General features: G+C 36.1%; 10 protein-coding genes and 3 long non-coding RNA genes across 29 annotated transcripts in view; 6 read left to right on the forward strand and 7 right to left on the reverse strand.

Annotated features, from left to right (window-relative positions):
* The window catches only part of znf990 (zinc finger protein 990), a 10341-nt gene extending 8633 nt beyond the window's left edge, over positions 1-1708 (reverse strand). Inside the window, exons 1-2 of the mRNA XM_087303214.1 lie at positions 1616-1708; positions 200-343 (exon numbers count right to left, since the gene is read on the reverse strand). Coding sequence (XP_087159340.1) covers positions 200-254 — 55 coding nt within the window. The 5' untranslated portion in view covers positions 255-343; positions 1616-1708. The remainder of the gene's footprint in view (positions 1-199; positions 344-1615) is intronic.
* Positions 1-1708, reverse strand: part of LOC147838438 (uncharacterized) — a 4334-nt gene extending 2626 nt beyond the window's left edge. The window contains exons 1-3 of one of the 3 annotated variants that reach the window (XM_087303931.1): positions 1616-1708; positions 1150-1527; positions 200-1097 (exon numbers count right to left, since the gene is read on the reverse strand). In XM_087303931.1, coding sequence (XP_087160057.1) covers positions 200-254 — 55 coding nt within the window. In that variant the 5' untranslated portion in view covers positions 255-1097; positions 1150-1527; positions 1616-1708. Of the gene's footprint in view, positions 1-199; positions 1528-1615 lie in introns of all 3 variants that reach the window. The other 2 variants (XM_087303929.1, XM_087303930.1) reach the window with 2 other exon arrangements.
* A 421-nt stretch (positions 1709-2129) lies between these two features.
* Positions 2130-16471, reverse strand: si:dkey-253d23.8. 7 transcript variants are annotated; one of them, XM_087303924.1, is made up of 7 exons: positions 16188-16414; positions 15573-15676; positions 14347-14420; positions 7804-7972; positions 6349-6499; positions 2637-4584; positions 2130-2429 (listed from the first exon to the last, which is right to left on the reverse strand). In XM_087303924.1, exons 5-7 carry the CDS (start codon positions 6401-6403, stop codon positions 2291-2293), a joined length of 2142 nt encoding a protein of 713 aa, XP_087160050.1. In that variant the 5' UTR covers positions 6404-6499; positions 7804-7972; positions 14347-14420; positions 15573-15676; positions 16188-16414; the 3' UTR covers positions 2130-2290. The 7 variants fall into 7 exon arrangements, 5 of the variants coding, with proteins under 5 accessions (XP_087160050.1, XP_087160052.1, XP_087160051.1 ...); XM_087303926.1 differs by lacking the exon at positions 7804-7972 and having other exon boundaries at positions 16394-16471; XM_087303925.1 differs by lacking the exon at positions 7804-7972.
* Positions 9933-13141, forward strand: LOC147838439 (uncharacterized). Its single transcript, XR_015521721.1, has 2 exons — positions 9933-11064; positions 11459-13141. It is a non-coding gene; the product is annotated as an uncharacterized LOC147838439 (long non-coding RNA).
* Positions 16472-18812: 2341 nt separating the features above from the next.
* On the forward strand, positions 18813-23498 carry blf (bloody fingers). Its single transcript, NM_001012485.1, is given in 2 exon segments — positions 18813-18903; positions 21679-23498. Coding segments are annotated over 2 exon segments (1437 nt in total). The 5' UTR covers positions 18813-18857; the 3' UTR covers positions 23070-23498.
* A 2219-nt stretch (positions 23499-25717) lies between these two features.
* si:dkey-253d23.9 lies at positions 25718-30123 on the reverse strand. 2 transcript variants are annotated; one of them, XM_087303968.1, is made up of 4 exons: positions 30062-30123; positions 29562-29663; positions 29222-29399; positions 25718-27341 (listed from the first exon to the last, which is right to left on the reverse strand). In XM_087303968.1, the coding sequence occupies exons 3-4, from the start codon at positions 29274-29276 to the stop codon at positions 26047-26049; spliced, it is 1350 nt and encodes a 449-aa protein (XP_087160094.1). In that variant the 5' UTR covers positions 29277-29399; positions 29562-29663; positions 30062-30123; the 3' UTR covers positions 25718-26046. The 2 variants fall into 2 exon arrangements, with proteins under 2 accessions (XP_087160094.1, XP_087160093.1); XM_087303967.1 differs by lacking the exon at positions 29562-29663.
* Positions 30124-31775: 1652 nt separating this feature from the next.
* Positions 31776-34819, reverse strand: LOC147838440 (uncharacterized). Its single transcript, XM_087303978.1, has 3 exons — positions 34758-34819; positions 33905-34086; positions 31776-33121 (listed from the first exon to the last, which is right to left on the reverse strand). Exons 2-3 carry the CDS (start codon positions 33957-33959, stop codon positions 31908-31910), a joined length of 1269 nt encoding a protein of 422 aa, XP_087160104.1. The 5' UTR covers positions 33960-34086; positions 34758-34819; the 3' UTR covers positions 31776-31907.
* A 5533-nt stretch (positions 34820-40352) lies between these two features.
* zgc:171686 lies at positions 40353-46078 on the forward strand. Its single transcript, NM_001111153.2, is given in 6 exon segments — positions 40353-40610; positions 40835-41164; positions 41433-41726; positions 41807-41920; positions 43017-43084; positions 45600-46078. Coding segments are annotated over 6 exon segments (948 nt in total). The 5' UTR covers positions 40353-40516; the 3' UTR covers positions 45648-46078.
* Positions 46079-47167: 1089 nt separating this feature from the next.
* On the reverse strand, positions 47168-78270 carry nlrc7 (NLR family CARD domain containing 7). Of its 2 annotated transcripts, NM_001444430.1 has the most exon segments (18): positions 47168-47614; positions 49023-49184; positions 51903-52076; positions 53308-53481; positions 55014-55187; positions 55564-55737; positions 57284-57457; positions 60941-61141; positions 66044-66217; positions 67383-67553; positions 67630-69451; positions 69538-69733; positions 70170-70254; positions 74390-74497; positions 75321-75428; positions 75967-76074; positions 76594-76744; positions 77985-78270. In NM_001444430.1, coding segments are annotated over 17 exon segments (4113 nt in total). In that variant the 5' UTR covers positions 76638-76744; positions 77985-78270; the 3' UTR covers positions 47168-47550.
* A 4268-nt stretch (positions 78271-82538) lies between these two features.
* LOC101886501 (titin) lies at positions 82539-91446 on the forward strand. Its single transcript, XR_015521707.1, has 11 exons — positions 82539-82587; positions 82700-82761; positions 82889-82964; positions 83980-84008; positions 84111-84411; positions 85372-85692; positions 85777-86061; positions 87367-87471; positions 87859-87900; positions 88358-88399; positions 88500-91446. It is a non-coding gene; the product is annotated as a titin (long non-coding RNA).
* Positions 91447-93387: 1941 nt separating this feature from the next.
* LOC147838441 (CD48 antigen) lies at positions 93388-113187 on the forward strand. Of its 6 annotated transcripts, XM_087303974.1 has the most exons (12): positions 93402-93833; positions 95438-95505; positions 96426-96465; positions 99280-99364; positions 105029-105105; positions 105390-105672; positions 106081-106177; positions 106280-106392; positions 108113-108388; positions 109630-109731; positions 109995-110036; positions 110938-113187. In XM_087303974.1, the coding sequence occupies exons 2-12, from the start codon at positions 95486-95488 to the stop codon at positions 111021-111023; spliced, it is 1221 nt and encodes a 406-aa protein (XP_087160100.1). In that variant the 5' UTR covers positions 93402-93833; positions 95438-95485; the 3' UTR covers positions 111024-113187. The 6 variants fall into 6 exon arrangements, with proteins under 6 accessions (XP_087160097.1, XP_087160099.1, XP_087160098.1 ...); XM_087303971.1 differs by having other exon boundaries at positions 93388-93833; positions 106081-106392; XM_087303972.1 differs by having other exon boundaries at positions 93392-93833; positions 95438-95499; positions 106081-106392.
* Positions 113188-116173: 2986 nt separating this feature from the next.
* LOC141380089 (uncharacterized) lies at positions 116174-117791 on the forward strand. The gene is made up of 2 exons (XR_015521725.1): positions 116174-116413; positions 116622-117791. It is a non-coding gene; the product is annotated as an uncharacterized LOC141380089 (long non-coding RNA).
* Positions 117792-119582: 1791 nt separating this feature from the next.
* Positions 119583-129202, reverse strand: LOC147838442 (uncharacterized). Of its 2 annotated transcripts, none has more exons than XM_087303970.1 (4): positions 129089-129202; positions 127032-127163; positions 122872-123997; positions 119583-121042 (listed from the first exon to the last, which is right to left on the reverse strand). In XM_087303970.1, exons 2-4 carry the CDS (start codon positions 127084-127086, stop codon positions 120898-120900), a joined length of 1326 nt encoding a protein of 441 aa, XP_087160096.1. In that variant the 5' UTR covers positions 127087-127163; positions 129089-129202; the 3' UTR covers positions 119583-120897. The 2 variants fall into 2 exon arrangements, with proteins under 2 accessions (XP_087160096.1, XP_087160095.1); XM_087303969.1 differs by having other exon boundaries at positions 127032-127185.
* Positions 129203-130091: the final 889 nt, after the last annotated feature.

Genomic DNA, 130091 nt, shown 5'->3' on the forward strand with positions numbered 1-130091 from the left:
ATGCGTTCATTTGAATTTGGTACATTGATGGATTACAGTCAAAAACAATGTGTTTGTAATAATAACTAGTCAATCAGTAGCTTTGCTAAATTATTTATAAGTATTATTTATAAGCTGAATAATGAGACTGAATTTTGTGAGAAATCTTTGTTGCAAATAAAAACTTTGTAAAAAGACAGAATCTAGAGTAATCACCAACCTATTTGTTCTTCAGTATCTTCCTGTTTTATTGTGCAGGTTCCTGAATCACTCATGTTCTCACTGTTCTCTCACAAACTTTGATTCACTTCTTGGTTGATGGGAATGTTTCAGCATTTATTGGTGAAGCTTCACAGTTGGAGAACTGCCAAAATAAAACAGAAATCTGTTACCAACTTTATAGTAATGTGAAGATTGGTTCCTGTTTATAAAGTCAGCTCTGTGCAGAAAAAGTTCCCAATGTCATGCGCTCCAGCACCAAGACTGTTGATACAGTAGTTGCACAGCAACACAAAAGCACAATATATTGCTCTTTTATAAAGTCACGGTGCTGTGCGCCTCTTGTTTTCAGAATTAAAAATCGTGTTCCACCTCCAACCACCAACCTTACGTTCATCATCACTAATGTCATTTTTCTTCATCTTTTGTTTCAATGGTATAATGAGTGGCTAATGAGTGGATGTGGGTGAGGGTGGATGGATGAGAAGAACACCGTCTGACAAATCATGAGGCAGGCTTTATAATAAGGAACATTGTTCATATTAGTAAATGTATTTACTATCTTGAACAATGAGTACGTTTACTTAGACACTAATAATCCAATTATACAATTCACTATACATTGCATTTTCATAGTTAATTTGTTAGTTATACCTGACACAATTTATGAATAATATACAGGGTTTTTCCAAGATCAAAATGAGGCTGAGGTGAGGCAATCAATATTTTTTTGCTACTTGTAACAATTTTTTAACATTTTCAATAATAATTTTTATCAAGTAAAATATAAATTTATTTATGCAAAATGTATTTACGTGTGCTCATCACTTGGGGTCTGTCTGTAGCTGTGACTGTTTGCCTGATTTCTGTCAAAAGGTGGAGTGGGACAATATTTGTTGCTGTGGTGTCCACCTCCTAATTATCTATGCAGGAAAAACTCTGATAGATAACGTTTTTTGAGCTTCTAAATAAGTTGTGGCTGAGTTCTGGTTTAGATTGTGATGTTAATCTAGCTGATATCTGTGCATTCCAGCTCTGTTGCGGGACAGTTACGACAAACGTTATGGGCCGAATCTCACCAGATCCAGATTTACTATCTGGGATTGGTTTTAAGAGAACACAAAAGAAAACATGACCAACTTTTTTATGTAAAAGATTTTCAAGCTGGGTAATAGCCAAACCCAAGCACTAATCATCTAAACAGCCTCTTAAGTTAAAACAGGTTAACGTTAATTAATTTGAATAATTTCTCACACGGTAGGTTTCTTCTAGGCTAATTGTCCATTTCAGTCAGCAGAAGCCTGAAAAGACGCTCAAATTGCACTTATACTAGGCAGAACAACAGAGAAAACAACATGTACATTACATTTCAAAGAGTGTTTTTAGAATCGCAAAATATACATGAAAAACAAATTACCTCAGATTTGAGGACTCAACGTTACTCTGCAATAACAAAGTCCCTTGCCTTTGGTCTTCGCTGGACAGACGGTTCCTTGCGACTTCCTCGTTTAGTTTAAGAGCGGCAGATCGCAAATACATAAGTATAATGGCGCCATCTATCGCTAGGTAGATAATTTGATTGAAATACTGCCTGCAGCTGGATATTATTGGTTGAAAACTGGTTAAAAACGCAGTGACGTGAACGTTCTAAAATGGAATATGGAAAACTTCTTCCAGATCCAATCTGCAAATCATTTAAATGAGAAAGAGAAGTTTATGAAACATTTTTGCTACACTACACCTTATAATAGTGAATTATTTAGAAAATCATGATTTAAAGTCTCTAAACAGGCTAAAACAAAAAATAAAAATAAGTAAATATATTTTCTTGGTGTGTAGGTGTGTGTGATGTATAGTAAAACTGGCAGATTCTGGTATAGATTTCCAGCTTGTCTCTAATTCTTGAAAGCTGAAAAAAATAAATGAGTAAATAAGATATTTATTTGCTTTATTAAGGGCTGAATTATCTGCAAGGTAACCACTAAACTTTTATCCAAATGTTTCTCATTGACATCCATGGGCTTCCCTTTAATTTCAAACTCTTGAGACACATTGAAAAAAAAATGTAAACAAATGCAACACTGCATATAAATCAGGAATCTTTTTCATTTGGTATTGTTAGCTCAATAAAACTCATTTTAAACTCATTTATGTTCTCACAGTCAAGCAAAAGCATTTCTGTGTTATTCTTGTCTGTCTGAACATTTTTCACAGCAGTTGGTGCATTGAACCTGCAAGAGATTGGTCAGTTCAGCTTCCTCAACAAGACACAAGCTCAAAAACAGAAATGATTTTCTTAATACTAAACATTGAGAATGGGTAAACATCTGAATCAATGACTAAAGCTGATGAATAATAATCATTTTATATCTCAATTATCAAAATAATCAGCTCTGCACAACATCATACTAATACGTACAGGATCAGAACTCACTCACTGTTTGTGGACCTTCACATGTATTTTCAGATATTGTAACCGCTTGAATCTTTTGTCACAGTATGAACATTCATAAGGCGTTTCTGTAGTGTGAACTGACTGGTGACCTTTTAGTGCACTAGCAGAATAGAAAGACTTCCCACACTCAGAGCAAGCATGATCTTTTACCCCGCTGTGCCTTTTCTGGTGTGATTTTAATCCACTCGTATAACGAAAACTCCTCCCACACAAATAACACACGTATGGCCTCTCATCTGTATGAACTTTTCGGTGTTCCCTCAGAAAACTTGGCCTGAAAAAGCTTTTATCACACTGTTTACATTTATAGATTCTCTCTCTACTATGAGTCAGCAGATGATCCTTTAAAACACTCAATCTTCTGAAACTTTTCCCACACTGATCACATTTGTGCAGATTCTCTCCGGTGTGGATCTTCTTGTGATTAGCAAGGCTTTCCCTTCTGGCAAAACTCGCCTCGCAGCGATCACATGTGAACGGCTTCTCTCCGGTATGGATCGTGCTGTGTGTGTCTAGACCTTCTTTATTTCTGAAACTCTTCCCGCACTGATCACACGTGTACGGATGTTCTCCTTTGTGAATCTTCTCATGTGTTTTCAGATATTGTGACAATTTAAATGCCTTTTCACAGTATGAACACTTATAGGGCGCTTCTGTAGTGTGAACTGACTGGTGCACCTTTAAAGCATTATTTGTAAAAAATGTCTTGCCACACTTGGAGCAAACACGATCCCTCAAACCTCGGTGTATTTTCTTATGCATATTTAAGGAGGCCATTTTATTAAAACTCTTCCCGCACTGATCACACGCGTGCGGCTTTTCCCCACTGTGGATCTTTTCATGCAGTTTTACATATTCTTGCCGTTTGAAACTTTTCTCACAGTGTGAACATTTATAAGGCGTTTCAGAAGTGTGAATAGTTTGGTGCACCTTTAATGCATTTTTTGTGAAAAAACTCCTGCCACATTTAGTGCAAACGTAATCCCTCACACCGCTGTGTCTTTTTTGATGTCTTTTAAATGCACTTGCATTGCGAAAACTCTTTCCACATTGATCACATGTGTACGCCTGGTCTCCGCTGTGAGCTTTCATGTGTGCGCTATAACTTCCAAAATTTGTGAAGGTCCTGTCACACGGAGCACAGGTGTACAGCCTATCCCCAGTGTGGATTTTCATGTGAACTTTAAGGCAATCCTTTCTAGAAAAACTCCTTTGACAAAGATCACACGTGTACAGCTTCTCTCCAGTGTGGATTCTCATGTGTAAATCTACATTTTTCTTCAGTCTGAAAGTCTTCTCGCACTGATCGCACTTGTGTGGCTTTTCTCTACGGTGGATCATCTCATGTATTCGTTGACACTGTAATGATTTGAACGCCTTGCCACAGTCAGGGCATTTGAAAGGTTTTTCTGTAGCGTGAGCTGTGTGGTGGATTTTTAATTGACTGAATGTGAAAAAGCTCTTGCCACACTTGGAGCAGACGTGATTCTTCACAGCGCTGTGTAATGTCCGGTGTTTTTTTAATGTACCTGTATAAAGAAAACTCTTCCCACATAAATCACACATGAAGGGCTTCTCTCCGCTGTGAAATTTCATGTGTGCGGCTAAATTTCTCTTATGTGTGAAAGTCCTGTCACACTGATCACAATTGTGCACCGTTTCATCAGCGTGGACCTTTATATTATCTGTAATTTCTGTTTTGGAAATCTTCTCATGTTGATTAGATGTGTGTGGCTTCACTTCTTTATGAATCTTAATGTGAAGATTAAGACTTTCCACACATGAGAAAGTGTTTGCACACATAGGGCATGTGAAACATGGATTGTCTTCCCTTATTGATGAAATACTGTCAAGGTTTTCTTCTGTTTTGATGTGATGTTTCTCTCCACTTTTAATCAGCTCTTCAATCTCTTTTTTCTCTTTTAACGAGTCTAAAATGAAAGTAAAAGAAAGAAATGTGAGAGAAATCTTAACCCCGACCTTTTGTAAAACTTCTGAAAAACAGATTTTTACAAGTAGTACATGATGTGGATTTATATAGCACATTTTATCGTGTAAAATGCTGTGGCAAACTTTAGCAAAGCAAAATTAACAGTACAATAGACAAAGTTGAGCATTTCCTGACGTAATATTAGCAAATATCAACATTTTAAAGCACTCATTTGAATAAGGGACATTAATCAATCATCATTTCTGTAGTAAAAGCTACTAAATAATAGACGTGGGATGATAACCAGTTTCAAGGTTTAACGCAGTTTGGAAAAGTCAGGGTTTGAAAATCGCCTAAATTTTCTGTTATACCGTTCCTAAGGTATACGTTTTATAATGTGTGTTTTTTTAAAACGTGTTGTAAGTAAATCCTTGTTTTTAAAACTAACAAAGAGACCTGGGGTCTGTTCTTCGTACGTGGATTACTCAGTTAGCTGGATTTGGTTATTGACAATTTGACACGATCCAGGTTAATATGATGGTTATTTGATGCTTCATAAAAGTTGCAGACGCCTTTACCAATTTCAAAATGCTTTTGTAAACATCCAATTATTTTTTATACGGATTAAAAAACCGGCTACAATAATACTAATATAATAAGGAAAATCCGCTCTAACTGTAAAACTAAATAAATTGCTCTTGACACATTAAAGGGCCATGCTAGCAGCCCACAACAAGGTGGAAAGTTATTGCGTATCATATTTAACAAACCGTTTACTACGGTGGCCGGGAAGTGCAAAACAACATTACAAAGTTTGAAACACTTTTACAAAGCTCGAGACAAATTAACATTTTGAAAAACATTTTTACCTATCATCAGACACAATTACATAGGAAAAACTATTTTACAAAGGACGAAACTAATTTACATTTTAGAAAACAAATTAACAAGACGCAAAACACTTTTACAAATCCCAAAACAAATTTACAATTACAGATTCCCTACGGAAAGGGAATGTACCACACTCCGGAAGTGACGTAGGATGTACCACACACTGCTAGTGAACCGGAATGTAACACACACACTGGAAAATATCAATAATATCCAGCTCGTGTGTGACTTTGTAGACAGGTTTTCACAAGTCTACAGCTATAAAAATCATGGTTTGACTAACTGCGATAAAACATATTAGAGCTATTCTGAGAAAATGTAATTTAGCTCACATGGATAATTGAATATTATTCAGATGATGTAATTACACTGCTCGATAGATCAGTCCTTCACAACACATGCAGCGATCTCAGATCAGTTCATCCAGACATTTTAATCTGATTCACGAACTTGTTTGAAGAACCAAATTAGTGAGAGATCAGTTATCAAGATGAACAGATCCAGGATCTGCCAAATCATCTCAGATCATTTCAGCAAGGTATGAAGAACAGACCCCTGAAGGCAATGATTTATTTTGTTATTCAGCCAGACACGTTTACTGTTCCAAAATATTATAAATATTTTCTAAAATAAAATGTATTTTGTTAAATGGGGGAAAAGTTTAGATACCCAGACATTTAAAAAGAACCAATTTTAGATCAGTAATCACAGGACCGTAATACTATGAAACCGTGATATTTTTATTCAAGGTTATCATAACGTCAAAAACTTATACCGGCCCATGGCTGCTAAATAAGTATGTTTGAATTGTGAACTGATATAAACATCTGAAAAAAAAAATCAGGTAAAAAATTAAATAAAATAAATCACCAACCTATTTGTTCTTCCGTATCTTCCTGTTTTATTGTGCAGGCTCCTGGATCACTCATGTTCTCTCACAAAATTTGCTTCACTTCTTGGTTGGTGGAAATATTTCAGCATTTACTGGTAAAGCTTTACTGCAGGAGGACTGCTGTATAAATGAACTGCCAAAATAAAACACATAAATCAATTAGATTACTTATGGCACTGTGAAATTGTCCGTGAATTGGTTCTTTTGGATAACATTTTTTATTACTATATTATAATATTTGCATAAGTCGAATCTACAGACATTTTGCTTTAACTATTATTTTGCTTGCAACTAAGTAATATATTTAACCAGATTCACTCCCTGTGGAGGATGTAGATGCTGTTCTAGATTGTGAAAAAAATAGACCTTTATTGATTTAATCACTGACAGTCCTGTGTCTTCTGAAAGAATAATATAGATTGTAAGGAAACAATTGTAACTGATCTTTTAATTGTTTTTAATATTACTGTGAATTTTTGAGACAAAAGTAAAAAAAAAAAAAATCAAACAAAGGAAAGTTACAATGCCAAACTTGTTACTGTTACAGATAGGGTACTAGGAGACTTTTATGTCAGGAGTATTTTTCACACTTCAGGTGTATTAGAATAATTCTTGCATACAACATTATAACAACTAAACTCTTACTCCAGTGTTTGCTGTGAACTACAGTAAACAGTAGTTGTAAAAAGCACTCTTACTCTAGCACTAAATCTCTGAGCATACTATAATACTTTGCATAAATATAATTTTAATATAATTATAATATATAATGCAAAATAACATCAACAATTGGGATTGTGTAATGTAAAAGTTATAATATATATAACCCAATCATAGATACCCTAAACGGCTTATTAAGTTTAACAGGTTATTGAATTAAACATTAGTTCCTCAATTAATTTTCATTAAGTTCTGCAAACCTCAATATATAATTCTGTAAGCAGACATGGTGGTGATGGATGCTTTTGTTTTGATTTTGTCCTCAACAATTTCCTTACAACTAAACAACACAGTTTACAGAAAAGCTGAAGTGACATTATGTTAAACTTGCCTCTGTGTGAACTCTTTGGTACAGTTATTGAAATAAAATATTATTTAAGCTTTTTTTCCTCTGTACTTTTCCCAATAAAAATATGGATGTTCCTGATATTTATTGCATCCTACAAAATGCCTCAATGTTTATGGAATTTGAGTTGTATATAACACAAACTTTCAAGTACAAACCGCATGGCCCAATGCAGATCAGCCATTATATATATATATATATATATATATATATATATATATATATATATATATATATATATATATATATATATATACACACACACACACACACACACACACACACACACACACATATGTGTGTATATTATATCCATCCATGCACTCTAAGGCAAGAAAAACAATCATATACATAAAGCAAGCGTGACTAACCCTGTTCCTGGAGATCGACCTTCCTGCAGATTTCAGTTGCAACCCATATCAAACACGCCTGCCTGTAATTATCAAGTGCTGTCCAGGTCCTAATTAATTGGTTTAGTTGTGTTTGATCTGGGTTGGAGCTGTAGGGATGGTATCCAGTTTGACCCAAAGAATGACCAGTCTGTCAGATGAAGAAGAGCCGGAGTCAGAGATTCAAATAAATTAAGTTTACTTGAAGATAGTTTGCAGTTTTATCAGCAGAAGCCAGCTTCAACACTCGCAATGAGTTCCTAGGCTGCTCTGCTTACAATCACCAATCAATAACAATTATACTCTCACACAACGTCATTAACTGCGTCATACATATAGGTGTTCTAACCTGATTGGTTTAAACACAGATAGAACAAAAAGAAAATTTCCACGTGGGGTTCGTGCAAATATTCTGAATAATATCTTAAGCATAAACGTCAGACATCCCTTAGACTGATTAGAGCTGACTCCAGACCTGTGAAAAGGATCAACAATCAAAACACACTTAAAGTACAGTCTGTTTCTTATCCAAGGCTGAGTGTACTTTCTGCCATCTTTATCGAAACTGGTTGAAAACCAGTATAATCTACATTCAGGCAGTCAAATCCGTAATGCACAAAGTCTATCTTGAATAAAAAAAAGAATCACTTTAAGAGAATTAACCATAAAAATAGCAAAATCACTTTAGACATTTTAGACAGTATTAACTCATAAAAATAACAATAGAAACAGTTTCTTCCAGTGCTCAGTCCTTATTTCCTCTCAAGGTCTCTTAGACCTCTGACCTAGTTTGGTGGCTACTGAAAGTAGTTATAAAGAGTTCTTATATTAAGTAATGTGTTAACTTATTCATTAGTTAAAATCAATTCAAAGGTAAATACTCATTCAAATAATCAAATAATTATATTTAACAAAACAAATTATGAGAAACAGGATAATGAAAAGGATAAACATTGGTCCATCATGAGACAGATTGGAAAGCAGAAATCAGAATCCTTCAAAGCTAAACTTTGCAGGAAGGTCGATCTCCAGGAACATGGTTGAGCACCACTGATATAAAATATTTAGTTTGTTTCATACCTTCATCCTTTATTAAGTTAGTTATGTATCTCTTTAAGTCGTTATTACAATAACTTAATTTTAAACATAACTTAATGATAAAACACTACAATAAAAACAAAATGTTAAATTTTTAATTAAATTTGTTATTTGAAGACTCATTAACGTCAGTTTAGCAACATTTACTAAAGTTTAACCATGTAATTTCAAGTAAAACCGTTGTCATACAAATAGTATTTATTGTGTGGAGGGTAGAAAACATCTATTACAGTTTTACTACCACAAAAAAAAGGGGTTTCATCTGCGTTAGACTGAAATAACATATTCACATGATTTTTACATATAAATCATAATTATCTTTAACATTTCAAATTTTCCTTACAAGAAATTAAACGTAACGTTACCTCAGTTCGTATAATCTCGATTCAAACGGTTTTAATAGCGCTTTCCGAAGCTACAAACGGTTTCAGACGGCAGAAAAATTTCACAAGCAGAACTTAATTACACAAAACAGAAAAGACCGATTATTGTGTTAAAAAAAGCTATAATTCCCTTACCTCAGCAGACCTCACTATCTGAATGAAACGGCGCGCTGGTTGTGACGTCATCGCCGCGAGCCGAAGTAAAGGGGTTGCATCCTAAATCTATTAGATTAAAAAGTATCTGACAAAAAAATGTGGGTTAAAACACTAAGCAAAAATGACTTGGCTACAGATTACATTCATGCTAAATAAAGTGTACTTTCTTTCAGCGACTGCTAATGAGTTGTAAAAAAAATTATTACAACTTCTCTAACAAAAACATTAAATCATTCATTTTCCTTAGGGTCTTTATTCATCTGGGGTCACCACAGCCAACTTATCTTTGGACTGTGGGAGAAACTGGAGCACCCTGAGGAAACCAACATGCAAACTCCACACAGGAATGCCAACTGACTCAGCCTGGACTCAAACCAGCATTCTTAGAGACAAGACCATTCAGAGTGGTAAAGAATTGCCATTTCTGCAGAACATTTTTAGCCATCCAGACTGGACAAATAATAAATACATATTATACTTGGAGTAGAAAAATGGCTTTATTTTTCAGGATTTACAAATAAAGAAGTACACTTTAATCAAACACATGAAACTGACTGCAAAATGGATACAAGCAATAGATGTTTAACCTTGTGGAGCCTCACGAGCTTCTTTTCCAAACGTTACAAAACATACATAACCTAAATATTTCATCATAACGTACACAGTCAAAATTTGTACAATTTACTGCATTGATCAAATTAAACATCAACAAAGAAATCAAACATTGTTGTATTCATGCCTCATTAACATGTTACACATATAAATCATATCAACATTATTTAGATAGCTCATATTACATCTAATGCTACAAAACCACTGATCTGTCATTAACCATACATAGTTCGCCTCACTTCCAGCCTGGATTGTGTGTACATTTAATGCATTGTTAAACATTTTGAACATATAAATCCTAACCAATAAACTTTACACACTTAAACCTTGCTGGGATACCTTGTATTACATTTAAGGCTACAAAACGGAAACAGATCCATTATTAACCATATGTGGTTTGCCTCACTTCCCGTCGGGACCGTGTAGTCTGAATTGTGTGTCCAGAAAAGTGTATGGGTCATCAGGTGGATAGTAGCTCACTTTTGCAGTTTGGTAATCCAAAAAGGTTCATCTACCAATCAGAAGTAAGATTGCTGACCTGATCTTTCTACAGTTGGTCAAGTCAGCACTTCATTCAGTCTCTTAAACAGTGTCTTGTTCAGGCACTTACAGACACTGCATGTGAGCTAGCTGCAATGTTGTAGTACACAGAATTAAAAATTATTAATAATAATTAGAGTTAACAATTTATTCCTGAAACTAAAACAACATCCGTTCTTGTCTAAAAACAGCTCAGGTTAACTTTTTGATTCACTTCAAATTTTGGCTTTAGTATACCATCATACCCAGCCCTAATTAAAAAAATATAATGAAGAAAAATTGTATACAAGTATGTTAAACCTTTTGATACATCATCTTATAACCTCGAAAATATCAAATGTACTCCATTGATCAACCTAAATATCAATCTAATCAAATATTTGCATGCAATTTAGCCACTCCCACTTACTTTCAAGTCACGGTATACACAGAATAAAAAAAAATAAATTACAGTGTGTGTAATGGAAATTCATTTTAGATAAACATGTGTAGTGGAAACTTACAGTAGAAACAGCGGAGCACCTGATGCACGTACAGAATGGGCCTTATTAGGATTTGACCTTGCAAGCAGTACAAACTAGATAGAACAGTGAACATACTTTGCTTCAGTGTCTCATTCTGTAGAAACTGTCGTCAGAATGGGCAGTATTAGGGTTTGACCTTGTAAGCAGTAAAAACCAGATAAAAGGGTGAACACACTTGACTTCAGTGTCTCACTCTGCAGAAACTGTTGTTGCTGTATGACTGTGACCTTCTTTGCAAAGAATAAAACTTTAAAAAGACATTCCGAGTAAGACTTTGTTTCTTGACCAAAGAGAGCGCCTCTTTAAAGAAAATTGCCACTACAGTGTGCTAATGATGATCACCATCATATGCAGCTCTAATTAGAATAATATAATGAAGTAAAATTATATACAGGCACATTCAATCGTCGAGCTGATGTGAACTTTAGACTTGAACCTGAAGATCTCCAAGTGACTACGTTTACATGGACATCAATAATGGAATTATTTGCCTTAATCTAAGTAAGACAATAATATGATTAAGGCATTTACATGAGTTGCTTTTTGAATGTTCCTTTCATGATCCCATTTACATGTTATAGCACGTAATTCGAATAACATAATTGCGTCACCACACTACACATATTTCCTCCGGAGTTTCTTGTAATTTCGGGTGTTTCATTTTTAATTTGTTGACTTTAACTGCAGTTTGGCACTTCCACTTTCATTTAGGAATGGTTCATGCTTGCCCCCTGCGACAAACGAGATATTAGATGAGAGTATGAACTGCAGGAATGGTGTTGTTTTTTTTATTTATTTGATACCGCATGCCGTATGGGAATAAAAACCCTCCGCATTTTGCGATGTAGGTGTCTGTGGTCCTTCACTGACACGGTTGGTGCAGAGAATAGTGTCAAACAGCCGTGTCTCTATAGACTATCCTGTCACAAAACACAGCAAAAATCCTACACAATGGTAATAGTTTGATTAAAGGGATTTCATGTCTGTACTGCACTTGAATAATGTGACTAAAATCACTGTTACCACTAAAGTTTATCATTATTTTTGTTTTATATTGCATTGCATGTGTCTTTTTCATTGTCCCGTGTTTTTTTTATCCTATAGGCTCCCATTCCAGCATGATTTGTGCTCTGATTGGCTGCTGGTCCCGAAAGCTTATTTAAAAAGGAGCTTCCGGCAGGGTTCGGGGAGCTTATTTGTGTTGCGAAGGTTGTTGGGAGTGGAGCACCTGGATTTCCCTTACCCCTTCGGCTGACGACCAACATTCAATCTTGTTACTATTGTTCATACGTTCAACTTCTTTTGAGAGTATTTTTAACTATGTTTATGTTTAGGAAGAAAATATTTTTAGGTAATTTAGTTAATTTACTTAATAGATTCTTCTGTTTGTTATTTGGCCTGTGGCAACCCTGAAGAGATGCTCATTTAAAATTAGTACTTTTTTCTATAGTAAATCTATTCAATTACGCTTAACTGAGTGTTCGAGTTTGGTTGTTGACCGAAGGGGATCTTTTGCATTAGGTTTTTGTTTTGTTTGGGAAATCCACCACCCCAACACATTTTTTTTGTTTGTTTTTTTGTTTGTTTATTATGCCCATGTTGTTTCCCCTAAATTTGGGGTGTGATAATCTGCATCTGATTTCTGTTTAGTTTGATTATGACCTTAATTGACCTTATTCTAAAATGCGGAAGTGCGCCTGTTTTTGCGATTGTTTTAGAACTTCTGATACAGTTGCATATGGGAAAAATTACTAGGAATAATAAACGGCAGAAAACAGCCAAACTACTTGCTCTACAAACAAATGTTTGCATTACTATACAGACCAACTAAAATAATATAATAAGAAAATATCAGTTTGCACATCAAGCAGCATAACGAGCAGTTTTTAACGTCTAAAAATGAATGGAAGTGAATGAGACCGGAAGTCTCGAGCCAAAGAGATTCCAATGGCTGCGCTGCTCATCTGCAAAGAATAAGGTGAATAGGATTAATCTAAAAAAAATATATAATATTTAAAAAAAAATAAATAAATAAAAAAAAAAAAAAAATCGCTGTTTACATGGTAGACTCTTAATCAAAGATTTCTTAATCATATTAAAATCGAGTTATGGGTGTCCATGTAAATGTACTCAATGAGGTCTCTTATCCTATTGCCAATTAGGACAAATTAACGGTGACGAAGCAGATTTTATTGAGTCATGTTTGGTAATGCCGAGTTGCATCCAATCAATGATTTCTTGACGATTGACCTTTTAAAGAGTGACTTCTTGCTCTGACTTCATACATTTTTTCTTCTCATGTCTTTTCAGCTGAACAGATTGACTGAATCCCCTGTCACAGCGTGAACACTTATACGGCTTCTCTCCAGTGTGGACCCTCTCGTGCTTTAACAGATCTGACATCTGATTACATCCCTTGTCGCAGTATGAACACTTGAAAGGTTTTTCTCCAGTGTGGATCCGCTCATGTTTTTTCAAAGTAGACGATCGACTGAAGTTCTTGTCGCAGTGCGAACACTTGTACGGCTTCTCTCCGGTGTGGAGCCTCTGATGCAGTTTCACTTCGCTATCTGTAACAAAAGTCTTCCCGCAAACAAAGCACACTTGATTCTTCACGCCGCTGTGTCTTATCTGGTGCACATTGAAATTATAGCGATGGCGAAAACTCATTCCGCACAGGGAACACGTGTAAGGCTTCACTTTTAAATGAATTTTCTTGTGCTCATTCAGATTACTTATTGTACTAAACGCACTACCGCACTCATCACACACAAACGGTTTTTCAGTAGAATGACTAAGCAGATGCGATTTGAGCTTTTTAAGAGAAGCAAAATTCTTTCCGCACTGATCACAAGTGTGCGGTTTCTCTTCAGAGTGGATTGCTTTGTGAGATTCGAGGGTGGTTTTCAGTGTGAATTTCTTCCCGCACTGATCGCACGTGTGCAGATTCTCTCCGGTGTGGATGTTTTTGTGCACATTAAGGACACTTTTTCTTGTGAAACCCTTCCCGCACTGATCACATACATGCGGCTTTCCAGAGTGAAATTTCATGTGAGTGTCCATGCGCTTTTGTTTTAAAGTAGTCCACCCACACAGATCACATTGGTATGTCTTTTGTTCGGGATTTTCCTCATGCTCCATCATGTTTTCGTTTTGCACACTGAATGCAGATGTTCAGTTTTGGGGAAAAGATGAAGGAAGGAAAGACTCACATCAGCTTTGACATCATGATGTTTCTCCTCTTCTTAGCTCAGTTGTTAACTCTCCTCATTGTCGTCTATCTAGTCTGCAGAGAAACAAGAAGAACAATGAGGGCTGTGCAATAAGACGATTTGTGTTTGTGGCTGATTAAATTGTCTCCATGGTCTGCATTTGAAGAAATGTTGTAGCATCACGCTACAGCACACATTGTACACTGCATGACAAAAGTCTCGTCACTGAAGTTTTAGGAATAACAAATAATAACTTGACTTATATTTGAATTTCAAGAACCTAAGTTTGTTTTTAAGTACGTTCCAGGTCTAATATGTCTAAAATTTAGGCTTTGAAATACTTTCACAAAGTGTCGGAATCCTGAGTAAAACTGTCAAAACCACATAAGGTTTTTCATGCAAACACTTTTCGTTATGTATAAAGTGAACATATAGAGTTAAGAGAAAATTGAATGTGTGATTCTAATTTAAATGTGTGCAGGTCTAAAAATGACAGCAAGCAAATAGGCTTAACATACTGCTGCTTGTCATTAAGGGATAGCACACCCAAATATTTTATTGTGTCAATATTTGCTCACTCTAACGAGGTGTTAATTTCTTGCGTTAAGCGCAAAATCAGATTTATTGAAAAATGTGGGTGAATGTGAAAAAAGTTGCAGGCTGTTGATAGCAGGAAACCTTATTATGGATGTCAGTGGGCATTACCAATTGCTGAGTTTCCCACATTCTTGAAAATAACTTACGTTCATCTGAAAGAAAGGAACGCATTTACGTTTAAAACAACTTTAGAGTGATTAAACTATTACAATATTTTTGGGGGGGTCAGTAATCCTTTTAATGTTAAAACTATCTACATATTTTAGGATGTTTTCATCTAATTTCTAAAACACTATTGCTAAATATACCTACTGTACCTGAAAAATGAAACAGTTTGTTTGTATATTACATGTATTTGTAAATTTGCATTGTACAGCTTACATAGGCTCCAGAAATCCAACTGATAAAATGTTGGCTTTACTACGATATTTGTTCAAATGCAGGCTGTGGAGACATTTTAATTTGCCACAAAAAAAGCACATTTAAAAACAACAAACTTTTTTGGAATTAGGTTTGGAATTAACGTGAACTTTGAACTTAAAATGGTATGTTGGGACATTCATGGTTTTACAGTCTATTATAGCCTGTTCTTTAGAATATTTTATAATTAATAAAAAATAAACACCAACCTCTTATTTTTTGGATGCTTTGTGATTCTTTTCAGGATTCTAGATCATTTGTGCCCTCAAAACCTTTTTACTTCACTTGTGAGAGTTCTAGCAGAAGCAAAGATCTGCAAAAAAGTCAAAATGCAACTGCAATTATTTTTCAAAGCTTCACACCTACTTGTTCATTACCCATTACTGTTTACATTTTGTTCCCCAGAGAAATAATTTGCAGATTTTATTGCACTCATTTGTGAGTTTCTTTGAACAAAGGTGTCTGCTAAATAATAAAATGCGAAGATTACCACTTCAAAACGTTTTGGTCTGTTATCTTCATTCACATTTACTCTGACTTTAAAAATCACAGAGTGAGAGGTATATATTCAATGCTGAAATAATCAGACACAATAAAAATTGTTAAATAGTAAATTGATAAAGCAAAATTGATATAAGGCACAATAGCCTTGTTGTTAAATAACTAACGTTACAGTTTAACCATGTGATTTGTAATAAAACCGTTGTCAAACAATGGCAGCTAATTTGGAGAAAAACAGCTACAACTTTTACGACTACTAAACAACAGCTAATTTACCTAAGGGTTTTCATAGATATTTAAGCTTTTTGCACATTATGTCTTACCTTACAACAAAGAAGCGAGTTTTTGTTGTAGTAAACGTACAGTAACCATGTTTTGACGTACTGTTTACTATTATATAATCGAGGTTTGTATAATCTCCGTATTAACGGTTTCAATATGCAGACAAATAGTTAATGACCTAATTGAACAAAAGAGAAAGGACAAAACAGCAGTTATCATGTAAATAAAAGCCACAACGCTATCTCACCCCAGCAGACCTCAACTGACTGAAACGGCGCGCTGATTGTGACGTCACCGTCAGGAGACGGAGTGGGGGCTGCATCCTGAATCTAACAGCATCTGATAAGGTTATATCGGAGTTTTTAAAAGTAGGCGAAATTACTTGGTTATAAACTACATTCACGCTGAATAGAATGTACTTGTAGTCGTTGCTATTTATATCATAAAACTCCTGCAGTCATAACTAACTCCGCTTCTAAAAGTAGACAATATTTGTGTAGTTAACTTTAGACATCATAAACGCGTATTTTCATCAGATAATTTTAAAGAACTAACGTACACTGAATAAATAATTGTTTGCAATGTACACTTGTACACCAACAGAAGAGAACTAAACATTCACATTTTATAGGGGAGATACACACATTAACATTTTAGGCAGACAAAATGTTAACGACCTATCTACTTTAAGTAAACATACTAATTAACTTATCACTGCGATAATAACAATAATAAAACAAATATTTATTATATAAATCAATAAAACAAATCTAATATATATTTGTTGCATCTGCCCTCCCCCTTGATGTTGCTATGTTGGTATAGGCGGGCGGGCTGAACCAAGAATAAAGTCTCAACTTTGCGAATTTCTGATCCCTTTACTAATCAAGACGGACAAATATATGTAAGTATATTTTGATAACAAAATATGTTGTTCATTGTGAGTGGTTAACAAATAATTTTATGGAAAAAATATACCTATTGCTAAATATTATTGTCTGAAGCGTTAAACTTTTGCGGTTTTCTCTTGTTGCGGGACTATAATAGTAAAATGACGTTTAACTGTCAAGTGAGCTTTATAGCTGTTTCATGAACCACTTGCTAAACAATTTAACTAGAATTACAAAGCATGATTTTTCTGTCATTCTGTTCCAAAACATCTAAAAGGAAAGTTATGTTAATTTATTTGCACATGCTTGAGTTGTATTTAAGCAGGGTTTGACTAGAGATTACTATCTGTCCATTCTCCTTTTTTGTTATCCATGTTTCTTATTTAAATTCATAGCAACAGTTCCCGTTTTCACCTCATCCATCATGCTGATGTCTGCAGATCACCCGTAAACTGACACTTAAACCTCATTTTATTCATGTAAGACTGATGTGAATAGACCTTTTTAGTTTATGTCCTAATCTGCGATTTACCTCGTTTATACTATTTTGTAAATACCCTATATTTCTATAGTGTTTATTTTAGACTATTTATAGTCTTCTTTTATGTATTATATAGTATTATTATATTTCTATATATGTATTATTATATAGTATTCTTTTATTCTTATTATCGTGGATATTAAGAATAAATGTATGCCATAGATGTGTAAAAACAGCCTGACAAAACAGAAACCTAATGTGAATTTTAATAATAAAATATAATGTATATGGTATAAACAAACCAAGTCACATGTTGTTGCTTTCATGGTGATTAGTCTTGGTTATACATAAGCTATATATATATATATATATATATATATATATATATATACAAACAATTTGCCCACATTTGTAAGCCTAATAAAAGCCATAAAAATGGCTTAACTCAATAAATGTAAATTTAACAAATTCTTCTTGAATTGTACATGCCTACTGTACATATACAATGCTCAGCATATATAAGTACACCCCTCACAAATCTATCTTTTACATTCATATTTTTAATAGAAAGCTATACAATATTATATTTGTGCATATACAATAGATTAGTCAGTACTGAAACCCAATCTGGAGCATATCTAACAAAATAACCTACAATAACGGTGCCAAAACTAATACACTCAAACTTATATGTTAGAGAAAAATATTAAATATAAATGTAAAAAAGAGGAAAAATCAAGAGAAGCAAAAAAAAAATTAATTGTTTAAATTTTGTAGGTTGTATATTGCAATATTTTGCTTAAATTTAATTGTAATGTCTTTCAATATCTAAATCTGTTTGGTGACTAAAATATTATCTTAATAAATATATCTGTTTATTGAATCTGTTTTGTTTAAATGCACCAAAACACATTGCTTGTAATCATGTTAATATCTATCTGCATACCTCTGGTTTTTAAACTATTATTAGCAACCTGTACATATATTCATCTATTGTAAATATCTGTTCATAGTTATTACAACTTGTATATAACTTATAAACACTTGCTGCTATATTGCACTCTTGGTGAGACCTAAACTGCATTTCATTGCCTTGTACATGTGTAATGACAATAAAGTTAAATCTAATGACTATGTTGTGAAATAAATTCAGTGAACTTTTTGATAAGAACCAATTTTAAATTTTTACTCAAATAAAATGTCTTTATTATTGATTCTGACATATTTGCTCCTCCCACCACAAAATTATTTTCCTTCAGTGAAGCTCCTCCCACTGCAGTTTGCCTATAAATACTGGACGATTCTTGTCAGTCTGCAAGTGGAGGGAGAACACAGAGAAAATGAGTGATCCAGAAACCAGCATAATGGACCAAGAAGACCTAAGTGGTAGGTTTTTATTCTTGACTAGACATTTATGTTATAGAATTTCAAGCAGCTATTAGATTTAATGTTTGCGATATAAAAAGTAAGATTAATTACATAAAGGACATTTGCAATGGCCTTGTTGATTCAAAAAGGAACCTGATGTGTTGGTTATTTGTTTTGGTTCACATTTTTTTTAATCATGTTGCTAAATTTTACATAGTTTATAAATTGCATGATTTTATAAGCATCTAGTAGTAAAGATGGAATATTTAAAATTAAATAAGATATCAAAATAACTTTGCCAGATCGTTTTTCTGTAATTAAAAATGTTTTTTTTGTATAATTGACCACATGCAAAGAGCATTTTTAAGCCATTAAACTTTATCATTAAGCCAAAGACTTTGTTCATTCTTTTTTATCTTACCAATATCATGTGGTTCCTTCAATGGCATCAATGGTGTATTAATATCATAATCTAAAAAGATTCAAACAGATATAAGCATGTATTAAATTGTTCAAGTTTAAAATGAGATGAAAACATGTTTAAATGTAAGTGCTGTAGGAAGCAGTTAAGCACTGAAAATATGTGAAGAGTTTAGATGCAAAAACCTCTAAGCGCCATTTAATATTTTCTTCTAAAATGTGCATTTTTTCTCAGACTCTTGTGTGTAGGCTCAGAGATATAACTTATATGCGATTAATTAGTGAAATAATAAAGCATAAACATAGGAGACTATGAAAAAATGCTCTTTGTAGGAGAACATTCAGATGTTTTTGCAGTTGATCTCTTCATTTAGAACATGGGTCTCAAACTTGATTCCCTGAGGGCCGCAGCTCTGCATAGTTTTGCTCCAACCATGATCAAACTCAGCTGATCTAACTAATCAAGGTGTTCAAAAATACTAGAGACTGTTAAGCAGGTGTGAATTGGATGTGCTTGGAGCTAAATTATGTAAAGCTGTGGCCCTCCAAGGATTGGGTTTGAGACCATTGATGTAGAACAGTGGTTCTCGAAGTGGGGGTCGGGACCCCTTGGGGGGTCGCGGGACAATGACAAGGGGTCGCTTAGTGATTTCCAAAACTCAAATAAATTTGAGTAAACTATTAGAATTACCATATTTTATTCATAAACTACAGAAGATAGTTAATAGTTATGTTAAAGAAACAACAACAACAACATACAAACAAAAATCAGCCATCAGCCTTTAATTTTTTCATGTTTAAATTAAATTAATGAATGACTACAAAAAACACTATATGGTTATTAGACTGTTGCATTTGTATGTTGTCAATATGCTCATGTTTATTTATGCCTATAGTTGTGTATTTTTAAAGTATAACCACCTTGAAAAATGGGGGTCCCAAGTCACTGACATCATTGTTTTGGGGGTCGTGGGTTGAAAAGTTTGGGAACCCCTCATGTAGAAGATACTGAGGTAAAATAAATGTTTATTCGTTTTAAAAGATGTGACCTGCATGGCACAATGCAACTTAATGCTTGCCACTTAAAATTGTGTCCCATTAAGGCAGTGTAGATCATTCATTTTAAACAAAGAAGATCTTAAATGTGGAAAGTTTAAAATGGCATGATAGTTTACTATAAGTGTTTCAGTTGGCTTACTTAAATGGAAAATTACAGCGACCAAATGCTTTTATGTCATCTTGTAGATGTCAAAATATAGATTTATTAACTAAAACTATAGGCTAAATTTGGGCTGTGACTTTCGACTTTTATCTAAAAAATAGTATTAAAAAAATGGACTAGTCAAAAAGAGAGATTAGACAGACTTTACAGGAAGCCTTACAAAGCTTGCTGAGCATTAGGGGGCCCAAAGCAAATTCCAGTATGGGGCCCTAATTTTTTTAATGTAGATTCCTTTTTATGACGTTAATAACCTGCATGTTAAAAATACATTTATATACATGGAACCTCTATCTACCTTATGTAAAATTAAATTAAAATATCGTAAAGTTCCACTATTCATGGGGCCCCAGGTTTTGAAAGGAAGTAATAACCCTAATGGTTATAGAAAGATTTACAACATATGATGGTAAATTTATAAAATAAAAAAGCTGCAGTTGAAATTAGAATTATTAGCCCCCCTTTGATTTCTTTTTTAAACATTTCCCAAATGATGTAAGGACATTTTCACAGTATGTCTGATCATATTTTTTCTTCTGGAGAAAGTATTATTTGTTTTATTTTAGCTAGAATAAAAGCAATTTTTATAAAAAAAATAAATAAATAAATTTTAAGGTCAAAATTATTAGACCCTTTTAGCAATTTTTTTGATAGTCTACAGAACAAACCATTGTCATACAATTACTTGCCTAATTACCCTAACCTGCCTAGTTAACCTAATTAACCTAGTTAAGCCTTTAAATGTCTCTTTAAGCTGTATAGAAGTGTCTTGAAAAATATCTAGTCAAATATTATTTACTGTCATCATGGCAAAGATAAAATAAACCAGTTATTAGAAATGAGTTATTAAAACTATTATGTATTAGAAATAATGTTGAAGAAATCTCTTCGTTAAACAGAAATTGGGGAAAAAAATAATTACTCGAGGGATTATAATTTAGGGGGTTTAATAATTTTGACTTCAGCTTTATATGATTAATATAGGCTTCTTGGGATTGGTCAAAGCCCCCTAATTCCCCGGGGCCCTTAGTGGCTGCTTACCTTGCTTATTGGTTCGCCCCTGCTGAGCTTGCATAGTTTCTGTTGCTACTGTTTTACTACTTCTCTTTGTTTTAAATGATTTAAACATGAAAATGTATTATTTTTCATTGTAGATCTGATGGAAGAGAGCGAGGAGAGTGAAGAAATGAGTGAAGTGGAAAAGAAGCGACGTCATGTCAAAACAACAAAAACATCACAAACTAAAAGTGCCCAAAAGACTTTCAAGTGTCCTCAGTGTGGGAAGAAATTTGCACGAAAAAGTGGCCTTACTGCTCACGTGAAAATCCACACTGGAGAGAAACCGTTCTCGTGCAAAGAGTGTGGGAAGAGTTTTACGAGTAGCGGATACATTAAGAGACACATGATCATTCACTCCGGAGAGAAGCCGCACACGTGTGATCAGTGCGGTAAAAGTTTTGGACTTGCAAGCAGCCTTAAATCCCACGCGGCAGTTCATTCTGAAGAAAAACCATTCAAGTGTGATCATTGCGGTGACAGTTTTCGTTGGTTATCTAGTCTGAGGGACCACCTGAAAACTCATGGCAAGAAAGAGACTCACGTGTGTTCTGTGTGCGGAAAGAGCTTTGCTCAATTGATTCTTTTAAAAAAACACAAGAAAAGACACGAAGTGAAGAACTTCATGTGTTTTGAGTGCGGGAAGACCTTTGTAAGAAATTGTGAACTGAAACAGCACCAGAGAGTTCACACCGGAGAAAAACCGTACAAGTGTTCACACTGTGACAAGAGATTCAGTAACGGATCGTCTAAGGTAGTACATGAGAGGATCCACACTGGAGAAAGGCCGTACTCGTGTGATCAATGTGGGCACGCGTTTAGACACACACACGCCCTCGAGTCTCACAAGCGAATCCACACGGGAGAGAAATCATACACTTGTGATCAATGCGGGAAGAGTTTTACACAAAAAGCAAGCCTTAGAATTCACAAGAAATTTCACAATGCAGAGAAACCGCACACATGCGATCAATGCGGGAAGAGTTTCACACTTAAAACAAGCCTTAATGAACACATGAAGATCCACACTGGAGAGAAGCCGCACACGTGTGATCAGTGCGGGAAGAGTTTCAGTAGGTTGAGCTTGCTTAAATTACATCTGGTCACCCATTCTGTAATCAGACCATATCGCTGTGAGAAGTGCGGCAAAGACTTTACTTGGGAATCATGCCTGAAGAACCACCTGAAAACTCATTCAGAGGAGAAGCCTCATAAGTGCTCCGTCTGCGGTAAAGGTTTCCGTCTGGCAAATAGTTTACGATCACACCAGAAAAGACACACCGGTGTAAAGAATCACATGTGCTTTGATTGTGGGAAGACCTATTTTACGAAGAATGAACTGAAGCTGCACCAGAAAGTTCATTCAGGAGGAGAGTTCTACAAGTGTTTACACTGCGACATGACATTCAAGCGGTTAGATTATGTGAAAAACCACGAGAAGACCCACACTGTGAGGAGCGATCCATCTGAAAGCTCAGAAGAGGATTAACAATGAAGCGGTCTGCCCTTCATGTGGGAAGAGTTTTTCTTCTGTTCAAGTCAAACATAAAAAAACATGGTTTAAAAATCACATTGAACTTCAAAATGTGTCAAATTATGTTTATAAAAGCTGCATTTTTTGTATGATTCATAACAGAAATATCATTCATACTTGTTGTTTCAAGTGTAAGATTCAGAACAACTCAACTCCTCCCTCAATATAACGATTTCTCTTAACCCTATGCTTTTATAATATTAGTAGCCTATTAGATAACCTAGATTATTTTACATTATGAAGTAGGAAATGATTGTATTTTCATCTCAGGAACCTGGAAAAGGTTTTCACGTTTTTATTTTTGTGGTTGAAATATCCACATCTTGTCTTCTTCTCTTGAAGTGTTTTGTTTATCTTTTATGCCAATAAAGAACAGTCTGTTTTTACATTTACTCTTCGTGTATATTTTTCACCATGTAATCATTATTAAAAGCATTTGTTGTTCATTGTACCCACAAATGTATATTTTCCAGAGATTGAAACTATTTCTTTCACAATTACAGCAATATCTTACAGCCAAATCATTCAGAACTAATATAAACAAAAAACTAATCAGATCATAAGATTTAAGTCACGGCTTTGAGATTACCTTTTAAATTTCAAATTGTTGAAAAAGGGTGAATAAATTATTGAATTTTTTGTCTGGTATACAATTTGGATATGATATCCTTAGATAAAAATTTCACAGTTTCAGGTATTGTGATTACTGCTCTAAATTATAATCTTTTTAAATGTCTGGGTTAAAACAAAAACTTTCCCCCCCATTAAACACAATATATTTTGAGAAACGATTTTAATATTTTGGAATGATAACCATGCCAGGCTAAATAATTTAAATGAGTCACTGACTTTTGCTGTCTTGGTTAGTTTCAAAAGCATTGATTTGTTTACAATTTAAAACTGCATGTTTTATATATTTCTGCAGGAGATATTGTTGTCCTAAAACAACAACAACAACAAAAAAAAAAAAAAAAACAGCTGTCTTACAAATGGTATAGCAGAAAATTTTGGTGGTTTAAAAACCTTGACTTTTCAAACCGCTGTATACCTGTAAAACAGTATCGTCCCATGCCTAGATCCAATTGAAATGTTTATAATCATCAAACAAGTATAGCACTAGCCTACGAACCATAAACTGTTCAACTTGCTAGTTTTTAGCTAACTCACCTCAGAAGCCCCAAGGTTTGAATAATGCGCCAAATGTTGTTTTACAAACAAAAACAGATTTCTGAGGTAATTCATCTTTGTTGCGTTTGGGGGTTAATTGCCCATTCTCAGGTGATCAAAGTTACAGATGTGTAAACGAGCTGTTTGACAGGTTTCTGACCAAACAGAATCGTCAGTTAGGCTAATGACCTCTGTGTTTGCAAAGGGTTTCTGGTAAAAGCAGATTAGCCTACTGTATGATGAAAGAAGTTCCCCAATAACTAAAACATGAATTTTCTCAGTGCTGCAGACGATTTCATACAAAACTACATGTAAGATAAGCTTTACTAATCAAAATAAATAAAAAAAAAAATCTAATTTGATTATGCGCTGATAATTTTGATCAACATGATTTGAAAAACTTTTTCACTCACCTGCAAATCTGGATTCTAATTTAGGTAGGCTACTAGCAGCAAGAACTTAAAAACAAAACATAAAAAATGCATATATTTTTTTAAATATTTGTTTTAATTATATTTGTAGTTAATTGTTTTTGAATGACCAAATTACTCTCAGCTTTTACAAGTCAGGCATTGTTCAGACACAAACTTATTTGTTATGACTTTATTTCATTATTTTCAATACTTAAAGACAAAAAATATAAATATAATGAAAAAGTTGACCTGAAATAGGCGGTTATAATGACAGTTATAGTACTCCAAAATATAATTCCATGATTATTAAAATGTCCTCTGCATCAGTACAGGGTTTTCATAGGTTTAATTTAAAATAAATAAATATATAAATAAATAAACAAATAAATGAATGAATGGGGACTACATTGCAATAAGAAAAGTGAAATATTAATAGTTTAGCGGTCTTACCTATTACACTGTTAAGAAAAATAATGACTGGGATATTTTTCACATACTGCTGCCTAAATACCTATGTTCCCTTCTTTATAAGTCTAAAAACAGCCGGTATACCCTACGTTCAAGTGAACCTTATCATTTGACTGTTCCCCAGGTTCAGACTGAAATAGGGAAGCAAGCTTTTAGTCATGCTGCCCCCTCATCATGGAATACTCTTCAGTTTTAACTAAAAATTTCTGAAATATCGTTTTGCTCTATCCTTTTTAACAAACAACAGTCCATTTCTCAATGTATGTGTTTTAATATATTGAAATGTGGTAAAGCTGAACAACTGAACTGTATTTTTATATTATGTTAATTTTCTATTTATTATTAATATTATTATTACTTTTTTTTTTTTTTTATAGATCGTGTGTTGCAGACCTCTTGGCCAGGTCACCCTTGTAAATGAGATCTTGATCCCAATGGGTTTTTAACTGGTTAAATAAAGAAACATATACAGTCAGATCCATAAATATCAACAAGATTCTAACATTTTTGGCTCTGTATAAAACCCAACACAACAGATTTGAAACAAACAAGATGTGCATTCACTGCAAACTGTCAGCTTTAATTTGAGAGTATTTACATCCAAATCAGGTTAAGGGTGTAGGAATTACAACAATTTGCATATGTGCCTCCTACTTGTCAAGGGACCAAAAGTAATGGGACAGAATAATATTCATAAATCAAACTTTAATTTTTTAATACTTGGTTGCAAATCCTTTGCAGTAAATTACAGCTTGAAGTCTCGAATGCATAGACATCACCAGATGCTCGGCTTCATACCTGGTGATGCTCCGCTGGTCACTTATCAAAATTATTAACTCTAGGCAGAATCACAGAAAATGCACAGGATCAGAACTCAAAACTACTTACTGTGCTTTCACACATGCTCGTTTTTTATGACCGTACAGAGAAGTAGAATAAGTGAACCTTTTCCCACATAAATTACACTGGTATGGCTGTTCTCCAGTGTGGCTCTTCTCGTGTATTTTCAGATATTGTGACTTTTTGAAACTCTTGTCACAGTGTGAACATTTATAAGGCGTTTCTGTAGAGTGAGTTGACTGGTGAGCTTTTAAGGCTTTATATGTAATGAAAGTCTTCCCACACTCAGAGCAAATATGATCCTTCACACCGTCGTGCCTTTTCTGGTGTGATTTTAATGCACTCATAAAGCGAAAACTCCTCCCACACAAATAACACACGTATGGCCTCTCATCTGTATGAATTTTTAGGTGCTCCCTCAGGAAATCCGGCCTAAAAAAGCTTTTATCGCACTGGTCGCATTTATAGATTCTTTCTCTAGAATGAGTAAGCAGATGTGCTTTAAAAACATCGTATCTTCTGAAACTTTTTCCACACTGATCACATTTGTGCATATTCTCTCCGGTGTGGAGTTTCATGTGATTAGCAAGGCTGTCCTTTCTGGCAAAACTCGCCTCACAATGATCACATGTGAACGGCTTCTCTCCGGTGTGGATTGTGCTGTGTATGCCTAGAGCTCTTTTATATCTGAAACTCTTCCCGCACTGATCACAGGTGTACGGCTGTGTTCCAGTGTGGATTCTCTCATGTATTTTCACATATATTGACCGTTTGAATCTTTTCTCACAGTATGAACATTTATAAGGCGTTTCTGTAGAGTGAACTAACTGGTGATTTTTTAAACAGCTTTTTGTATAAAAGGTCTTGCCACACTCGGAGCAAACATGATCCCTCAAACCTTTGTGCCTTTTCTGATGTATGTTTAAATCACCTGTTTTACGAAAACTCTTCCCACATAAATCACATGTGTGCGCTTTCTTTCCGATACGAGTTAAGACTTGTGTGTTAAGATCTCCCGTATTTGTGAAAGTCTCATCACAATCGTTCACTGTATCCTCCTCAGTGTGGATTTTCATGTTATCGGTAAGGGCTTCTTCTTCACTGGGAATCCTTTCACATTGATCAGATGTGTGTGGCTTCACTTCTCTATGGATCTTCATGTGAAGATTAAGACTTTCCTCACACAAAAACTTCTTTTTACACTGAAGGCATGTGAAAGATAGATTGTCTTTTACTTTCAATGAGGGATCTTGCAGTTTTTCTGCGAGTTTAATGTCATTTTTCTCTCCCCTTTCTCTCGGTTCTTCCTTCTCTTTGTTTTCATTCAGCAGGTCTAAAACTAAAATAAAAAAAGATTTAAAAGAAAAACATCATAAATAAAAAAGAGAGAGAAATACAAAAGGAAACAACATCAGAACAATGCCTTAACTCATTTCATGCCAACTTAATATTATATGTGTATTTTACTTTCATTTTCCTGTTTCACAGTGCCCAATTTCAATCAGTCATGTTACCTTTAGGACGTGGGGTAGGTTGCTAGTCAAAAGAGGTTGTAGCGCTACACAAGTGAATGTTTAAATTACTGAGGGATATTGTACACAGAGTTATTCTGTACACAGAGTGAAGCAGTTAATGTAAATCACAGCTAAAAGTTCACCTCGGATTGATGACCTGATCTTACTATGAACAACTGAGTCAGTGCTTCCTTCAGTCTTATGAGCAGCATCTTGTTCAAGCATGTGAGTTAGCCATGTTCGCTTATTTAAATTTTGTGGTATACATGAAATAAAAAACATCTATTATGATTAATTTACTGCACGGTAATAATAAATACCATCATACTGCCTATCCCTAATGTGCATGAACATTAAAATCTAACTGTGTGTGCGAGACACTAGACTGGGCGAATAACATCTGTCTACAGATTTGGCCAGGTGACGTCCTCTTTGTTGCGTCAATTGTTGATAGTTTTTAGCAACTGCGATGTACACACACAAAAAAATGACTGCCTCTTATGGGTTATTGTGAGCCTCTATTGCTTTCACTTTTAAGTAGAGGAGTTTTTCTTCTGTAAAGCTGCTACAGGGTTAAATATAGAATGTGTTTCCATGCCAGAAAAAGATTTTTTAATTGATGCTTAATGGTTGCAGAGTTCAGCTCTAACCCTGATCAAATGCATCTAAATCAATTAAGTAGCATCAGAAGGATCACTTGGTAATTAAAGACATATGTGTTGGATCAAGGTTGTAGCTAAACTCTGCGAGATAGTAGCTTTTCAGGAACAGGGTTGAGCACACCTTGTTTAAATGTACTGTTTAAATGTTTACATGTACAGTTGAAGTCAGAATTATTAGCCACCCTAAATTTTTAGACAGCTTGTTTACTTTTTCCCCAATTTCTGTTTAACGGAGAGCAATTTTTTTTCAGCACATTTCTTAACATAATAGTTTTAATAACTCATCTCTATTAACTCATCAATTTTATTTTTGCCATGATGACTGTAAATAATATTTGACTAGATATTTTTCAAGACACTTCTATACAGCTCAAAGTGACATTTAAAGGCTTACCTAGGTTAATTAGGCAGGTTAAGGTAATTAGGCAAGTTATTGTATAACAGTGGTTTGTTCCGTAGATTATCGAGAAAAAATATAGCTTAAAGGGGCTGATAATTTTGTCCCTAAAATTGAGTTTAAAAAATTAGAAACAGTTTTTATTCTAGCCGAAATAAAACAAATAAGACTTTCTCCAGAAGAAAAAATATTATCAGACATACAATAAAAATGTCCTTGCTCTGTTAAACATCATTTGGGAAATATTTAAATAAATAAATAAATAAATAAAGGGGGCTAATAATTCTGACTTCAACTGTATATAGTAGTGCTTGTTATCAACTATGTGTCTGTGCCATTCATTATTTTGTAAACATTAATTTGCCCTCAAAATTTTTTATCAATTTCAATTATCTTCCCCATCGAAATGACTTTTCTTCACTTTCGATCACATGGTCTGCCTTTCAGAAGGGGATATTAGTGCATGTCTCATTTCTGCCCTGCCTTTGCAGGAGGCAGTGGTTCAAACAAATATGCTACAATTTATTAAAATGTTGCTATTGTTTTCATCATCATCGAGCTTCTGAAAAAATATGCACCAAAGTATGCAAATGGTACTACTAGTATTAAAAAGGCCAGAGAAAAAGAATCATTAATAATCACCAACCTGTTTGTTCTTCAACATCTTCCAGTTTTATTGTGCAGGATTCTGGATCACTCATATTCTCACTGTGCCCTCATAAACTATTCTTCACTTGCTGGTTGATGGTGATATTTCATCAATTACTGACAAAGTAATATGAGCTTCACTGAAGGAGAATTGCTGTGTGGTCAGGGAAGAAAATCTGCAAAAATCAAACATAAATCAGTTATTAACTTTATAACAATATGAAGATTGGCTCCTGCCTGTAAACCAGTTCTTTTGGACAGTTAAAAAAAATAAATGACACAATACATGAACTTCAGACACAGTCGACAGTAAAAACTGCTGAGAATTTTTGACTTACTGTTGTTTTATTTGCTGCTAAATAATCTAATATTTCAGCAGATTCACCCCCAGTGGAGGATGTAGATCATGTTTCAGACTTAATCATTGATAATCTTGTTGTCTGAAAATATAACAGATCGTGAAAACACAAACATTGTGCTTGGTCTACCTTTATGTTAATTTGTATATAAATATTTGAGCATTTTAGACTCAGTAAAATCATGACTAGGGAAACAAATAGTAGTACCAACATTTTATTAATGTGAAATGTTTTCAATTTCAGTAACCAAACCCAAGCATAACTCTCCTTGAGTAAATAAACGACCACTTAAGTTGAACACGTTAATGAATTTAAAATTAATTCTTCAGTTAACGTTTTCTGAGGTGAATGTTTCTTTCAGTTAGCATGCGCCAGAAAAGACGCTAATATAGCACTACCTCATGACAACAATACAGAAATCGCCCAGTAACATAATATTTCAACATAAATGTTTTCATAAAGATGTGAAAATCGATTACCTCAAGCTCTGAAGACTCGGCGTTGCGTTGCGCTGGTGATTGTGATGGCTACTTCTTCTTTTGTTTCATGGCTGCGGATCGCAGATGTATAGGTTCATTAGCGCCACCTATCGCTAGATACGTTGCACCAAAATAATCAACGTGTGGCTAAATTACTTGCACTGCATATTTTATTACCCTAAACCTGGAAGTTAAGAAAAGCTGTTAAATTAATTTTTAAACGCTAACAGGCAACAAAGGTAAACCATACTTATGGTTATAAAACCATGTTTAATTTAGTAACCTATAATACAAGTAGCATAAAATACATTTTTGTAGAAAGTTACCTTTGTAAAACTATACATTTTTAACAACTTACCCACATTAAAACTCTTATAGTAATTTTTAGCAAACACTTGTGTTTTGGAACCACACTATAGTAACTATCATGAACTGTAATGTTTTATGTACAGGGTTTCTGCATGTTTTATCAAGTCAAATTTAGGACTTTTTAAGACCCTTTTAGGACCATTATAAATTAAATTTTAGACTTATTCAAGGCTAAACCCTAATTAGTATTTCTAATGGCCCAGTTTTGCCAATGGATTTTTCAAATATTTTTTTTTTGCTTGCCACAGGAAAAAAAATAAATAAATTGAATGGAATTATTTTTTAGCGACACTTTAATGTGTCAAAACAAGAGAACTCTAGTTGTATGCACTAGTTTCAAAATAATATTACTTTTTTTTAAATGATAATTGTTAAACATACATGGTTAAAAGTATATTTATACATAAATAATCAAAAACTTATTTGTTGGCTTTTGGTCCAAATTGGTTGAGTGTAACTTCTATTCAACCTAATGCATTTCTGTTATAAAACCTTAAGTTTCATGCCTATTTACATGTATTATGTCTACTCCCCCTTATTTCTGTAAATATTTTTTGCATGAATGAGATAGTGTAAAGGATAATGTAAAGGCTCTGATATTATCATGAGGAAATTGTGTAATTGTTTTTAGTTTTCTTTCCCTGATTTTATTAGGATGAATCGATGGTGACTGGATGGATTCCGGCCCAATTAGGTAGCTTTACTTGGACAAAGGAAAATTAAGACCTGTTTAAAATGATTTAAGACACACATCACAATATTTAAGTGAATTTAAGACTTTTTAGGGCCTAAAATTGTGTTTTTTAAATTAAAGACTTTTTAAGACCCCACGGATACTCTGAGTATACTTTAGTTTTTCTAGAGTAACCTGTGGTGTATTGTGATATATACCTCATATTTGTAGATATTAGTATATTGGGTAATGTGAATATAGAGGTTTTCATGGGTTTAATTTCAAACACAGCTGATGCTATACAGGAAGCAATGTAAACTATAAATAAATAAATAAACCAAGAATAAATCTCAGTGAGATAGGTGAATTCTGCACCTACTAATAGTTTGGTGGTTTTACCTTTTACTCTGTCAATAAAAATAGAAAAAAAATGATTCTATTTAATTTTTTGACAACCCACAATTCTACACTAAATTCAGAGGATTAAAGAGTTCTAAATAACTGGGATGCTTCTTATTTACATTAATGTTAACAACAATTGAATGCATTTTAAAGTCTTGTATGCCTGAACTATTTTTCCCTTGCCAGTTGGTGCATTGATGACATCTGAAGAAAACATGCAAGACCATAACCGGCATCTAGAACTACTAAAAAATATATAAGCTCAAAAGCAGAAATGATTATCTTGTTTTATTAAGTTACATCTGACACATTCTAACCAACTACAAAACGTGATCAATTATCAAAACTATCAGCTCTAGGCAGAATCACATTAAAATGCACAAGATCAGAACTCAAAACTGCTTACTCTGTTTTCACACATGCTCGTTTTTTATGACTGTACAGAGTAGCAGAATAAGTGAACCTTTTCCCACATAAATTACACTGGTATGGCTGTTCTCCAGTGTGGATCTTCTCGTGTATTTTCAGATATCGTAACCGTTTGAATCTCTTGTCACAGTATGAACATTTATAAGGCGTTTCTGTAGTGTGAACTGACTGGTGATCTTTTAGGGCTTTATGCGTAATGAAAGTCTTCCCACACTCAGAGCAAGCATGATCCTTCACACCGCCGTGCCTTTTCTGGTGTAACTTTAATGCACTTGTATAACGAAAACTCCTCCCACACAAATAACACACGTATGGCCTCTCATCTGTATGAACTTTTAGGTGGTCCCTTAGGAAACCTGGCCTAAAAAAGCTTTTATCGCACTGGTCGCATTTATAGATTCTCTCTCTAGTATGAGTCAGCAGATGCTCTTTAAAAACACTAAACCTTCTGAAACTTTTCCCACACTGATCACATTTGTGCATATTCTCTCCGGTGTGGAGTTTCTTATGATTAACAAGGCCGTCCCTTCTGGCAAAACTCGCCTCGCAATGATCACATGTGAACGGCTTCTCTCCGGTGTGGATTATGCCGTGCAAAGCTAGAGCTCTTTTATATTTGAAACTCTTCCCGCACTGATCACACGTGTACGGCTGTATTCCAGAGTGGATTCTCTCATGTATTTTCACATATTGTAACCGTTTGAATCTTTTGTCACAGTATGAACATTTATAAGGCGTTTCTGTAGAGTGAACTAACTGGTGATCTTTTAAAGCGCTATTTGTAAAAAAAGTCTTGCCACATGTAGAGCAAACCTGATCTCTCAAACCTTTGTGTCTTTTATGATGGATTTTTAAAGTACTTGGATCACGAAAACTCTTCCCACATAAATCACAGGTGTACACTTTCTTTCCAGTGTGAGTTAAGATTTGTGTGTTAAGATCTCCCGTATTTGTGAAAGTCTCATCACAATCGTTCACTGTATCCTCAGAGTGGATTTTCATGTTATCCGTAAGGGCTTCTTCTCCTGTGGGAATCTTCTCAGATGTGTGTGGCGTCATTTCTTTATGAATCTTCATGTGAAGTTTAAGGTTCACTTTTTTTTTCAATGATAGTTTTTCTGCAGTTTTGATGTCATTTTTCTCTCCCCTTTTAATCGGTTCCTCTTCTTTGTTTTCATTTAGCAGGTCTAAAACAAAAGTAAAAACGATTAAAAGAAAAACATCATAGATTAAAAAAAAGAGAGAAATGCAAAAGGAAACAACATCAGAACAATGCCTTAACTCATGTTATCTGGCCCTCTAGTTTTTAGTGATTCCACGATTGCTGAATCCAGCGCAAAATCAACAAATAGTCACAAATTTTTACAATCCTGCTAAATTATTAATTAAATCCTAATTAAATCAGGGGTTGTTGCAGCCTGTGCCGTGAGCAAATGCGGATGAAGTGCGTGTGATTTTCATGTGAAGTCAATTCAAAGATTGGATTAGACATCCTGTAGCGTAAATTGAGCATTTTGTGCGTTCGACGCACTTCAGACTGCAAAAAAAGGGAGCAAACGTCTAAAAAACAGAGCAACTGATCATACAGAAAAGCAAGAAGTTTACAATGATTGAGATTGGTTGAAGGATGAAGGACGTGACCAAATTGAAAGACATTATTTGTGCTTTACACGTACAGCTGGTTTTATGATGTTTATGAAATTGATAAGGGATTTTGTTTAACTCTTTCCCTGCAGTTAATGAGAGAAAACTGATAACATGGTCTGCCTTTCAGACGGGGATATTAGCGCATGTCTTATTTCTACCCTGCCTTTTTAGTGGTGCAAACAAATATGTTACAATTGATTAAAAATGTTTCTCCTTGTATTTATCATCATCAAGCCTCTGAAAACATTTTGCCCCTGAGGGTGCCAACGGTACTACTTCTATAAAAAAGGCCAGAAGAAAAAGAATTAGGAATAATCACCAACCTGTTTGTTCTTCAACATCTTCCAGTTTTATTGTGCAGGATTCTGGATCACTCATATTCTCACTGTGCCCTCATAAACTATTCTTCACCTGCTGGTTGATGGTGATATTTCATCATTTACTATTAATCAACGTAATATGAGCTTCACTGAGGGAGAATTACTGTGTGGTTGGAGAAGAAAATCTGCAAAAATCAAATATATAAATCAGTTATTAACTTTATAACAATGTTGTTTAATGTTTATAACAACCAGTTCTTTTGGACAATTAGAAAAATAAATGACAATGCATGAACTGCAGATACAGTCGACAGTAAAATCTGCTGAGAATTTTTGACTTACTGTTGTTTTATTTGCTGTTAAATAATCTAATATTTCAGCAGATTCACCCCCAGTGGAGGATGTAGATCCTGTACTAGAGTGTAATAAATACACCACATTGACTTAATCATTGAGTCTTGTGTTCTGAAAATATAACACTGATTGTGAAAACACAAACGTTGTGCTTGGTTTACCTTTATGTTATTTTGTATATTATAATTTTGGAGGCAGTAAAACAATGAATAGGGAAACACCCATTACAAATAGTAGTAACAACATTTTATTAATGTGAAATGTTTTCAATCTCAGAAGCCAAATCCAACTACAGCCCACTTTAAGTAAATAAACAACCCCTTAAATCTAACATTATTTAACATTAATTCTCCAGCTATCTGAGGTAAATGTTTATTTCAGTTAGCATGCGCCAGAAAAGACGCTAATATAGCACTACTTGATGACAACAATACAGAAATCGCCCTGTAACATAACATTTCAACATGAATGTTTTCATAATTGTATAAAGATGTGAAATAACCTCAAGCTATGAAGACTCGGCGTTGGGTTGCGCTGGTGACTGTGATGGCTACTTCTCCTTTTGTTTCATGGCGGCAGATCGCAGCTGTGTAAGTACATTAGCGCCACCTATCGCTAGATATAAACGCATTAAAATGATCAACGAGTGGCTAAATTACGTGCATTGCATATTTGAACTCAAATCTAAAAATAACAAAACATCCACGGGTTTTTATACTTGTTTGCTGCCTTTATTTGAAAAATCTATACACATGAAAATGCAAAAAAAAAAAAAAACTGTGAAGAACTGTGAAGGGCATGCTGATATAATGCCAACACATGAAGAGAGCTGAATAATCTCTGCATGGCAAAATTTATGCCTAAGTCCCATCTTCCAGTGCTCTGCATTTGGTCTGAACCCAGCATTAGGCTTAGCTATAAAATAAAGATGTCTGGCAATTAAACAGTAGGAAACAGCGCACGCGATGACACTATGAGACAAAAACCTTGGTTGTAGTGATCACACACCCCCACTATTACCAGATTTCTGAAAATCCTTACACTGGCCAGAATTTAAAGAAAATAGTAGTTTCAGGGTCCATGTATGTGGACAACCAGCCAAACCTCTTTAAAAAAAACTGCTTTAAATTACTCTCTCTCTCTCTCTCTCTCTCTCTCTCTCTTTCTAAAGTCACACTGATCTCTTTAAAGAAGAATGAAAAAAACTCTTTATTCCAGATTTGACATGAAGCTGGCACAGCAGGCATTTTTCTGGCACTGGCATACAGCATGTGGGCCAAACATGGCCCAGGTTTGACAGAGGTAGCACCGTCTTTAAGGTGGCACCCAAGACTTGGCCCAGATGTTAAAAATGTATATGTAAGTTTGGCCTATCTTGACCCACTATTATAATACATTTAAATTATTTTTGAATAAAGAAAATTTCTACCCATTAGGTTGCTTCAAGTAAATGTGTGGCAAAGCAAAATACTTCATGGGTTTATTAAATTCTTTGCAGTTGTGACACACCAACATATTTGGCCCAGTTATGGGTTATTAAATTAGCTGAGACTTGGCCCAGATACAATTCAATTCAATTCAGCTTTATTTGTATAGCGCTTTTACAATTAAGATTGTGTCAAAGCAGCTTCACATAAATGGTCATAGTAACTGGAACAGTGTGGTTCAGGTTTTAGTGTTTAAGTTCAGTTTAGTTCAGTTTAGCTCAGTTCAGTGTGATTTAATCATTACTGAGAGTTCAAACACTGAAGAGCAAATTCATCGATGCGCATCTCTACCAATCCTGAACCATGCGAGCCAGTGGCGACAGCGGAGAGGGAAAAAAAACTTCACCTGATGGGAGTGAAGAAAAAAAAACCTTGAGAGAACCAGACTCAGTTGGGCACGACCATTTTAATTTCTCCGCTGGCCAAAAGTCTTGTGCAGAACTTCATTCGCCGTGGTTTATGCTGGAAGATGGCCTCAATGAAGACTCATCTGTCCCTGGAGCGTCGCTGGAATCAGACACATGTTCTCCACTCCCCACGACCATCAGCGCAGCAGCAGCTCAGGATATGGCCTGGTCCCGGATATGGAACAGTCCATGTTTGGCCCTTGTATGGAAGCTAGACTTAGTTCAATCCTGTACCGTAATTCACTGCAGCAAGTGGGCCAAGCAATAGCTGATTGTGTGGGCCAGATCTGGGTCAGAGAAATGTTGCTATGTAGGAATAGGCGACAGTTTCTAATTTAAAACTAACAATTTTTAAATTAGAAACTATAGCTATTCCCATTACTATTTTATTTCCAACGATGTATGAAGTAATACATTTGTAATTTGAAAACAAGTATTATTCTCATATTTCTTCTTTTTAAATATTTAGAAAATGTTAGCATCAAAATATGTGGTTATGATGACCATTGTTTATTGGTGAAGTTTGTTCCTTGCTACTGTAGCCACTGGCTTGCATGGTTTTGGGACTTGTGAAGCTAGGATAGATGGATTTGCTCTTCAGTGTTTGGACTTTCACCAGTGAAAATTAACCAGTGAAATAACAAACTAGTAAACTAACAATTTTTTTTGTTATGATTCGTTTATAAATGACTCACAGTCATCTGTACTTACCTAATGTTAATAAAGTGAATAACATAATTAACATAGAGTAAGTAAGTGAATAAAATAGCCCTGAGTGCCGACTTTCAACAGTTCCAACTTCCTTTGAAATTCGCGGCAGTTTGCTCTGTCCCCCACCGGATGTGTGTGTGTTCGAGATCAAAAGCAGTTGAGATAAGCAGACAATGGACCACAGCATTACGAAACAATGTGGGGTGGTTAGGGGGAGGGCTTTAAAAAACGAACTACAAGCATAATAAATAAAAACAAACACTTGTGGAGATACGTCACTCATATTAAAAATATAACTATAACTAACTGAACTGACAGATATAATTAGAAACATTAATTTGAAGTGTAATTAGATTTTACTAGTTTGACCCACATCCCATTCCTTTGAAGTCAAGAACCTATAATTTTCAAGGCGCCACCAGGGGGCCCTATAATGCTTTCAAGTTCGGAATTATACGCTTTGAGGATAGTGTAGTTACTGATGATTATATGTCTATGATCTATATATAGGGTATATATCACCAAAATAAAAATAAGGATCACAATTTACTCACTCGTTACTTGTTTCAAACTTTTAACAGTTTCTTTCTTCTCATGAACACAAAAGAGAATATTTTGAAATAAGCTAGAAACATGTAACCATTGATTTCCATTGTAAGCTATCTGTTTTTCCTACTATGCAGGTCAATGGTTACAGGTTTGCAGCTTTTCTTCAAAATATCTTGTGTGTTCAACAACAACAACAACAACAAAATAAATTCATGGTTTGTATCTAACTGAAGGTGAATATAATCCCTTTGACTGGAATCAATCAGGATTCTCTATTCAGGAAAATACTACAATGAAAGCTAATAAGTTCTCTCGAGCTACAGTCTACCAGGATATCAGCAAGACTAAGTTGGATCATCCTAAACATCAAAAATTGTTGTTTTGCAATGTAGGAATGTATGTTTCATTTACCTCTGAACATACACCGCACTTCCATTACTAAATGTGGTATAAAAAGTGTATTAAGTTTAATTTGGGTGTAGGGAATATATTTTTGTTTATTTTATCTGTGGGTCCTCTCCAAGATTGCTTCACGTTTTGGGTGTTTTAAAAAAGGAAACGACAAATAAACAGACCCAACTCAAATAAACAGACCCGCTACGTCCTTGTCCCTATAGAGGGTCTAAATAATATCATAAAGCGCATAATTACTTTGTTTTGCACTTGTGCTAAAGTGCTTGTGCTTGTGACCTTTTTTAGGATTAGAATAAACTTAAGAGGCTTCTAGCAGCTCAGTTTCATAACCAAAAAGATGCATGTGGTCAGACCTATATAGGTCAGAGTCGACGATCAAGCGCTTTTTTGTGTTGTTGTTTTTGGTGAATGCAGCAGGTGGTATTTTGGCTAACCTATAATTGGCTCACAAGAGAGTGCACTTGCGTGTTATTGTGTACAAGGTGTAGGAGTGGTTAAAGGGCTGCATCTGCTAACAAAAGATGAGAATCTCCCTTACCAGACCTCTGCGCTTCACTGGAAACAAATGCATTGAGAATTTTTAAGGGAACTGGAACACATATATAGTAACAAGGTTAACAACAAGCAGTAGCAAGGGTACTGAAAAATCATACTCAGCTAAAAGTACCATTACCTCTCAAACATGTTAAAAATTGTCTGTTCTAAATACTACTCTGAGTAAATGTAGCCTTTTGAAAAGTTCTCAAGAGTATCGAGTTATACGCAATGAAAACTATTTCACCTTATACCCTGCAAATTGTGTTAAAAAGTGTGGTAAATTATTTTATCCTAAACCAACTTCATGCAGCACTGATAGAATACACATAAATTGTGCATTTGTTTGAAAACGTAACATTATGTAGTACATCTTGTTATTTGCTTAAGGCCATCTGAAGATTTCAGCCATCATTTAGTTGACATTCTTCATCTTCTCATCAGTAACGTAATCTAAACAGTCTTTCAGTCATTGTGTGTTAATTTTGCACCAACGCTACACACTGGACATGATTGCTGCAGTTATAAAGCATCCATGTCTTCAGTGTTTTGATTGGATGGGAATCACAAGACAAGCATTTAAAATAGTGACTGCAAGTTGAAGGACAATAGTAAAAATACCAATACAGAACTAAAAATGTACTCCAGTAAAAGTACACATTTTTAAAACTACTTAAAGTACAATTCCTGAGAAAAACCACAGTAATTTAAGTATTTGCAATTTGTTACTTTACATCACTGATAGAATTATTGTTTACTACCATATGCTGAGGAACATTCCTGTCTATCTTCTCTTTTGTTGATGACGCAATTGCTGCTGATATGAATACAGCCAGTACGTCACTGTTTTGAAAGTCAAAAAACCGAGTCAAGCTTTGTTCATCAGACAAAAGGAACAAAAGTACAGGTTAAATGATCACATTGCTAAAGAACCAGCTGTTAAATTACATTCGAACAGCAAACCTGTTTGTGCATTTGTAATGTATATGCATGAATGTGTGTTTTGTTATACAGATGTGGAAGATAAGGCTTCAACAAAGTTGTTTTTGGTCTTGAACATAATTGACCAGTGTCATGTGACCCAAAACTTGTGTGTTTAGGGTGTTACTTCTTTTGGCATTAGCCAATTTAGGCATCAGCACTAGTTTTTGGAGGTTAAACATGTTCATAAGAAGGTTGACAGATGCTTTCTCTTATAGCTGTAAAGGAAATGGTGGCTTACCACCCAACGTTTAAAAAACTCTAGATGTTAACTGAAAGAACGGTTCTGTTACAGTTTCAGGCGGTCTAGGTGTCATACTTTGTGACTATAATAGTATAGCTCTAGACTTGTCCACTATATAAATGGAGAATTGACAATGAACACTGCAGTGCACAATATGCAAAATCATGGAGCCTATAAGCAAATATAAATCATGTGGTTGCAAATTAGTCTCTCCTAAAAACTCTCTCGTTCAAAACTTGGAACATGGGGAATTTAATACTAAAAATGTGTTTAAAATACGGATGCTAATTTTAAACTGAGCAACTTCAATTGTATTTACAAAATTTGATCAAATATTTGACAACTTTTATGTATATGTCATATAGAAATGTGTTTCAGGTATATTAATGTGTTCTGAATAAATGCAATTTCCATTTGTTTCTTGTGAAGCTGCATCAAACCCAAATGCATGATGAAAATTAATTGAATTATTTGGCTTAGTATTTAGAGTTATATAGATGCCAGCAGCAGATGATGACGTAGATGCTGTGTTATGGATGGATTATTATGAACAACTGTGTACCGATCTGCTGTTTCCTTTAAAAAAAAGAAAAAGAAACATGTCGATTTAATGGCAAAGCAGTTACATAACGACATTCTTTTTTTATAAACTCGACGGCTAAATTAGACTTTCTTTTTTGACCATAAAGATTCAAGTCATTCAACACCTTGTGCTGTAGAGAGCAAAGTAAGCAAAAAAAAGCAATAGTTTGCTCTAGTAGGCTAGTACGCTCGCGCATTGCGTCGTGTTCAGTGTACACTAGTGTACAGCCTTTACATCAAGTCGGACGTAATCATCAGGCTTTAACTTTGCTATTAAAGATCGAGCAAATGAATCTGCGCTTTGGAACCTCACCGTCACCGATGTAACTTTTCGCTCGCGCTCTTTTGTTTAATGTGGATTTTTTTTCAGAGGATGTTTGTTGAGCGGTTTAGGAGACTCATTGACAACGGATTCTTCTTTTGTTTGTGTTTGTTGATCGCAAATGGTATGTGGTCCTCATTTTTGTCTGTTAGCGTTGTTTAAATAACTGCTCTACTTAAATCTCTGGGCATGTTTTTGTTTTATTTGTTTTTTAGTATTCAGAATACTGGAACGTTAAACTGTCTCTCTTTACATGAGATAATTAGTGGATCTACCTTATAAATATTCAGTTTGTTAAAAAATACTTTGTTAAACAGACAAAATAAATATCCTAATATTTTTCCCCAGGTGTGTTTGGTGCTGATACAGATGAAGTAAAGTCAGTATCTGTGATGGAGGGCGACTCTGTCCTTCTGAACACAGATGTTACTGATGTAAAAAGAGATTATCAGATACTGTGGATGTTTGGACCTCAAGAGAGTCGGATAGCTGAAATCTATAAGCAGAACATAGATTTTTATGACAGTAATGGGACATATGGAGACAGACTGAAGATGGACAATAAAACTGGATCTCTGACCATCACAAAAATTAGAATTGTACACTCTGGACTTTATAAACTAAACATCATCAGCAGTGGAGGATCTTCATACCTGAGATTCAGTGTTGCTGTCTATGGTGAGTTAATGCCCGTGGTGGTGACTAGAAACTTTAGAAATATCAGAATGCAAAGCAATAGGTTTAAAATTAGTTATAATGTTAGAGCAGGATTGTAACCCCACATTTAAAGTATATGCATATCAATATGCAAGTACAACAATTGTGTTTTCACTCTTTTTTTAAGTCGTCCACAACAAAACAATTGTTTGATAACCTGCTTGTTCGAGAAACTGTCTTATTATAGAGATTAAAATTAATTGCATTTAAATAATGTGCATTTTTCTAGCTCGTCTGCCCACTCCTCTCATCACAGAGAAATCTACATCAGTTCAAAATCCTTCATCATCATCATCAGTCCCCAAATGTGTGCTAAACTGTTCTGTGTTGAACGTGAGCAATGCGAGTCTCTCCTGGTACAAAGGAAACAGTTTATTCTCCAGCATTGAAGTGTCTGATCTTAACAACAGCATTTATCTGCACCTGGAGTGTCTGGATGATTCGTACAGCTGCGTTGTGGCTTATTCATTCACCAACCAGACTACACACCTCAACAACACGCAACACTGTCAGACATGTTCAGGTATCACAGGGTCTCATAACCTCCATTTGTGTTTAGTGAAATAAAAATGTGAGTATTTCATCTTCCTTCTTTATCTTCAGGGGCTGTTCAGCGTTCACACATAATACTGCCGAGTGCTTTTGCTGTATTTCTGGCATTGGTGTGTGCTGTATTACTGTGCTGTCACCGCAGAAAATGTAAACAAATGGGAAAAGGCAAGTTTTTTAAATTAAGCTAAATTAAGAAATCTCAGTATTACTTAAAAATACCTTATGTACATTCATCGGCCACTTTATTAGGTACACCTGTCCAACTGCGCACGTTAAACCAAATTTCTAATCAGCCAATCACATGCCAGCAACTGAATGCATTTAGGGATGTAGACATGGTTAAACGATCTGCTACAGTTTAAACCGAGCATCAGAATGGGGAAGAAAGGTGATTTAAGTGACTTTAAATGTGGCATGGTTGTTGGTGCCAGACGGGCTGGTCTGAGTATTTCAGAAACTGCTGATCTACTAAGATTTTTACACACAACCATCTCCAGGGTTTACAGAGAATGATCCAAAAAAGAGAAAATATCCAGTGAGTGGCAGTTCTGTGGGCGCAAATGCCTTGTTGATGCCAGAGGTCAGAGGAGAATGGCCAGACTGGTTTCAGCTAATACAAAGGCAATAGTAAAACAAATAACCACTCGTTACAATCAAGGTATGCAGAAGAGCATCTCTAAACACACAACATGGTAACCCTTGAGTCGAATGGGCCACAGCAGCTGCCACTCCTGTCAGCTAAAAACAGGAAACAGTCTCACCAAAATTGGACAATACAAGAACGTTGCCTGGTCTGATAAGTCTTAATTTCTTCTGCAACATTCGGATGGTAGGGTCAGAACTTGGTGTCAACAACATGAAAGCATGGATCCATCCTACATTATATCAACAGTTCTGGCTGGTGGTTGTGTAATGGTGTGGGGGATATTTTCTTGGCACACTTTGGGCCAATTTGTAATAAGTGAGCATCTTGTCAACGCCACAGCCTACCTGAATATTGTTGCTGACCATGTTCATCCCTTTATGACCACAGTGTACTCATCTTCTGATGGCTACTTCCAGCAGAATAACACGCCATGTCATAAAGCGTGAATTATCTCAGACTTGTTTCTTGAACATGACAATGAGTTCACCATACTCAAATGGCCTCCACAGTCACCAGATCTAAATCCAATAGAGCACCTTTGGGATGTGGTGGAACGGATGTATATTGTTTAAAAATTTATACAATTTTTTAAAATACGTTTTCTTATCAATTCAGCCAATATTCAAGAGGAAGAGATGGATTATGCTGAACCAATATTCTGTACACAACGTCTTCAGAATACGGTAAGATTGTATTATTGTAAAAATTGTGTCCATATTCCAGGATGATAATGTGTATCACGGCCATAAATGAGGCTGGTGTCGTGATCTCGATCTTTTCGAGTGCGCATTACCTTGGGCAACCTAAAAAATGCCAATTTTGTTTAATTTGAACATTTAGAATCTAAAACTTATGAACAGTTGTGTAGTTTTATTGGTGATTCCAAATATGTAATGTAATCGTAAGCTTGATAAACAGTTTTGGAGAATTTGATGTTTTGCCATTTAGACTGAATGCCGAGCATACTGGCCGAAAGGCATTTCAAAGATGGCCGCCGAGTGAAATGACTAGCCTTAAAAGGACTTTGACTGTTCTAAGCAAATAATATTCTAAGTGTACTGTTCACACAGAATGCATTTTTCCTTTCAAATGCACTACTTTTCTATTGTTTTTCAATGTAACGATACACTTGACGGATGTGACTGTTATGCTCATATCTTGTGTATGTTAAAGACGTGAGCACCACGTTTGATGCAATGTCAAGTTAAAACACTTTTCTCATGCAGCACTGCTTTCAAATGCAGCAACAGAGCATTTAAAAGAACTCAAATGCGGGGCAACTGTTCACAGGTTTCTGTTTAAAAGTGTTCGGTGGCTGTGTCCAGACACCCTCATAAGTTATGCTGCACTTTTTTTCAAATCATTCCAAAGCAAAGCGTCTCATGTTTTTAGAAGCAAAGACGCATTCAGTGTGAATGAGGCTGTTAAAGAAACACTCACAGGCTAAAATAGCCTAATTTCACCATGGTACAACAGGCACAATAATATTAAAAAACTTGAAAATCAAAAACTTCCATGTATTCTGGATTAAATAGATATGGTTCAGGATCTGCACTAAAGTAGGTTCCGAATCATCTCACAAAATGGTTGCAAGTCATGTTGCCAGAGTAAGGAGGTGGTCACGTTGTATATATAGAGGCTAGCCAATTTTAAGGCTCAGCTCTAGCTGCAGTCTTAGTACTGCAGCAATATTGCTTGATTATTACGCCAGAATAAGAGTATAGTTCCATATTTGCCTAGAAAATAGCAACTTTTCATTTTCAGTCAGAGAAGAGTTGAATCGCCTAATGTCTCCTCATTTGTAAGTCATTTGGGACAAAAGTGTCTGCTAAATGTAAATGTATGCTAAGCTAAACTAAAAGTACTCCTACCTAGACCTTGGAGCTGAATGCATTCACAAATGGTTAAACTAAACTGTTTATCTATATGGAAGCTATGAAGTGCGGTTTATTCATAAACTAATTTCGAGAGGATCACGTGCTTATAATCAACACGGCTGGCTCCTTGTTAGCTCCGTAATCAGCCCTATTAGATGATTACAGAAGCATTATAAATAACCTGAGTTTTTCACTCCAGTTATCTTCATCTTGAAACTCCCCCCCTTTCCACCCCTACATCCTCCCACTTTTTTCTGATGGGGCGACACGGTGGCCCAGTGGCTAGCACTGTTGCCTCACAGCAGGAACACCGCCAGTCCTACCCATCGGGCCGGTTGGTGTTTCTGTGTGGAGTTTACATGTTCTCCCCGTGTTCGCATGGGTTTTCCCCAGGTTCCCCGGTTTCCTCCCACCGTCCAAAAACATAACCATAGCCAATCGACTAAAACAAATTATCACCCATTACAACCTTAGTTTACACTTCTCACGGTGACAAGCAGGGGAGTTCTCAAGACCTACCTGACCTCGAATTTCCCTCTCGCCCTTCTAACGGGAGGGAGGCCCAGGCTTGAGGATATTACGGGACAGCATGCCAAATACGCTTTATTGATTATCAGCTAAGTGTGAACTCTTGAAATGGGCAAAAAGAGTGTAACATTTCTTTTAAACACAGGAAAACTCACCATTGAAATGGTTAAGGAACCAAAATGGTTCTTTTATGACACCACTGTAAAAAATCCCCTTTTGTAAAGTATCTTTATGTGTGTAATCCTGCGGTTGTGGTTACAGTCATACTGACACCAAAGAGAAAGTTCAGTTTAAATAAAGGCTGCTTTTGATCAAACAAGGACGCTTTGAGTGCTCAAACTTCAAACTTCCTTTTTTTTTTGAGAGATTTGTGAGTGCATGATTCAGTTTGTCTATTTACTTAAATGTGTAAATGTATGTATGTATTCTGTTTTCATAATCATTTGAGTAAATATTACTGAATAATATGCAATTGTTTACCTGTTTAAATTTGTGTACAGTATAATTTGTCTAGATTAGTTATATGAAAGAGCTGCTGTAGCTTTGTCTACCATATAAGTGGCTAGAATTAACATTGTAAGCCTTTAAGTTAGGAAGTATTTTGTATTATTATTTGATGTGTTATGTTTTTGCTCCTAGACTTTAAAAATTAGATTCTTTTTAACAAAACCCAGCACAGAAATAGCTAATTAAAGGCTTGCAGATTTTAACCCTGCTCATAAAATGTCCTAATGTCTGTTTATGAATTAGCTTGTATCTAATTAATGCTTATGACCCTTGTGTTTTCTTGCAGGACGTCATTACGGAAGATCACACAGTGTACTCAAGTATCAGGACATGAGTTGAGGATCCAGGATCTGTTCATATTTACTGTTATTATCATAAATCAACACTGCCACGTTTTTTACTGTATGTTTAATATTTTCTACTTATGTTTAAGTCAAGGTTTACTTCCAGAACAGTGAGTAATCTTTAACTCCTGTTTCACAGAGCCAGTATTTTTATACAGAAGATATCAGTATTAAAGAATCGGAAGTTCTTGCTTAGTACTTGCACTGTTCATTTCTGTTTTTATAGATCGCATTATTTATAGGTTTTATTTTTGCTTGATTTGTCTGTTTTTAAATACATTTTGTACTGCTGTAAAGCAAGGTTCCATTATTATAAATACTTCTTGGTGTTTTAATGAGTCAAACAGACCGAACATTGTTCTGTGTTCCTGTTTATCACTTCTCCTCCCTCATCCTGTTTATAAAAAGCACTGTGAGATAATGACTGGTTTCCTGGTGGTGACTGTTACAGTATCCCTTGAGCTACAATCTCTTAATGTACGTTTAATGATAGCCAATTTTAAGAAATGTAGTTTCTTGATTCCAGAGAGTGCCGAAATATGCTGTGAGCTCCAGTGGGATTTAGATGAGCAGTTTACATGGGTTAAAGTTGAAAAAAAATAAGCCATATTCCTTTAATCAACACTTTATTTAAATAGCTGAGACCAACCGAATTTAGATATTTTAAACCACTTTAATATCACCAGTTTGTGTATTTTGAAAGCTAAAATAAGTAGCCTATGTTACCTTAAAAATGTATATATATGTATATATATATATATATATATATATATATATATATATATATATATATATATATGCAAAAATATTTTTGTTTTTATGCCATCATAGAGTCAAAAACTTGCATAACTCAAACTGCTCAGTCAGAAAATTAAACACACTTCACGTATACATTCGGACATTCCATTTAAACGTGTGTAGAAAAAAAAAATCCCCAAACCCTTAAATTTAGTATTATAGATGTTGTGTTCACGAGTACATGAAATAGAAATTTTACATATGAAACAAGACTCCTTATTCCTTGTTTTGAGACCTAACCAAGCTCAAATTAAGACATTTTTTTAAAAGGACAGCAACTTTATTGAAAGAAACCAACATTTGACGGAAATCATCGTGAATAATCAACGAGTTTACTTAGGCCTAATTGCTAAACCTCTTCTTACCGCAGCTGTTGGTTGAAAAATGTTAAGAAAGGTAAAATATCGCCCCCTACTGGTGCTGAAGTGATTCTCTTGCAATAATGTCGGCAGTGTCTGGATTAAAAAAGGTATTTACGGTAAATTATAATGCACTGAGAGCAGGTAATATGGTCAGTAGGCTACATAAACAACGCTTGTTAAATGGGAAATCGGAGGAATAAAGATTACATTTTTGAAGAACAGCAAAAAAAAAAAAAAAAAAAAAAAAAAAAATATATATATATATATATATATATATATATATATATATATATATATATATATATATATATATATACAGTTGTTACATTAAGTAATGAATTCACCATTTTCTCAGAAAACATAACAACTCCAGAATCACACAAAGATTCTTGACTTGATTCTTTGTTGTTTGACTCCTAGAGTCAAATGCAATGGCTTCAGATCAACTCTAGGTGCCTTGATATGCTGACAGTAAAGTTGCTTATCGTTGGTAATTTAGTGGTATGAATACATTTGAAATTCTTGGTAAGTAGTACACTATTAAGCCTGAAGCACACTTCACAAACTCTTTGTGATGGTCGGTGTACTGCGTGTGAGGCAAATCTGGCATTATAGTCAAATTTGGCATGCAGGTCACACTAGGTATTGCATGCTTAAGGTAAAGCTGAACGTCTGTATGCATAATGACACTCTTCTGTGGATCCTCACCTGATGCATCTCTTCTTCACAAAAACTATGATATACAGCATTTAATGTCCTTGATTTGACCAAAGTCTGGCAGTGAAAATTCATCAACACTGTGAGGAGGAAGCAGAGGAGAAAAAACATCATTTTTCCTCGAAACAAAATTCTAATTATTTACAGCACCTTATATTTTGAAAAACTAACTTTTGAGACTAACATTTAAATAAATCCCTGTGATCTGTGATATTAATTACTGATTCTACATTCGTTTCCACATATATTTTCCTAGAAAATATTTTAAACAATTCCATGCTGTGACTCCTACTGAGAAACACAAACTAATGAGTGAAGGCTTGGCTGAGCACAAATAGCAAATTAATTTAAATAAATGAATGTGCTTAGAGGTATACGCAAACTGTGTGACATGAACTGGGTGTTGAGAAACAGTATACTCTCACTCAGCCCTATTGAACTTTTTCCTTCAAACAAAAAGTACTTAATTTAAAGAATATCAGATTAAGTGTAAAAAGTAAAAGTAAAAAAGAGTCCAGAAGAGCGAGAGACATTTCTGATGTGCTGCTGTGTGTTTTCTACAACTATTTCAGACTGTAATGATTCACAGCTGAAGCCATTAAGGGCGCACTCACACTATGCTATCTGAACCGTGCGCAGGCCCGTTTCCCAATTAGTTTAATAGTGTGAGTGCTCTGAATTGGGCTCAGGTGCGGTTCAGTTGGCCAGCCCTGGCCCAGTTGAAAGAGGTGTGCCAGAGTGTGGCATGCTTGTAGTGTGAGTGCAAAGCACGCCTGAGCCCGAAACTGAAGACGTGACGTCACGTTTAGGGTACTGTTTATATGGATTTATTAATCATTCTTAACTTTCAATGAACGCAAACTGTCATAGATTATTAAAATGCGCAAATCGAGGACAATTGCACTGGTATGGTTCAAGGTAGAGGTCTGCATTCCTGCGGCTGTGTGCGGGAGCTGCGGGACCCGACCAGATTTATTGCGGCGCGGATAAATGTCCGAATAATGCACGGGAGCAGCCGGTAACTGGTGTAATTTTGGACAGGAGTGAATGGTCTTACAATTTCGCTCCTGACTCCCGAGCGAGCAAGCACGCGTATGTATGTGTGTGAATGAGAGAGCGAGATGCTGTGTTTAGCTTGTTTGTTGCTGTCTATGTGTGTGTTCTACCCGAACGGGCACGGCGGGTAGAAAAAGAGGTGGATCGGGCAGCAGGACAACAAATGCTGAATATAAGCGGGAGTGGTTGGGTTCGGACTAAAACCTGGCGGGAGCAGGATTCAAAATTTAGTCCAGCGCAGATCTCTAGTTCAAGGCAACTGTACCTAATGTGAGTCCGCCCTAATGCTTTTGCTGGATAAAGCTCTGACTTGCAGCTTTTCTGCTCTTTCTCTTCAACTACCGCAGACACACTGCACACTTTGTGCTCAGACAAACCCTTTGTTTAAATAAAACATAATAATTTTCAACACAGTCTGTGTTGTTTACTGACCTCAGTTCACAGTTTGAGTCTCGTACCACATCACTGAGCTCCTGCTTTGAGTCTCCAATGTGATTTTCCCTCAGATAAAGCACTTTTAGAAACTGCAGAGCTTTTGTGTTCGTCAAACACTGAGTTAAAGAAGAAACATCTGTGATGCCACAGTCGTTTAGTCTAAAAAAAGGCAAACAGACAGAGAGGAAGAAATCATGGTTATCAGAGGTTTAATGCAGGAGTGTCAAACTAATTTCTGGACTCTCAGCCCTGCAGAGTTTATGCCTTCACACAGGGCCAGCGCGTCCATAGAGGCAACCCAGGCAGCTGCTTGGTGCAGAAGTATAAATCAGCTTTAATAATAGGGGGCATCACTCCTGCGACACTCCCCTCCCCGGTCCTCGCTGTCATACGCGCAATCATCTCTTGGTTTGAGGGCGGCATGATTACGTTAGACTAGGGCGCCAGTTCAGCTTGCTCCTGTCCTGCCTCCACGTAAGCTGGTTTTTCCAGCCTGACCAGCTAAGACCAGGCTGGAAGTGGCCAAAATCTCAAGCCAACCAGCTAAGGCTGATTAAAGTTGGATTTTTCAGCAGGGATGTCAGAAACTGAACGTTATTCATCTCAAACCGATTTTATAACTGGGATATTCTAAAATAACATTGTGGGGTTTTTTTTGTAACATATTAACAAATATTAATTATGTGTAGCATGTTGTTAAAGCCGGCGTCAGGGTGGCGCAGAGAGTAGCATGATCGCCTCACAGCAAGAAGGTCGCTAGTAGGAGCCTCAGCTGGGTCAGTTGGCATTTCAGTGTGGAGTTTGCATGAACTCCCCGTGATTGCGTGGGTTTCCTCCGGGTGCTCCTGTTTCCCCCACAGTACGAAGACATGCGGTATAGGTGAATTGGGTAAGCTAAGTTGTCTGTAGTGCATGTGTGTGAATTAGAGTGTATGGATGTTTCCCAGTGATGGGTTGCAGCTAAAAGGGCATCTGCTGCGTAAAACTTATGCTGGATAAGTTAGCGGTTTATTCAGCTGTAACGATCCCAGATTAATAAAGGGACTAAGCCGAAAAAAAAAAGAATGAATGTTTAGAATTGTCCACCATATAAGTGCATAGGAATCAGAAGTAGGATGTGTGTTTGGATATTGGGCATGGTGGATGATCACACTTTGTCGTTTTGGTTGATTTATTCTTTTGCTGGAAATTAGACCCACATTTAGAAATATTTGCACTTAATGAACAAAATTATGTAACTGTAGGGTCCAGCCAGTTGGTCCAATGACGGTATCCAATGGTGGATGAAGGTTCACTGCATGTTCGGTCTTTCCAGTGCACAATGTTGATTTATATTAAACTTAACTCATATCTGACTCCAATTTTAGTATGAGATGGTTTAGAATATTAATATGTTCATCCTCGTTTTATCTGACTCCCATTATAAAACATTGATAAGATTATTTTGTTTCCTTTCACATTATTTTAGATTATGATTGAATATTCTTTTGATTTGTTATTATACCTTATTTTCATTTACTCAGATTCCGATAGCATCTCGAGTCTTGCACCGGCCGGGTATACAATCTCTTACTACAAGCTTGTCAGTCTTGGTCATTAAACAGAGGCGATTAACCACTCTCCTAAAAAGGCAGAACACTACTTACTCAATTTAGGAGATTTTTATGTGGTCCCCATGGATCTGTTATTTACTTAATCAAGACAAAGTATTTTAATAATAATCGCGCAGGATTATACTATTGTAGATGAAGGCCTAAATATCCACATTTAAAGTAGTTTCAACAATATTTTGTTGTTCTAAATAGTTGGCCTTTTACAGTCCAAGTATACATGAATAAATGCCAATTTGTTAGTCGGATCTCTAACAACATTGAATAGCGTGCCACGCTGCTCCGTCTAACATGTTTTAGTCCGTTACTAACCTGTACAGTGGCTTGTAGTGCTATGGACAACAACATTTATCAGTGATAATAACACGAACTCTGTTTGAATCATTCAAAACATAACAATTTATTAGTCAGGTAAATGTATTATGCCAATTCAATCAGTCAATTTATAAACGATCAATACAAAACATCAAATTATCAAAGATAACTCCAAGATGAAAAAGATGCATTCCTGACTTTGAAATATACATAACATGGGGCAGACCCCATGTTATGGGCTGATCTGGTTAGGCAGAATCGCCCTGAGTCCTTCTTAGGCCTTACCTTAAATAATCCAAGAATTCCCTCAAGGAAGGGGGTGTGAATGTATAACAAAAGGCATTCACACTTAGTGTCACACCCCTCACAGTGGATCAAAAGATGCCTGAAGTTATATATTTATTGTTCTGATTATGTCTATTTCTAAGAGAATGAGACCATTGTACCAATCGCACTGAGACATTTCAAATGATATCAAACATGATAGTTAAAGTCAGTTTGGTTAATTCTAGAACATTCAAACATTGAAATGACCATATGTGTGAGTTGGGGGGATGAAGCAGACTCAGATGCAAATGCAGCAGGAACTGGTTTTTCCCGCATTCCCCTTGCTGAGTTGTGAAGTTACCAGTCTCTGTTTTCAGCTCATGATTTGAATTGTCAAAGATATCAGAATATTTGCAATATTTCAATTCTTACAGTAACTAAATATGGAATGGGTGTCTTGAATGGAGTGGAGTTCATAAAAAAAAAACAGCCAACGTTTCCTGAATCCATGGCCGAGCTGACTGTCTCTTACACCTGTGATCCCATCCACAAAACCATCCTCATAGCAGGCGTCTCAAGACAAAGACTCACAACTCTGAAGGTGTTCATGATCCCATTTAAGAATAAGCCATAAAATACCCCCATAGCCTTGTTAAGGTTAAAGCAGTAGGTGAATGTTTCTTACCTCAGTGTCTCCAGTTTGCAGTCTGAATTGTTCAGTACGTCACATAAGAGATTCACTCCAGTGTTTCTAATTTGATTCTTACTTATGTCCAGTTCTCTCAGGTGTGATGGGTTTGATTTCAGAGCTGAAGTCAGGATCTCGCACTGTTCCTCTGTGATACTGCAATGAGACAGACTGAAGACAGAAAGAGAAAAGACAATGAGTGGAATTTGTGTGAAGGTCACGTGTGAGTAAAACACATGATTGTTGAACAAATCAAATCATGAAAATACAACATGAATGAACAAACCAAAAGAGCAGTATTTGAGTTATAATCCAAGTCTGGAGTTGTTCTTAAGTTATAAATGAGTGAAATTACATGTATATTCAGTTGAAGTTTGAATTATTATTGCCCTTTTTTTGTTCTTAATTTCTGTTTAAGGTAAATAAGATTTTTTTCAGCACATTTCTAAAAATAATAGTTTTAATAATTCATTTCTAATAACTGATTTATTTAATCTTTGCCATGATAACAGAATATTTGACTAGATATTTTTCAAGACACTTCTATACAGCTTAAAGTGAAATTTTAAGGATTAACTAGGTTAATTAGGTTAACTAGGCAGGTTAGGGTAATTAGTCAAGTTATTGTATAACAATGGTTTGTTCTGTAGACTAATCGAAAACAATATAGCTAAAATATTTTTTACCTTAAAATGGTTCTTAAAAAATTAAAAACTGCTTTTATTCTAGCCGAAATAAAAAAAAAAATAAGACTTTCTCTAGAAGATAAAATATTGTCAGACATACTCTGAAAATTTCCTTGCTCTGTTAAACATCATCTGGGCGATATAAAAAAAAAACAGAAAATTCAAAGGGGGGCTAATAATTCTGATTTCAACTGTATATATTCATTCATCTTCTTTTTTTGGCTTAGTCTCATTATTAATCAGTGATTGCCACAGTGGATCACACAAATCGGATCATACAGCACTCATACAAAAGACAAAGACAGACAAGAACAGGATAAAAGTGCTTAACCCGAGAAAACTTGGGCCGAGCACAACATACAAGACAAGACAGCACTAGTGTCTGGACCAAAATAAGAATTGACAAGACCAAAGTGGCAGAATCCTGATACACACTACATGGTGATAAATCCTTAAAAGCAAACTAAACACTTCTGTCCATCGCTGGAAATTCATTAGTTGTCCAGTATAAATGAAACAATGTCAGAATAATGTTTTTTTGCTAATTTTTAGACTGTTCTCATGTTTGTTCTTGATTAGTTCTTGAATAGTTGTCAGATTTCAGCATATAATAAATTTAAGAAAGTAATTAATGCTGTGGCTTGATTCCTGTTGCCTGAGAATAAATAAACATTAATAATCTCTCAGTATCTGCTGTACAGTATAATAATACTAACTGTAGTTTCTCCAGCTTGAACTGTGGCTTCATCAGTAAATCACTGAGGTTTTTCACTCCAGAGTCTCCCAGATTATTCTCACTGAGGCTCAGTTCTCTCAGGTGTGATGGGTTTGATTTCAGAGCTGAAGCCAGGATCACACACTGTTCCTCTGTAATACTGCATTTACACAGCCTGAAGACAGAATGAGAAAAGACAATGACTACATGATAAGTTAATGTGCGAGTTAAAACAAAATTTTCACTGAGTACTTATGGTCTTATTTAATTTTAAATTAATTACTGAAAAAGCATTATTACTATTATAACCCATTTGATTTTATTTTTATAGTTGTATTTAATTGATCACACGACATGCAGATCTCATGAGAAATCCTGAAAACCTGACTAAACACTTCCTTCCATCACAGGAAATTCACCAGTTGTCCAGTATATACAGTGCATCCGGAAAGTATTCATAGCGTTTCACTTTTCCCACATTTTTTATGTTACAGCTTTATTCCAAAATGGATTAAATTCATTTATTTCCTCAAAATTCTACACACAATACCCCATAGTGACAATGTGAAAAAAAAAAATTTAATTGTTGCAAATGTAGAAAAATAAAAAATCTGAAAAATCACATGTACATCAGTATTCACAGTCTTTGCCATGAATCTCTAAATTGAGCTCAGGTACATTCTGTTTCAACTGATCATTCTTGAGATGTTTCAGCAGCTTAATTGGAGTTCACCTGTGGTAAATTCAGTTGATTGTACATGATTTGAAAAGGCACCTGTCTATATAAGGTCCCAGGATTGACAGTGCATGTCAAAGCACAAACCAAGCATGAAGACAAAGGAACTGCCTGTAGACCTCCGAGACAGGATTGTCTCGGGGCACAAGGCTGGGGACTCCTTTTCTTTTCTGATGCTCTGAAAGTTTCAATAAGCACAGTGGCCTCCATCATCCGTAAGTGGAAGATGTTTGGAACCACCAGGACTCCTCTTAGAGTTGGCCAGCCATCTAAGCTGAGTGATCGGGAAAGAAGGGCCTTAGTCAGGGAGGTGATCAATAACCCAATGGTCACTCTCTCTGAGCTCCAGCGTTCTTTTGTGGAGAGAGGAGAAGCTTACAGAAGAACAACCATCTATACAGCAATCCACCAGTCAGCCCTGTATGGTAGAGTGGACAGACAGAAGCCACTTCCCACCTGGAATTTGCCAAAAGGCATCTGAAGGACTCTCAGACCACAAGAAACAAAATTCTCTGTTGCTGCCAAAGGTGCATCAACAAAGTATTGAGCAAAGCCTGTGAATATCTACCTACATGTGATTTTTCAGGTTTTTATTATGTTAAATTTGCAACAATTTCAAAAACTCTTTTTTCACATTGTCATGATGTGGTATTGTGTGTAGAATCTTGAGGAAATAAATAAACTTAATCCATTTTGGAAAAAGGCTGTAACATAAAAAAGTGAATAAAGTGAAGTGGTTTGAATACTTTCCGGATGCACTGGAGACAAACCACTGTCAGAATAATCCTGTTTGCTAATTTTCAAGCCTGTTCTCATGTTTGCTCTTGATTAGCCATTGAATAGTTGTCAGATTTCAGCATTTGAATAATTTTAAGAAAGTTTATTAATGCTTTCACTTGATTCCTGTTGTCTGAGAATAAATAAACATCAATAATCTCAAAGTATCTGCTGTACAGAATAATGATGCTAACCATAGTTTTTCCATCTTTAAGTGTGGCTTCATCAGTAAATCACTTAGAGTTTTCACTCCAGAGTCTCCTAGATTATTCAGACTGAGGTTCAGATCTCTCAGGTGTGATGGGTTTGATTTCAGAGCTGAAGTCAGGATCACACACTGTTCCTCTGTAATACTGCATTTACAAAGTCTGAAGATAGAAAGCGAAAAGACAATGACTGAGATACATGTTGATATGTCAGTTAAAACAATTTGATCACTGAGTACTTATGGATTTATTTCATTTTAAACTAAAGTAGGTACTGAAAAAGTTAATGAAAATTCACCATTTGTTCAGTATGAATGAAACACTGTCAACATAATCTTTACAGCTCAGTTTTCTAGTCTGTTCTCACAAATCCTATTTAGCAGTGAATGTTTTGGTCAGATTTCAGCATTTGAAAAATTTTATAGTAAGAAATTTTATTAATGCTGTGGCTTGATTCCTGTTGTCTGAATATAATCTTAATTCTAACAGTATCTGCTGTACATTATGATATTTATGATACTGTAGGGATGATACTAACTGTAGTTTCTCCAGCTTGGATTGTGGATTCATCAGTAAATCACTGAGGTTTTTCATTCCAGAGTCGCCAGGTATATTCTGACTGAGGTTCAGTTCTCTCAGGTGTGATGGGTTTGATTTCAGAGCTGAAGTCAGGATCTCACACCGTTCCTCTGTAATATTGCAATAACACAAACTGAAGACAGAAAGGACAATGACTGAGATTCATGTTAAGTTCATGTGAGAGTTAAATGCATATTTATTGGACAAAGTATCCAGGAAAGCAGAAAAATAATGAAAACACACTCAAAAAAAAAAAAAAAAATTATTATATATAAAATATAAAACGGTGTAGCTTTTGCAATCATTATTGATGAGCTGAGCTCAAAACTTCATTCATTTTCTTTTCAGCTTATTCCCTTTATTAATCTGGGGTCACCAAAGCAAAATGAACCACCAACTTATAAAGCACAATTTTTACGCAGCCACAACCCTTTAAGCCCGGTTTAAACTTCTGCGTCAAATGATCGATGTGACTCACGGCAAATGCAACGAGCGTAGCCGTGCATTTATATTTCTGCGTGCTGTTTTGGTTGCTCTGCAATAACACTTGGTGTTTTGTTTGTTCTAAACGCTTGTGCACGCGCAACAACTTTAACCATGAGGTAATTACAAAACAAACACAGCGGATGCCCTTCCAGCTGCAACCCATCACTAGGAAATGCACCCATTCACACTCATACACTACGAACAATTTAGCTTACCCAATTCACCTGTACCGCATATCTTTGGACTTGTGGGGAAAACCGGAGCACCCGGAAGAAACACATTTACAAAATGAAAAACATATACTAAATATTATTATTCCTGCATACAGTTCAAACACTAAATCTCGGGAAAAATCATCAAAATCTGCCTAAAAATCATTTTAATACTCGACCAGTGTGAATGTAACTCTGTCAAAATAATCACTATCTAATAATGCCTGTCTAACAATACTCTTTTCAAGAGTTCACACTTAGCTCACGATTAATACGTAGCTTGTTTGGCATGCTGTCCCGGGAAAGAGACCTTAGCTCAAGGGATCCTCGAGCCCAGGGCTCCCCCCCTTTTGCAGGGCGAGTGGAGATTGAACTCAGGTCTATCTCAAACTCCCTCGCTGCTGAGGCCAAGGCGAACTTCCAAGACATTATAAAAAAGGTTTAGGCTTATTTTATCTATAATATAGAGCACATTTGGATGGTGGGAGGACACCGGGGAACCCGGGTAAAACCCACGCGGACACGGGGAGAACATGCAAACTCCACACAGAAATACCAGATGGCTCAGCGAGGACCCAACACCATTGGTATTCTTGCTGTGAGGCAACAGTGCTAGTCACTGGGCCACCGTGCCGCCCATTCTGGATAAAGGAGGAAGAAGGGGAGGAGGGGGGTTTCTTCCAGACGAAGATAGTTGTAGAAAGGAAATGCGGATATATATAGTGATTTGGGATCCTTTAATTGGAGGATCATAATTAGCTAACGTGGAGCAGCTGGGTCAATCATGAGCACATGCTCCTCTCGAAATTAGTTTAAAATTAAACTTCACTTATCATCATTTCATAGTGTGGAAGTTTCAGATTCCAGCATTTGAAATAATTTTATAGCAAGAAAGTTGATGCATTTTGTGACTCTAATCATGTCTTTTTAAAATAAAACTTTAATCTCTCAGTATCTGCTGTGCAGTATAATGATACTAACCATAGTTTCTCCAGCTTTAATTGTGGCTCGATTAGGAAATCACTGAGGATTTTCACTCCAGACTCTCCCGGTCCATTCCACATCAGGATCAGTTCTCTCAGGTGTGATGGGTTTAATTTCAGAGCTGAAGTTAGGCTCTCCCACTGATCATCTGTAAAACTGCATCCACCCAGACTGAAGACAGAAAAAGACAATTATCAGATCCGTGCAGATCCACTTATTTGCAAGTTTTCCTAATAAATAAACACTGATAACAGTGACATACAGGTGCAGGTAACATACACTGTCCATTTAAATATACTACAGACACTGTAACAATACAAAGGCTGAAATTGAAAATCAATTAATATACATTACAGGAAATGTTCATGCTCATGAAAGTAGAAAACTGTAAATGGTATAGTAAAAACATGCTTACATGATAACTGTAAGTAATTTAATTGTAATGTGAACAGGATGCTAACGAGGCATTCTAATGCAGTTTTATTGAGAATGGTCAGGCATGCAACAGTCACAATCAGGAGCAAAGAGATCTGATTGTCATAGTCGAATACACAGGTGATAGGTAGGGATGGCTGACGTGAAACTGACGTTTCGACACAGTGTCGAAATCCTTAAGTGCAAGTGTTTCGAAACACTGCACAAAAGCATGATCCGAAGAACAAGATCATGTGATTAAGATGATTCGAAACACACGTCACGTGACTAAAGCGATTCAATGCATCGATAATTTCAGAAGCGTTTCGAGACCTGGCAAATCTGCATTTGATTGTCAGGTTTAAAATACAACTCTGACTCAAGTAGCCTTGTGGACCATGTGTGTGCACAGAGTAACTGTACTGCAAATGGCTTTTGGGTTTGAGTCCCGACCTGTACAAATTAGAGCTGCACAATTAATCGTTAAAAGATCGCAATCTCAATTCGACCCCCTAGACCACAGGTGTCAAACTCAGTTCCAAAAGGGCCGCAGCTCTGCACAGTTTAGTTCCAACCCTAATTAAACACACCTGATCACTCACTCACTAATTGAGTCCTTCAGGCTTGTTTGAAACCTACAGGTAAGTGTGTTGGAGCAGGGTTGGAACTAAACTGTGCAGGGCTTCGGCCCTCCAGGAATTGAGTTTGACACACCTGCCCTAGACGATCTTAATCAAGCATTTATATGATTCTGCCAATCATTTTTTCAAGTTCAGGAGAGAAGAAAAAGCGGCTGCATGAGTCTTTTCATTGTTTCACACACGTTGCTCAGTGACACTGACACCTTCAAATGATGTTGAATGAGTCACATACTGTATTTATAAGGTATAATTCACCTCAAAATGCAATTTTTGTATTCATATAATGCTGTATTCGCGGCCGGGAAATCATGTGACGTGTCACATGAGCTGCTGACCGTGAGCTGTTATCGCTCTCCTTAATGATAGGCGCACGCGCGTCTACTTTAGTGAACAGAACCTGCAAATGTTGCGAGTAACAGGTAATACAGATGTAAATAATATTCAGTTTGTGTCACAGAGTGATCGTTTGGGAGCTGCGCGCGAAGTATGAACAAGCACTTAGCAGTCAAAATGAAACCGAAAGTGTGCACGTCATTTAAATGATCTTTTCACATTTTAGAGTTATGATTATGACAAGCATTTGATATGTTTTTCTTTCATAGTGAACTCACAGTTGTGCGTGAAAATAAATGTTTACAATGTCAGTATACCGACTCTAGCCTATATAATGTTGAATACAATCTGATAATGGCAAATTACCAGTGAATAAAATTGTCTAATATGACAGATTGCAAGCATATATCTCAAACATAATAATTCAACATCATAATTATTATAAGTAGAATAGAATTATTTATAGAGACCAACAGACCTACACACTATTATTTTCGATGTTGTGCCATATGTTTGTTTTTACCATACCTTTATTTTACATCCACAGAATCGTGAGAAAAATCGTGACCTTTATTTTAAGCAAAAAAAAATTGCGATTCTTATTTTAGCCAGAATCGTGCATCTCTAGTACAAATAATGAGTAAAAAATGCATTTTATTAATGTTACTGTTTTATGGTGTAGTTTAGATAGGATACATCCAGGGCTGGCGTGTCCATAGAGGCAACCTAGGCGGCTGCCTAGGGTGGCAGTATAGAAAGGGCGGCGTCCGCGACACCTCCCTTACCACCCGCGTCCTTAGTTATGTTTGCGACACCTCCCTCACCACCCACGTCCTTTATATATTTGCGCATAGACGACAGAATAGAGAGGGCGGCGTCAGCGACACCTCCATCAGCACCCGTGTGTCCTCAGTTATGTCCACTCATAGGGCGGCAGAATTAAGGTCCGCGACACCCGCACGTCCTCATATATATCCGCGCATAGGGCGGCAGAATAAAAAGCGCAGTGTCTGCGACACCTCCCTCCCTCCCTCAGCACCCAAATCAGCTTGCTCTGGCCCTGGATATATCTGCAGATACCCCAACGACATAGCATATTTTGTAACACTGTATAAAAAAAAATTATATTTTACAGTACTGTGATGATTCGGTTTAGAGTGGTAGATGGTAATAAAATACAATAAATGGGAAATATAATGAATAATATAAATAATTCTCGTTAACTTCCGACCGCAATCGCATCTGATCTAGCAACAACCCTGTTTTATGACCAAAACAAGACATAGTTATTCACAAAGTGTTCATTCTGATGTCAGACCAATGTTAAAACAAAACATGTTACAAGAACAGAGCATTTAAAACCCAACATCTATAGCTGCATCACCCTGGGTTCGAACCCATCATCTCAGTATGTTAGTCAGGAGCTCTCACCGCTCCACTAAATCACTTGAAGCTTCAACTCGACAACATGAGGTTAATATCTTAATTTGCTTAACTGTTTCTTTGCTGAAGCTGTTCTAGTGCAATACATAAAGAATAACCACTAGGTGTCACTGTAGAGACAGGTTTCAAAACGTTTCGAAGCTTCAACACATTCGCTTTGACTATTTCAGTGTTTATGAAGCCTCACTTTGCCCACCACTAGCGATAGGTCAGTACAGGCAGGCAGCAGACAACATAAACCTACAAACAATTCGAGGGTCAAAAACACAGCAAAGCAAGACAAACAAACGCGTGGTAATGTTCACAAACTGTTTACAAGACTCAGCACTGATGTGTGTGAGAGTGCTCTCTTTATAGTCCTGGTAATGAATGAATGATGAGCTTCAGCTGTGTCTGTGTGAATGTGTGTGTAATCAATAGAATGAGGAACCAGTGTGACTGAGCGCTGCATGACAGGATTTGTAGTCTGTATAATGGCAAATTTGTAGTTCTTTATTGTATTAGAAATTTGAGCTGATTTCATTTTGTAGCTGTTTCGGTGCCTGTGCCTTTAATGCAAATGAGCTGCTTCTCCCTCCCCACCATTCTCACGTTAAAATCTTTTGTAACTGAACTTTAATTCAACTATTAATTATTTAAGTAACCTTTAAATACTGACAAACATGACTTGCTTGGTAACTTTTTAAAGCTTGACGTCAACTGAAAATAGTTTTATTTGCCTTGCGATACTTAAAAATAAACTGTTTAACTGACTATAATCAGCTACAGTTACAGCACAATTAAAACAGCACTTTTAACATGTTGACTGCTGTAAGATACTCACATAAGCATGTTGACTCTACAGTGTTTATCCTGCAGTAGAGCAGCGAGGTGATTCACTTGTGTGTCTTCTATTTCATATATAAATGGATGGTTACGCGTGGATCGGAAATCATTCAGATTCAGTGTTTTTAGGAGTAATGGGTTTTTACCCACAACCCCATTCACAAACTGACAGGATTCTTCTGCAGAAGGACTTAAAAACCTAAAGACAGGGAAAATCAAGCAGGAGTCAGTTAAGTGCTGAAGGTTACAAAACAGACTGATTAAATAAACTTCATTACAGTTCTAATGATTCACCCTTGCATTGGCTCCCTATTAAATACTGTTTACATTTTTAAATGTTATTGACTACCTAGAAAGTCCTGAACGGCTTAGCTCCCCAGTATTTGAGGGAGCTCCTGGTGTATTATAGCCCAACACGTCCTCTATGCTCGTTTAATTCTGGAAAATTTATTATTCCCAGAATATCAAAACCAACTTTAGGCAGTAGATCTTTCTCACGTCTAGCACCTTAACTCTGGAATAGCCTTCCTAGCAAAGTTCTGGAAGCAGACACAGTCTATCAGTTTGAAAACTAGATTAACGTCTGCATAATTTAGTGCAGCCAGAGCCGGGAACACTTCCCAAAAGACATTATAATTTGAACCGCATCTGCGCTTATATTAGTCTGTTTTTTATTATTCCTGAGGTTTCCATAATCCTGGACCAGGCCATATCCTGAGCAACTGCTGTGGTGGTCATGGAGGAGTGGAGAGCATGAGACTGATTCCTGTAAAACCCCAGTGACAGACAAGTCCTTGCATTCCAGTGAACCCTCCCACCTGCAGCTTTTCCACGACAGATGTCCAGCGTTCTCTAGCCTCTGGCACCTAAACAGCAGCTCTGCACAAGAACGTCCAGAAGAGAAATGGTCGTGCCCAACTGAGCCTAGTTTCTCTTAAGGTTTTTTTTCCTTCACTTTCAATTGGTGAAGTTTGTTCCTCGTCGCTGTCGCCACTGACTTGCATGGTTTGGGACTTGTGGAGCTGAGCATCGATGGATTTGCTCTTCATTGTTTGGACTTTCAGCAGTGAAAATTAAACAGCACGGAACTGAACCAAAGCTTACTTAAAACTCTAAAAACTGGACTGACACAAAGGGTGTCACGATCCTCCAAATCCTCAATTCGATTACATTTTCGATTCTAAAGGCACGATTCGATTCGATTTTCGATTATGAATAATTAATTAATGACCAATTAATTATTTGTAGCCTACCATTTAAACTACCTGCCCTGCATGGTCTTTGTTTTACCCATAAACAAATCATACAGTAAATGAATAAATGCAAGATACACACATAATTACCACCTGTCAATCACTTTTTTCTACGGGACTCGTGAATAGGCAGTGATCTGTGTCGTTATAATGGCGTCGGTAAAAAAGACGCACAACTAACAGGAACCAGCCAACAGTATCTGAGGTGTGCGCTAAAATGACTAAGTACAAGTGAGTGAAAGATTGAAGCAGTCCTCTGACTGCCTGGACCTGCTGTCTCGAGCACATGGCTGTGAGTGCGTCTGTGTCTGTGTGGTCACGTGATGTGCATTTTCAGAGGTAGAGAGGAAGGAGGGCTGCTCAGAAATGCTACACGCCACTGTGGATGTCAAATCGTTGTCATTCTAAAATGCCATTTAAAAACAAAGACAGTGTAAACAGGGCCTGAGTGTGTAATTTTCGCGAGCGGATTTGCAACGGGGGCGGGCGGAGGATCGCGATGCCGGTGTTGTCTATCGGACGAACCGTTCGTAATACATACATAGCAGAGCTTGCAAAACTGTGTTTTTTTTTTGTCGACAACACGAACATTGTCAACATAACTCACTGGAAATCCAAAATTCTTACACACCGGCAACTTCACTGAAAGAGGAGAGGGTTTAAGCTCTGTCGACGGGTCTCCTGTGTCTGCCGTTTAACAAGCACTTCAACAAGCCTGTTTTTTTCCCGCTTGGCAAGCCAAGCTGACGTGACATGGGGGCGTGGCAGCATCGACGATTCAATTTTTTGATTCGATAATCGAAATTGAGCATAAATTTAAAATCGAAATCGTGACACCCCTAACTGACACCATTTCAATTTATTCTAATCTTCTGTGTTAAGCTACTTTGACACAATATATGTTGTAAAAGCGCTATTGAGATGAAGATTACTTGAATGATGCGATCTGCACACTCAAACAAAAAATTTTGTTAGAACTCTTAATTTTCTAAAAAATAAATAAATTCTACATCACACTGGGTCAATTGTGTTTACACACTGCCATTAAAACTTTCCTCAGTTATGAAATCTTTTGGATTGGGTTCAATTTTGGGTTCAATTTTCTAGGCAGCGGAATGGGTGTGTCAGCTAGGCAGCGGAATGTCCTTTTTTAACATTCAACAACTCTGTTAACAAACATAGCACTTCTGTAAGGTAGCTTGAACAATCAAGTAATAAATAATATAAATTCCTGCTTTTGGACTTCAGTGCAAAAGTAAATATAAAAAAAATCTAATATAAAAACAAATAGCAACTCAACTTAAAATACCCGGCAGGCAATCCCAAGTTTACATATCTCTCAGTTTGCTATGGCAATGTTGTTGTCATCAATTTTATAATACCTCCAGAACGCCGACATACTCACACTTTCTGCTTTAAGCTGCCTCTTTGTTTTACTTTGCCAGCAATTAACCAATAGCGTCTCTGCAACAAAGTGATGTCATGCCACAAGTGTTGCTGTTTATAACTATAGATGTGTTAAAAAATAATGACTATATATATATATATATATATATATATATATATATATATATATATATATATATATATATATATATATATATATACATATGTATTTGCGTACTGATCGGGAGGTAATGTCCAATTCCAAGTGAGTCTGAAACCGCAAGATCGGGCCCGATTTCCAATCACATGATCGGATCTGGACATCCCTAATGCATTTACACACTGATGCGAATAGACTAGGGTTGGGCATCTAAGCTATAATGCCGATCCGATACGCATCTCGATACAAAGAATACGATCCGATATATTAGCGATACATTTGTGACAAAACCAAGCAAAAAAAAGCAAAACCAAGACTTTTTTACAAACTGGCTCTTCTCTCAGAGCCAGAGTGTCAGTTTACAGTAGAGGGCCATTTTAGAACATATAGCACATATTATTTAAGTATTTTCAAGATAAACAGAATGTATAAGTGCAATATATATTAAAAAAATATGTATATATTTGCACTCTTTCAACATAAATAAATTTAGCATTGCACAACAAGAATTGTGATTTAACTTTTCAACTATGAAAACAAGTTTTACAAAGATATATTTTGCCACTGATTATTCAAAACTTAAGGTTGTGAACTAGCAGTGTTATGCTGCTTTGAAACATCACTGTCACTGTAAACAACAGGCTAATAAAAATATAACAAACAAGCAATCTTCTTGCTGTGAGGTGGTCAAACAACCCACTGTGCCACCGTGACACCCATTATTTTTATCATTATTATTATTAATATTATTATTATTATAATTAAATAAAAATTAACAGGAGGAGGTGTTTAAAACCTTCGTTCTCCGTGACACTAGGCTGAATATCTTTGCAGATGAACAATGCAATAGCATTCGTTATTGGCGTAGAGCGAGCAGAACTGTTGCGCATGGAAAAAAAACTTGCAATGCTTTTCTCACCACTTTTGGAGCTGGTTGAAGCAGTGCGAAAGCCGGGGATGCAGAAACACTGGAAGATGCTTTCACAACAACACCGTGGCGCCGCTTCAAGTGAGATATCAGTAGTCGTACTGCCCGCGTATTTTACAGATGCGCGGCACATTTTGCAAATTGCATCTGTCCTGTCATGTCGTCCATCCTTAAATCGATAATGTTGCTTGCCATACTTTAGATTTAAAACTCAGTGGGGAATAAAATGTTTGTTTTGCTTCTCGCGCTTTCTGAGGGCGCTCCACTAGCTTCATCCGCACACCTAATACACTGAGTTGTAGTGTGTGCACATCCGCAAATCCGTTGCTAAGGCTTACTTTATGTAGGTCGATTACATTATGCGCCAAAAACAGGTTGACAACACTTGTTAATAAATAAAAAATACATTCTATATTAAAAATATAAGCTGTATCTCGGAAAAATCGATGCATCTCGCAAAAACCGATGCATCTCGATTTGCTTCCAAAATTTCATTCATCCTCTGCTGCTCAACCGATGCACTCGCATCGTGCACGCGCATGACCGCGTATCGATACATATCGGTTAATCTTCCCATCCCTAGAATAGACTATACAGCTTTCCTTTTACTTTTCTTTGAGCAAGACTGAAGTCAACCTTCTGTCATACACCAAGAGTATGGCATTTGGCAGTGGAGACACAAGACTGATCAAGGTAACCCGTACCATACCATACTATATTAAACTGAAGTGTACCAGTTAGTGGAAATTAGGTATTAGGACTAGTTCATCCAAAGAATTTTAAATTCTGTCATTGTTTACTAATGCTCTGGTTGTTCCAGTCCTGTATATATCTCTTTGTTCTACTGAACACAAAGGACGTTATTTAGAGAATCCCAGTACCAAACCCAAGATGAGTTAATTTGTGTTGAGATATGTATGGAACTGACCCTATGACTGACTGTCATATTGACATTGTACACCAACGTCGTGGGGACATTGGATTTTGTTTGGAAATGGAAATGGGGTTAATGTCAGAACCCAATGTCCAACCTAAAATCAACCAAATATGAATGTCTTATGCTACACCTTGACGATGTGTGGACAATACCACTATGACATCTATCAGACGTTGGATTTTGGTCACTTTCCAACACAACCTAAAATCAACCAAATATCAATGTAATTTGACGCTGTTATTGGATATCAAAATAACGTTGTCCTTAGAAGCTGGCTAGACATTGAATTTTTTTCACCTGATGTCGCGATCTAAATCTAACCTAATATTAACGTCTTGTGATGTGTGTCTGCTGGGGACATTCTTCCAAATATCTTTAGCTAATACTTTAGAGTCTATTTGAGCTGCGACTCAAATATTCACTGTCTCGTTCATTACCTCAGTGTTTTCAGTGTACAGTTTGGATCCTGCAGTAAATCATCAAGCTCCTTCACTCCTGATTCTCCAGGATCATTTCCTCTGAGGTCTAGCTCTAGTAGATGTGAAGGATTTGATCTCAGAGCTGAAGCCAGAGCTTTATAACCTTCCTCTGTAATATTGCAGTCTGAAAGTCTAAAACAGGAAAACATTAGTGTAGCAGCAACTGAATATGAAGCCTAATGCTGCGTTCACACCAGACGTGGCACGCACGTCAAGCGCAAGTGATTTACATGTTAAGTCAATGCAAACGTGCGAATAGACATCCTGCAGCGCGATACGCGCGAATGGCACGGCACGAATGGCGCAGGGCGAATTGAGCGTTTTGCACGTTTGACATGCTTAACGAGCGTTTCGCGCGAATCTCTCGATTTCGAAAATCTGAACTTCAGTGTACATTCGCGCCGCGTTAACCAATCAGAAGCTTGCTCTTGTGGGGGCGTGATTGTGACGTAGAACCTGTTGTCGGTGTTCCGAGGGAAATCCTCCAGCCTTCACCGACAACAGTTCATCAAACTCGGCTTGGCTCAGTCAGAAGCACAACTGAAAGCCTCCGTCATCCAGGTTAAGTTTCTGAAGGAGTTTATGAGCTCACAGAGCTGGATGCACCTCTGAAAGAATGTAGTGGACTCAGACACAACCCTAAACGTATCGACGCTGTTTTTCAGTCTTCATAAAGCACATAAACACTGTTATTTTCTTCATAAAATCCATGTTAGCCATTTAGCTATGAAGCTAGAGTCATCGGGCAGACAGAAGCCCTGCCCATCACGCGAATCCGCGTCTGTTCTGATGTGAATTTGACACGCGAATGAAGCGGGGTTAACGCATGTATGAAGCGAGTAAACTCAAATGTTCACGTGGCTATTTACGCGCGAATAGCGCGATTTATCCGCGCGTTCCGCGTCTGGTGTTAACACAGCATAACAATGGCCCAGATACCTACAAACTATCTACAAAACTAGTCAAATTTAGTCATTTGAATTTTGTTTAAAAAAGTAGAGCTGCATTAAAGTAAACTGCAATCAGGATTAAGCATATGCCTACTAATACTGCAGTTTGAAGGTTCATAATGAAAATATAACATAGTATTCATCCCATTAACCAGTTGTTCAAACACTAGTGGATCTGAAAGTATTCAAATTAACACTATTAAATAACCCAATAATAAACTATGACTAATACATGGACATTATGAGAATTATTTTTATGTGAACCCAATTAGAGTTACATTTTCTAAATGAAGAATTTTGACAAGGTACATTCTTTAACTGACAAACACATAACAACTGGAACTTACCTCAGTATCTCCAATTCACACTTCATATCCTTCAGTCCAGTACAGAGCAGCTTCACTCCTGAATCCTGCAGATTATTATTACTCATGTTCAGCTCTTTTAGACTGGTATCTGACTCAAGAACTGTAGCCAAAGCTGAACAGCTACTGTCTGTTAAGTTACAATCATTTAACCTACGAAGAAAAGATAACATCACAGAATTAGGTGGAACAAATGCAACAAAATTTTACTTTGTATTCATAGACTTACAGAGCTCTTTTGCAGGTTTTGATGACTGCTGATAGTCTGATGAGACACTCGTCTGATTTATGGAATTTCTGAAGCTCAAACTCCTCCATCTCCTCATCTGATGTCAACAACACAAAGGCCAAAGCAGACCAGTGGGCAGATGAAAAGTCAGCAGATGAGAGACTTCCTTTGCTAAGGTGAGTCTGAATCTCTTTCACCAGAGTTTGTTCGTTCAGTTCATTCAGACAGTAGAACAGATTGATGGATCTCTCTGGAGAAAGATTCGCATCAAACTTCTGCTTGATATACTGAAGTATTTCCTCTGTGCTTTGGTCATCTTGGTCTTGCTGTGTTAACAGACCTCGTAAGATTCGTCGATTGGACTGAAGTGACAGACCGAGAAGGAAGCGAAGAAAAAGGTCCAGGTGCCCATTGTCACTCTCTAGTGCCTTGTCCACTGCAGTCTTCAGCAAATCAATCATGGACTCATTTATTTTTTTAGAGTCTTGATCAAACACACTTTTCTTATTAGTGTCTAGAATCAGATGTGCATAAAGGGCTGCGATAAACTCTTGAAGAGTCAGGTGAACAAAGCAGTACATGGTACCAAGAATGATCCCAGTTTCCTCCTTAAAGATCTGGGTACACATGCCTGAGTAAACTGAGGCCTTATAGACGTCAATACCACAGGCTTCCAGGTCTGTGTCATAGAAGATTAGGTTGTTGTTTAACAGATGATGAAATGCCAGTTTCCCCAGTGAAAGGATGGCGTCTTTATCCCAGGACACATCTGGTGTGTATTCTCCATTATACTTTCGTCTGCTCTGCTGGATCTGAAAGCGCAGAAAGTGTGTGTACATCTGTGTCAGAGTCTTGGGAGTGTCTTCAGTGTTTGATTCCTGCAGTGTTTTGGAGGCGTCATCAGCCTGATTGTTTTTCACATCATTATTTCTCTTTTCCTGTAAAATGTTCTGGAGAACAGTGGCTGAAATCCAGCAGAAGACTGGGATGTGACACATGATGAAGAGACTCTTTGATTGTTTAACATGATCAATGATTTCTTTGGCCTGATTCTCATCTGTCAGTCTTTTTCTGAAGTACTCCTCTTTTTGTGCATCATTGAATCCTCGTATCTCTGTCAGCCGCTCGATACAGTCAGGAGGAATCTTACTGGCAGCTGCTGGTCTGCTCGTGATCCAGATGAGAGCAGAAGGAAGCAGATTTCCCTTGATGAGGTTCGTCAGGAGAACATCCAGAGAGGCTGGCGACGAAACATCACAACACGTCTCATTACCAGCAAAGTTCAGAGGAAGACGACATTCATCCAATCCATCAAGGATGAACAGGACTTTGAATCGATTCCTTCTTGTAAGGTTCAGTCCTTTTGTCTCCGGGAAAAACTGAGTTATAAGCTCCATCAAACTGAGTGTTTCTTTCTCCTTTAAGTTCATCTCTCTGAATGGAAGAGGAAATATGAAGCTGATCTCTTGATTTTCTTTTCCTTCAGCCCAATCCAGAACAAACTTTTGCACAGAGACTGATTTCCCGATGCCAGCGACTCCTTTTGTCAGTACAGTTCTGATCTGCTTGTCTTGTTCAGACGCTTCAAACAAATGTCTGCATTCAACCTGTAGCTCTTGTGCTTCATGACGTCTAGAAGCAACTTCAATCTGTCTGACCTCATGTTCAGTATTGACCTGTTCACTGCCACCCTGAGTGATATAGAGATCTGTGTAGATGTTCTTTAGAAGTCTTGAATCTCCTTGCTGTGCAATTCCTTCAAACACACACTGATACTTCTTCTGTAGGCCACCTTTCAGCTGATGAATAAAGATCAGTTCGTCTAAATACAAGAAACAAACAACAGGCATAAAGCTCAGTGTTATTTTCTCTCCTATATTTTTCAGTTATAATCTGACAGTCTCTCACCTTCTAGAGTATCAGCACTTTCCTCTTGCTTCATTTCCCTCAGGAAGTAGAGTGTGAGATCGAGAGCTGCTTCTTTGATGCTGCATCTGTTCTCGTTAAAGTCCTTTACAAAGTCAATTATGTTTTCTTTTTGTAAGATTTTCTTAAACTTTTCAAGCTCATGCTTCAGATAATTCATTATCTGGTTTTCAAGATCCTGCAAACCAAGGGGAAAAAAAGAGAACGAACTTTAAATTTAAACCAAATTGTTCATTCATAAATTTTTCTTCAGCTTAGTCCCTATATTCATCAGGGGTCACCACAGCGGATTAAACCGTTAACTTATCAATCATAAGTTTTACGCAGCGGTTGCCCTTTTAGCAGCAACCCAGCACTGGGAAACTTCCATACCCACCCATTCACACACATAAACTACGGCCAATTTTGTTTATTCAATTCACCTATAGTGCATGTGTTTGGACTTGTGCGGTAAACCGCAGCACCTGAAAGAAACCCACGGGAATACAAGGAGAACATACAAACTCCACACAGAAATGCCAACTGGTCCAGCCAGGACTCGAACCAGCAACCTTCCTGCAGTGAGGTTCACTTTAACACAAAAATTACAACAAATGTAAGTCTTTTATTTATACCTGAAAGATCCCCAGAAGACCGTCTTGAAAACCTTTGTGTTTCCTGTGAGTCTGGAAGTCTGAGTCTGATGTCTCATGTTCAAAACTGTAAACAAATACAACAAATTACTGAATTTCCAGGAGAATATACTACATAACTCTTACAGACACACTTAGCAAAAACAAAGGAAAGCATTGGATATTCAAACTTTGAATTTTCTGGAAACCAAATTTCCTTTGAGCTTATGGTATTACAGAAAAGATTGTTTTTATGGTTGTCAGGATCACCAGTCATCCAGACTTGCAGATCGCTGGTAAACATTCATTTTCACCTGGACTACAATCCTGTCATGCACCTAACACACACCTGTTTACTGTTGATTACACACACACAGCTGGCAGCTGCTCAATAATTGATTACTCAGACTTTTTAGACTGCTCACTTCGTCACACTCATGGCTGAGTCTTATTGGTTCATCCCTGTAACATTACAAAATGTTTCCTGTGTCTAGTCTTTCTGTATTCTTTGACCCTTGCCTTATTTCCTGGTTTGTTTGCCTCCTATATTGACCTTTTGCCGGTGACTTGATTACACTTCTGGATTGGCCTGTATGTACCCCTTTGCTCCTGTGATTCTCCCTTGCCTGTCTGTCCATTCTCTGTTAAATAAAACTGTACAAGGATCCTTAACTCTGTTGATCAGCATCCTTCAGTTACAATGATATTACAGAAAATACACTAGCAGGTGAATAATAGTACATTTTGTACAGAAAAATGTTGACATTTAATCATTTACCATAATAAAAACCCTATTATTCAACACTACATTCTCACAAAATGTCATCAGTCGCCCATATTGAAGAGGAGAACATACAGACATGGACAAAATTGTTGATACTGAAGAAACAGTACTGTGGTCACTGAAATAGTTTGAAACTTAATAAAAGTAAAGATTAATCAAAAATGACTGAAAATTAACTAGAAAAAATCAAATATTGCTTTGGAATTGAAAAAGGCAAACTAATGTAACTGGCCTGGACAACACTGGAAGGTACCAACAATTTTGTCTAAGTCTGTAAATAATGCCACTAAATCAATGATTGTTCATCAATTATTGTCAAGTTTTGACCTGTACTAATTGGTTGGAGACCAACAAAAACAAAGACTGGCAAATGGGATAAATCAAGCAGAAGACTTATTATAATCATACAGTATTATTTATCTCCGTCTCCAGGTTAAAGGAAAGTCCTTACCCCAGGTGGAGGAGTTCAAGTATCTAGGGGTTTTGTTCATGAGTGAGGAAAGGATGGAACGTGAGCAGGACGCAGCAGTAATGTGGTCGATGTACCGGTTTGTTGTGGTAAAGAAGGAGTTGAGCCGAAAGACAAAGCTCTCGATTTACTGGTCAATCTACGTTTCTACTCTCACCTATGGTCATTAGCTTTAGTTCATGACCGAAAGGACAAGATATTGGATGCTAGCAGCCAAAATGAGCTTCATTCACAGGGTGGCAGGGCACACCCTTATATATAGGGTGAGGAGCTCTGTCACCTGGGAGGAGCCCTGCTTAAGCCAATGCTCCTCCACATCAAGAGAAGTCAGCTGAGGTGGCTCGAGCATCTGTTTCGGATGCCTCCTGAATGCCTACCCAGAGAGGTGTTCCAGGCATGTCCCATTAGGAGGAGACCTCGAGGAAAACCTCGAGACTATATCTCTCAGCTAGCCTGGGACCACCTCACATTCCCCTGGAGGAGCTGGAGGAATTGTCTGGGGAGAGGGAAGTCTGGGGTTCTCTCCTAAGACTGCTGCCCCTGTGACCCAGCCCCGGAAAAGCAGACTAAAATGAGATGAGATGAATATTATTTATTTCACCCTGTAACGAAATTTGAAGTAATGTGGTTCTTATTGTGTATGTTGTTTTGCTTTATTTTGTATATGTTGTTAAGTTTGGCTGGAGACTTAATTACTTAACGTAATTATGACACTAAGATTGCGGAGCCTACCGGATGTATGACGCATATAGTAATGGACGTGAAGCAAAGCACGCCAGGCATGGAACGATAAGTGAAACACGCCAACAAGGCACGGGTATACAGCTGATTCTCGGACTCCCAATTTATGAGTTTTAGTTTCTGGTTTAAGGGAAAATAAAGTAATTTGATTTATTTAAGTTGTAAATCATGTTTTGATTTATGTTAAGATTCATGTTTTACTTTTGTTGGTAATGTTGGTATGCTGTTTTAAATTTCGGGATTCATTTGGTGTTTGTTTGTTTGTATGTTTACTCTCTAGTTCTTACGGTGAGCCATGATGCTATGTTGTGTAATGGTTCTATGGAAAGGTTCAATCTTTTACCAAGACACAACACACCTGTCACCGACTCGGTTCCAGTCATTCCCCTCACTGGCCAGCAGAGGTCATCATCACTGGACTTCTAAGCATTACGTCATCCACTTACACTGACAGCATGCACACCTGCAGCTCATCTAGTTGATGAGCCACGCTCACACATATAAGCAGCACACACACACTCACTCATTGCGAAGTCTTGTTCTACCCCGGCTAACATTACTGAGCGTTTCTCTTCATTGCCTGCTTCCCCGTTATGACCTTGCTTCGATTATTCACCCAGTCCTGCCTGCCGCCTGCCTTGTACCTTTGCCTGAACCTAGTGGTGGGCAAAGCGAGGCTTCGTGAAACACTGAAACAGTCGAAGCAAATGTGTCGAAGCTTCGAAACGTTTCGAAACCCCACTCTACAGTGACATCTAGTGGTCATTTTTTATGTATTACACTGAAACAGCTTCAGCACAGAACAGTTGAACAAATTGAGGGATTAAACTCCACTTTGTATGCTTGATCCTTCGAGTAACATAGTACAGTGGCTAAGGTGTCAGACTTCCATGTGGGGGTAGTAGGTTTCGAAGCTAGGCTGTCACAATTGTTTTGAAATGCTTTAATACCAGTTGGTACTGCTTTGCTCTTGTATCGTTTTGTTTCAACATTGGTCTGATATCCGAATAAACAATTTGTAAATAAATATGTCTTGTTTTTATCTTAAAACAAGGTTGTTGCTAGATCAAAAACGGTGGCCTGAAGTTATAAAGAATTATTTATATTATTCATTAAATTTCCCATTTATTGTATTTTATTAATGTCTACCCAAACACTAAACCCAACCATACTGTAAAAATATTTATTATTGTTTTACAGTGTTACAAAAATGATGCTAAATTGATGGTGTTACTGCAGCTGTATCCTATTCAGGCTACACAAAACAGAAACATGATTAAAATACATAAAACCATGATTTCAGAGTATTTGTACAAGTCGGGATTCAAACCCAAAACATCATGCAAAGTATAAGATCAAACTGCATACATGCAGTCCTCTAGCCCATATGAGACAGAGGTTACCACTCGACCTTGGTAGCCAAATGAGTATTCGCCAGGTCTCGAAACGCTTCAAGCTGATCGATGCTTTGAATCGCTTTAGTAACGTGACTAGGTGTTTCGAAACACTTTAGTCACGTGACTAGGGTGCTTCGGATCATGTTTCGGTGCAGTGTTTCGAAACACTTGCGCTTCGGGATCGAGACACTGCCGAAACATCAGTTTCACGTCAGCCATCCCTACCTGAACCCTGACTCTGATCCTTGCCGCCTGCCTTGAACTCTAGCCTGAACACGACCTTGATACTAGCCGCCTGCCTCTGACCCATGCCTGCGTACTCATCCTGTGTTTACCTGCCGCCAGCCCTACGACGATATACTACTGTGCTTGATGTGAGTTTGCACACGCATAACATCTGTGTGCTATTTGTTATTAAACTGTTTTAATAAAAATACTGCAAATGGATCCCTCTGTGTCAGCCACTTCGTTACAACACCCTACTCCTTCTCTATATGATTTAGCAGCTTCCACACATTTTTTTCCATGGTTTAAACAGCATAAATAATCAGAACAATGTATTAAATAGTACATTAAAAAAGCAATCAATTCTGTTGTTTATATGGTTGTGCATATGGGTAACTGAAAAAATAATTAAACTATTAGCAAAATGCAATATTCATGACATGTCAGAAAACTCTATTAACAAAATATCAAGATTCTTCAGACAGAGATCAGTGGAGCTCATCAGACATTGTTTTCTGCCATTCGTAATCTCAAATTGCATCACACACTGTACATCACTGTGGAGAAATCAGACAATCAAAAATGTAATGTTAAAGGCATGAAATACCTTTTGCCAGATGACGGTGTTTCCTCGCTGAAGTTCGGGAGATCACCATCTTTTGAGCAGTCACTCTTCACAAACACAGAGCCGGACACACAGGAGTCTGATATTACACTGATGACACAAAGAACAGGTAATGCTTTACAATAAGTTGGTAATAGTTAATGCATTTACTAAGATGAACAATACATTTACTACAGTATTTGTTCATGTTAGTTAACATTAGTTCATGTTAAACATTACAGTCCATGTTAACTTACGGTGCATTAACTAATGTTAACAAGCATGAATTTGTATGTTTAAAATGCATTAGTCAATGTTCAACTATAATTAATAAATGCTCAAGAAGTATTGCTCATAACAGAGAGAAATCTGACAACAGGAGTCTAGATTAGATAACAGGTGTCTGTCATAACAACTTGCTAAGCTTGATTTATTAACTCCTGCACATGCTATTCATAACTGTGAAGAAATTCCATGAGGAATATTCAACACATTAAGTGAAGTTTATTTATAAACTAATTTCAAGAGGATCATGTGCTTATGATTGCTAGCAGCTGGATCCACATTATCCAATTCTTAATGCACCAATCAGATGATTCCTAAGCTACTACAAATACCCTGAGTTATGTACCACCGCTATCTTCGTTTTGAAGAATCCCCTCTTCCACCCCTACTCCTCCTTCTTCCTAGATGGGTGACAAGGTGGCCCAGTGCTTAGCACTGTTGCCTCACAGCAAAAACGTCTTGGGTTCCAGTCTTTACCAAACCAGCATACGTTTCTGTGCCGAGTTTGCACTCTCACTGTGCTCACGTGGGTTTACTCCGTGTAAGTTATATACAACAATTTTGTGCTTGTTTTATTAACTCAAGTTCCTTCACATACTCTTCATCACTGTGGAGAAATCCCAGAATGGATATTTGAAACATTTAATACCTTTTAGCAGACGTTTGTTTTTCCACACTGAAGTTCGGGAGATCACCATCTTTTGAGCAGTCGCTCTTTACAGACACAGAGCCGGACACACATGAGTCTGATATTACACTGAAGGCATAACAAACAGAGAGAAAATGACAACAGGAGGAACGTCAGACCATCTGAAGAGATTTATCGTCCAAAAACATGCAACTTAAGGTAATGACTAATCTAAATCAGCACTATAGACATGCTCTTAGTAAATAGTTATCTCTTCAGAGCAATCACTCTCTTTTCATTAGTTACTACTGCAAGGGAGATCTCGAGATCTACCTGAGCTCAAACTCCCCTTTCGCCTTGCAACGGGAGAGAGCCCCGGGCTTGAGGATCTTATGAGCTCAGGGCTCACTCCCAGGACAGCATGCTAAAGTAGCTTATATTTAATCATCAGCTAAGTGTGAACTCTTGAAATAATGAAGTAATAAAAAATTACATCATATTAGTAAATACATTAACTAATTCAACCTTATTGCAAACTGTGAACAAGAACAGAGAGAAATCTGAGTATAGGAGTCTGAATTGCATAACAGCTCTTCTGTCATAACAACTCTTTACTACCGCAAAATTAATATGTATATAACAATGATGAATGTTTGACATTTCATACCTTTTAGCAGACATTGGCTTTTTCACACTGAAGTTCGGGAGATCACCATCTTTTGAGCAGTCACTCTTCACAGACACAGAGCCGGACACACAGGAGTCTGATATTACACTGAAGACATAAAAAACAGAGAGAAAATGACAACAGGAGGAACGTCAGACCATCTGAAGAGATTTAGTGTGCAAATGATGTGTTCAATTTAAGGAGTTAACAATGTCTTGCTCCAAGAAGTTTGGGTCATTTTTTCATTCGTCAATTTAGTAGAAATTATTTACTTCGAAACGTGCGAGTTCAAAATCAACTATGAATGAAATAAATAATACATGCAATGTATCTTAGCAGTGAATTAATTTATTCCCTTCAAAATATTGTCTGTATTTTTCAGCTCTGAATATATGATGCAACAAACAGTTTTAGTTGTTACAACTTTTCCAATAAATGTAAAATGTAAACAACTTCTAAGCTTTTCCAAGATGTTCTGAATGGTTTCACAGCATTTGACATGAAATAGTGAAAGAAAACACTGAATGTTAAACAAGTTCTTTCTGATTATAGTTGTATTTTTCTGAGGTTTAAATCCTGAACCCTGTGTAGTTTAAGATGAATCTGTGCAAAGCACCATAGTCTCACCTGTGTTTCTCTGAGAGACTCATCTTTCCCTGCTCCTCTGACATACTGCAGATCAACAGCTCAACACTGGTGTCTTTGTGTTGCTGAAGACAATCAGACGACCATCATGAGCTGGACATGACAATGAGTCTCTGAGATGAAGATCATTACACTTCAGAAGGAGAAATGGAGAAGAAAAAAATTTAAATAAAAGACAAATGCTGAGTTAATAGACAAGCAATAAAGAATGTTAACACCTGCTACAAACATATTGTCATGTAGCTACTGTAACTGAATTTAGTCAACAACATTCAAAGCACTCATCATAGCATGGTTAAATTTACATTTACATTTAACATTAATATGCATACATTAATATGAAAATTAATCAATGAGAACAACAATAAATGAGAATTTCGCCTAAATAGAAAAATTGTAAATACATTTTTAGAAATAGTTTACAGGTTTAGCAGCACGTTATATCGCACCGAATGATTTACCTTCTGTTTGTTTAAACCATTTTTAAGACGTTTTTGTCTGTTTAAACATATCTGAGACACTTCAGAAGTGTTGCCACATGACATGAGTCAGTCTAGACCCTCTGGACAAAATGCAAGTTTGTCAAAGCAGTTCTTATTCATCAGCGCCACCAACTGGACAGCAATGTGAAGCACAACACACTCTTTTACTTTAGGTTTAGTTGCAAACCAACTTTTATGTGCATATCGTTGTCATCTCCTGTGTTGGTGATTCAGTCTACAGTCCTGGAGGGCCGGTGTCCCTGCAGGGTTTAGCTCCAACTTGTTCAACACACCTGCCTGAATGTTTCAACTATACTTAGTAAGACCTTAATTAGCTGGTTCAGGTGTGTTTGATTAGGGTTAGAGCTAAAATCTGTAGGACACCGGCCCTCCAGGAACAAGTTTGATGACCAATCTATATATTGGTTTTAAGATCGCTACATTTTTAAACAGCTTCAATAATTTTACCTGACCCTTAATTTGTGTTTAATAAATTCCTGATTGTATATTATTTGCATTACAGGTTATTGTAGAGTTCTCTTAATAACTAATTGCGTTCATTCCTATGATTAAGAGGAGGATATATTAATAACACATAGTCTATGGTTTCCATTACGTGTCATATTTTTACTCAGTTTTTTTTTTTTTAAGTTATTTTTACTAGAGTCGAGTTAAGATTAGTATCTTATTAGGTCTGATCATCTCTTCTATATCTCTAAACACATTTAATATTCTAGGTTACATAAATGTCTTTCTGTACTATTACTCCACTTTCCTTGCCACTTTTCTTCTTCCTTAGAAAAACTTTGTCTCCTAAAAATGTACGATGGTACACCTTGGACAGACACATTAATAAAAATGAGTATTGAATGATTTTGAAGAGTTGCTTACGTTTTATTTTTCCTGTATGCGGTAAAGAAATGTGTCCAGGTATCTCCATCCAGCTCACGCAAGTTCTGTGGTAAATTTCTTCCTAAACAAGCAAACTGTATTGAGGCGATTTTTAAAAGCGAACCCAATGTCATCTTCTATTGGTCTAGATTTATACAATTATTAACTAGAGACAGGTTTAGCTGTTGCCTTAATTTATCTACAGTATGTAAACAAGACGAGGATCTGAAGCGTCTATTAGGCGCAGCTGTATTTTCCAGTTTCTTTCATTTTCGTTTTCTTCGTGGGTTTTACCGGCGGGTTGCTAACAGCCGAGCACGATCCGCCTACTGGACTGGAGAAATAATTAATCTTAAATCCCGTTTGACCAGTGAAACATAGGCCAACTATCTTTTAGATAAAAATGGCTAATTCTTCAACATAATTCATTGATGGAAAAAAATGAGATAAAATATTCATTTAGAGAATTTATTTATTTAAGTAAAGCTATTCCTATTGCTTTATAAAAATAATACATAATACTGTCACACGTTCAAAGGCATCTACAAAATTACCTGAATTAAAGATTGGAGAAGTAGGTATTATTGCAGATAAAAAATATATATAACAACAAAGGCATATAACAACAAAGGCATATTTTAAAAAGTAAATTATTTTCAGATTTTAATACACCATCAAAATTGAAACAGCTTGAAAATGATGTATTTAAAAATATATTGTAAATATCTTAAATTTTACAGAAAACGAAATATATGCAGTTTAGGATAATCAATAATACATATTCAGCAGCAGAAATTTTACGGGGGAAAAAAAACAGATTTGAGGTAGACCCTTGTGTTTTTTGTTCAGAAGAGGCTGAAACCATTGAACATTTATATTTCTCCTGTCCAGTCACAAAAAAAAAAAAAAAAAATGACAGGACCTTTGCAGTTGGCTAAGCAACAATATAGATCCTGACATTCCATTCCTAAAATTTGATTAAGGTTTTGGTTTATGCAGATAGTTTTTCCAAACAAAATGTCATCGATGTTAAACATTATTATTATTATAGGTAAATATACACAAAAGTAAGTGGAATAACAGTAAACCCTCGATTAATTGCTTTAAAAAGACATATAAAACATATTTAGAGACTTTCAAAGTAATATCCGAAGAAAAAAAGGCTAAAGAGAAACTATACAAAACTATGGCTGAGTCTCTTTCCTTCTAAAAATTTATCTTTTTTTTTTTTTAGTTTTTATTTTTTTGTGTAACCACCCTCCACCTCCAAAAAAAGTTTTTTTTTCTTTCTTTTTAATATTATGCATTAAAATGTGTGTATGCACTGTATAATGTAAATGTGATTGGAAGTGTGTATATATTGTTATATGCCGTTTTTGTTACCCATTTGAGTTTGTAAATTGATAAATGTTAAAAAAAAAACATAGGCCAACTACATATTTCAGCACTGATCTGAACTATTCTGATTGGCTATCTATTTCATGTTTTCAGATGTTGTACTAAAATAACACTTTGATAATGTATATTTCATTTAAATAATATAAACAATAATACCAGAAAGTGAAACCAGCAGGCAGGCCCGGATTGGCTAATCGGGAGGACCGGGAGAATTCCCGGTGGGCCGGTCTGTTTTTTGGCCGCGAGGGCCGGTGTCCCTAGCTGCTTGCACTCTCAGCAGTCACACTTTTTTCTTCTATTTATTTATTTGACCATAGCTTTACTCTTTTTAATCATTATTTTACCGTAGTGCCGCTCTTTTTATTTATTTTCTCGCAGCCCCGTGAGAAAAATGCAGCCTGCAGGTTAACTAACGTTAATGATGATGATGTAATGCAACTATCGACCCCAAAAAGCGGCACCTTAGTGAATATAAGAATTCGAATAAAATGAGTAAAACACCTTCTCAATGAAAATCAAATGATTCACAACATTAATAAATCTGACATAACTTGATCAGAAATCTAAAGATAGGAAAAAAAGATTGAGCCATCAAAAAAAGAAAGTAGTGCTGTGTCTTAAGGGTCGCAAGTCATTAGTTATTTTTTACTCTCACTGTAATAGTGCCAGTGTGGACCAGTGGTAAGCACATTGCATTTCAATGTTGCAGATTTGTGATCGAATCTCCCATGAAAAATCTGTTTTTTTTTTATTTTTTATTTTATTGTTAAGACATAAAATACTGTTAGGGCTGTTGACCATTTGAATTTCTAAAGCAGCAGTTTTCTTGAAAAAGACGTGATAGTGCCATTAGTAACTGAATTGGAATCAGTCGTGAACTGAGGTGGGCCGGTCTGGCTTGAAACTCCAGGGCTGAAAATGAGTCCCACTCCGGCCCTGCCAGCAGGGAAGTGAAAAGGTTAGTTTGACATGAGCTATAGCCTATATGGTAACAAGTAGTATCACATCTTGGATCTTTCCTGATCTTACTCTCTCACCCACTCCACTTCCTGTCAGTCAGCTGTCTAATAAAGTCTGAAATGCAAAAATAAATCTTTAAATAATCTGTAAAATGTGTAACTTTGCCTCAATTTCTTTTGTTTATGAAAATGTATTGTTATCTGTAGAAACTACTGTGTTTCTGTGATGTGCTTTTTCGTGTAATTTTATATATATATTAATGTTTAGTATATTTAAAAATCACTGGAGTTCTTTTATGCATTGTGCTTGGGTGATATTTTGTTGAGGGGTTAACATGTTTTTACTTTAACATAATGGCCCAGATCAATTTGTGCTTTTAATATAAGTGCAGGTTTTTATTAAGGATGTAATTGTTTTTGACACATTGTATTTATTGACACATCGTAAAGAAAAGCCCTAACAATATCATTAAAAGTATTGGTATTGAAGTTGGAAACAATGAACTGAATAGAGTAGCTGTCATAAGCGTGAACTTATCCAATGCATCCAGATAACTGTTGGAGATCTCAGAGGGATATTTATTTTCTGCTTTTTTCTTCTTATGAATTAAAAGTGCTAGAACAAATCTGTATTTTCCCAACAGAAGCGGGAAGAAGATTTCCCTGCTGAAAAATAAAACAGCCCAAACCAACCTAAGCTGGTTTATGATGAAGTAGCTATCACATGCCAACTGTTTCCTGTTACAGTAACAGTCACAGCAAACCAAAGGGAATCGGTTTTGGTTCTGCATATTTTTATGTATTGTCGTAATATGCCTCCATATATTGTCGACTCATCCTTTCTTACAGAAAACAAGTTGAGATCTGAAAATAAAAAGCCAATTCTATTCCATCAAGCTAACCATGCCCACATTAGCACAAACGTAGGCTGATCATATTTATATACCCCCACCTGATTGAGCAGCAAACAGCACACATACAGATTAGTCGTTTAATTTTTTTATCCACTTATTTATTTATTTGTGTGTGTGTATGTGGGATGTTTTTGCAATTTTTTTTATTCTCAACTGGGGATAAAGAATAGGTTAACTTAATACAGAAGAACCCGTTTAAATGTATAGTCTATGTATTTGTAAATATTCGAACCACTTAACTTCAGTAAGCTTCATTGCCATTCATTCACTGCTGTAAATCAGAACAGTCAAATACAATTTGTATTAACCTTTCACTTTACATGGAGAAAAATAATCAATAAACAGCTATTAAAAATATTTTTATTACTCAATTTTTTAAAACTAAAACTAAATATGTAAAAACTTAATAGAAATGTGTTCACCAAAAAACTAAACTAAAATTAACAAAAGCATTGATGGAATAAACTAAAACTGCACTGAAATGTACAATAAATATGTAAATAGAACTGAAATAAAAACGTATTTAAGACAATGAACTATAATAACCTTGGATGGCAGAAGTAGTTTTAATGACATGTGACTTGGGAACATTTCATCTGACTAAAGGCTTAAATTTACGATTTTACAATTTTTTTTCTCAACTGTGGATAAAAAATATGTTAACTTAATACAGAAGAATGCATAGCCTATGTATTTGTAAATTTTCAAACTATTTAACTTCAGTAAGCTTCATTGCCATTCATTCACTGCTGTAAATCAGAACAGTAAAATATATTTTGTATTAATCTTTCACTTTACCTAGAGAAAAATAATCAATAAACGTCTATTTAAAAAGAATAAAGTTTGTGAATAGAGTATAAAACTCATAAAAATATTAAATTTAACATTACACACTACAAACCCTTGTAGACTCACAGCCTTATAAAACAAAGATTCATAAAAATTAAAAACAGAAACATCAAAAATTTAAAATAAGTCATATATAAATTATTGACCGCCATTAATATAATGGTTATTATATAAATTAAGTTATATAAGCTTGATTTCAGTTCTGTGTTGTTTAAGTTTAAGAAAATGGAGCTACACAACTATGAATCACACAGTTTCATGAATTATAACTTATAAATTCATATGCTGTAAATAGTGAAAGAAAATCTGTAAAGTTATTTGCAACAAAAGACACAGATAGCTTGTGTGATCTTTGATTTTATAAGTAAAAGTAAAAGGGAGCATGAACCTCTGTGAGATGTTTTAAGCTGCAAAAACAAAACAAAATTTTTCTCACAGTTAGGGAAGTGGGAAGTGTGAGACTGGCTGACTGTAGCCTATTAGGTATTCAGCGCATTATTAACAGTTTCTTATAAACTATGTCTCAACAGGATTTAAACCATACATAAGCTTAAGCAACATTTTTATACAGTAATTAGTGGTTTATATTTTATAGTTTATACTGTGTACTGTAAAAAAAAGAAGAAGAAGAAGAAGACAGGGAAGAACATTTTACAGGTAAGGACATTTTTTAACAATCTCTTGGTGTTAAAAGTGCTTGGATCAGCAAAAGATGTAGCTTCACACACTGTTAACCTGTTACAGATAACTTTGACTCAGTTGTTGTTTACATGTTCAAATACAGATGAAGCCTCTCTACACGACTTTTGAAGACTATGAATCTCTTAAGGATTATTCTGCTTCATCTAATTTGCCTTTTGGTTAAAGTCTCTTTTTATATAAACTTTTAAATGTTTAGAATTAGTACAAACAGAAATTCAACATGATAAACGACTGAGCATTAAAACATCAAATTTCATTAATGTTCGCTTTTGTGTATTTCCTCGACTCTTTGTTCGGACTTATCCATGTTTCTGTTCTAACAAGTTATTCAAATGTTCTTCTAATGTTCCCTGAACACTCTAGGAAGATTATTTTTTGTTTTCTTTTAAAATAACTTCCCTTCAACATTCTGTGAACATTTGCAAAATGTTACAAAAAAAAAAATTATTATTAATAATAACACACACACACACACACACACACATATATATATATATATATATATATATATATATATATATATATATACACATACATACAGTTGAAGTCAGAGATATTAGCCCCCATAATCATTAGAATTATGAATTATTAGTATTATCTTTGCTATGATGACAATAAATAATATTTGACTAGATATTTTTAAGACACTTCTATACAGCTTAAAGTGACATTTAAAGGCTTAACTAGGTTAATTAGGTTAACTAGGCAGGTTAGGGTAATTAGGCAAATTATTGTATTGTATTGTATTATTGGTTTGTTCTGTAGTCTATCGAAAAAAATTCTAGCTTATAGGGGCTAATAATTGATCGGGCTCGCGCTATTCGCGCGGCTCTCAGTACTGCCCAGACTCGTCAGCGCTACCAAGCCGACCAATCACAGAGCTAAGAGTAGCTAAACGAGTAGCTAAATTTTTTGAGAGGTGCACGTCAGCGACGCAGACGGCCACGGCATAGGGCTATGCGTCAATGCCATAGCATACGCGTGCGTTTGATGCAGAATAATAAATCAGCCTTTAAAGTGAATTAGTAGTTTGCATTTAACTCGGACAATTTCGTAGCTGTGAGTAGTGAGCACATTTGTTTATAAGCAGCAACGTAAATATTTATTGACTCGATTTGTCTGTCAACACTGTGTTAATCAATCAATTAATCAAAATTGCACATTGTGTTCCAGGTTTATCGTCCACTGAAATTAATAAAAAGGCAAGAAATTTGAACACTCATTTTACTGTTGTTAAAACTAAACATTATCCCTCGATCTTTTTTTAAATAACATTTATTTTTATTTTTATTTATGTTCTCTAGGATCTCCAGCTCTTTACGCCTAAAGTTATCAGACAATACAAACCATGCACTCCAGGAAAATCATCAGGCTCGAAATGTGTTCTGCAGTGTTCAGTACCAAATGCTCCAGATGCAACCTTAAGCATTTATAATGGAACCAGTTTATTCTCCATCAACAAAGTTGCTGATCTTAACATTGACCTCAGTTTGTGTATGGAGGTGCAACATCAGGACACAAACCACTACAAATGTGTTATGAATGGTATCTACAGCAGCCAGCCTGTTCATCTCAACATCAAAACACTCTGTGAGCCATGTCCAGGTACATTAGCTTTCAGTCACTAAGCTGATCTCAGGTTTTGTCTTTGAGGTGCATGAAAACAGTAAAGACGATTTATTTATTTATTTTATCTGCAACCCTGGTTATTCTGTGTTACAATGAAGTGTGCTCACAATGAAGTAAGTTCCAAACGCAGCTTTATTAGACAACAGATGGTCAGACAAGCAGGAGCAAATGGCACAAAAAGGGGTGATCCAATAGAGTAAAACCTTGCTCACACTGTGGGATTTCAGCCACGATTTAGTCGTCTAATACAAATTTGAGAAACTGAAATAGATTCCTAAAATCATAGGCTAACAAGGACAGCCACTATTGGCAGTTATAATCAGATTTCCCCTCTGATGAAGTTCTGGAACTGACATTATGACAGCTGAGATCTTACAGTGTGACATGGGAGCCAACTGTGAGAGCACATGCATATGCAGATGACCCAGCCGGGGCTCGAATCAGTGACCTTCTTGCTGAGAGGTGATTGTGCTACCTACTGCACCACCGTGTAGCCCATGCTACAGTTGTTTAGGATTATAAAAAATTGCAGAAAGACAGTCATTAGCTACGTTTCTATCCAATCATAAATTTTGTAAATGCGTCTGCACTCTGCATCCCATGACTTCAAACGCTACCACATGTTCATTGCGTCAGCATCGTCTTCTGAGGCATCAACTTTGCTTTTAAACAAAACAAAGCTTCTCCTACCACAGTAAATTCAGTTTTTACTTTAGATTTTTAGCACCAGTTAATCAGGAAATCACAATTTTATTTAAATTGACTCGTTGGATGAAAACACTGCTTTATGCGCACGTCTTTTATGCGATACGTCAGTTTTGCGCATACATTTAATTCGCTTTTTTATGTCTGAGGTGAATATTTCAATGATTCTGGGTCAGTAACCTATAAAATTGTTTTAAATTATGCTGTGATTGTGTTTTGATGCTCATACAGACATAACAAAAACTCCAGTTTCAGTGACTGCAGAAGAATCTGTCACTCTACACTCTAACCTTACAAAAGAACAAAAAGGGATTCATGTGATGTGGATGTTTGAATGTAATCCTAATGGAATGAGTCTGGTTGCTGAAATCCTTAATAACATAACCTCAAAATCTGACTGTGATGATGGGAGATTCAAAGACAGACTGCATATAGACAGTCAAACTGGAGATCTCACGATCACAAACAGCAGCAAAACAGACTCTGGAGTCTTTAAACTACAGATCAACAATGGAGTCTCCAAATGCTGGAGTTTCAATCTTTCTGTCTATGGTGAGTTAATGTAATGAATCATCTCACATGTATAAATGCACAATCTAGATTTGTGTTAATTTGTTGAACCATCTCCTCTCCCAGCTCTGCTCCCTGTTCCTGTCATCACCAGACACTTTTCATCATCATCATCAGACTCCAGATGTTCAGTGTTGTGTTCAGTGGTGAATGTGAGTGCTGTGAGTCTCTCCTGGTACAAAGGAAACAGTGTATTGTCCAGCATCAGTGTGTCTGATCTCAGCATCAGTCTCTCTCTACCTCTGGACGTGGAACATCAGGATAACAACAACTACAGCTGTGTGGTCAACAATGCCATCAGAAATCAGACCACACATCTGGATATCAGTCAGCTCTGTCCTGATTTGCCAGGTAGTGATGTCAGTCAAGAAGCTGATTAATCTTTGTTATTTCCTATTTGCAGGTTCAATAAGAATTTCTTTCTATATTTAAGGTTTTTGATCAGTGGTCTCAAACTTAATTCCTGGAGGGTTGCAGTTCTGTATGGTTTAGCTCCAACCAGCTTCCAACTCACACCTGCTTAATAGTCTCCATTCAGATGCGGTCACACTGGACTTTTCAACCCATAGATTTCCGTTCATAAGCATGCGAATGCGTCAGACTGGAAACGCAAGGTCATGCGTCAAGTTTTAAAGGTCGCTGCGTTGCAAAGTTCAAGCATGGTAAACTCTGACCTGTGAAATCGCATCACTTGGCTGCGTGAGACCTATCGAGAATCAAAATATGACATCTCTGATAAAAAATAAAAAATATTGACCAATCGCTCGCTTTATATTGTCTAATCATCTTGTGTTAAGAGTTCACACTTAGCGCATGATTAATACGTAGCTTGTTTGGCATGCTGTCTCAGGAGAGAGCTCAGAGCTCAAGGGAGCCACCGTGCCGCCCATTCTGGATAAAGGAGGAAGAAGGGGTGGAGGGGGGTTTCTTCCAGACGAAGATGGTTGTAGAAAGGAAATGAGGATATATATAGTGATTTGGGATCCTTTGATTGGAGGATCATGATTAGCTAATGTGGACCAGCTGGGTCAATCATGAGCACATAAACTTTAGCATGACCACAGCTTTGGTCTTGAACACCTTGATTAGTGGGATCAGCGGTGTTTGATAAGGGTTGGAGCAAAACTGTGCAAAGCTGCGGCCCTCTAGGATTAGAGATTGAGACCTATGATTTAAATCAGGGGTCACCAATCTCGGTCCTGGAAGGCCGGTGTCCCTGCAGGGTTTAGCTCCAACTTGCCTCAACACCTGCCTAGATATTTCAAGTATACCTAGTAAATCATTGATTAGCTAAAATCTGCAGGACACTGCCCTCCAGGAACAAGTTTGGTGACCCCTGATTTAGATGAAAACAATTATAAGTTTACTTGTTACACTTTCTTGGATATAAAGAACAATGTTGGGTTAACTTTTTTATCATTCAGTTGTCATAATTTTAGTCCAAGAAATTATTCTAATAGATAGATAGATAGATAGATAGATAGATAGATAGATAGATAGATAGATAGATAGATAGATAGATAGATAGATAGATAGATAGATAGATAACAAAAAATGTTTCTTTATTTAAAGCATGTTTTTACTTGTGTATCTTGTTTGAATTCTCTTTGGCAGGAGTGATTTACAGAAAATTTGTTTTCTTTTTGTTTAATCCAGGCCAGAGAACTCTCATTAAGACAATAGGTGGGGTGGTTGTTGTTGCTCTTGTCCTTGTCTCTGCAGTGATATATTGTCTCTACAAACATTGCACAACAAGAGAAGGCAAGTATTACCTACAGCTGAAATATGGCCTTTTGGTGCAAAAACATCTTTTATTTACACAAGTTATTGCCAATCTTCTGTTTTTATTTTCTGATTTCAGATTTATAATCATTTAGCATTTTAGGACATCAAAAAAGTGGCAATTAAAAAGTCCTAAACCATTATTATAAACGCCAAAGCGAATATATTAAAGAGTAACTATATATATATATATATATATATATATATATATATATATATATATATATATATATATATATATATATATATATATATAAATAAAAGAGTAACTGCAGAATAAACTTTTTTTTTTCTACTCAATGATGGCTTGTCAGTCAGTCAGTGGAAGATCTCACTGTCGATCTGGTGAATCTGTTTGTTTAACAGTTGCTGGGAGTCAAGATCAAACCAGTCAAAATCCCCAAACAGGTTTGTTAAAAGAAAATATCACTTTATAGACCATTTCAATGTGGTGATGAACATTTCCTGCTTGTTATTAAACTCTTTCATAACTGTAACATAAGGCAATTCAGTCATAACTTCTTATTAAAACAGCTGTCATAACATTATTTATCAATATGTGTCTGTTTTTATATTCTCGTAAGCTATAAAAATAAAAAATGTAATACAGGAAATACGATGGGACCATTGATGTTTTTGGTTACATCCCTCAAAAAGGTCTATGTGTATAAATGTTACTATGTATGTTATAATTTTACTATATGTATTTAAAAGTATTAGACTGTGATGTGAAGTGTATATTTATAATAAATGAAAGAGAAAATGCAACCATTTTAAAATAAACTAAACATTTTATACAACAATGGCCTGCAGTCAGTCAGAGGTAGATCTCATTGTCAGTCTGATGAATCTGTGTGTTTAACAGGCGACGGAGGTCAAAATGAGACCAGCCAAAATCCTCAAACAGGTTAGTTGCAGTTTACAACATTTTTGTCGATACACTCAAAATAATCCAAATACAAGTTTACAATAACTATCATTATAGTATGCATTTTTTTTATTTATAGCAAACCCTAGAGAGCGCAACCAAGCTGAAATTGAATCTGACCCTTTGATTACCGGTTCAGCCTCCTCACAGGAATCTATCAGTTTATCCACATTGTGCTGGAAGTAGATACAGAGATCTTTCTCTCATGCATTTCCAAAGACGTTTCAATTTTTACGCAGAAATTGTAAATTCAGTGGTCAAGTGAACTAAATCAAATGTACACCCTTTTGTAATCATTCTATGAACCCTCCAGTTAGGGTGTAACATTTAGAAAATGAGATGCAAAAATGTATTGGTCAATGGTACACTGTAAAAAAAATCTTAGAAATTGTTAACTCAGTTTAAAATCCTAAGGTAGGTGGTTTTATTTTTGAGCTCAGTGTTGACTCATGAAAACTATTTAACTGTGTGTTTAGAACGGTTTGTTCAATGAATATAAGGAAATCTGTTGAGATGTAAAATTGATTTCTTCATTTAAGTGTTTTCCTATAAAACATTAAAAGTTGGGTTAACTTACATTTTTAAACCCTCCGCTGCAAAGAAATATTGAGTTTTTAAACTTCAGTGGTTAAAGTTGTGCCAAATAATTTTTGAACTTGAGTTGAATCAACTTATTCCCTAAAAGTACTTGACTTAAATGGGCATTTTTGGTCAACTTAAAAAAATTATTTGGCACTTCAACCACTCTCAATTTCTTTGCACAGTTGCTTTAAAACTTTAAGTTAACTCAACTTAAGAAAATATTTAGCACAACTTCAAACACTGAAGTTATATAACCTAAAAATTGCTTTGCGGGCAGTTGCTTTAACATTTTACATTAACTCAACTTTGTATTTTTTACATTGTGTTTATTGGTCAATTTATGAGCATTATTAAACTGTATTGGCAAAAGCATGAAAAAGGCTAAAACCAAGTATATTAATTAATTGTGTGAGGGCAATGAGTTGTGTGCCTGCGTAACAATCCAACATTTCTCAGCTTAAATGATTACACTTGCTAAAACCAAATGAAAGTTTAAGGTCCACCCAGTTGAACACTGGTGGATGAAGGTTCAATGCCTTTCCAGTGCCATTTTCAGTGCACAATGTTGGTTTACCTTAAATTTAACTCATATCTGACTCCAATTTTAGTATGAGGTGGTTTAGAATATGAATATATTTTATCTGACTTCAATCATAAAACATTAAGAAGATTATATCAATATGTAATTTAGATAAATGTTTGAACCTTTTGTCTTCACTAGTAACTATTACATCCGTTCATTCGGGTGCTCATGTCACTCAGAGAAATCGCCTCGGCCGAAGGCGTCCCGCACAATCACACTCTGGTCAGTCTTGAATATTAAACAGATGTAATTGACTATTACTTTAGATGGCCGCTACCAGCGCGCTCGTTCTAAAGTACTTTAGTTAGTCCCGCTTAGATGTACACCCTTGAGTTAAGACAATATAATTTCTAATTAGAGGTTAGGGCATTAATATAAATGTACCCGACTACTGGACTCTATAGTAACTTTGGTTTTCACCAAGCCCATGGTTTCCCATATGAACTTAATTTAGAATAATATTACCTTCAAACAAAGGTCGGGTACCCAATCTAGGTTAGTCGTGCAACACCTTGTTGACCTAGACGGAAGTTAACGCCCTTTCCACCTAAGTACACATGAATCAATATCAAGAGTCAGTCGGATCCCTAAAACACAATTAGTGTGCCCAATGCTCTATCTCAATTGGATTCTAGTCCGTCTACTGACCTGACGCAAGAAGTGCGGAAACAAGGATACAGCGTAATCTACTAGAACTAATAATTACAAAATATGTTCAAACATTACAAATTTATTAGTCAGGTAAATGTGTATTATGCCAATTCAATCAGTCAATTCATAAATGATCAATACAAAACATCAAATTATCAAAGATAAATCCAAGATGAAAAGATGCATACCTGACTTCAAATTTTACATAACGTGGAGCATAAGCTCCATGTTACGGGCTGATCTGGGTAGGCAGAATCGCCCTGAGCCTTTCTCAAACCTTACCTTAAATAATCCAGAATTTCCCTCAAGGAAGGGGGTGTGTGCATAACAAAAGGCATTCACATTTAGTGCTGCCTGTGGAAAAGTCACACCCTTCACAGTGGTTCAAAAGATGCCTGAAGTTATATATTTATTGTTTTGATTATGTCTATTTCTGAGAGAATGAGACCATTGTACCAGTCGCACTGAGACATTTCAAATGATATGAAACATGATAGATAAAGTCACTTTGGTTAATCTAGAACATTCAAACATTGAAATGACCATATGTGTGAGTTGGGGTGGATGAAGCCGAGTTTCAGCAGACTCAGATGCAAATGCAGCAGGAGCTAGTTTTTCCCGCATTCCCACCTGCTGGGTTGGGGAGTCACCAGTCTCTGTTTTCAGCTCATGTTTTGAATTGTCAAAGAAATCTAAATAATTGCAATATTTCAACTCTTACAAAAGCTATATAAATATAGTTTGTAATTCACATGTATGAACATTTCATCAAAGATTGTCAAAAAACTTAATGGAAATAAATAGCATCACTGGTAAGAGAAAGTGTAGAATAGTTTTTAAATGAGTCTGTATGGATTGTTACAGGTTTTTATGTACAGATGAGCAAGTAATACATCAGTATTGTTGTATATATAGTTAGAAATGTCCCATGAGTTGTTTCTTAGCTGTGAATCCCAAGTCACACTTACTTTTAACTTACAGAAGAATGATTACAATTAAGGAAAATAAGAATGAATTGAATAAGGAGTATGTGTATGTTATTATAAAAGTTGAACTTTTCATTTCTTTTTTACTTTTGGCAAAATCTTTGTAATTATAGTAAAATGAATGAGTGAGTGTTTCAGATGTATAAGGTGTTAATTTTGATCATGAAGTTTTGTAATGAATCTTGCTGCTTGCTAAAATCTACATTTACAGATTTAATTCAAGACTGGACTTGTCTTTTTTGTTTTCTTTAAATAACCTGTGCATTGCTTCTCATTAAGAAAAAAAAAAGCTTTTAAAACATTTTTATTTTCACTTTCTTTACTGACATGTATTCTCCAAAAGGTTACAAGGTTCCTTTTATGCTTTGTTTTTATCTGAGTGTTGTTAATCTGATTGTACTGTATACATAAAGAGTCAAACGCTGATTTATACTTCAGCGTCAAGTGCTTGCATTTGCTTCGACGCAGAAAAAATGTCAAAAAATCTAAAAAAATTTAACTACATGTTGCAACGATGCATAGCGCAAGCACTGTGATTGGTTGGCTTGGTAGAGCTGATAGACTGCATGCGACCGGGGGTCCGGGGATGGGTGCGTGACTTATTTATTAGATTATCACTCGTTTGCGGGCATTATAAGTCCCGCAAATGCATAGAGACTGCATTGAAATGACCACAACTAAATACATAATTTGCAATCTAAAGTAAACGAGACAACAATTTTAATTCCACGTACTTACACTTGTAAAATGGAGGAAGAAACTGATCCATGATGCACTGATCCATGTTATGACCTAGTCCATCAGTAGTCTTTTCTGATCATTCCTTTAACAAACGGCCGATGAAGTCTCCTTGTTAGCATGTAGTTTCTAGAAGCACTCGAACTGCTCAGTCTGGACAAAATGCAAGTTTGTCAAAGCAGTTTTGATTCATCAGCGTCACCAACTGGAAATTAGTGTGAAGCACAACATACTCTTTTACATCTGCTTTGGATTTATTGGCAAGTTAGAAAAACGAACTTTTAGGTGCATATAGTTGTCACTTCTTGTGTTGGTGATTCAGTCTAAGCGTGTATGATAACATCTATATTCTGGATTTTTAAACAGCTTTAATAATTTTACCTGACCCTTAATTTGTATTTAATAAATTCCTGATTGTATATTATTTGCATAGTACAGTTCTTTTCTTAATGATTAATTCCATTTATTCTTATACCTAGGAAGCAGATATATTAATAACACATACATGGTTTCCTTCACATGGCACATTTTACCCATCATGTAAAGAATCGAGTTAAGTTTAGTATCTTATTATAGTCTGGTCATCTCTTCTATATCTCTAACACACCTATCTAACACTCTCTTGAATATCAGGCTACGTAAATGTCTTCCTGTACTATTACTCCACTTTCCTTGCCACTTGTCTTCTTTAGAAAAACTTGCATTTAAGTTAATATATTCATGAAGTACATTTTGGACAGACAATTTAATTAAAAGGAGTATTTAATAATATTGAAGAATTGCTTACGTTTTATTTCCCTGTATGCGGTAAAGAAATGTGTATCTCCATCCAGCTCATGCAAGTTATGTGGTAAATTTCTTCTTAAACAAGCAAACTGCATTGAGGAGATAAATTATTTTACATAGCGAACCCAATGTCATTTCCTATTGGTCTAGATTTACTACAATTATTAACTAGAGACAGGTTTAGCTGTTGCCTTAATTTATCTATGTAAACAAGACGAGGATTTGATTCTCTGCTCATGCTGAACAGTTCCTTTCATTTTCGTTTTCTTCGTGGATTGCGAACAGCCGAGCAGGATCTGCCTACTGGACTGGAGAAATAATTAATTTCCAATCCCGTTTTAAATAGTGAAACATAATATATTTCAGCACTGATCTGAACTTTTACATGTCAGAGATCTGGATTTTGAAAATACAAATAGACCAAAAATAGGCTACTGAGAGAAAATGTGAAAATATAAAAATATCTAGACAAAATATTTCCAAAACGCTGCATTGTTTGATAGTAGCCTCTTATTTCATGTTTTCAGATTATGTACTGCCACTAAAATAACAATTCGATCATTTCTGCGTCTTTTAAATAGACTAATCACATAACACAATGCCTGAAGTGAAACCAACAGGGGATATAACGGAAATGGTTTGTTTGACACGAGCTAGTCTACATATGTGGCCAACACAACCTACGCAGTATCGAAAAGCTTGGAGTATAAACTTTATTTTAGAGAGAGTTTAGACTCTAATCTCTCTCTCGGAAAAATAGTTCTATCTAGTTTGAGGGAGTAGTGTCTCAAACTGCATTGAAGCATCGTTTAGTGCACATGCAAAGCAAATCCAAGGAATGCAAACAATTTATATTAAGGCGTATTTCCGCCTCGATTTAGCCTATTACCTTATCGAAAACAAGTTTCAGAGAGAGGTCTAGACGTAGAGAGGAAAGGAAATTCTACTCCATCAAGCAAACCACGCCTTCATCAGTAAGGATATTTATGTGATCTCCACAAACAGTTTTTTACGCGAACTTAATACTTAGTCACGCTGCCACAGAGAATCCGATTAATTACACTGAGCATCAACAGGACACATACAGGTTAGTCGCTTATTTTTTTATTATTATTATTTTCTTCTAAAAGTATGACGCAGAGTGAAGTATGCCTCCTACTTATCAGGTGCTAATCCGACGAAAAAAAAGATGAAAGTATGTCATGCGTTTGTTGTTCAGGCACTATCACTTTTTTTTTCAACTGGGATACTTAATGGACTAAACTTAAGGAGTCCATTTAAATGTAAATGTAATGCAGAACTGTAAATATTCAAATAATTTAAAGTACAATAAGCTTGTTTCAATGGCATTCCTTCACTATAAAAAATACAGACAAATTCAGTTTGTACTGCTTTTCAATTTTGATACAACTCTAATAATTAAATAAGTTTTCAGAAAAAAAAGAATAAAGTCTGTGAATAGAGTATAAACCTCTCAAAATAATATTAAAATTTCACACTGCATGAAAACCCCAAACCTGCCATATAAGGAAAAAACAAAAAGAACCATTTAAAAAATCATAACTCTAAAAAATTAATATGCAAGTTAGCTGTTTGTTGTTCTACATGATACATTTGTTGGTTTTACATGGCAATAGGTTTGAAGTATTAAAATACTTTCATTTAAATATTTCATGTTGCTTAGAGTAAGAAATCTGAAAATAGACAATAAGAACAAAATGTTCATTACAACAAAAGAAGCATAAATAGCACTTTCATGTCAATGTGAATTTCTGAGAAAGTAACAGGAAATGTAATTAGGGCATGCACAGCACCTCTGTAAGTTGTTTCAAGTTGCAAAGAAAAAACAAAAGTGAAAACAGACATACTGGCCAATTGGAGTCTTAAGTTATTTGACAAGTTACAGTAACATTTCAAACAAATCATGGTCAAAGAATAGTCACTGCACCAGGTGTCCAATATAAAACAACAGTTAGTCTCGTGCGTGTATCCAAAGGGATGAATAAAAACAGCAGGAATAAAATCCTCAAATGGGAAGCTTTGCATTTTTGGGCATTTTGCACCTTTTGTAGGCAGTAATTTTGCAGCCTAGGGTCATTAAATATTTTTTGAGTTGATTTGTACTTTACACTGCATAACCCTCTACATATTTTTATTTCTACTGTTTAAAACAGAACATGGCCATTCATCAAATTATCAACAGTTTCTTATAAAGTTTTACAAATAACTGAAATAAACCGATTCCAAACAACATATAACTCGATTTAAAAAAAAAAACATTTTCATAAAGTATTCAGTTTTATTTGTATATTGATTTGTATATTTGATTGAAATTTTTTTTACTGTCTAAAGATAACAAATATATAAAAAAAAAACAAGTTCACAAAAAATACACCTTAAAAACTGGTTTTATCTGTCATGTCATGTCATTTTCTTCCATTTTTCCGGGGCCGGGTCATTGGGGCAGCAGTCTTAGGAGAGAACCGAGAGAACTTTCCCAGGGAGGTTGAGGATTCTATTTGTTATTATTATTTTTTTTTTCTATCAGGTCAGAACATATTTAAAAAATCTTTTGAATTGTAAAGTGCTCGGATAGGCAAAATCTGTAGATTGACACCCTTTGTTACATTACATGCTACAAAACCATTTAGACCAATTTTTACTTCTTTGTTCATATTTGTTCAAATACAGGTGGAGCCATAGATTTTCTTTACAACCTCTGAAGATGATGAATATCTCATGGATTATTCTGTGTATGGGTAAAGTCTTTTCTTGCTTTTATAATACAGTTTACAGTTAGCGTGACTAGAAATTCAAAAGGATAAACAATTGTGCACACTTTTTCGCATGCTTGTATGACTAGTGCTAGGGCTAAGGGCCATGAAACCCCCGTTTCAGCAGGGTGTTTTCACACCTCTAGTTTGAAAAAAGTCAGGAAAGTGGGCGTGTCCAGCTCTGTTAAGGGGGAGTGTCAGAGGAGGGGAAGAGGGAAGGTGCATAAAAATTTGCATAAAAATGGGAGTGTCGGTTTGGGCACACGCTGATTTTCACAGGCTGGAAGATTACCAGCTAAAACCAGCTTGACCAGCCTAGCCAAGCTGGGAGTCCAGCCAAAACCAGCTATATCTAGCTTAAACCAGGCTGGTCAAGCTGGTTTTAGCTGGATTTGGCTGGTAATTTTCCAGCCTTACCAGCTAAGACCAGGCTGAAAATGGCTGGAAACCAGCCTGGAAATGGCCAAAACCCCTCTAAAACCAGCCTGGTCAACCAGCTAAAACCAGCCAACCAGCCTAGGCTGGTTTAAGCTGGATTTTTCAGCAGGGAAATCTGCCTACATTGTATTATCATAAGACACGTTTAAATAAGTGTATCGCTCCCGTGCATACAGCCTGCTTACCTTAACAGACGATAAATGAGGCGTGAGGAGGAACAAGTATATCAAATTGTATGCAAGTTCTATCATGGATAGAGAACAATATTCAATTTTCCTTTTTTGTCATGACGTACAGTGGAAAGCAGCCCATACAGTCACCTCTGCCATACATTTTATGGATGAGTGTAAATATTGCAGTTATGACAGGGTTAAATGTGTTCAGATGAAGAAAAAGAAGACGAAAAATCACTTGATCACGTTAAAATGACAGTTAATATGTCTGTATTTTTACACATTTATTCACAGGTTTGCATTACTGAGAGAAGGAAAGAGACAGGCTGCACTGGTAAGCAGTATCTTCATAATATCGTTTAATTAAAATAAATAACCAACAAATGAATCTGTCTCGACAGCCTTTACAAGTGAAGAAATTATCTATATCTACACACAATCTAAATTCCCAATTAGAATAATACTACAAACTATAAAATTCTATTCATGAAAATACCTAAATAACAGACAAATCCAAATGGCCAACACAAGCGGGCTGCGCTCCAGACCAGGGGCCTCATGTATCAACGCTGCGTACACACACAAAAACTTTGCGTACGCCAGGTTTCATGCTCAGAATCGCTCACATTTGGATTTACTAACGATGAACTGAACGTGGGAATGTGTGCAGCTCCACACCAGCTTTATGGCTGGCGTACGCACATTTTTTGTGCGTGTCTGTTTTATTTCCATTGGCGACTCCTAGAGGCAGTTGTGTTAAATTGCTCTCTACAAAGTGTCTGAGCCTTGCAATGGTAGCTGTATGAGACGGGTTCAGCAGGTATATAAGGTTTCCATACCATACAGTTGACCAGCTAAACATTAAAGCGCAATTTGCTACGGTCGCCTGTTTTTCCAATGTAATCTGAGCTATCTACTGCACGCACATTGCTACTCTGCTGAATTATCCAGCTTAAACCTGCCTAGGCTGGTTGGCTGGTTTTAGCTGGTTGACCAGCCTGATTTTAGGCATACATTTTTAGCCATTTCCAGGCTGGTTTACAGCCATTTTTGATTTACAAGAAAATTACCAGCTAAATCCAGCTAAAACCAGCTTGACAAGCCTGGTTTAAGCTGGACATAGGTGGTTTTGGCTGGGCTCCCAGCTAGGCTGTTCAAGCTGGTCTTAGCTGGTCATCTCCCAGCCTGACCAGCTAAGACCAGGCTGGAAATGGCAGGAAACCAGCCTGGAAATGGGCAAAACCCCTCTAAAACCAGCCTGGTCAACCAGCTAAAACCAGCCAAACAGCCAAGGCTGGTTTAAGCAGTAGGGTATTTACATCAGCTGTCCTCTATTGACATGTCAGCCCTGACTGCCACTAAAATAAATAATAAACTTTAATATCAGAAAGTGAAAAGAGCAGGGAATATATGGAAAAATATAAATTTGGCACGAGCTATAGCCTATACGGCCACAAGTTAAAGTATCTTCTGAGTAAAACATTGAGTGAGAGTTTGGAATGTCAAACGATAAGCTTTCTCAGAGCAGTAGGAAACACTCGGATGCACAACCAATCTGTTATTTCAATAATGCAAACAGTTGTCTATCCTATACGTTTATGTCTACCTGATTCCCAAGATGTTTAGTTTTTATAAACAAGGTGCAATCCATACAACAAAAACCTCAAAATGAAAGTAAAAATGTTACAATGTTATTGTTAAAATACCAACAATCGAGCATATATATATATATATATATATATATATATATATATATATATATATATATATATATATATATATATATATATATATATATATGTGTGTGTGTGTGTGTGTGTGTATGTGTGTGTGTGTGTGTGTGTGTGTGTGTGTACATATTGTGAAATGGACAAAATATCTAAAAATTTGTGCTGAATTTTTATTATTATAATTTGGTCTTATTTATAGAAGCCTCAAGAACTGTAAAAAACAAACTTTTAAAATTTTCTGAATAATTCGGTCTGAATTAATTAGGATCTGACTAGGGGATATCCCTGCTAAAACAGCTCAATTTAACCAGCTGGTTCATAAATAGCATCACTTGCCAACTGTTTTCCGTAGCAGTCACAGCAAACCAAATTGATTCGTTTTCGGTTCTGCAAATTAATTTTATTATACATACATAGCATATTCAAATAAGGCGTTGTTGATGGATTTAGCCTACCCTTTCGAAAACAAGTCTGAGGAAGAATGAGGAAAAGTCTTTTTTCTATCAAGCTAACCACGCCCAAATTAATGGAATTATGCCAACGTAAACGGTTTTTATATAACACATAAAAGCCCACGTAAAAGGTTTTTATATTTAGCAGCCAACCTTTCACTTTTCATAGAGAAAAACTGTAATAAATAAACAGTTATTCAAAAAAGAATCAGGTCTGTAAATACAATATAAAAAGCAAATACTTTAACACACCCTTAAAAACCTTAAACTATAGGAAAAACAAAGACTCATAAATGAAAAAGAGAACCATAAAAATGTCAAATTAAGTTATATCACTTGGCTGTTTATTGTTCTTTTTGATTGAAGTTCTAAAGACAAAAAACATCAACGAATAAATACAATTAGAAAAAGAGATTGATTTAAGATCTTGGTTGTTTAGTGTAAGAAAATGAAATTACACACTGAAGCACACAATTTCAGGAATTATAATTTATAACTTCATTTGCTGCAAATAATAACGTCATTTGCGACAACAAAAGCGACTTGTAAAACTTGAACAACCTGTAGCAACTTTTAAAAGCAACTACTCATACAAAAATATCTAGCATGTGTGGCCTTTGATTTAACAGAAGAAAAAAAGAGCATGAACGTCCTAGAGTTGTTTCATAAAGAAAAAAACAATAGCTTTCTAACAAGTGAGAAGTGTGACACAGGGTAACTGGAGCCTTTTTAAGTTATTCAGCAATTTAACATTTTAAACAACAGAACATTCAGTAACAATTCCATATAAACTATTCCTCAATTGATTTTTTTTTATACAGAATTATGTGGTATATATTTTAATTATTAACAATAATTGATACTGTATACTGTAAAAAAGAAGCTTACAAAACAAGAAAAGGTAAAATTTTGAGATGTTCATTCACATAATTTTGACTCGGTTGTTGTTTATGTGTTCAAATGCAGATGGAACCTTCTACATTTTCTACAAAACTTTTGAAGACTATGGATATTTCTTGGATTTTTCTGCTTCATCTAATTTGCTCATTGGGTAAAGTCTCTTTTTCTCTGCATTAGCTAATGCATGATCCACCAATCAGATAATATCCTAAATTGCAATAAAAAAAACAGAGTATCTTACCCTACCTGTCTTTGAATTGAAGAATCCCCTCTTCCACCCCTACTCCTCTGCTTTCCTTAACAGGGGGAAACGGAGGCCCCGAGGTTAACACTGTTGCCTCACAGCAAGAATGTCACTGGTTCATGTCTTTAGCTAGCCACGTTAACATTTCTGTATGGAGTTCACATGTTCTCCTCTTGTTTGCGTGGGTTCCCTCTCGTGTTGTGAACCTTTACTGGTCTCACGGTTCAGTTCGGTTCGATTTGGTTTTGATTTTCATGCTATCAATTTGGTTCAATTCGATATCTCAGTACATCGACGATGCTTTCCGTACAGTTTTATATTTGGGGCGCGAGGGGGAGTCTATAACAAGCTGTCTTCCTCACCATACTAAGCTATGCCAACATAGCGCATATGAGATAAATGACATCATAGATAATAACCGGTTATGATTATTACTGAACCAATACCGAATTGTCCGCAACAGCATCGCGGTGCAAGAAGAAACAATTAAATTTGACACTCCTAGTTTCCCCAAGGCTCTTTGGTTTCCTCCCACAGGCTAAAGACATGTAACATAAGTAAATTAACCAAACCAAATCAACACCATAGATGAACGCTTAATCAGCAATATTTCTCTCTGTAGTTATTCATAATTTACATTCGCCATCAGTGGTGTAAAGTAACTAATTACAAATACTCAAATTACAGTAATTGAGTAGTTTTTGTCAGAAATTGTAATTTACTGAGTAGTTTTAAAAATGTGTGCTTTTTTCTTGAGTACATTTTTAGTGCAGTAATCAGTACTTTTACTCCACTACTTTCCTTCAACCTGCAGTCACTACTTTATTTGTTCTTGTTTATGGGGATTAGAAAAATCATTCCTGTAATTCCTGTCCAATCAAAAAACACATAGAAGGTAAACTGCATCATAATAAACTACTTCAAGTCATGTGTACTTTACATTGCAACAAACTGGAAGCATTAAAAGTGTCCAAGAAGATGTTCAAAATCTTTACACGCATTGACCCAGAGACTGTTTAGATTAGGGATGTCCAAACAAAGTCTTGGAAGGGTCGATTTCCTGCAGATTTTAGGTCCAACTTGCCTCAACACACCTGCACGGATGTTTCTAGAAAGCCTAGTATGAGATTGATTAGCTAACCCATGTGTGTCTAATTAAGATTGGAACTAAACTTTGCAGGACACCGGCCCTCCAGGACCAAGTATGGGCACCTCTGGTTTAGATGCATGTCACTGATGAGAAGATGATGGATATTTACTTTATGATGACCGAAATGGTCTTAAATACCCAGCAGGCACATAATGTCAACATGCCGTCAGATTGAAATTGTATCCTAACGTCTTGGAGACGCTGCATTTTGTTTGGAATTGAAAATCGGGTTTACATCAGAACTCAATGTCAGCCGGATGTCAATGTCCAATATCCAACCTTAAACAAATATCAGCTTCTAATGATGTTACAGCTTGACGTTGTGTCAAAGTTACCTCTATGATGTCTATTAGACATTGAATTTTGGTTGCCATAACTGATGAATAAATGTCAGTATTTGACGTCAACAGGATGTTGGTTTAAGATATTGGCTCGACATTGGATTTTGGTAATTTTCCTGACAACCTAAAATCAACCAAATATCAACATCATTTGATGTAATTATTGGACATTAAATAAACGTTGTCCTTAGACGCTGGCTAGACAATGAATTTTGCTCATCGGACATGACAACCTAAATCTAATCTAATATTAACGTCTTATGACATTGTGTGCCTGCTGGGCAATAATTAAATGCACTACAGAATGTTACGTTTACACACATCCACAAATGACATGTAAATGCATCAACTTTTAACAACATAATACTCACTATTCATGAGTACTTTTAATAGGGCTACTTTTTACTCCTACTTAGTAAAAAGTAATATTTACAACAGGTATTTTTACTCTACTCACACGACATTTTAAGGCAAGTAATGGTACTTTTACTTAAGTATGGTTTTTCAGTACTCTTTCCACCACTGTTCGGCATTATCAAGCAGAAGAGTTCTTGAGACCTACCTGAGCTCAAAATTCCCTGAAATTGAGAGGGAGCCCAGAGCTTGAAGATCTTATGAGCTCAGGGCTCTCTCCTAGAACAGCATGCCAAACACACCTTGTAATCAATTATCAGCTAAGTGTGAACTTTTGAAACTATTTTCACACAGCAAATTCATCAGAGTTAAATTCTCGGTGTTGAAGCATTTCAGAGTAAAGTGTTGACGTTAAAGAGTTAGATTTTGATAAATGAATATAATAAGAGTTAGAATTGATTTTATTCAGTGCGAAATCAAGGAGTTATCTTTTTTACACTTGGTGGTGTTATTTCCAACATCCGGGAATTCATGCAGCCCCTGTCACCGAAGAATTTTCCAGACGCCATTTTCCATCTAAAGTTTAGAACAGCAACTGGTGAGTCAAACTACCTAAATGTTGGTATTTTACTGACTTTCTTTAAGGAAATACAGTTGTAAACATATTGTTAAGTTAATAACTTTAGAATGGAGTGACAATTTTAAACTTCTGCGGTTCTTTCATGGTCGTTTGTGTATCTAGCTTAACTGCATTACTATTGACTTCTTTTCAAGAATGGTTTTATATATGCTAACGCATACATAGTGCATAAAAACATCAAATGTACATGTTCAACACATTTCTGTCACGCTTAATGCCATTTTGTGCGTTGTTACCCATCTGTAAAATAAAATCGACACTTCTCCTTTAATTCGAAGCAAACTAGCGAGGGAATCCCCGGAGCAGCCTAGCCTACTCTGCCCGGATGCTAACGGCAACACAGGACGGTTTCCATGAGCTCTGGAGAGTTTCTAAAACATATCTGGTGAGTAAATGAACATATGCTTAACTTACTTGTAAAAGGCTTCCTGACTAAAACATATGATTGTTTGTTATCCGTGTATGTTAATTTGGTTATTTTAAACACCGCAGCCCTTTTAAACTGGTTCATTCGTGGCCGTCCATATACCGTTAGTCCATAAACTCGCGTGACAACGTACGCTTGAATTATATTAAGTGTTGACAACCATTAAAGTCGGAATGTTAACATTAATGTCTTTAAATGACCGCGTTTGCACTTTCTCAGACATTTGACGTTACAGAAGTCTCCCGGAAGTTGCGGGACTAACGTTAACGTTATCCCGCAAATGCACAGAGACTCCCAGATGCCCAAGTAGATGCCCGCAAATGAATGATAATCTCCCGGAAATCGCGCGTCTCCCGCCCGGTCATTAAACACTTTGCACACCCCTCTCCACCGCATTCCTCCCAGCTCTTTAGGTACGTCGCGCGCAACTCATCCCATTGCTCTTCAGGTTCTCATCTCTCCCGCTACCTCCCGCAAATCAACTCTGTATCCCCCGAAAATGACTTTTCCCAACTCGGGATGTCTGACGTTAGTAAGTTAGGCTATTTCTGTAGTCAGGAACATCTTAGTCAAGCTTTTTCTCCCGCATGATATTGTGCTTAAAACTAGGCTAAACTTTGCATGTACTGTACACAACATTTCCGTTTTATTAAAGACAATTTAGTACGTTGTAAACAGCCACATGTCTGTAAAATTAATCAACTGATTCATATTTGAGCAGCCTAATGATGATACAGGTTTGATTTGTAGATTTATTATCAATAATCAACATCTGAATCAAAAGATATCTGAAAAAGTGTGAGGCATACTTTGTGATGTTCATCTCTCTTTTTTATCTGAAGGTTATGCATATGTGTTAGATACTAATGTTTTGTTGTTTTTTAACAGCCACAGTTCTCTATACAATAACACAATACCCTGTGACGGTGGCTGATCAGAGACGGATGGTGTATTTCCAGAGTTGGTGAAATGACCAAGCACACCTTCTTGGTCATATGTGGTGATAATAATGAAGGTATGTTTGATAAAGTTCTGTATTTGTTTCACAATAAGCTGAGAGGGTATTAGAGCATTAGAGAATAACAAATGACATGAAGGTGATAAGTTTTGTATTGTGGGTGAACTGTTACTTAAATAATGTTTTGCTCTTTGCTTTGCACCTTTTCTTCTTCTGCTTATCCTAAAATTTTAGATTATATTTGGACCTGAAACATCTGCTAGACTCCAGGAAAGGTGGCGTCAATACTGGTCCTGAAAGGGCCTAACAAGTTGAATCTGGTAAAGAAACACGCACGCACGCACGCACGCACGCGCGCACACACACACACACACACGCACACGCTTACAGAAAACAGTTTATGAATATTTTTTACACTGTGGCCAATATTTTAGGGAAGTCAGCATCACTAAATGATATAAAAGATTTTAACCTCCTCTAAATTTTGCTCCAAGTGTTGTGTTAAATTGAGGATTCTGGACAGACAGCTGCCTGTTTTTCCAGTTCTAGTCATAGTGAATAACCTAATTGTTTTTGGAGATCCAACAGTGATGTATGTGTTTTTTCTACTTTTCCATATCCTGTCACCTCAACCAGCTGGGAGAGTCAAGTTGTGGATCATCATGAAGATTTTCAAAAGGTGAGTTTAGATTTCTTGAATGTTTAATTTACTTTTAAATGTTCTTTTAAATATATCATAGAATTTGATTGCAATTTGTTTTCAAACATTTTTCTTAGTCATGCTGGAGTCTTGAAGAGTTCTTAGATGAGCATCACCCTATATCCGTGCATCAGGAACCACCAGACGAGCGATCAGCAGCTGCTACATCGTCATGGATAAAAAGGTCATCCTGTGGCTGGGAAGCACTTCATTCACAGGACATGCTTGATGAGATTTCCTAGCTCCAGTTTGTTTTCACACAAGTTTCCAGCATTTATACCTTCATTTAAACTGCTGTGTTTGATATGGAGGACCAAGGAAACACCAGAAGTGAAAAGATTTGCACGCCAAGTTGTTTAAAATGTAATTTCAGAAGAAAACTATGCGTTCAGAAGAAAACTATGAGTGACGATATATTGAACTTTCAAATTGCTCTGATGAAACATCAAGTTTGGACCAAAGGATTAAACCAGCCTTTTTGAGCACTGGTCATACATATTTTGTTGATACTGTCTGTACTAATAAAACATTTAAAGCATATTTGACATTGTTGCATTTTAAAAACTGAATGAATTGTTGAAGTGGTGAATGTTTTCAAATAAAATGTTTTTTATTTTGTAATTTACAGTCTATTTGAGTTTTTTACCATATTTACACTCAAGAGAGTTGAATAAAATAATATATTACACCAGGCGGTGTTAAATATAGTTACATTTTTTAACTCTGCCCAGAGTTAAAATTAACCCTTACTTCGGTGTCAATATGCCAACCCTTTTGAAAGTGTTTATTTAACTCTGTTTTGAGTGGACCCCATGAGACACTTTCAAAGTGTTGAAATTAACACCCATAGAGTTGTTTTGGGTCCCCATATTTTGCTGTGCACTTTCTTCTCTGTGTGTTTCTATTTGTTCTTCCTCACTTTAGGTTAGCTGTTTGAAATAACTTTTGCAATAGTTAAATTTGTTAAATACTCCAATAGTTAAAATAATTCTGTGTTGCAGATGTGTCTTGTGCTGAATCTGATGAAACAAAACTAGCACTGGTGAAGGACAGAGACGCAATCAACCTTGAACTTGATGTGAGACTTTTTAACATTTTCAACTAGTTCTGTATTTCTGTAATTGGAGGTGTTCTTCAGTGTACAGTGTTACACTTTCAGCAGTGTCATTTACATCACACTGAACTAAACTCAACTAAACTCCCACTGTGAAAACTGGACTAAAGCAGTTTCAATTTACAATTTACTTGTCTACATTTTAAAAAGTGCTTAAGTAATAAAGATATAATAATTGTCATAATAATTGCTTCCTATTCAATTCATGTTACATTTTTTTAATTCATATTACTCACTTTTCTCTCCAGTCTCCACCTCTTAAAATTCGCAGATTTTTTCCCTTGTGTTCACAAACAGACACATTATGCATCTTAATGTGTTCAACAAACAATGCTCAAGGGGCCATTCTGTCCTGGTACAATGAAACAGAAAAATGTTCCTCTATTGACGTTGATAATCTGAGTCCCACCATCTCTCTAAATCTGTATGTAAAATATCAGGATGAAAACACCTACAGCTGTGTGTTTCACAGCTCCATTAGCCCGCAGACTCAAAATGTGACACTCAGTCAATACTGTGATCCATGTCCAGGTACGTCAGTCCTGCTTAATCTTTATATTTAGCATTTACTCATCCTCCACTTGTTCCAAACCTGTTTGAGTGTTCTTTCTTCTGTTTTCTGTTAAACACCAAGCAAAATATACGGTACTAGAGAATGTTGGAAAAAACAGCTATTGACTTTCATATATTTTTGCTTCTACTATGAATGTAAATTACTAATTTTTCCCAGCATTCTTCAGAAAATCTTTTTCGTTTTAAAAAGAAGAAAACAATTAATAAAAACCACTTTGGTATTGTTAAATGGAGAGGAAATTTTATTTTTGTCAAAGTGAACCATCTCTATAATTCTGTCATTCATGTCTTTGACATTATAACTACATCTAATAATTGACTAACTAATTAATATGACCATATGATTGTGTTTTGATTTTGAGGTAGATATAACAAAGACAGCATTGCCAGTAAGGGTGGGAGATAATCTCACACTACACACCAATTTGAAGTCCATACAAAAGATGACTCAAGTAGTGTGGAGGTATGGTCCCGAAAAAACAGTCATCGCTGAAATACTTGAAAATGAAGTAAAAAAATGTGACTATCCTGACGGGAGATTCAAATCCAAACTCGATATCGACAGTCAAACAGGAGATCTGAAAATCACAAATGCCAGCCAATTAATCTCTGGAGTCTACAAACTACTGATCAACAATTTTACATCCAGTTGCTGGAGTTTCAACCTTTCTGTCCATAGTGAGTAAACACAGTAAATAATTTTACAAATGGATAAGATCAGTGTTCAGTTTAGTCTGAACTCATACCTGTAGTGTCAATGTAAAATACTTTTAATGTTACAGTTATTGCCCTTACTGTCCAGAATAAAGCAGCGCAGACCCACTGTGTAGCTTTCTACTTAATAGCACATGGTATGTATACATATGGCTGCTGACTGGACAGACATTGACACCCCCACCAAACAAAAGAAAAAGCCGCAAATAAAGACTTCTAAAAAAAATCAACAAACCAAATCCAAAACAACAAGTTAGCAACATGAGTGTAACACACTGGAGTCGAGCAGAGCTGGATCAGATCTATCCTCACCTGTGCAATCACTCTCTGACAAGTTTTAGAGGTCTGATACTAGCGAGCATTTGATTGGTCAGAAGTGTTGATGAGAAAATTAAGTTTGAGGTGACGTGAAAAGAAATCATTGATCAATTTAGGCAAAAGTGACAAACTGCAAGCTTGGATGTGTTTATCATTTTTATATTTTCTAAATGCAAATGAGATTTTAGGCATCCTTTAAACTAACATACTGAAACTAACATCTAAAAAATGTATTTAATTTCACTGAACTTATAAAAACATGGAGGGTGTCAAACACTTGTTGAGCAGTGTCACTGCGTCATGCCATGACTTTTAAAGTTTGAAAAGTTGTACAATTTGGAGTGTTCATGTCAAATAGAAAACAATTTAAAGATCTGGCACATTGTGGTGGCTTTTCAAACTTACCCTTAAACAAAGAACGAAAAAGAACTTCATTTGTATACTAGGGCCTTAAAGGTGTAGTTCACCTTAAAATTAAAACATGTTCAACTCAGAAAACATAGCAAAATGTTGCACACAAACAATGCAAACATGGCCCTTGTATCAGAATTATTTTGACAAAAGTGGCATCGGTCAAATTTGTGGGGTTAAGGGTTTTAGAAAAAAAATGAATGAATGAGAGAACCCAGTCCAGGAGACTAGAACAAGCAAAATTTATGTATTAAGATGTGTTGGTTAGTCTGCAGTCATACAGCGTCTTCAAGAAGACTATGAATCTCCAAAAGCCTACAGGAGTCTCTTACAAGTCTACAGTCTGCAAGTTTTTTTAAAGTCTGTAGCAAGTCTGAAAATCAAGTCTAAAATAAGTCTTGTCTATAAAGTTTTTTAGGATAAGGGTAGAGATGGCTAAACATTCATTCATTCATTTTCTTGTCGGCTTAGTCCCTTTATTAATCCGGGGTCGCCACACCGGAATTAACCGCCAATTTATCCAGCACACTTTTACGCAGCGGATGCCCTTCCAGCCGCAACCCATCCCTGGGAAAGAGATAGTTAAACAAAGCATGTAAATGAGGTAGATAGGTAGGTGAAAAAACTTGTTGTTAAGCCACTGACACCAGAAGTTTACCAACAAAAGGGTTTTTTTTGACCTGAAAGTATCACCCAAAAACAAATGCACAGTTGTTAGAACCCTGCCCACAGCATTTGCATCAAAGTCCCTCACAGCTGGGCTGTAATAGTTCCAAACGAAATGATATAATTAAAAACAAAAGAATATAACTTTTCAGTTATATATAGCTTATTGTTAATTTGAAACTAGATAATCTAAATTTATATTTCCACAAGGGTCTGTGCAAATAAGTCTTCCTTCTAAACACTCTTCTAAATAGCAGCAATGTTTTTTTCTCCTACTCTATGTTCCCAGATCATTTGCCCACTCCTCAGATTTCCATTGACTCCAGTTATTGTCCATCATCATTCGCAACATGTATGCTGGACTGTTCAGTGATGAATGTGAGTCAGGTAAATCTTACCTGGTACAAAGGACAAACATTTCTGTCCCAAATATTTATATCTGATCAGCACAAAAACTATGAGTGCTTGGATGTGCATTTTGAGGATAGGAACAACTACAGCTGTGTGGTCTCCAATTCCTTCATCAATGAGACTAAAGATGCTGCCATCACTGAACTCTGTTCAGGTATGCCAACATTTGATTTGACATGATCCCCAAAATGTCTTTGAATTAATTCTACCATACATCACATGTAAACTGCTGGACACAAACCATGAAGATAAAGGCAAACAAGTTAGCCAGACTTTGTACAAGGTCTAATTTTTGAGATTTTTATTTTTTAAAAATATTTTTTATCCTAAACCCTTTTATAATATAAAAAAGTTAGGGTGCTCTATGAAATTACATTTTCTCCATATCAGGACATAAAAATTATTTGATCTTTGACAAGTCCTAATTTTTAAAAAATAAACCCTCAGATAAAAAAACAACATAAAGCATTAGAAAAAAAATGAACTGATGATCAGCAGAATTTTAAGTGTATTGGTCTGGAGCAGGGTCAAATTCACACAGGTTAGTTTCAACTTTGCTTTAAAACACTTCCCTGGAGGTTCAAAATAAAGCTGTGGTCACACTGGACTTTTCTCCCTATACAAGTGCCGTACAATAGAATTTTGCATGGACAATCTCTAGTGTGACTGCAGCACAAGCCTGAAGTACTCAATTAGTTTGATCAGGTGTGTATAATTAGGATTAAAGCTAAACTGTGCAGAGCTGTTGACCTTTAGGAATTGAATTTGACACCTGTGGTCTGGAGTTTCAGGTGGGTGTAAACTAAAAAAAAATCTGAAACAAGACAAAAAGCTGAAACAAGACAATGAAACAGTGCAGCAAATACAACAGAACAGCTGAAAGCAAAAGTCAAGGCGTTTAATAGTCCAAAGTCCAGAGCTCATCCTGACTGAAATTCTGTGCAGACAACTCAAAAACTCAAAATGATCTGAAAGAGCAAGAAGCTTATTCAGAAAATTGGGTCTTTAAGTCAGGCATCTGCATCCTGTCCACAGTTTCTTTCTCTTGTTTTTTATTTTAACTGTATTTTTGTTAATTAACAACAATGTCATTTGTTGTTCATCTAAGATTATATATCCCAAATTTTAAGGCCTGTCAAGGACTACATATAATTTCTTATACCTTGAAACATGGAATTAAATATGGTACTCAAACTTTTTCATATGACTACAAATAAAATGACTAAAACCTTGGTCAGATATTTTTTAACCCAAATCAACCAATAGAGCAACTGAGGAGTTGCAAGATAGCGCCACACTTGCTTCTGACTAACAATTAGTTTGAATGCTAAAGCAAAAGCATTTTTGTTCAGTTTTATTGCTAATATTCAGTAAAAAAAATTCTCTATTTTTTAGGCAAGAAAAGAACATTTTGGCTGACTGTAGGTTGTTGTATTGCTGCTGCTGCTGTAATCGCCATTGTATGTTTCCTCGTGTATAAACATCTGACACAGAATGGCAAGTACTACTTACATCCAATATTCGAAAATTTTGAGTAAAACATCTTTATATTCATTTCATACACACAACTATTAGCAGTTGCCTTTTGGTTTTATTTTCATGATGTAGAATCATTTATCACAGGACCAAGATCCATTCTTCTGGAAATTTAAAGGAAAATAAAAGAATAGTGGCTATATATAATCATGTAACACCATTTAAAAATAAAACTATAACAGCTGACATCTTTTAGTTTTTTCTAATGAATTTGTGTTCAATAGATGCTGGAATTCATTCTGGGAGTAGTCAAAATTACTCAGCAGGTAAGACAAGAATACAATACAGATCAATACAGTTCAATACAGATCCTTTATGGTGCCATTGAATTGATTTAATGTGTTCTCGGATATCTCAACACAATCTCACGGCAATTCGTAACTTTTTGATTTAGCGGCTAATTCGTATGTATTTGTACAATCTAATTCGTACAATTTAGTACGATTTGCTCATCATCCAATGACGGCTGGGTTTAGGGGTGGGGTTAGGTGCCACGCCTCCTTTTTTAAATCGTACATTTTCGTGCGAATTAGCCACTAAACTGGCAAAACGTAAAATACTTACGTTTTCTCGTGAGATCAGGCTGGATATCTACATAGTAGTTATGTGGCTTAGGCAAGTCCAAAATTTCTCCAGAAATAGTTTTATATGCTCATGTATAACCACAGAAATTGGAATGACAAGCTCTTTAACCATATTTGCAAAATCATGTATATTAACGAGCTCCAGAGCTATGACTGTCTGCTTTATAAATTTGCTCCTTTAGTCTTCCTTAAACCAAGTTTCATTTTCAAAATAAGAGTCTCACATAAGTAGTAAGTATAATACAAGCTTAGATATACTTAAAAATATATAATTGTTGTAATCTCACTAAAAAACACTAACCGAACGCACAGCCTGAAGCGCACATATTAATGATCCTGTGTACAACAAAAGTCTGTGTTTTGTTCTGATTGGTCTATTTTTCACTGCGATTTTACAGTGACAAGATTTACATGAGAACTAGGAAGCATTGGTGTGTGTCACTCACATTATGCAATTAACTGTTCTTATTATTTAGCTATCATGACGCTTATTATACGATTTTAATTCTATGGCACCTTTAAATACATGTATAACCTAGAATGCTTCATCTGAAATGCACTTTTTGTTTTGTTTTAATTCTAGATGCTCAAGATAATAATTTTGCAAGTCAAAATTTGAATGCTAGATCAACATCTTCATCACAAGAATCCATACTTCTGTCACAATAACCAGCGATCGTTCTCCATAGATCGCTGGTTCTCACACAATAACCATGGACTATACTTCCGCCTTTTCCTGGACTACATATTCAGACATGCACTTCGCCCAGACACCCATGCTCACTCATCTAGACTGATTACACTCGCAACACCTGAGGACTATCAGAGACTGATTGCATTTACTACATAAGCCACACAGTCACCCTTTCAGTTGGCCGAGTTTTGTTGATCAGTAGATGACATTACAATACGTTTTCCCTGTCTTGTTTCCCGTGTTTCAACCCAGCCTTGTTTATCCTTGTTCTCCTGTTTAGCCGCCTGCCTTACAACCTATAGCCTGTTTACTGACTACGATTCTGGACTGCCTGTACATACCCATTTGCACCTGTATTGACCATTGCTTGTCTGACTACGATTAAACCTGCATATTGGATCTTACCCCAGTTGTGTGTGTCATCCCTCGACGTTACAACTTCTGTGTTAAACTTCACTTAAAAAGACATACGCCCTATGGACAAAAAATGCAAATGACATCTTTGAGTACTGCATTGCACAGTTTAAATATTGTTATTCTACTAATAGGTGAAGTTTATTTCTAAACTAATTTCGAGAGGATCACATGCCTATGATTGCTTGCGGCTAGTCCCGCATTAATCAACTATGATTTCCCAATCAGATGATTCCTAAGCCACTATAAATACCCTAAATTCCATATAACAGCCATCTTCATTTTGAAGAATCCCCCCGTCCACCCCTACTCCTCCTCCTTTAGATGGGTGGCACGGTGGCCCAGTGGTTAGCACTGTTGCCTCACAGCAAGAACGTCACTGGTTCTAGTCCTTACCAAGCCAGCCGGTGTTTCAGTGAGAAGTTTTCACGTTCTCCCCGTGCTCACGTGGGTTTGCCCCGGGTTCCCCGGTTTCCTCCCACCGTCCAAAAACATGCAACTTAAGTTACTTGAACAATCCAAATCGGCACCAAAGACATGCTCCTAGTAAATAGTTATCTCCTAAGAGCAATCACTCTCTTTTCATTAGTTACTACAGCAGGGGAGTTCTCAAGATCTACCTGAGCTCAAACTCCCCTCTTGCCCAGCAAATGGGAGGGAACCTCGAGCTTGAGGATCTTATGAGCTCAGGGCCATTTCCCAGGACAGCATGCCAAACAAGCTTTATAATCATCAGCTAAGTGTGAACTCTTGAAATTTATTTTATTGAATGAATCAGTTTATCAGTACATCAGTTTTAGATACTTGAAACCGAAAATTAAATAACTGAATTGTTACATATTTATTTTTTAAAATGACATTTTAGTATAGTTTGTGTGTTTAGCTTGCTCCATTCTCACTTCTTTACCTCCACTGAAATAATTGTTTCGCTAGTCATTGTCTGATGCGACGATGTGCGGGAAGAAAAAAGATATTTGATATTTGAAGAGCAAGACAAAGATGAGTCCTTCCTCATTCCCAGAACTATGAATTAAGAAAAAAAATCCAATCCCTTCCCTCTCTGACTCATTCATTAATTTTCTTTTCAGCTTAGTCTCTTTATTAATCATAGGTTGCCACGGCGGAATGAACCGCCAACTTATCCAGCATATGTTTTACACAGCGGATGCCCTTTCAGCTGCAACCCATCACTAGGAAACACACTTTTACACTCTCATTCACACACATACACTATGGAAAATTTAGTTCAATTCACCTGTACCGCATGTCTTTGGACTTGTGGGGGAAACCGGAGCACCAGGAGGAAACCAACGGCAACACAGGGAGAACATGCAAACGCCACACAGAAATGTCATCTGAACCAACTGAGGCTTTAACCAGCAACCTACTTACTTGGCCACTACGCCACTGTACCGCCCTCCCTCTCTGATAATAAACAAAATATTACACAGTCTTGGCTTCACTTACACAGAAAGAACTCAACAGTATAATTTAATCTGTCACTGCCTGCTTTCCACATTTAATTTTTTCTTGTTTAGCAGAATCTAGGAGAGGGTTGCTATTTTCTTAACTGTAATGTTGCTTTTGCGGGGAAGAATGTGGTAGATATGAATTATCATAGATTGCTGAGGCAGTGTAGTTTCTGTTTATTTTAATATTTATGGTGTAATTACTTTGTGTTCATTAATTAATTATTGAATACATTCAATACTCATTTTATCAACATTTCATGTCAAATTGTGTGTGTGTGCTGGATGGTTCTCCATATAGGCCATTTAAAAAAATTAAAGAAACAAGTAATTTTTGTCTCATGGATGGCCACACCTCCTACAACTGTACATCTTTAATTTTGCAGTTTTTTTATTTGTTTATAATTTATATATTTTCTAAACTATGCTGCTGTACAAATGTCAGATTTGCCAATTACACAGCAGCTGCAAAAGTAAGACTCAATTTGTAACAAGTTTTGCTTCTGATGTATAGGATTTGTTTTATTTTAAACAAATTAGGACAAAATATTTCTTATTGAATTTCATTGATAAAACTGATCAACCAGCCAAAGCTTCTCAGGACAAAAGTGAACATGTGGCCAGGTAAAAGCCACATTATAGTATGCCAGTGCTTTAGTAACTTGCCAAAAGACAGTCAACAAATTGCTGTCCATTAAAGGATTCTAAATGCTCGACAAGGAGTGTATTTAAAATCTTAACACAGAGCATTTGACAAAAGAGACAAGTTAAAACTAGTATTGCTCTATGCAGCACAATGTCTGACAGAATTTTCATTAAACATAGATCTCCCTGTTTAAATCAGTTAGAAAGACAGAGAGGGAGGCAAAGAGAGACAGCATTGTATGTATAAAGCTAGTAACATCTGTTAACTACCACTGCACAAATGTTTTTGAGCATATTTGCCATATATTTGCTCCCTGTTGAAGCACGTCAGTGTCCTTGAGATCACACAGAGGAATGGGTTACCATGTTGGAGGGAAGCACAATTATTTAGAACTGTGATCAAAACTGACTGGAACTGCCTGTGCATTAAACTTACAGCCAATTCAGAGTCAACCATTATATATATATATATATATATATATATATATATATATATATATATATATATATATATATATATATATATATATATTTATTTATTTATTTATTTATCATGTCAATGTGGACCAAAATCTTTGAGGAATATTTTCAGCACCATGTTGAATCTATACCACAAAGGATTAGACAGTTCTGAAGACAACCCGGTACTAGTAAGGTGTACCCAATAAAGTGGCCGGTGAGTGTGTGTGTGTGTGTGTGTGTGTGTGTGTGTGTGTGTGTGTGTGTGTGTGTGTGTGTGTGTGTGTGTGTGTGTGTGTGTGTGTGTGTGTGTGTGTGTGTGTGTGTGTGTGTGTGTGTGTGTGTGTGTGTGTGTGTGAAGCTTTTCCTTCATTGACCACATTTAGCAGATTTTTTTCTAGAGTGGATTTGATTGAGATTCTTAAGGGTTACATTTAGAGAAATACTGTTTCTGTATTGATCACATGCATGTGTGTTCTAATATGACATGTGGTTTCTTTTTGTGCAAAACTCCTCCCACATTTAAGAAACTTCTGTGGTTTCTCTTCCATGTTCATGTGATGTTCAAGACCCGACTTGTCTTGAAAATTCTTTCCACATTGAGAGCAAGTGAAAGATTTTTTTAAATCATTTTGTTGAACTACTTTTCATCTGTGGGTGACCAGTTTTGACATGATGATGTTTCTCCCCTATTTCATTCAGTTTATCACCTGCTTTTTTTCATCCTTTCTAAAAGTTTAAAAAAACAAAACAAGAAAAATCAAAGAGAAATTAATTAATCTCTGAGGATAAAACAATGATGAATTCACTGCTATAAACAAAATTATCAACAAATTAATGCATTTATATAAATTAAATATTGTATCATTATAAATCCTATGTATTATCTTTTAATGTGCACAAATTTAATCAATAACATACATTTAATTTTGTGCAACCCTTTAGGTCTAACAAGGTACTGCTTGATAAATCTGACATTCAAGAAATGACATCATCTGAACACTTAGCTTCAACTGTATAATATTATGATTACATCATAAAAAGAATTTACAATTCATTCTCTCATTTTTAACAAACTCTTAACATTGGCTAAATTCATCAACAGAGTTGCTTGACAACATCACATTAGTTCTTATCAATTATGGTCAAGCAAATGAAATATTAGGCTAATATGTTAATTAATAGTCATGTGTATGTTTTACAAGATATTAAATTCAGGGTAATGCAGTGGTGCAGTAGGTAGTGCTGTCACCTCACAGCAAGAAGGTCGCTGGTTCGAGCCTCGGCTGGGGCGGTTGGCGTTTCTGTGTGGAGTTTGTATGTTCTCCCTGCGTTCGCGTGGGTTTTCTCTGGGTGCTCCGGTTTCCCCCACAGTCCAAAGATATGCGGTACAGCCTATAGGTGAATAGGGTAGGCTAAATTGTATGAGTGTGAATGATTGTGTGTGGATGTTTCTTAGAGATGGGTTGCAGCTGGAAGGCCATCTGCTGCGTAAAACACGTGCTTGATAAGTTGGCGGTTCATTCCGCTGTGGCGACCCCGGATTAATAAAGGGACAAAGCCGACAAGAAAATGAATGAATAAATGATAAATTCAGTTTGTTAAAATGTTGCACAATTCCTGATCATAAAGTCTTTAGAGACCTATAACGTGCCTATAACTTTATTGTTTTTACTGTATTAGGCTTATCATTATCACCATTATATATACAGAGAAGAAGTATGAAGGTTTATGAAAGAGTTACTCCATATAAATATTATTATTAATAATAATAATAATTATTGTTATTATTATTTCATTTATTTTACTTCAGCTGAGTCCCTTTATTCATCCGCCAACTTATCCAGCATATGTTTTAAACAGCGAATGCCCTTCCAGGTGCAACCCAGTAGTGGGAAAAAATAAAATAAAATAATAATAATAATAATAATAATAACTGATCAAAAAGTTAGATATATGTGTTTTCATATTGTTTAATCTATTTTTTCCTTAATGTAAATAAATGTGCAAACAATGTACTTTCTCTTGTATCTCTTGTGCGAGCAGTCTCTTTAGCAAGTGGTTTACACATTTTTTACATTTTTGACACACCCACCCAACAAGAATCAACACCTTCCCAAACCCCGAAGCAAAACGACACTGTTTACATGAAATTATAGGCTACTGTTCATTTCTTCCTCTTTAGAGCGTGATCATAACACCAAATCACTGAAATTCACCTAGTCGCATGTATTTCACTAAATGTTTTTGTGTATATTTACTTTTTTTGAAAAAGATTTAACATTATCATGAGGATTTTAATTCTGCAGTAATTTTTTCATATCTTTGGAAAAATATGATTTCAGATATATTTTTCAGCTATTTGTGCGTCGTGACAGGTAATATTTCCTCTCTTGAAGTAATATGAAATTACAGTGCGGCACTTGCTGTTTTACCTTTCATGTTTATGAAATTAGGAGATTTTTTTGTCAAAACCTAATCAGTCATAACATGTTTAATGCTGAATTATTTAAGCCTCTTTAATGTAATTAAGTTTGCTATAGCTGTTTTGTTTGCTAATATACTTTGTTTAAACCTTCGTTTCAGGATTGCTTGGTGTTGATACAGAAGTACAGACTGTTCAAGTAGTGGAAGGAGATTCTGTCACTTTAAACACAAATTACCTCTTTATGTTAACCCCTAGGTTTTTTTTTTTTTTTTAGTAACCCAAGCTTAAATAAAACTAAAGGTTCACTTAACCTAAGATATTTTTTTAGCTTTCATGAACCCAGGTCTTGGATTTGAAAACATTTGGGATAATCTGAGTAAATAAGTCACAAAATATATAACATATATACATATAATATATAGTGTGTTTTTAGTGGATGTTAGTGGGAGGGAAACAACTTTCTTACTGTGCTTTTAATGTGAAAAGATTTCAGTCTCAAAGAAGGTGGATGCTAAACTCACCACACCACTTTAATGGACAAATGGTTAGTAGTGGTTGTAAAATGACAGAAAGTAACCTGTTCAGTTTTGTGTGCTTCCTCCATCAGTCTAACCCAAAGAAAAAGGAAATATTGAAACATATCATATGACAAATGTTAACAAGCACAGATTTTCAAAGTTCACATTGTTCAGCTTTTGAACCTTGGCTGAATTTTGTTCAAAATGCTGTTTAGTCTTTCGTATATTTTTCACATCAGCGCTTTTATTTTTAGGTGAGTCAAAACTGCAAGACAAAATGCATCTTTGGTCACAAATACTACTCTGGTCTTAAATAGCAGGAACTAATTGAAACAGAATTGTGAGATTATGACTTCTTCAGAGCTGCAAGCCACTGAACTGTTTTGGTGCTTACCACAAAATTGTAGAGGAACAGATATTTGAACTGATAATCAGTGGGATTAAAAAAAATGTACATATTGTATTTTGTATTTGCATAACATTTATGTACACATATATACATGGAATCAAATGTAAATGCTGTAGATCAATCAGATTTAAATTGTTTATAAAAATGTTTTTAATCAACGCCAGCGTTTCAAAACAGTGTTTCTGATTCATGTCTGCATGTTGGTGATAGTTTATGCACACCAGAGGGTGCTCTTACCAAATATATTGTCAACTGTGTTAATTGTGTGAAGTGTACAGAGATGTTTAACATTGAAGCTTGTTTTAATAGCATTACTCAGATACCTTTTACTTTACATTTTTTTATTATTGTGTGTGCTGTTTATGCATTTGATAAAAAATAAAAATCATCTTTTTGTGGGTGATTGTGTCTGCCTCTTATTGACGGTAAAGTCAAGATGGAGATGACTGACTGGATCAACACTTGTCTGCATGTAGGTTTAAAGGTGTATCGAAATGAGAAATCCAATCTGCCTTGATTTTTGACATACATTGTTAACTGTTGGAAACTTTGTGGTTGATACTTAAAATAGCCAGTGTTTTGCAGCAATTAGTGAAGTTTATTCATAAACTATTTTCGAGAGGATCACGTGCTTATGATTTATCACGGCCGGTCTCGCATTTGCTAATCACTAACTTCCAATCTTATGAGCCCTAAGCTACTATAAATAGCCACAGTTTTCAGTTCACTTTATCTACGTTAGGAAGAAACCCCCTCCTCCCCTATTCTCCTCCTCCTTTACCTCTGATTGTGCGGCTAGGCGGTCCAGTGGTTAGCACTGTGAGCCCCACAGCAAGAACACTGCCAGCCCTGGTTCCACAGGACCGGTGGGTGTTTCTGTGAGGAGTTTGTATGTTCTCCCCGTGTCCGCGTGGGTTTTCCCCGGGTTCTCCGGTTTCCTCCCACCATCCAAAGACATTAAACATACATAACAATCAAGCTTTTGTTTAACCCCTTGTGTTCCCTTAGCTACCGCAACAGGGGAGTTCTGAGATCCACCGAGCTCAGGCTCCCCTCTCGCTCTGCCAACGGGAGGAAGCCCGGGCTCGAGGAGCCCTTGAGCTCGGGGCTCTCTCCCGGGACAGCCAGCCAAACAAGCTTTTATAAATCATCAGCTAAGTGTGAACTCTTGAAACAGTATTTACTGCATTTGTATGAAATTGAGTGCAAAGGATAAACTACAATAAATTACTAATTAAAGATACAAAATCTTTCACTGGGGCAGTACCTTTTCAAAAGGAATATTTTGTTCTTAACAGGTCCTTAAAGGTACATATTATTCCTAAAAAGCACAAATGTGTACCTCACAGTACTTAAAGGTTCAAAAGGACCCTAAAGGTTCTACATGTATGGTACAAAAGTGTACCTTTTGAAAAGGTACCGTCCCAGTGACAGATTTTGTACCTTTATGTACCCACACCCTCAGAAATAAAGGTACGAGCTGTCACTTGGGTGGTACCTTTTCAAAAGGAACACATTTGTAAAGGGACCATATTGGTACCTCAAAAGTATATATTAGTACCTACAAATTTTGCTCTTTTGTACTTTTTGAAGTACTAATATGTACCCTTGAGGTATTGATATGGACCTTTAAAGTACAAATTTGTACCCTTTGAAAAGGTACCACCACAAAGACAGCTCGTGTACCTTTATTTGTGAAAGTGCATTATGGCAAGTAACTCTGACTATAAGTATAAAATTACTGTTCATCAATTACCGTCCTGATCTACCCTGATGCTTCATCATACTATTTATAGATAAATGTATTTATCTTAAACCAGAAAAGAATTACTTAGGCAGTAACACACAAATACCCATGCTGCTTGTCTTATTCTAAACACAAAGTTGTTGCCCCTTTAAGGAAGCCATGTGTTTGATTTGTTTACTTCTGTGAGCTCCATTCTCTGTCTATCAGTTCAGATGCAGAGTCTGATATGGTTTAAGCCTTAAACAAGAATCTACAATGAGTAAGTAAAATGTGTTTAAATATTTTAAGGGTTTCTACAGTAAGTCTGTGTACTCAGTAAGTAATTGTTATCTTGAAATTTTTACTTAAGAGCTACATTATTAGCTATAGTTAGCAACTCCTCATAACCCCTTACAGTTTTACATGTTATATTCATTTAAGTGTATTTATTAATTGGACAAGAACATGAAAATACTATTATTTTTTATTATATATAAAAAAATACATTAAATAGAAATGCTAAACCAAAACAACAGGAATTTATCATTTAAATTCACAAACATTAAAGAAGCCACAGGGTCAGAGGCAAATTCTGTTATTATAAATTAATGAAAAAACAATGTCAACCTATAAACTTGGCAATGCATTAACTTAAAACATATAACTTAAAAAATTAAGGTAACACTTTACAATGCGGTTGTACTAGTTAATGTTAGTTTACTACTAATATAAGTTATTTACTTACATGAATAAACAATGAACGATAGACTTATTACCATGTTTATTAATATTTGTTAACATTAGTTAATGGGAATAAAGTTAGTTCATGTTAACTTAAAGTGCATTAAATAATGTTAAGCGGGAATTTAGATTTTAATAATATATTAGTAAATACTTTAACTAACATTTGCTAATGCAACCTTATTGTTAAGTGTGACCAAAATATAATTATACTTTGGCATATTAATAAAATGAAACTTAAATCTCTATTCTTTTAAATGGGAAAAAAATCAATCAAGCCAAACAAACAAATAAATACACTGCACTAACAGAGTTTTTTTTACAAAAAATAACATGGCTCATGGACATGTTACATAGAAACTTGACATAAAACATTTAGAACAAAGATATGAATTGTAATTAAGTATTAAGTAATGTGAAACATTTAAGAGATGCTTAAGTGCAAACTGCAAACATAATATGGTTGACAGATGAGCCTTCAAAAGAAGCAGTGAATAAAAAATCAGTTCAGTCATAAGTTCCCAAACTAAATAAATAACATTGTTTTTACAATATATAAAAATTCATGTGAAAATGTAAAGCAGAAAAATAAATTACACAAATATTACATAGATGATTTCAATATCAAGCTGCATGGCACTAAAACAGCTTTTGAAAGCATTCATGTTTTACTTTCACTTTCGTTTTCATATTCACACATTCAAATTTTACAAGACGAGAGACTAATATTAGACTAATTTAAACTTTTTTGAGTCACACCTTTCAAAATGATCTCAAACTATTGATTGAGCTAACATTTTTTAATGCATGTTAACTTTCAGTAACTGAAGTATTATCAAATTTTTCTCTGTGCAAATAACCAACAAAATTTTGCCAACTTGACAAATTAACAGACCAAATAAGGATGTAAGAATGAAAATTTGACAATGAAAATGTATATAATCATTATACAATACTGAAATATTGGACTAGAGTGGTTTAACAATAAACTAGCAAAGCTAATAGTTACATTATGCTAATTTTTATATTTAGGAGACGCTTTAATCTAAAACAACTTGTATTGCATTGAAGGCACACATTTTCTCAGTTGCTGAGTTGCTTTCCACTGGGATCATACCATCAACCTCGGCATTGCTAGCACCATGCTCTACTATTTGAGCTACAGGAAACTTGGACCCCATCAAACTGCACAGAAAACACACAATCAAAAATGAAAGTCAATAACAACAAGAGTGACATGTTTAATCAATTAATAGATGAATTAATCAATTAATAAATTTTTTTCTTAGTAGGTGGTGACTGATGTACATGCAAAAGACACAGCAGCATATCTATACTGCCCTACAAAAGCAAAGTGCATTATCTACACAGCGCTGAAACTGAACTAAATACCTTAAAAATTTTACACCAGCTTGGTTTTTTTTAGTGACCACAATTTTAAAATCTTTGTTTCTCTGAAATGAGACAAAATTGAAGCAGGAGACTTCACCACAAGACAGAACAGAAGTCACAAAGCCTAGTTGAAACTCATTTTTGACAAAAAAAAACTGCATTTTGCCTTTGAAGGGCGGTATAAAGATAAAGTCTGACAACAAAGGCTCATTATTGATGCGTACTCCTGTATACATTTCTGGACAGCGCAAAATACATCCCAGGAGCATTTTTTGTAGGTTTTGTTTTCACAAATCCACCAGAGGACACTGTGTATGCTTTTCCATCTCAGATCTCCATTCACGCCTGCTGTTCAAACGTTAATACATTAGAGGTCACTGTCGACTGACTGACCGACCAACTAACCGATACCCTCACCTACCCCCTTCCTTAAACACAACCGATAGTGTTTCCAAAAGCACAGATTGACCTGCCCACCACCTTTCCTCAACCCAACCGACAGTTTTCAAAAGCAATCCAGAAAATAAAAAAAACCCTCACAGCCACCTGATTTTTTATCAAGCTTGCATTTCTTACCACAATCTCACTCTGTTATTTACTTGTTTAATTTTTTTTGGAGGCCATTTTGGTACAGTGAACTCATTGTCATGTTCAAGAAACCAATCTGAGATGATTCACGCTCTGTGACAGGGTGGGTTATCCTGCTGAAAAGTAGCCATCAGAAGATGGGTACACTGTAAACCCCTCTGTTGTCATTACTAAAGATAATAAGTTATTATGACTTGACACTAGTTAAAATACCAAGTTTTGACATCAAAACCGTAACGGTTGTGTTTAACTTACTCATTAGGCAGCAAAAAAACTTCTAATTGATATTTTAATTAATATTACCTTTAAATGATTCACCATGTCTCTGTTTAAAATGATTTGTTGCACTTGAAATTCTGTCTTGACAACTGTGCTGATTGGTCGATGTTATATGACACAAGGGGGTAATTTTGCTTGTGATGTTGTTCTCACATAAATCCACCTGAGGCCGCTGTCGACTGACTGAACAACTGACTGACAGACTGACCGACCGATATCCTCACCCACCCCCTTCCTTAAACCCAACCGATAGTGTTTTCAAAAATACTGACTGACCTGCCCATCGCCTTCCCTTAACCCAACCGACAGTATTCAAAAGCAATCAAAAAAAAAAGCCCTCACAGCCGCCTGATTTTTACCACGTTTTCAGATCTTACCACATTCTCACCCTGTTATTTACTTAATTTTTTTGGCAGTTATTTTTCTTTTACCTGCTTTCTGGAACTGCTTTCCACCAGACTCAAACCCCATCATCGCGGTCAACTCCTCACTGCATCTCAAGTCTGCCGACGTACACGGCGAGCAATTGTACAAACAGGTAACAGTGGAAAAGCCGTTCATATGAAGCTAAGCCGTCAGCTGGTAGCATGCAAAAAAAACAAGCCGTCGGCGCAGTCATACTGCAGCATAGCGTTTGTTATAAATATGAAATGCTGCCAGTAGCTCTGACTACACAATTCACGCTCTACAGAAATGTATACGGGGGTACGTTTTCACAATAGGCCTGTGTTGAAATATAAACATAAACTACTTACTGTGATTTCAAGCAAGCATTTCTCGTATGACCGAGTAGAGAAGATAACTGCGTGAACCTCTTCCCACAAGAATCACAGCGATATCGCTTTTCTCCGGTGTGGATCCTCTCATGTATTTTCAGATATTCAGGCCGTTTAAAGGTCTTGTCACAGTGTGAACACTTATAAGGTTTTTCTCCGGTATGAGCGCTCTGGTGTACTCTAAGCTCATAATCTGTAAAGAAAGTCTTCCCACACTCAGTGCACATATGATCCTTCACACCGCTGTGTCTTTTCTGGTGCATTTTTAAATTGCCCATCTGTCTAAAACCCTTTGCGCAAAAGGAACAAATGTAAGGCTTCTCCTGTGTGTGAACTCTCAGGTGATCCTTCAAGGCATCGGCTCTAAAGAATTTCTTACTGCACTGGTCACAGTTAAACAGTCTTTCTCTTGAATGAGTACGCAGATGCTCTTTTAAAACGCATGACTTTAGAAAACTCTTCCCACATTGATCACAAGTGTGCAGATTTTCTCCGGTGTGGATTTTTACGTGATCGGTAAGGTTCTGTCTCCGTGTGAAACTCTTCCCGCATTGCTCGCATGAATGCGGCTTCTCTCCGGTGTGGATTTTCATGTGTGCATTAAGGGCTCCCTTTTGTGTGAAACTCCTCCCGCACTGAGCACACTTGTGCGGCCTCTCTCCAGTGTGGATTTTAATGTGATCGTTGAATATCTGCTTTTGTTTGAATCTCTTCCCGCATTGATTACATGCATACGGCTTCTCTCCTGTGTGTATTTTCATGTGCGCGTTAAGATTTCCTTTGTGCGCAAAACTCTTCCCGCACTGATCACACATGTAAGGCCTCTCTCCAGTGTGCCTTTTCATGTGCTCCTTAAGGTTGCCTTTGTTTGAGAAAATCTTCTCGCACAGATCACATGCATACGGCTTCACCTCATTATGAAACTGTATGTGAAGATTAAGACTTTGTTCGCATGAGAAACTCCTTCCACACTGAGGGCAAATGTAACATATTGTCTCTCCACTTGGCCATGAGGCACTCGTGAGTGTTTCTTCGATGTTGACGTCATGATGTTTCTTCGCCAATTCAATCAGTCCTTCAATCTTCTTGTTCTCTTCGATCAGGTCTAAAATAAAAGTGAAAGTATGATTTCAATTCTTTAATCGGTACTCATTGAAATGCTTGTTTGATTAACTCTGGAGTGTTACTAGGGGTTATTACATGACACTTTATTAGGTACACTTTATTAGTGCTAGATTGGGCCCCATTTTACCTTCAGAACTGCCTTAATCCTTCGTGGCATAGATTTAGCAAGGTACAGGAAATATTCAATCAGAGATTTTGGTCCTTATTGACATGATAGCATCACGCAAGTGCTGCAAATTTGTGCGCTGCACATCCATGATGCCAATCTCCCATTCCACAACATCCCAAAGGTGCTCTATTGGATTGAGAACTGAGGTCTGTGGAAGCTATTTGAGTACAGTGAAATCATTGTCATGTTCAAGCAACCAGTGTAAGATGATTCGCAAATGTGTCATGGTGCGTTATTCTGTTAGAAGTAGCCATCAGAACATCGATACACTGTAAACCCCAACAATATTTAAAACACCAAGTTTTGGCATCAAAACTTAAACAGTTGTGTTTAACTTACTCGTTAGACAGCAAAAAAATGCAATTAATATTCTTAGTTCTCTGAACTTAACATTTTAATTTCTTTAAGTGATTCACCATGTCTGTTTAAAATGATTGATTGTACTTGACAATGGCGCTGATTGGTTAATGTTATATGACACAAGGTGGTCATTTTGCTTGTGATGCTGAATTTTGCTGAAATGCAGCGTGACAGAGGCACTACCTGAACCCATCTGGCGAAAGAGAAAAGTTACATGCAGGGGCGACATGGTGGCGCAGTTGGTAGCGATGTCGCCTCATATCAAGAGGGTTGCTGATCGGAGTACCGACTGGGTCAGTTGGCATTTCTGTGTGGAGTTTGCATGATCTCCCTGTGTTGGCATGGGTTTCCTTTGGGTGCTTTCCCTCATAAGTCCAAAGACGTGTTATAGGTGCTTAATTGTATGTGTGTAAGTTCTCGTGTTCTAGGTTGGGGGTTGAGCGGGTGGGCTAACAACCCACCTTGTTAAAATTAGATGTTAAGAAACAGCAGCATGATGCAGCTAAATATCTTTGATATAAACGTCCCTCGGAGAAAGTAAGTAAAGAATATAAAAGCTGACAAATTTTTAAGTTTAGTCTATTAGCCATTTTAGGTTATCTGTAATCAAACAATAAGGTTAATTCAATAAAAAGACCACATTTGGTCAACTCAATTAATCAAGTTGTTGATTTCCCGTTACTCAAACAAACTGAGGGAATCACTTTACTCAAATCATTTGAGTAGTCTCAAATTACTAGGGTTTACAGTGTACATTGTTCATAAAGGGATGGACATGATCAGCAACAATACTCAGGCAGGCTGTGGCGTTGACACGATGCTCAATTGGTACTAATGGGCCTAAAGTGTGCCAGGAAAATAGCCCCCCAGCCATTACACCACCACCACCAGCCTGAACCATTGATGAAAGGCAGGATGGATCCATGCTTTTATGTTGTTAATGGAGCAGAAATGGAGAGTCATCAGACCAGGCAATGTTTTTCCAATCTGCTATTGTCTAATTTTGGTGAGCCTGTGCGAATTGTAGCCTCAGTTTCCTCTTCTTAGCTGACAGGAGTGGCAGCCGGTGTTAGATATCTATAATTACATTGAAATCAGTGCCAATGAAGAATATATGGTTCTTTCCTTAATAAAGTGTAAATTACAGAAATGTGCAAAAACATGTAAAAATGTATCTTAATAAAGCAAAAGAAATTAATTACTTTGATAGATTAATTTGAATTAGGCACAGCAGTCATCCAATGATGCACATTTTTAATTAGAAGATTACAAAAATTACAAAAACATTACAAATATTGCATGTTTTAGTGATGAAAACTGTATCATTCAAGAGTTCACACTTAGCTGATGATTTACAAAGCTTATTTGGCATGCTGTCCCGGGAGAGAGCCCCGAGCTCAAGGGCTCCTCGAGCCCGGGGCTTCCTCCCGTTGGCAGAGCAAGAAGGGCGCCCGAGCTCGGTGGATCTCAGAACTTCCCTGCCGCTGTAGCTAATGGAACGTAAGGAATTAGACAAGCTTGATTGTTAAGTATGTTGAATGTCTTTGGATGGTGGGAGGAAACCGGAGAACCCGGGGAAAACCCACGCGGACACGGGAAGGACATACAAACTCCCCACAGAAACACTTACCGGTCCTATAGAACTAGGACCGGCAGTATTCTTGCTGTGTGGTTCACAGTGCTAACCACTGGACCGCCGTGCCGCCCAATCGCAGGTAAAGGAGGAGAATAGGGGAGGAGATAAAGATAAAGTGAACTGAAAACTGAGGCTATTTATGGTGCCTCAGGGCTCATATGATTGGAAGATTAGTGATTAGCAAATACGAGACTGGACGTGATAAATCATAAGCACGTGATCCTCTCGAAATTAGTTTATGAATAAACTTCACTTGTTTACTTCAGTCAGGTATGTGAGCTATTTAAAATTTGTGTAATATGTACCAAATATCATTAACCAGATTTGATTAAATGTAAAGTAAAATAGCTCAGATGGTTTTTAATCTGACCAACCATTATTTTAAGCAATTATCTGACCTTCATCAGCCCCCAATTTCCAACCATTTCAAGGAGTTATGTGTAACAAAGTTATCTGTATATTATTTGCTTTGAAGCTGTGGCACAGAAGATTTTTTAGTTAAAATTAACAACATTTAAGTTAATTTAATTAATTTAATTAATTCAGACCATGTACATTACAAAACAATGTTTAAAAATGTAAGCATTAATGATTTGTAATTTGTGATTTAAAATGTTTGTAAATGTGACTTTTAGTAATTTTTATTTGGACTTATCTGTGGGTAATGCTTACTTTAAACCACATATAATATTGATGAAGGAATATTTATAGTAATATAAAAGCAGGGTTTAGTCTAGATTCTAATTAAACAATAGGCAATTGTGTATCTAAACTTTTCATAATTTGGACATTCAAATAAAGTCATGTTAAATTCTTAACTTTACACAATAATGCAGAATAAACACCAACCTATTCGTTCTTCAACATCTTCTTGTTTTATTCCGGAAGTTTCAGGATCATTCATATTCTCTGTGTTCTTTCATCAACTCTTGTCTTCTTCAGATGAAAATATCCAAGTGGAAGGAGCTTCATTGAAGGGAGCTGATGTGTGGAAGGAGCAGATCTAGCAAAATCAAAATAAATCCGTTCTCAAAAGGATGCTTCCAATAACTCACACACTTTAAGTATAGTTGAAGTCAGAATTATTAGCACCTCTGAATTATTAGCCCCCTGTTTATTTTTTTCCCCAGTTTCTGTTAAACGGAGCGAAGATTATTTTTTTAACACATTTCTAAACATAATAGTTTTTATAACTCATCTCTAATAACTGATTTATTTTATCTTTGCCATGATGACAGTAAATAATATTTGACTATATATTTTTTAAGACATTTCTATACAGCTTAAAGTTACATTTAAAGGTTTAACTAGGTTAAAAAGGTTAACTAGGCAGGTATGGGTAATTAGGCAAGGTATTGTATAACGATGGTTTGTTCTGTAGACCAGTGATAAAATATATATAGCTTACATGGGCTAATAATTTTGACCTTAAAATGGTTTTTAAAAAATTAAAAACTGCTTTAATTCTAGCCAAAATAAAACAAATAAGAGTTTCTCAAAAAGAAACATTATCAGACATACTGTGAAAATTTCTGTGCATTTGAGAAATATTTTAAAACAAAAAAAAATAATCAAAGGGGGGCCTAATAATACTAACTTGAAGTGTTTCTAACCATCACAATCTAAAGTAATGACTTTTTTATAGCACTCTATTCATTCATTCATTCATTTTCTTGTCAGCTTAGTCCCTTTATTAATCCGGGGTCACCAAAGCGTAATGAACCGCCAACTTATCCAGCAAGTTTTACGCAAAGCAAGTACGCAGCGGATGCCCTTCCGGCCGCAACCCATCTCTGGGAAATATCCACACACACATTCACACACACTCATACTCATACACTACGGACAATTTAGCCTACCCAATTCACCTGTGGGGAAAACCGGAGCACCCAAAGAAAACCCACACAAATGCAGGGAGAACATGCAAACTCCACACAGAAACGCCAACTGAGCCGAGGCTCGAACCAGCAACCCAGCGACCTTCTTGCTGTGAGGCGACAGCACTACCTACTGCGCCACTGCCTCGCCCTATAGCACTTTAGTTTAGCCTTATTACTTGACTAATAATAATATTAATAACCTGTCAAATATTGCCTGTTTATTGGTAAGTTTGATCTTATTCTTCATTCCCAATATCCAAACACAACAATTATCAATAAGCAGCAAATTAATAGTTCATTAAGCCAAAATTCTTAGTTGATGGTTTGTAAATAGCAAAATGGATAAACTTATTTAAAATGTAGCGTGAGTCTTTTTAGATTAGTTACTTCAACCAAATCCTAGGAATTACTCACATTCCTTTCAAAGTCAGACATGCTTTATAGCAGCTGGTAACTGAAATCTGAGTTATTATGAAGATGTTTTAATAGATGAATGACTACCTCACAGCATGCAGCATCTACTATAGTTATGTATTTATAACTATAAATTATAGACAATCCTAAAACGTGAATTTGTTGCAGTTGTATGGGCAGGATCTGCTATTGTTTTACACGACAAAGCAATATTTACTAATGTTTCTAATGTCAAACGTCTTTCATCGACATACTCAAATACATATATATCCTTGTGGTGGATTTAAAAGGTCGCGCAAATTCACCTCTGATTAATACCCCTCCAAGACCGTATTTTGACTTTTGCTGACGTGACATTCGCCAACAATAGCATTCGTGCTCGCGAACACAAAAACAAAGACAGTCGCTCGAGGTCTTGATGAATTCACGTTTCTGTCACATCGTTGCCTGCTAGGCTAACATTATGTTTGAGTCAGCAGACGGCAGAAAAGACACACAAATAGCAGCATTAGTCGGTAGCAGATGAAAACAATGCAGAAATAACGCTTTATCAAACCGTGTTTTGTAATTGTGTGACGTTTAATACAGGAAGCGTCGTGAACCGCTGCTTACCCGCACTCCGGTTAGACTAACCGAGGATTCTTCTTTATCCACCCCGCCCAACGAGCCCTCTCTTCGGCCAGCGCTGCGTGTCCAGCTCGCCTGGATTCTGCTCTTGACTCCCCCAAGCCAGAGGAGGATGGAGGGGTGAAGAAATTATATATTTATATCCTGTTACTCAAACCTTCTCCAAAAATGTTTTCCATTACTATTTCCCTATTCTGGCTTTTTGGCAAATTTAATGTGACTTTAATTACCTCTTCTCTCTTCATAAAAAAGTATATATATATATATATATATATATATATATATATATATATATATATATATATATATATATATATATATACATATATATATATATATATATATATATATATATAATGTCTAAGTATACGAGCCTATATCAGATTATAGATATCAACAATACAACAATATAAGCATTGTTAATAATTAAAAACCAAACCATCTTTATTTCTATTGCGCTTTTAGACTGTCAAAGAAGATTATTATGGATAATGTTCTAGTAAAATGAAAAGGCTCCATTCCAGTTTTCAAGTTTAGTTCAGATCATTGCAATATAAATTCATTCATTAATTTTCTTGTCGGCTTAGTCCCTTTATTAAACTGGGGTCGCCACAGCGGAATGAACCGTCAACTTATCCAGCAAGTTTTTACCCAATGGATGCCCTTCCAGCCGCAACCCATTTCTGGGAAACATCCACACACATCCACCTGCTACGGACAATTTAGCCTACCCAATTCACCTGTACCGCATGTCTTTGGACTGTGGGGGAAAACCGGAGCACCCGGAGGAAACCCACGCGAAGGCAGGGAGAACATGCAAACTCCACACTGAAACGCCAACTGAGCTAAGGTTCGAACCAGCATCCCAGTGACCTTCTTGCTGTGAGGCATCAGCACTACCTTGCCTTGCAATATAAATGTCACTGCTTAAAGTAAAAACACTGAAGAGCATGTCCAATGAGGAGCAACTCCCAAATAATTCCAAACC

This window comes from Danio rerio, chromosome 22 (assembly GCF_052040795.2).
Source record: "Danio rerio strain M-AB ecotype USA chromosome 22, GRCz13ab, whole genome shotgun sequence".
Lineage (NCBI taxonomy): Eukaryota > Metazoa > Chordata > Actinopteri > Cypriniformes > Danionidae > Danio > Danio rerio.

Excerpts from the sequence above, each read along its gene's own strand:
- LOC147838440 (XM_087303978.1), bottom strand. The coding sequence starts at position 33,959 with ATGAGTGATCCAGAATCCTGCACAATAAAACTGGAAGATGTTGAAGAA. Across the intron at positions 33,122-33,904 it reads AGATGTTGAAGAACAAACAG|ACCTGCTAAATGAAAACAAA; the intron begins GTTGGTGATTAT and ends CTTTTGTTTTAG.
- si:dkey-253d23.8 (XM_087303926.1), bottom strand. The coding sequence starts at position 6,403 with ATGAGTGATCCAGGAGCCTGCACAATAAAACAGGAAGATACGGAAGAA. Across the intron at positions 4,585-6,348 it reads AGATACGGAAGAACAAATAG|ACTCGTTAAAAGAGAAAAAA; the intron begins GTTGGTGATTTA and ends CTTTCATTTTAG. Across the intron at positions 2,430-2,636 it reads CATGTGAAGGTCCACAAACA|GTTCAATGCACCAACTGCTG; the intron begins GTGAGTGAGTTC and ends AATCTCTTGCAG.
- si:dkey-253d23.9 (XM_087303967.1), bottom strand. The coding sequence starts at position 29,276 with ATGAGTGATCCAGAATCCTGCACAATAAAACTGGAAGATGTTGAAGAA. Across the intron at positions 27,342-29,221 it reads AGATGTTGAAGAACAAACAG|TTTTAGACCTGCTGAATGAA; the intron begins GTTGGTGATTAT and ends TTTTTATTTTAG.
- LOC147838441 (XM_087303971.1), top strand. The coding sequence starts at position 95,486 with ATGGATTATTCTGTGTATGG. Across the intron at positions 108,389-109,629 it reads CATCACTGAACTCTGTTCAG|GCAAGAAAAGAACATTTTGG; the intron begins GTATGCCAACAT and ends TCTATTTTTTAG. Across the intron at positions 110,037-110,937 it reads TAGTCAAAATTACTCAGCAG|ATGCTCAAGATAATAATTTT; the intron begins GTAAGACAAGAA and ends TTTTAATTCTAG.
- LOC147838442 (XM_087303970.1), bottom strand. The coding sequence starts at position 127,086 with ATGAATGATCCTGAAACTTCCGGAATAAAACAAGAAGATGTTGAAGAA. Across the intron at positions 123,998-127,031 it reads AGATGTTGAAGAACGAATAG|ACCTGATCGAAGAGAACAAG; the intron begins GTTGGTGTTTAT and ends CTTTTATTTTAG. Across the intron at positions 121,043-122,871 it reads AATGCTTGCTTGAAATCACA|TTTGATGGGGTCCAAGTTTC; the intron begins GTAAGTAGTTTA and ends TTTTCTGTGCAG.